The 144179-nt window shown below is 40.8% G+C and overlaps 1 protein-coding gene across 2 annotated transcripts; it reads left to right on the plus strand.

Moving 5' to 3' along the window:
* The first annotated feature begins 8878 nt into the window (after positions 1 to 8878).
* Positions 8879 to 80590, plus strand: LOC126299362 (uncharacterized). 2 transcript variants are annotated; one of them, XM_049991222.1, is made up of 5 exons: positions 8879 to 9304; positions 29700 to 29762; positions 41512 to 41801; positions 48161 to 48309; positions 65687 to 65884. In XM_049991222.1, exons 1-5 carry the CDS (start codon positions 9212 to 9214, stop codon positions 65875 to 65877), a joined length of 786 nt encoding a protein of 261 aa, XP_049847179.1. In that variant the 5' UTR covers positions 8879 to 9211; the 3' UTR covers positions 65878 to 65884. The 2 variants fall into 2 exon arrangements, with proteins under 2 accessions (XP_049847179.1, XP_049847180.1); XM_049991223.1 differs by lacking the exon at positions 65687 to 65884 and adding an exon at positions 79922 to 80590 and having other exon boundaries at positions 8880 to 9304.
* Positions 80591 to 144179: the final 63589 nt, after the last annotated feature.

Below are 144179 nucleotides of genomic sequence, written 5' to 3' on the forward strand. Positions count from 1 at the left end.
CAGGCGCCATTTTGAAACTGTCCTGCAACTGCACTATCTGCTGGGCAGGGACGAAAACTTGGCGCACTCATTCAGGAGACTTCAAATAATACATACGTAACGTTTCGCATTCGTAGCATATTTTTGGCTGAGAAAATAATGCGGTCCATTACTTTCTAGGCAACCCTCATAGAATCGACATGTCTTGACCTCTGCTGTCAATGTGAATACGTCACAGTTTATTAAATCTATCACACTGTATTTCAGTGAAAGTGTTATGAGACTGGCAGCGCCAAATTTTGAAAGGAGCTCTAGAGACTTGGTCAGTGCTAACCACTCTGTACTATCCCAGTTGTTGGAGGTACTACCAAAGGAGATATGATGACATAGCCAATTTTATAGCTCAAGAATGTATAAAAATCTAAAGTGAATGATGTCATCGATCCTACTGCAACACCTGAATTACCTGCTTCCATCCAGACAATTGGTTTGCTGTCAATTGAATCTAGTGCTCTCATTGAGACAGTGTCACAAATATATTCCGAAGACTCATTTACTACTGTTTCCTCTACAAACTGTGTCTGACTGCAATTAAATGTTACCTTGCTATATTTGTCTTTTTCTTTTTTAATTGTGATAACTAAAATAAAATTGTTTTGAATTAGGTCGTAACTTACTGTGTGAATAAGTAGATTTCACCATTTTGATAGTCCTGTAACTACCCATGATTCTTTATAAAGCGCTTTCACCTAATTAGTTAATATACATGTACCTTACAATTATCTTTTTAGTAAATTTATATCTGTCTGTTTACTACTGAGCTGCATTTGCTACGATGAATCAATTACTGTAAACAGAAATCTATGAACAATATTTGTGTGTTACAGAGCCGAGTGGAGGGTCTGAATCAGATAGTCAGACGGTTCTGCGACCGTGCAGGATGCAGATTACTAGCCTTGTGCCATACGGTGGCTGGACATCGGGTTCTGCTGAACAGGTCAGGAGTCCACTACACGCAGGACGCGACTACAAGGGCAGCAGGGACTGTGTGGTGTGGACTGGGCGATGTTTAAGGTTAGAGGGTCTAGGGCAACCAAAAATGGGCTTCAGTCTCAAAGTGTGCACGGCGAACACGTGAACAACGTACGTACATGAACATCGGTATAGCAGTTGTAAATTGTCATAGCTGTGTTGGGAAAGTACCAGAGCGCCAAACGCTAATAGAAAGGTGAAATTTTTGAGAAGCACCTAACTGTTCATAAAGAATAGGCTAAATACAATTGACATTGGCGTGGTGTTGCTGTTAGAAGTTGTTATCTTGCGCGAAATTGAAGTAGAGAGTTCCTGTGAGTATGTATGGCAGAGGTCATTGTTGGCAACAGAAATAAAATAGTATTCGGATCCTTTTACCGACCTTCCAACTCAGATGATACATTTGCTGAAGCGTACAAAGATAACGAGAGTTTAATTTCAAACATGTACTCAACTTGTGCAGTTGTAGTTGGTGGTGACTTTAGTTTACACTCGACATGTTGGCAAAAATACATCCCAAATTGTACTGAACGTATTCACTGAAAAATTTTATGAGCAGTTAGCTAACGAGCCCACGCAAATAGTAGAAAACAGTTGTGAAAGCACATTTGACCTCTCAGCAACAAATAATCCTGAGCTAATAAAGAGCATCAAAGCAGATACAGGGATTAGTGAACACAGGGTTGTCGTGGCGAGATTGAATATTGTAACCTCCAAATCTTCCAAAAATATACCTATTCAGAAAAGAGTAAATAGAAATTTACTTGACCAGTTTTTGAGAGACAATCTCCACTCCTTCCAAATTAACAATGTAAGTGTAGACCAGACGTGGCTTGAATTCAAAGAAATACTATAGACAGCAATTGGAAGATTTGTACCAAATAAATTAACAAATGATAGAGCTGATCCTCCTTGGTTCTCAAAACGGATCAGAACACTGTTGCAAAAACTACGAAAAAAGCATTCCAAACTGAAATGAGAGCAAAATCTCAGAGATTAGTGATCTTTTACAGAAGCTTGAAATTTAACGCAACTTCTATGCAAGATGCTTATAACAGTTTCCACAAAGAAACTTTGTCTCGGGTCCAGGCAGAAGATCCAAAGAAATTATCGTCTTGTGTGAAATATGCTAGCGTCAAGACACAATCAGTGCCTTCTCTACGCAATAGCAATGGAGATACTATAGAAGACAGTGCTGCCAAAGCAGAGTTACTAAGCACAACCTTCCGAAATTCCTACACCAAGAAAGACGAAGTAAATATTCCCGAATTCGAATCAAGAACAGCTGCAGACATGAGTAACTTAGAAGTAGATATCCTCGGAGTAGTGAAGCAGCTTAAATCACTTAACAAAAGCGAGTCTTTTCGTCCAGACTTTATACCAGTTAGGTTCCTTTCAGAGTATTCTGATTCAGTAGCTCTGTGCCCAAAAACTAGAAAGTTACACAGGTCACACCGATATTAAAGGAAGGTAGCAGGAGTAATCCACTAAAACACAGGCACATATCATTAACATCGATATGCAGCAGGATTTTGGAACAAAAATTGTGTTCGAATGTTCTGAATCACCTCAAAGAGAACAGTCTATTGACACACAGTCAGCACGGATTTAGAAAACATTGTTCTAGTGAAACACAACTAGCTCTTTACACACACAAAGTGTTAAGTGCTGTTGACAAGGGATTTCAAATGGATTCCGTATTTCTAGATTGCCAGAGGGCTTTTGACACTGTACCACACAGTCGGGTTGCAGGGAAATTATGTGATTATGGAATATTGTACCAGTTATGTGACTGGATTCGTGATTTACTGTCAGAGAAGTCGCAGATTGTAATAACTGACTGAAAGTTCCCCAAGGTAGTGTTATTGGCCCTCTGCTGTTCCTCATCTATAAACGATTTAGCAGACAATCTGAGCAGCCGTCTTAGGGTGGTTGCAGATGATGCTGTCGTCTATCGTCTAGTTAACACATCATAAGACCAAAACAAATTGCAAAACGATTTTGAAAAAATATCTGTATGGTGCAAAAATTGGCAATTGACCCTAAATAACGAAAAGTGTGAGATCATCTACGAGAGTGCTCGGAGAAATCCGTTCAACTTTGGTTGCAAGACAAATCAGTCAAATCCAAAGGCCATAAATTCAATGAAATGCCAAGTGATTACAATTACGAACAACTTAAATTGGAAATAACGCATTAAATATGTTGTGGGAATGGCAAACCAAAGACTGCACTTTATTGGCAAGACACTTAGAATATGTAACAGATCTACTAAAGAGACTGCCTACACTACGCCTTTCTGTCCTCTTTTGCAGTACTGCTGCACAGCATGGGATCCGTAGCAGATAAAATTAACAGGTACATCAAGAAAGTTCAAAGAAGGGCAGCACGTTTTGTATTATCGTGAAATAGAGGAGAGAGTGCCACTGACTTAATACAAGGTTTGGGATGGACATCATTAAAACAAATGCGTTTTTCGTTGTGGCGGAATCTTCTCACTAAAATTCTGTCACCAGCTTTCTCCTCTGAATGAGAAACTGTTTTGATGACGCCGACCTACATAGGAAGAAACGATTATCATAACAAAATAATGGAAATCAGAGCTCGCACGAAAGGATATAGGTGTCAATTTTTTCTGTGTGCTATTCGAAACTGGAATAATATAGAATTATTGTGAAGGTGGTTTGATGAATCCTCTGCCAAGCATACAAGTGTGATTTGCAGAGTATCTATGTAAATGTAGATGCAGATGTACTTTCGTGTCAGGGAAGAACAGGTCGCTTCTTGTCAGAGAGCTTTACAAATGCGGCACAAGCAGCGTTGCCAACCTTACGATCTCCATCGTACATGTACGGTAATTTAATATGGTGCACAAACATACGATCTATCCTTCAGATCGCACGTCTATTGTACCATATTTTGAAACGCTTACTATCATTAAGATTTCATCTTCTTTACTATTTTAATTTTTGTGGTTTATTTAATTTTTAACGGTTTATTTCATAAATACCATTTTGAGCAGCCTACATTCCAGTCTGTCCACCTGTTGTTTATATATTTTTTAACAATTTATTTCACAAATACGGATTTGAGTAGCCTACATCCCAGTCTGTCCAGCTTTGGCATTCTCCAGTTTTATTATGCTGCAGCTGCTTAAGTCAACTTAGGTCATTCCCTCGAGATGAATCCCCTGGCGAATTCACCACGAAATTCACTAAGAAATGTCCTGGACTAATTTTTCACAGATGTACAGAGGGGTTCAGAAAAATGTAGACACTCTTTGATAGTTAATATCTTTGAAACAAAATGACATATCGTTGCAATTTTGTGCGGTAGCACATTCCATTGTTTTCTCAACAGATCTTGACATGCGTTTTCCAGCAGATGACAATACGTAATGAATGAAGTAAGACTGTCGTTTGAGCAATGCAACGACGAATTGAAGTGATGCTGGAAGTGTGAAAACATAATGGAGGTACAACAGCAATGGCACAATGTGTACAGAAATTATCAACAAACATGCACAACAATTTATCGTATTTGGAATACACTTGAAGCTAACAACACTGCTGAGGATGTGCTTAAGGAAATGTCTGATGGGCCAAAAACATCAACAACTCTAGCTTCCAGCGCTGCTGTGTTGCAATATTTTACTAGGCCACCTAAAAAAATCTGTGAAGCAGGGTGCACATGCAAGAAGGCTAAGCTGAACAAGCGTGTGACAAGTTCTGAAGGTTCCTAAGTGGAAAGTATACATTCCAAGATCGTTGCACGCTGTCAGCGAGGACGAGGTGGATCAAAGGGTCTAGTACTACAAGTGGTTTGAAGGCATGCTTTACGAGGATGAATGGTTTGCCGGTATGGTTATCTAGTCTGACGAGGCGCAGTTCAAACTGAGCAGTGCTGTAAACCACCACCTCTGCATGTACTGGGCTCCTGAAAATCCTCATGTTCTCATGGACAAAGATCTTAATCTACCAGGTGTTAATATGTGGTGTGGTCTGTTATCATACGTCTTGACTGTCCCACTCTTCTTCCAAGGTACCGTAACTGGTGATGTGTATCTTCATATGCTGCAAACACTGATATTACCTGCCATCTGAGAGGTGTTTGGAAATGAACGACTTTGCCTACAACAAGATGGCACTCCACCTAGCTACAACAGAGATGTCAGAGCCTATTAGGATGAAAATCTGCCTGGACGGTGGATAGGTCGAAGAGGATCTGTTGAGTATCCATCACAGTCTCCAGACCTCATACCTCTTGACTTCTACCTATGGGGGACCTCAAAAATGAACTTTATAAAAAGAAGGCAGCTACACTCAACGAGCAACGTGAAACCATTGAGGTCCTCATTGCAGCTATCACTCCAGAAACATTGACAGCTGTAATTCAGTCAGCAGTTCGGCGGCATCGACGTTGGTTGGCTGCTAATGGGGTTCACTTTGAGCACATAAAATAACCTTCCCCCTATGCAAGAATTGTAACGATATGTCATTTCCTTCCCTTGATATTGGCTATCAAAGAGTGCCTATATTTTTCCAGGGCCCCCTGTATATGTCTCTTACTTCAGGTATGTGTCAGTGAAGCTTGTAAATCTGTTCCCAGAAGTTGTGGACACCTAGCTGGAAACATTTATAACCATTTTAAAACTGGCTCTAAGAGACAGGCACAACTGCATGAATTTCAAAAGTCATTAGATATCAAAGTTCATAAATTGTTGCATCCATCACAGAGAAGATGCCCACCTTTGTGGGCCATTGTACTGAGAATTTTAGAACAGTGGAATGCTTTGAGTCTCAATTTTGATTCTAAATACCTAGAGGAGGGGCTGCTAGAAGAAATTCACCGATTCCTGAATAACATTTTTTAAATAATTTTATTTATTTTTTGCTTACATTTTACCAAAATTCACGGATTTAACTAAGTATTTCCAAAGTGATAAATTTGTTATTACTGACTTACATGACAAAACGGTAGAAGGTACAAGGAAATGTTCCTTTGCTACATGGACCGACAGATGTTGTAACCAATAAATTGATTGACATTAAGCCCAACAACAGGTCAGTGTTTACTCCTGACAGCCAAATGCATTTAGGAGTTGAAGTTCTGAAGGCAATCGAGAAACCAGAAATATGTAATGAACGGGATGCCTTGAAAGACTTTTATCACTATTTTCGAGTAGATGGGATGTTCAGAACTGAAAAAACTATAACTTTGATGACGATTTATTGCCATTGCTTGCAGTTTTGACGCCTAAAAGAGCTTTTTCAAACAAAGAAATAGGAAAAAAACTTCCTTTGTTATACCTCTTACGTCAAAATTGCCAATAACAGTCTCTCTAGATGATGATACGCATCTACAACAAATCGGCGATGACTAGAGGAAACTTCCTATCGCAAAAATAGACGAAAATATGAAGTACTGTCCAGAAGTGGAAGTATTTTGGGGGAACATACTAAACATAAAAACTTTATTCGGCGAGAAACAATTCCCAGCCCTACCAGGGCTTGCACTCTCATGTTTATCCCTTCCACATTCAAATGATGACTGCAAAAGATTTTATCGTAAGATGGGTCGTATAAAAGTGAAAAATAGGAACAGGCTCGTTACTTCCACAGTGAATGGATGTTTGCTTGCCAGCCAATGTGTGAGGAGGAGCAGCTTGTGCAAAAAATTTTGTTCGTACTGAAAATATGCTCTGTAGCATGAAGAAAACGCAATTATATTCGCTCCAATCCACTTCCAGGTCTTCTGTTCTTGCCCCTAGAGGGGAGGAAGAAGAAGATGATGATACATTCCATTTTAAGCCTTCTTCCAAAGGTAAGGAAATAATGAAGTAGTTTTTATATAATTTTATGAACCATATTTACTTTTTATAAATTGTTTCATAGTAAAAAATTAAAAATCAATATCATTAAAATGTGGAGAAGTTAACATGAAGTAAATGGACATCCTTATTTTTATGTGGTACCAGTATAAAGCCCCGGCCTAGCCCGGCCACTATTTCTTCCCAATGCACTGCAACAATCGGCGCTCTAATTTCGTTATTCTTGACGATAAACATGTAAGTGAGAAAAAAATTAGAAAAGAATACAAACTATGCTTAAAGTTTGTTGGAAGTCGACAGGTGCTTTCATTATGAAATACTGGATGATTATAGGATACATAATTTGTGCTCCATTTTAAGCAGATGCGCGTTTGTGACGCATCTCGTTATTTCTGACTCCATATCTCCTGAGCTATTTGCTATAGAGCGATATGATGTTGCAGGTGCGTTCAGTGATATATGTAGAAAATATATACAAAATATGTTGCGAATGGCACTAGTACTAAAGAAGTGATAAATTAAAACGTCATACCTTATGTCAAAAGTTTTACTGCACGCTAATGTAAGTAGATGCTAGTTCTTGACCCGTCTAAGTGTCAATCACATCATACCCCCCTGGACTATGTGCCGCACAGTGATATCAGTTTTCTGGTGCATTCAGTGATATACGTGATGTTGTCTGCAGTGTGTGTTGCTAACAACATTAGTAGTAAAAAACTAAAAAAAATTAAAATTTCACGACCGACGGTGAATTTTGACGATGTGAACAGTGAAAATGTTGTAAGCGATAAACTTTTTTTCTTTTCATAATTTTGTGGAGATGTCGGTGAGAAAAAGTTTCGTAAAAGTTTGAAGTTATATGTGAAATTTGTTGGAAGTCGCAAAATGTTGTCATTTTCCGGTAATGGATGAACGAAATGGGAATATTTGAGCGCCATGGGCTTCAAGACATCATCTACATACATACTCCGCAATCCACCATACGTTGCGTGGCGGAGGGTACCTGCTACCACAACCAGCATCTTGTCTCCCTGTTCCACTCCCAAAAAGAACGAGGGAAAAACGACTGCCTATGTGCCTCTATATGAGCCCTAATCTCTCTTATCTTATCTTTGTGGTCTTTCCGCGAAGTGTAAGTTGGCGGCAGTAAAATTCTACTGCAGTCAGCCTCAATTGCTAGTTCTCTAAATTTCCTCAGTAGCGATTCACGAAAAGAACGCCTCCTTTCCTCTAGAGACTCCCACCCGAGTTCCTGAAGCATTTCCATAACACTCGCTTGATGATCAAAGCTACCAGTAACAAATCTAGCAGCCCGCTTCTGAATTGCTTCTATGTCCTCCCTCAATCCGACCTGATAGGGATCCCAAACGCTCGAGCAGTACTCAAGAATAGGTCGTATCAGTGTTTTATAAGCAGTCTCCTTTAGAGATGAACCACATCTTCCCAAAATTCTACCAATGAACCGAAGACGACTATCCGCCTTCCCCACAACTGACATTACATGCTTGTCCCACTTCATATCGCTCTGCAATGTTACGCCCAAATATTTAATCGACGTGACTGTGTCAAGCACTACACTACTAATGGAGTAGTCAGACATTACAGGATTCTTTTTCCTATTCATCTGCATTAATTGACATTTATTTATATTTAGAGTTAGCTGCCATTCTTTACACCAATCACAAAACCTGTCCAGTTCATCTTGTATCCTCTACAGTCACTCAACGACGACACCTTAGTTTCTAATTGTAATACTTATTGTACTAAACGTAACTTACTCGTAATGAGAAGAGTAATATAGTTTAAACTTAGGCCAATAATTATGCGAAACTTTGTAAATGAACTTTTTGTTGCCCCTGAAAGTCGTTAGATAGGCCACCTGCAACAGAAAGTCCAGGACAGACACCCGAAAACGTATTTTATATTGTAGATTGCAGATATGTACGTTTCCTTAACGAAATAAACAATCATTTTTATACAATAATGTGATCGAACAACACTGAAAGGTTGGCAACGCTGGGTGCAGGTGTCGCGACACTTGTTTCTTGTTGTCAATAAACTTGCGCATACGTGTATGTCAGCGCTCAGCTGCTCACGTGGAGGAAATTGATTTACAGTGTGTCAGTGCTGTTAGCCGGTGTTAAGTGAATAGTAGTCGTGTTTGGGCTAGTGGAAGACTTTGTGTATCTCAGTTTAGCGCATCAGACGTTCAGTTTCGGACAGCCTTATTATTTAATCGTCAAATTTTGCAGCCCATTACTGTCTCTGTACTTAACATAAATATCTCAGAAGCGGAGACTTCTCAACGAAGTCTTGTACATAATTGTTTAAGAACACCTGTATTGTTGTGGCCAAAGGATTTACATAAAAATGATACCCTTAACAGGTGCGATTCTGTGCCTAATAGTCTTGCAAGCAGCAGGACAACGAGTGGCTCCAGGTGTGCCTCCCCAGCAGTACATGGTAAGCAGGCTCAGTTGAAAAATTATTGTATGTAACAATAACAGCAACATTCTGTCGCCCTTTTCTTTTTGATGCATACAGTATATCTGATTGCAAGGGGATTGCGTGTAGCAAGTACTTTTCTTCTGTCGAAGTGCGATTCTAAAAATTCCTGAATTTTTTTTAATAAGACCTGAGCTTTCGTTTCAGACAGAAAACTATTACGGTCTTAATATATTGCATATGTATTGGTGGATAATGATCTGCTGTACAATTTTATACATTTGTGGTAGTTTACAAGAAATTAGAGTATACATAACAAATTGTCGAATAGTGAAAATGAGACTTCTGTAGCCTTTTTTAAAAAATAAATAGTGGTTATTTACTTTAAAGCATACCATATGTTTACAAAAATTTCTAGTTAGTTAAATCCTTTTTTTATTGTGCTTATTTATTTGTTTATAACAGTTCTTCATTTCGTACTGATGTACATCGTAATTCTTTTTAAACTGAATAATATTCTTGTAGCTTCTATTAATTAATTAATTATTTACTAATATTAAAAGAAAAACACTTCCTAATGTTCTGCAAAATTGTATTTATTTGGTTACAAACCAGCTTTTTGGCTTCTCAGGCCATCATCAGTTGTTGCCTTAAGATGGTCTGAGAACCCGAAAGCAGGTTAGTATCCAAGTAAATATAATATTACAGAACATTAAGAAATGTTCTTTGTAATATTATGTTCTGCCAAGCACCGATGGAGAATTCAATTGATTTATCATTAGTGTGTATAGATGTATTATTGTTAAAAGGATTAGCAGTTCGAAGTTTGGTCTGTAACTCACTTGGCTGCTCTCACTGTTCTGTATGTTAAGTAATTTATTTGTATTTACAGCACTTCCTGATTGTCCTATTCCATACAGCATTATCCAGTGGAAGTGTTAGTAGTAAAGCAGTTTCAGGACTTCAGGGCTAGACCTAAAAATTTGAACTGTAATGTGTAATGCGTGACACACTGAATTTAATTTGACTTATTTTATTAATGTGTCCTGTTCAAGCTGATTTGTCATCAGATGGTCGCTCAAAAATTTTATGTTTGATACAGTTTTGTGTCATTGGTGTCTGGCAGTTATACATTAGTTTTGCTTCAGTTGTTTTTAAAAACCATGATTTTTTATAGTATCAATTTGTTGTTGCTATATAATTTATCTAATCGGTCTAATAATCTCCAGCTTCTTAGAGATATTTTATATTGATTGTCTGGAAAAAGGATGAATTTCTTTTTGATGACCTCAGGAAGTTCATTACAGTGTACACAAGAAGGTTAGTGGCCCCAACAAATTTCCATGTTAGACAACTTTTGGTAGCTCTTTCCCGAGTAAAGTAAGAGTTTATCTGTTTGTGTGGAGTGCCTCTCACCACATAGAATTTTAACTTTTCCATAAGTATCTTATGATTTGCTAAACCAAAAGCTTTTGACAGATCAGAAAATATCCCAGTTGTTGATCTTCCCTCTATCATACATAATTTGAGCAGTTGAAATGATAAATGCAGATTAGTAAATAATGCAATACCGTGCTAACATAGTAGACACACGTGTCTCAAGAAACAACTAATAGATGATGTCATCACTAACATGAAACATTAACACAACTAAAACTAACAGACTAATGGAATGGGGTATTGTTAATCAGACCTGATATTTCAGATCACAATTGAAGATTGAGATTTTTTACTGCGGACAAATGTATAACTATGGAATATGCAATGTCTACAAGAAAAATTATCATTATCTAACTGAACCTGAGCCATGATTACACTACATGTCAGTCTGTCACCACTGTCTTTATTTTTTTAATATAGCTTTGTATCGTAACACATTCATTGGCTTCATCAACTCTAAACAAAATTATCACCTTCCATCAAACCTAGACCTCAAACTGTGCTACAAATCATTCAGTTTCTGCTGCTGACATTGAGAAAAATTGCAAAACAAACTAGCAGAATCACAGTCTTCAATACACTCATTACCTCAACTAATTGCATTCTACTTTGACTCATGATGTTACAGTGTTGTGTTGGATGACATCATGGTGGCGCATCGTATTTGAGTTGGGTCATGTTTGTAGATGGCATGTTGTAGTATCCAGTAGTGCTCTCTTGTGTTAGATGTTTGTGTTTGACGCTGTTTCTTAGGTGTGTTAGTGGGTCATTTGACATTGAGTTGTATCAGGTTGTTACTGGGAGAGTTTGTGCCAGCTTGTTAGTGAGTTACTTTAATGTTGGAAATTATGGCTAATGGGTTTTTTGCTTGTGTTTAGAACTATTACTGTCATATGTTTCTAATGACTGCAGATCCAATTTTTTGAGTCCTAGATTTTTGGGTTAATATTTATTATGGAGTGGTGGTGTTACACTTATCATATTTTGTTTGTCACAGCCCAAAATCCTCTACTTACCATTATTATTATTGTATATTTTGTTTCTCTCTGTGCAAAACACCATACTTCCTGTGTTTGTACCATTAGGTTCATTCTATTACAAAGTAAAAATTTGTATTTGTTTGGAGGTGTAATGGGTGTTATCATGGTCGCTATATTGTACATGTTTGAAACAGGGATGTAAGCCATCTAGATGGCATGACGGGCCAAAGCCAACATGTGGTACGACAATGTTCAGTTTTGTCTTTAGCCCAGTTTGTTTCATATGATCAGAAGAGAAATTAATTCTTGTGTATAGTACATATTTAAAGCACGGATAATCTATTCATCCAATGAAAAGCTTTTCTTTCCCCAGTAGCAGACTGTTGATCGACATGACTGAACGTAGGCTATATTAAACTAAAATCTGTAAATCTACACACCAGAAAAAAAATTTGTTGCTCAAACCTGCATCTTTTAATTTATGAAAAGAAAAACTCATATGTGGCTGAGTATGTTGAGTCAAGTAGGCCTGAGTGTCAGCTGGTTTTAAATAAAACGTGTGCACTTCACAGTAACATATGTGTTAAGTGACGCATTGTTTGTATACTAATTTTGATTGCTTGTTTGTCACCTCACTAGCCAGATTTTCCCCTTAATGTTGTACAGCCAGAGCTAATTGCAGTTGCATCCTTTTGTAAATGATTAGTGTTAGTGGTATTCTAATCTGCAAGGTGAGAGGGCAGAATCCAATCGCTATAACTTTTTCAAACATCAAAACAGTTTTTGTAGTTTTCGGTGTAAATCATCAGCACACACTTCGGACTGCAGCTTTGTCTATAAAGTGTAAGTGTGAGTCAACATTATGTTGCACAGTGATACAAATAGTCCTTATGAGTATCAATGGTTCAACTGTTTCCATATTTTCTTCTCATTTACTGTTTTATTTGAATTAGGAGGCAGATGGTAAAAGTATGCATTATTATCAAGCTGAGCAAATAAGTATCATCAGGGTAGAGCATATATGTTTATGTTAAAGTTATAAACTAGTTTCACACAAATTGGCTAGCTTTAAACTTCGAAAAAATAAAATGCATCAAATTTATTTTGTTTTATTTTTACTGATGAAGACTTAAAGTGCAAAAAATATTATAAGATGTATTATTTTTTGCTCAAGCATCTTTGCAAATTTTATAGATTTGACATAGAGTGATCAGCCTGAACAATATGACCACCCTCCTAATAGCCGGTGTGCCATCCTTTGTCACGTATGACAGCAGCAACACATCATGACATGGAGGCAGTGAAGCCATGGTAGGTCGGTGGAGAGAGCTGGCATCACACTTTTACACACAAGTCGCCTAATTCCAGTAAATTCCGGGGATGGAGTGATGAGCTCTGACGTCATGTTCAATCACATCCCAGTTGTCTTTGCTCGGTTATGGATGTGGTGAGTTAGGGGACCAACACATCAACTGGAACTAACCATTGTGTTCCTTGAACCACTCCATCACACAGCTGGCTTGTGACATGTTGCATTATCTTGTTGAATAGTGCCAATGCTGTCAGGAAACGTGATCATCATGACGGAGTGTATGTGGTTTGCAACCAGTGCACGATACTCCTTGGCAGTCAGGGTGCCTTGCACGAGCTCCACTGGAGCTGTGGATGCCCACATATATCTTTCCCAGGGCATAATGTAGCTGCTGCCAGCTTGCCTCTTGCCCTGTTTTACCACTCTGTCCAGCCCAGGACGTCCAACACCTGTAATGAGGGGTGGCCACCCAACCCCACGATGTCTGGACGTGGTATCACCTTGGTTTCACCCAATGTTGAAGACACTCACCACAGCACCCCTTAAACACCTGGCATGTTGTGCACTTTCCAAAATGCTTTTGCCAAGCCTCCAAGCCATCACAATCTGCTCTGTCAGACTCGGATAGATCATGCTCATTCCTCATTCTACACATGGGGTGTGTGTGGTTTTTTTTTTTTTTTTTTTTTTTTTTTTTTTGACTAGCAGTTATTTCTTGCCGAGTGATGCTGCTATTGCCTGGATGGGTTTGTATCGATAGTATGTTAGGAGTCATAATGTTCAGGCTGATCAATGTATTTTCATTCACTAATGTCCTGCAAGGCAATATTCTTATGTAATTTTTCTCGTACACCATCTTTACACAGAGACACTGATGAATTGCGAAACTCATTTGAGAAACTATTGTTGTGAAGTTAGTTTCATAAATGGCTACACACAGATATCAGTGTAAACATCAGTTTTGGCACATTAGGTGTACCAAAGCACCATTTTTGTCCCTGAGGTGAAAGTTGTGGCTGGATAAACAGAAGTTGTCAGCTTGGGTGCTCAACAATGAAATTTTGGTAGGTCACAACAGAAATTACTTCTGCCACCTCAGAATGATGTAAGAACAATACATGAACCTTAGGGTTCGAAATGCTGTAAAGGAAGAAGAAAAATTTTCATTTCTCACCACTATGTAGTACTCAAATTGCATTCCATATTCCACAGCTGTCTAATTTGTTCCAGATATTTGTGTTGCCACCTGTTTGGGTAGTTTCTTATCTCTGCTTTAAGACAGCAAGCTTTCACTTTGTACATACTAAATTATCTATTTTCACCATTAACACCACTTTGTATTCTTCTTTCAGCTGTGCTTCTAGTGATGTCCTTATCAAAAGGGTAGCTTCATATTGGTCTAAGAGAATCTACAGCAGTTCTCCAATGCAGAAAGTGATCTTCATTGCTCTGAGATGTCTTATTATTTCTTACAGAATGCATTTTTTAACCTACATTATCAGGCCTTCAGTGTTGATATCACAAAGAATTTTGTCAAGTGCAGCACAGTGTCATTCCTTCTTCTTGTATTGATCACAAGTACCTGTGTATAAACGATTAGTGTTAACATTAATGAAGACATTATATTTTGGTCTTACTCATGCCACTCCACTTAAAACTAGGTCTTTTTTTTACATTCTACGAGTTTTTAGATAGAAAATTGTATTTTGATTGGAAGGATTGTCCAGGAGAAATGAATTTAGGTTAGGTTTCAAACATGCTTTGCTACCTGTCAGAAATTTTATGGTATTGAGCAAAAGATCTTTAGTGAATCAAACTTAGACAGAAAGGAGTGAAATAAACAGCTACAAAATTCGGAAAGATAATGACAGACATCAGAAAAGTTTCCAACTAAAGATTAAAGTAGTTCATCCTTACCAACTCCTGATATACCACAGAGGAATTATTGAGTAGAAATAAGTAGTTAATTACAAACCTGTAAATCACCAGCATGTATCTTTTATAAAATTGATACATTGCATGTAACAATATTTATTGTAAGTATCATATATGGAACCTTTAACTAAGTAATATAAGTTTATAATGTTACCGGTGAATATATTGTCTGGAATGAATAAACTAGGTACATGCCCATTCTTGGCTACTTCATATCCAGAACTTGATCAGCATATTATGTTCCTGTTCATATGTGATGCCTCTGTCACAAATGTTAATCTAACAATCTTGTATTGAAGTACCATATATTTTAATAACAATTCCTTCAAAAGATAACTAGTCATCCAATATGCCAGATGTGCACAGACTGTGATGTCATGTAAACTGTTTTATCTGATAATCTAAAGTCTTGTGTGTGACTGCACAGTTCCTGTGAGCTTTCCCAGACTTAGTTAATACAGGTTTATTTGTAAGTGTTTCCACAATTTCTGAAGATAACTGCACAAAAAGTACATGATAAACAGAAAGGATAGAGCACCTCTCCAAATTTCAGTGTGTAATATTTAGGTGTGGGAGAACATATAGAATGGAGCGATGCATGCATTTTGTGCCCTCAAATTCACTAAATGAGTCAGTTATGATGGTTCAGCAATTCATTTGTACCAAATATTGTGTAAAAGCTCCAACAGACAATAGTACAACATATTGCACGAGACTCGGTGCTTATGTGGTGTAAAGAAAACAGGCTGACTGGGACAATCAGCAGAGAATGTAGAGCACATGCAGGAATCATTCCTCAGAAGCCTGCAGAAACTGATGATGAGTGTGAATGGAGACCTGCAGGTACTGCAGTCAACTGTTTAGTGCATTAAACACAAATGTTTGCATGTAAAACCATACCAGGTGCAGTTACTACATTTACTTTACTACATTTACTACCTTCTCAGAACAATGAGCTTCATTCCGACTTTTTCTGTTACTTGCAACAACTACTGGAGGAAGACAGTGTGTCACAGAAGTTGGTTTTCAGTGACAAACCCATGTTTTGCATGTGTTTGGAAAGATGAATTGTCAAGGTGTGCACATTTGGAGCACAGAACATACACACATCAATGTGGAACACATTTGTGATTCACCTAAAGTTTATGGGCAGTTTTTCTTTGCAGAGAAAACTGTGATTGATTTTATGTACCTGAATGTGATGTAGCAATGGCTTATGCCACAAACTCTTAGACATTTGTGATTGTCTCACTGCCAAACTGCTTCACTGTTACATTGGGCATGTTTAACATCATGACTCCCCTTCAGTGGCCCCCATGATCACTTAATGCCATGTGATTTCCAACCCCCCCCCCCCCCCCCTCCCTATGTAGTTATGTTAAAGATTGCCTCCACTGCCATTTCATTTGGAAGTGTTGCTAGGCAGGATAATTAAGGTGGTTGCTGATATTGACCACAATGAGTTGGAACATATATGGCAAGAGCTTGGTTATTGTACTGACATTTACCAGATCACAAACAATGCCTATGTTGAGCGTCTGTAATGTGAGTTAAAAACACAGGGAGAGGTATTCTATTTACTAATATCTGTCTATTTTCTATATGTCCTTCAGTTTTCATGGAGTCATCTTCTGGAACCCTGGTGGTACTTAGGAATAACCTTGTATGTATGGTGCAGTGTGCTTTGAAAATAAGAATATTTTATTGCTGTACAAGCAAAACTTCATCTCATTCAACAAAATGTGATACTGATGACATAATATTGCTGTCTAAAACTCTTTTTTTCACCTTTCTCAAACTTTAAATAAAACTGGAAGTCATGTCATTTAACAAAATTACCTAGTACCTTGTAGAAATTTGCTGTATGTAGTAGTGCACTGCACTGTCAGAATTGAAGAAAAAATAAATAACAGTGGGGAAACCACAGAAGGATAAAATGCTGAATTACAAAGGAGAGTCAATAAAGGCATCCACAACTGTGAATAGTTAACCAACACCTTTTAATTACAGATTCACATTTAAACATAGTGTGTAGAAATTGCTTATTCATTTGACCTCAAGTGATTTGGCAATCTTTCTTTGTGTTTCTGCATGCAGTTATAGTACAGGTCACTAAATATTTCAGAATGACATTCCATGCCCGTAAGATCTGGTGCTCCAATCTTGTTTCCTAATTAAAATAAGCTTAAATTGCAATGCAGAGAAGTATTGGACATGACAAGTCAATATAAACCACTGTCCCCTTAATATCTCCATATCATTCCATTGAATGGTGAAACAGGCTTTGCCTCAGTACCACAAACACATGAAACACAGTATATAGTATGAATAGTGGCGTTGACTTTTCTGTTGGTCTGGGATTGGTCTTTCACTCGTTGTGATAAGACTTTGTTGAGATTGAAGCACTGTGATCAAAGTGGAGTGATAAAGCAAACTGTTACTAACAATTGAAACTCGCCATTGTACACCCCTCATATTTAGTGGTAAAATGGCGTGGATAGCCCACCAAAATCTGAACTCGGATCAAACATGAAAACAGGAAGATGGTGTACTAAAGTGTGAAAAAAGAAGCAAAATAGCAGTAGTGAATGGTCCAAGGTCAAGATGTGCAACATCGAGTGACTTGCAACAGTTACATTGTCATGTTTGAGTGGTCACGAAGTGGACTGCCAAGCAGACCAAACCTCCCTCATGCCCCCTCCCTCTCACAAAATTTGAACTTTCTGTCCAGTTATTGCATGTCTGTTCTTCTTCTGTAGTCGTAGCAATTGTCTACTGTAAATTGGTTATAGAATGAGTCATGTGGTAAGAATATATTATCATCACAAGTAAATGTGATGAATAGTGATGAGAGCAGGTGAGATGCCGCATAGGCCTCTCACAAAAATGAAAACAACAAATAAACAGGTGTGATCTATGGTGCAACAAAGAAATTCGTGAGTCAAAACTTCCAAAATGGAATGCAAGAATCATAACATGAGGTACTTGTGTAGAACAAATAGAAGGAACATACATCTGGAGGTCCTTTCCTTACACTGCACTATTGTGAACAGACACTACACCACAAAACAGACAAAAATTTGAATATGTCAGTGACCTGATGGTCAGTTCATCATTTTTCTTTTGTGTGTGTGGGGTGGGGGGGGGGGGCAGGGGGGGAGGAATGGCGCACAAGGGAGATTTGAACATGGATCCCCCCCTTCACAGCCCAACACAGTGATCATATAATCACGACACCATTGATATACAAATTCACTCAATGTTGCACATCTTGAGCTTGAATTGTTCACTGTTTTGAGTTTGTGTCTTTCTTCACAATTCAGTACACCTTATTACTCATGTTTTTGTGCTTGATCTGTGTTTAGTTTTTGATGGTCTATCCACTGGGCCACCTTATCACTAAATTTCATGGGGTGTGAGGGGGTGTTTCCCCTGTAAGGAAGTTTATTTTTTGGTTGTGGACGAGTAACATGGTGCAGTCCTTTAGATGCATGACTTCTATTTAAGAGGACTGTAGCACAAATCCCAATACAGGCGTAGCGAATTAGCTTCTCTGTGGTTTCACCAAACCCCTTCAAGTGACTGTCAGGATGGTTGTTTTACTATCTTTGTATCTTATATGAATGTGCAGTGGGGTGCCACCAGCGTAAACATTGACACCGTCTGTGATAGCATGCATAATTACCGACCAATCAGAAGCCATCTTTGGGCTGTATAAGGCCTCCACAGCAGCAGTTTTGACAGTCAGTTGCTCCTGATGTAGGTAATGGAGGTAATCATTGAAAGCTCAAGGTTTTACCTGCATCTGATGCAGCAAGAAGTCTAAGAATGTTTTATACAAGTGTTGTCACGAAAGACTCCATTCTCATATGAGACAAATTAAGTGCACCGACAGGCCAATAAGGAGTTTAACCCACAATGTTTGGAGGTTTTAGTTCAAAGTGGAGTTGCTCCTCTGATGTTTTGGGCATGTTTTTTGTACCATGATCTGGGCCCACTTATTCAGTTTACAATGAAAATTAATCAGGATGATTATTTCAGCATTACGGATCACCAAGTGTTACCCTTTCTTTTTCATTTTCATGGTGAATATGTTGTGCACACTACTGTCTTCCATGAAGACAACAGCCCTGTTGACATGCCTACAGGCATAAATTCTTAGTTCACTGAACACCCAGGCACCCTGTGGTGCCTCGACTAGCTCACAAAGTTACGTGATTTTAATCCTGTAACAAGTGTCTGGGACTATTGAGAATGCCGGTTGAAATAGAGCAGTAAACATCTCAGCACTTTTGTAGCTCTGCAGGATCTAATCATTGATGGGTGGCTGCTGGTGTATGGGGAGCTCCTGAAAAAAAACTTGTCTCATTTCCTTCTCAGGAATTAGACATCCACAAGTTTTGTCAGCTTTCAGAAGTAGCTTCTGCAGGTCACTGAAAACAGTTTTTTGCTGCAATACTTGCCACACTTGCCAGTTTTTTGAAGTTTTCTCAAACTTGCAGAAGTTGTGTGTGTTTAGTACCAGTATGAAAATGTCAGTGTCAAGCTTGAGAAGTATGTGTGGACAGCTGAAAGAATGCAGTTGTTAACCCATTAATTGAAAAGCTCGGGAATACTTGAGATTTTAATTTTTAAGAAAACATAAAAGCCTGACAATATTTGTATATCTTGTCAATATTGTGTTCAGATATTTAAATCCCCCAGATGAAATTGTTGCATTTAGTTAGTTACAAATGTGGGCCACAATAGAGCACAAAAATGTTACATCTGTTTGTTTCACAGCTTCTTGAAGCCCTCTTTTGGCCAGCTGCAGTCAAGGTTAGAGGGGGGAGGGGGGGGGACTTTGATATAGAATTTAGTGGATCAGAAAGTAAAACTTCAGACACTGACAGTGTTAGCAAAGTGATTACAGATCAAGAAAGTGATTCAAGCAATGTTAGATTCTCCAGCATTAGAAGATGGTATGAAATAGGCTTGACTGCAGAATTGCCTCCCTCACCTCAACGATTTCCAATTACTGGAATGCCTTTGAATTTCACGCAAAATGACTCTTCAAATGTGATGGAATTAGCAAGTAAAATAATTGATCACGAGATAGCGAATAATGTAGTCACTGAGACTAATAGATATGCTCGAGCTAAGAACATTGCTGGCTGGAAGGACACAGACAGTGATGAAATAGGAACCTTCTTTAGTATAAAACTGTTACAAAGTGTTATAAAGAAACCAAGGTACCAGATGTATTGGTCTAAATATCCATTACTTGCAGCTCGAATAGTTTGCCAGTTACTTAGCTACAAATGATTTTTGATAGTAAAGAATTGCTTCATTTTTCAGAAAGCTGAAGATGTGACCCGGCTAGCCATCCACAACCAAAACTAAACAAAATCTGGCCCATTTCAGAACATCTCAATGAGAAGTTCAAATTAAAAAAATTTTATGCTCCTGAGAGGGATGTCACGATAGATGAGTCTCATGTTACATAAGGGGAACAAAATGACATATCGTTGCAATTTTGTATGGTAGCGTAGTCGATTGTTTTCTCAACTGATCTTGGTGTGCATTGTCCAGCAGATGACAGTGCTGCAATGAATGAAGTAAGATTGTCTGAGCAACACAGGGCTGTATTGAAGTGGTACTGGAAGCAACACTGACAGCCGTAATTTGGTCAACAGTTCAGCGGCGTTGATGTTGTTTGGCTGCTAATGGTAGTCACTTTGAACACATAACCTCCCCCCCCCCCCCTCTCCCCCCATGCAAGAATTTTAATGGTATGTCATGTTGTTCCATTAATATTGAATATCAAAGAGTGTCTACATTTTTGTGACTCTTCTGTATATACACAATATTTGATGACGAATGTAAAGATCTGCCCATGTCATCCGAATGTAAAGATCTGCCCATGTCATCTCAAATAGTATTGACTCTGATGAAACCCTTCTCAACAAAGGTTACTGTCTTAAAGTAGATAATTTTACACCTCTCCGCAGCTAGCAGATCTCCTTATTGCTAGGGAAACTGCCACTGTGCAACCTTCTAGAAAAGGTATGTCACCAAGCTTTCACAATAAAAAATTGAAGAAGGGGGATATTGTTGCATAAAGAGAGATAAAGTTACAGCAATTGGATGGAAAGACAAGCATGATGTGTGTATTTTGAGCACTATCCAAAATGCAGAAATGCAAAACATAAATAGGTGTAAAGAGTAATAAAACCAGCAGAAGTTGTACCATAACAACACAATATGAGTAGTGAATAAAGTTGACCAGCATGTCAGACAAGTCAGTAATACAGAAGAGAGGGAAAAATACTAGAAAAATGTTCCTAAATAGTTGAACTGGCTCTTTGAAATTAATTCAGTTTGTAAAAGAAATCTGGAGGAACAAAGTATAATCTTGATTTTCATATGGCAGTGATTGGGAAGATAAAGCCAAACGTCACAGGAAGAAATTATCTTCAAAGTTAGCTGGTTGTCTATCCACAAACACCAATTCTGTTCATCTTACTGACCATCAGTTCCCCTTTTCATCCCATGTACTGCAAAGAAAGATAATCCTACCAGAATATGTGGGAAGTGCAGCCAAGTTCGGGATGCGAATGGGGAGAAAAATAGGAGGGAATCATGATGTGTGTGAAGATTGTGATGTAGCTCTTTGTTTTGTACCCTGCTTGAGAGCCTTACACATAGTCATGATCGTATGAAGATGAATGTTGTGTGAAAGTATATTGTAATTTATGTTGTTTATCAAAAACACTGCAAACCGTTTTGAAAGAGATTCGTGTAAAATATACTGTCCTAACACATTTTATTCTATGTGGAGTTATTTTTTAAAAGCAATGAATGTACTTGGGGTTTTAATATACCATTTTTTCAGCAGTTTCTAATTTCCAATTAAGTCAATAATTTGTCACACTACTGTTTGAAATAACCTATAACCATAATAAAGTTTAAAATTAAGCAATAAAAAAATTGATATTTTTGTACCTAATTACAGAGAAAAATTGTAGGGATTAATTCAGAAAGTGTAATGCTCTGCTGTGTTGTGGGACATGAAACATGTGGATTTTAATAAGAGTTATAAAGCAGGTTGCAAAAGAAAATATTGTGGCAGATTTTTAGGCAATACAGGCATAAAAAAAGGGTGGTGGGCAGACTTGGTATGGGCAAGAAATTAACTTAAACGTGTATGGCTCTGTATCCAGTTCTTCACTCAAACACTTCTTTTCTTAAATTTTTGTGTTTTATTACACTGTTCCTTGATGATGATGATGATGATGATGATAATAATAATAATAATAATAATAATAATAATAATAATAATAATAATAATAATGAACCCCCATGGAGGCCTGGGAAAAGAATAGGCCTCTGGTATGTTCTGCCAGTCATAAAAGGCGACGAAAAGAACAAACCAGTAATAGTGCTAACCCCCTGTCTTAGTGTGCTTAGTTGGTTCAGGACAGAACTAATGAAGCCTAAGACAAGCGCTGTCATGGTTGAGGACGACACTTGAACCCTATGTCCGTCAACAATGGTAACAACACTTCTAGCCACATGGAAAATGATTTAAATCCAAATAGAGGTGTTTTGCAAAGACAGAGGATGAGATGGTCAGATGAAGTTAACAGACACCTCATGTTCTGTTATTACCAAGCAACAAATTTAGGAACCAACACAACTGGATACAGATCACAAATGTACACAACATTTATTACCAGGTATCCAGAATTAAAATTTTTAACAGAACGACGACTAGCTGATCTGATCCGTGTAATAATCAAAAGTAACAGGATACCCCAATTAGAAGTAGAAAACATCAAACAAGTACAATAAATACTGGAACAAAATAATGTGCAATCAGAAGAAGAAGAAAATACAGTAATGGACTCAAACATCCCAGACCAAACAAACAAAGAACAACACGCATCGATTAAACAATCAGAGGAAAACGAAATCGTAAGACAGCCACCAGAACAAGCACAAATAGAACATGAAGTGACACACATGTTAGATATAGAAGAAAATTTTCAGCTGACATGTATAGAATACAAAGACACAATTACAGACATTAGACCATTCTTGCATAGACCACCAAATAACCTACAAGTCGAAAGAACAAAACAAACTATCAACACAATCTTACACAACAAAATAAATGAAAATACAACTACGGAAGAGTTACAACTACTGGTTTATATAGGAGCACTCACTACACTAAATATACACACTAGGCAGAGATCAGAACCAACCAACACACAGAAGAAACCAGCAAAACCAGCAAGGCAACATAGGCTACAGATAAGAATAGAAAAACTGAGAAAAGACATTGGACAGTTAACACAGTTTATAAGAAATGAAATATCAGACAAAAAATGGAAAAGGTTAGGAAAAATCTCACAAGAAGAAGCGATAGAGCAATTACTTGAAAAGAAGCAGAAATTACAAGCATTGACAAACAACTTAGAAGATACAAAAAAAGTGAAAATAGAAGGAAACAAAACCAACATTCAACATAAACCAAAAGAAATTTTACCGGACAATAGAGAACACACACATTAAAATAGACAATCCACCAAACATAACAGACGTGGAACACTTCTGGAGCAACATATGGTCAAACCCGGTACAACATTACAGCATGCACGGTGGATACAAGCAGAAACAGACACATACAAGATGATACCACAAATGCCTGAAGTGATAATTTTGCAACATGAAGTCACCCGAGCAATTAATTCTACTCACAATTGGAAAGCCCGTGGAAAAGATAAAATAGCAAATTTCCGGCTAAAGAAGTTCACTTCAACACATTCACATCTAACTAAATTATTTAACAGTTACATTGCAGACCCATACACATTCCCTAATACACTTACACATGGAATAAATTATCTGAAACCTAAAGATCAAGCAGACACAGCAAATCCAACTAAATATTGCCCCATAACATGCCTACCAACAATATACAAAATATTAACTTCAGTCATTACACAGAAATTAATGACGTGTACAACACAAAACAAAATTATAAATGAAGAACAAAAAGGCTGTTGCAAAGGAGCACGAGGATGTAAAGAGCAACTGATAATAGATGCACAGGTGACATATCAAGCTAAAACTAAACAAAGGTCGCTACACTACGCATACATAGATTACCAAAAAGCTTTTGATAGTGTACCCCACTCATGGTTACTACAAATATTGAAAATATACAAAGTAGATCCTAAATTGATACAGTTCCTAAACATAGTAATGAAAAACTGGAAAACCACACTCAATATCCAAACAAATTAAAAAAATGTCACATCACAGCTAATACAGGTTAAGTGTAGAATATACCAAGGAGACTCATTAAGTCCTTTTTGGTTCTGCCTTGCTCTGAACCCACTATCCAACATACTAAATAATACAAATTATGGATACAATATTACTGGAACATACCAACATAAAATCACACATTTGCTATACATGGATGCTCTAAAACTACTGGCAGCAACAAATCGACAACTTAACCAGTTACTAAAGATAACAGAAGTATTCAGAAATGATATAAATATGGCTTTTGTAACAGACAAATGTAAGAAAAATAGCATAGTCAAGTGAAAACACACTAAACAAGAAGATTACATATTGGATAACCACAGCGACTGCATAGAAGCGATGGAAAAAACATGCCTATAAATATCTAGGATACAGACAAAAAATAGGAATAGACAATACAAATATTAAAGAAGAACTAAAATAAAAATATAGCAAAGACTAACACAAATACTGAAAGCAGAATTAACAGCAAGAAACAAGACAAAAACTATAAATACTTACGCTATACCAATATTGACCTACTTATTTGGAGTAGTGAAATGGAGTAACACAGATCTAGAAGTACTCAATACACTTACACGGTCACAATGCCACAAATATAGAATGTATCACATACAGTCAGCAACAGAAAGAAGGAAGGAGGTAGGGGATTTATCGACATAAAAAACCTACATTATGGACAGGTAGACAATTTAAGAAAATTCTTTATAGAAAGAGCAGAAACTAGCAAAATACACAAAGCAATCACTCATATAAATACATCAGCTACACCACTGCAATTTCATAACCGCTTCTACAACCCTTTAGATCACATAACCTCAACAGATACGAAGAAAGTAAATTGGAAAAAGAAAACACTACATGGCAAGCACCCGTATCATCTAACACAGCCACACATCGATCAAGACGCATCGAACAAATGGCTAAGAAAAGGCAATATATACAGTGACACAGAAGAATTCATGATTGAAATACAGGATCAAACAATAAACACCAGATATTACAGCAAGCATATTATTAAAGATCCCAATATCACAACAGATAAATGCAGACTTTGCAAACAACAATTAGAAACAGTAGATTACATCACAAGCGGATGTACAATACTAGCAAATACAGAATACCCCAGAAGACATGACAATGTAGCAAAAATAATACATCAACAACTTGCCATTCAACATAAACTAATAAAACAACACGTTCCCACATACAAGTATGCACCACAAAATTTACTGGAGAATGGTGAATACAAATTATACTGGAACAGAGCCATTATAACAGATAAAACAAAACCACACAACAAATCTGACATCATACTCACCAATAAAAAGAAGAAATTAACACAACTAATCGAAATATCCATACCCAATACAACAAATATACAGAAGAAAACAAGAGAAAATTGAAAAATGCATCCAACTGGCTGAGGAAGTTAAGGACATGTGGCATCAGGATAAAGTTGACATTATACCAATTATACTATCAACTACAGGAGTCATACCACACAATATCCACCAGTACATTAAGGCGATACAGCTACATCCCAACGTATATATACAACTACAGAAATCTGTAATTATTGATACATGTTCAATTACCCGAAAGCTCCTAAATGCAATGTAACATATACCGTACAGTTAAAAGGAAGTCACACTTGATCAAGGTCTGTGTCACTTTCCATTTTTAACCAGACATAACGTCTGAGAAAGGAAAGAAATAATAATAGTAACAACAACAACACAACAATGGTGACAGCATCTCTGACTTTTGAGCATGACATGGTAAACTTCCACTTGCCCATGTCGTGACATGACTTCAGTGGAAGCTCATCTGCAAGTGCTTAGAGCAAGCTCCTGAAATTAATTTTCAAAGCAAATTGCAGACCTAAACTTGTGCAAGTTTTTGAGCTAATGTAAACACCACAGCAAGTACTTGCTAAGCTACTTGCCTAGTGGACACAAGCCTTTAGAGCAGAGATGACATTAGTTTTGTCTGTTGTGCTTTCTTGAAAGTAACAGAAAGCCTTGTACTAAATTAACAGCTCTCAGGATTATCTGATGCTTTGCACATTTTATTTAGCACAAGTCTAGTTTATGACATATGTATTATGTATTTTTCTTTTTAGATATCTGCTTCTGTTACATCCAGTCCACCCATCGTCTGTACAATTATTTTTTATGTATTTGTACCTGAAAATGTTGAGAATTTATTACATGAATAGTGGTAGAATAAAATGCCATGTGTTGTTTGATAGTCATAAGAGCATTACTAGGATGTGGAACAAACACTAGTAGGGGTTTGTACTGTCACTGAAGGGCTATCTTATAACTCAGTAAATGTGTGCATTCAAATGTTCATGTAAACCTTCTGCGTTTTGTTACATGTGTAGTATTCAAAGCCCAGGTGGTGAAGTTAGAGAGACCACTATGAACAGGCTTGCTTATCAAGGTAGAACAGTGAATAAGACACTAGATTCATCCAACCATATAGATACACATTTTCCTGAATCATTGACAGTGAATTCCAGTACAGTTTCCTTTCAAAAGGAATAACAGATTTCCTTCCACATACTTGTGTGATCTGAGCTTACACTTGCATGTGGCCCATCTGTTGCAGTCACAAAATTATTATTATTTTTATTTGTTGTTATTCATCCAAGTATCATCTCATGATGATATAGGATTTGTCAAGGTAATACACTGCATGTCAGTAGACCAAAATATACAACACGCGGCATACATAATATGCTTTATGAGGATATGACAGGTAGCCTGTGTGGATAGTCTGGAAGAAACTAGAGATCTATATCTGCATCTACATACATATTCTGCAAGCCACAGCATGGTGCGTGGTGGAGGGTATGCTGTGCCACTACTAGTCATTTCGTTTCTTGTTCTACTTGCAGGTAGAACAAGAACAAGGGAAAAATGGCTATCTGTATGGCTCAATATGAGACCTAATTTCTCGTATCTTATCTTATGCAAAATATATGTGGACACCAGTAGGATCGTTGTACAGTCAGCTTCAAAAGCTGGTTCTCTAAACTTCGAAATTAATGTTTTCTTCCCTCCAGGGATTCACACTTGAATTCGTGACGCATATCCATAACACTTGCATGCTGAGCTGGCACGGATCCCATACACTTGAGCAGTACTCAAGAATACATCACACTAGCATCCTAGATGCTGTCTCCTTTTCGAATGAACCACACTTTCCTAAAATTCTCCCTATAAACTAAAGTTGACCATTAACCATCTCGACAACAATCCTCACCTGTTCCTTCCATTTCATATCGCTTCACAACCTTACACCGGTATATTTAAACGAGTTGACTGTGTCACGCAGGACACTACTAATGCTGTATCCAAACATTATCGGTTTATTTTTCCTGCTCATCCACATTTATTAAAATTTTTCTACGTGTTATGTATGCTGTGTGTTATATTTTGGCCTATTGATTGGCATTGTATTACCTTGGGAAAACATACATCATTTTGAGATGATTGTTGGATGAATAAATACATTACTGGCCATTAAAATTGCCACACCAAGAAGAACTGCAGATGGTAAACGGGGATTCATTGGACAAATATATTATACTAGAACTGACATGTGATTACATTTTCATGCAATTTGGGTGCATAGATCCTGAGAAATCAGTACTCAGAACAACCAGCTCTGGTCGTAATAACGGCCTTGATACGCCTGGGCATTGAGTCAAACATAGCTTGAATGGCGTGTACAGGTACAACTGCCCATGCAGCTTCAACAAGATACTACAGTTCATCAAGAGTAGTGACTGGCGTATTGTGACGAGCCAGTTGCTGGGCCACTATTGACCAGACGTTTTCAATTGGTGAGAAATGTGGAGAATGTGCTGGCCAGGGCAGCAGTCGAACATTTTCTGTATCCACAAAGGCCCGTACAGGACCTGCAACATGCAGCCGTGCATTATCCTGCTGAAATGTAGGGTTTCACAGGGATCAAATGAAGGGTAGAGCCATGGGTCGTAACACATCTGAAATGTAACGTCCGTTGTACAAAGTGCCGTCAATGCGAACAAGAGGTAACCAAGACTTCTAATGAATGGCACTCCATAACATCACACCGGGTGATATGCCAGTATGGCGATGACAAATACACGCTTCCAATGTGCATTCACCGAGGTGCCGCCAAACACGGATGCGACCATCATGATGCTGTAAACAGAACCTGGAGTCATCCGAGAAAATGACGTCTTGCCATTCATGCACCCATGTTTGTCGTAGAGTACACTATCGCAGACGCTCTTGTCTGTGATGCAGTGTCAAGGGTAACCACAGCCATGGTCTCAGAGCTGATAGTCCATGCTGCTGCAAATGTCATCAAACTGTTTGAGCAGATGGTTGTTCGCTTGCTAACGTCCCCATCTGTTGAGTCAGGAATCGAGACGTGGCTGCACGATCTGTTACAGCCATGCATATAAGATGCCTGTCATCTCGACTGCTAGTGGTACGAGGCCATTGGGATCCAGCACGGCATTCCGTATTACTCTCTGAACTCACCGATTCCATATTCTGCTAACAGTCATTGAATCTTGACAAATGCAAGCAACAATGTTGCAATACAATAAACTGTAATCGTGATAGGCTACAATCCGACCTTTATCAAAGTTGGAAATGTGATGGTACGCATTTCTCTTCCTTACATGAGGCATCACAACAACATTTCACCAGGCAACACTGGTCAACTGCTGTTTGTGTATGAGAAATCGGTTGGAAACTTTCCTCATGTCAGCATGTTGTAGGTGTTGCCATTGGTGCCAACTTTGTGTGAATGCTCTGAAAATATAATCATTTGCATATCACGGCATCTTCTTCCTGTCAGTTAAATTTCGTGTCTGTAGCATGTCGTCTTCATGGTGTAGCAATTTTAATGGCCAGTAGTGTAAATAGACACATACATGATTTTTCTTCTTTCTTAATTTGTACAAAAGTTCTGGATTAGTACACAAATTTTGCTACTGATGATTATTTGTTTAAGTATAATTCGTAATCCTATTGTAGATTCAGGCAGCATGCATTGGTAAATGTCTTCTCTGGACATTTCAAAAATTACTTGTAATTTTCTGTGACAAAGGAAGGAACATAGAACCTCCCACATACATAAGTGACCATGCAATAATACTTTTAGCAGTGTCTGAAACAGGAGTGCCTCTTCAATGGCTACTCAATCAGGACTGAAACACACGGTAATGTGTGTGTAGTTGTTGTTCTTTTGGGAACCTATAAGTTGTCCACCTTCTGCTTGAAATAGTGTTAATATACCTCTTTTGTCTTTCATTTCGAAATAAATATTTTTGTCTTGCAAATAAAAAGAGAAAATTTGTAGCAAGTTTTCTCTTCCAAGTAGATGCACAGTACTGAAACAATACAAATGTTCACAGCAACACCAGCAAGTTCCACAACACCAACCTGGAATGCAACAGCAGGTTCCTGTGCAACAGGCGGTAAGGAAAAATCACTTGTTGTTTCTAAACACCTGACTGCTGAATTGTAGATAGCAATTTTATAAAATGCTTTGAGTTGGATTTAGTAATTTTTCATGTAGTAAAGCTTAAGTGATATGCATTTTGACACTTTCTCCAGGAGTTTACAGTTCATGAGATGAATAATAGACATCATAACTGTGTTTATTAATGTTACAATATTTACATGCTAAAACTTTATTCTAATCAGCATATCTTCATAGACTGTTTCTTAAAGCATGGCTTCTTTTGCAGAATTAGCCAATTGTGATGTTATGGTTTAAGTTTGTACAGGCTGTTAAAAGTGATACTAAACCACCTTTGAATTGTATGTGGTTCTACACTCATAAGATGCAGTGTGAAAATAAATTCAATGCTAGGGGAAAAAACAGCAGAGAGAATTTGTTACAGAATAAGGAGTTATACATCATTAAATTAAACAGCAGGTTTGCTACCTTAGAAAATGAAAGTTTCGCAGACATAGAAAAAAAGGAGGAAATTTTTTACATACATACCTATACCAACAGCAAAAAGATTTTCTAGTATGAGGAAAGGGAAAGAAAATTTCAAATGGAACATGGCAGCTATTAAAGAGGAGGACAGAGTTTCAGGCAGACAATAATAGAGCATGTAAAATATGCAGAAGGAAACAAAATTCTTGTTAGCGAGGAGGATGTAGGAAAGTAAAATTAGGATTTGGGAACAGGAACAGAGGAAAACAGTGAGAGTATAAATAAGACAAAATTGAATGTTGGGTAGACACTACATTTCATAACTTGAGATGACAGACAGCACAGTAACTAACAATGTAAGGAAATCTCTGTAAGCTCGTTTTTATTCAGATGTTTGCAGGACCTTGGCTGTTCAGTATAAAATGTCGAATAAAAAAACTTAAGCCATCTAAATTTCCAGTTGTTATTTTATTTTAGCACCCAGTTTCAGTGCTACATTATGCCATCTTCAGGCACCCAGATTGTCATTTAGGAAGAATCCTACCTGTGCTCCAGTCAAGGTAGGGGTCAGCATTCAATGACTGGTATGCATAGATGCCTTCTTAAGGCAGCAATACCTTCAATCAATACTTGCTGACCAAAGGGATTGCTGTGTTAAGAAGAAATCTACGGGTACCAGTCACTGAATGCTGGCCTCTATTTTGACTGGACCAGACATGGGAGCCTTCCTACACATCGATCAGAGAGCCTAAAGATGTCTTAACGTAGTGCTGAAACTAGTTGCTAAAAGGAAATAACAACAGGAATTTGAATGATTGAAGGTGGTTTGATTTGACATTTTACATAAGGGAATGTTTTCTTCAAATATTAGTATAGTTTGAGAGATGGCTCAGAAACATAAATAGACTACATAGTGCCGGACCAGATGTATAAAATCTCTCAAGTTATGAACAGAGAGAATTGTCCACAGATGGTAATAGTCAGTTGAATTCTTTAAATCTAGAAACAAATTAATACAAAAGGAATTTGCAAAACCATTTAAAGAAAACATGCTGAGGAAGAAAATTCCTCAAAACTGGAACAATGTTATAATCTTTCTACTTTACAAGGAAGGACATTAACAGTACACAGAAAACTTGAGATCTATCAAGCTCCTCTTAATCTACTACATATTCAATAAAATCTTTACCAGTAAAAGAGAAGAAGAAAAAGCACTGAATTTCAAACAAGTGAAGGAAGAAACATGGATTAGAAGTTGATACAACACAGTGGAGTACTTGCAAGTCATAAACAAAATTAAAGAATGGAATAGTGAGTATGAATTTTTCGGTGGTGGTGGTGGTGGTGGTGGTGGTGGTGGTGGTGGTGGTGGTGGTGGTGGTGGTGGTGGTGGTGTGATTGCCGTCTTAATTTTGAAATGCAACTCTTGACAGCCTTCAGAATGCACTAGAAACTTCTGCTGTCTGATAATAATCTTGTCGTATCTGCTGTCTGAGCATGCAGTCATCTTCCAGTATTTCAGTGGTCCGTGTGCCTGCCATCTTCAGGTGAGAATGATTTTTGCTAAGTTTTGCTAGAACTGAGTCCCACTGTGAACAGTGGCTCTTTCAAATGCCATGTAGATGTGACAGTGCCTATCAGAGAAATCGTCACTGCTGACCCATAAGACAAATGGAAGATACAGTGTTCCAGTGGTCAAAGCTGGCATATAGGATACAACAGGATTCCACATTTTACTTAAAGGATCACCTTTGTTTCTGTGTATAATATTATCTGCCAGTCTAATTTTAATTGATTCCTTAAGATGCGGTCTCAATAGCAAGCTACAGCAGCAACTATCTGTGTGTAAATGTACCCATATCATTCAGGGTAAGAATCAGTTCCAGCAAGATTCCCATGGCAGTATGCCTCAGATAATCAAGATTTATCAAACTGCATTCCCACATGGAGATGCCAGCCACACGGATGACCAAAATATTTTGTCAAAATGATTGAATGATGTGGCTGCTGACCGAGCAAGAATATTATTGATGGAGTTGTTACAGTTCATATACTTCTGGGTACTTGCATATGCACATCATGAACAATACCGTAGGCTTCACGTTCATCTTAAAGGTGAGCAGATGACAAATTTGTGAGTCACTGAGCTCTGTACTTGTTTGGCTTTTTTCCTACTTCCAGTGTCTCTTCAATGCAGCTCATATGTAACTCATATTGCATTCACCATTGGTGGGCAGGAATATATATATATATATATATATATATATATATATATATATATATATATATATATATATATATATATATATATATATATATATATAATATTTTCCCCTGAAGACATTGACGATTAAAGAGTGAATACATATATTAAATTCTTCTTATATAACTCACAGAATGCATATACTTTGTTAACAAACTGTGACTATTGTGTCACTATCCTTTCATCTAGTACATTTTTACATTAATGTAGGCAAGAAAGTGTTTGTGATTTATTCGATTGAGGTTTCTTTCACATCAACAGTGATACTGAACTGCTCGTAACAAAATTTGATATATCTGTGAATGGCATCTTACTTAGGGGAATCTGAGCCTTACCATAATTATTCATCTGGTTCAAAGCACACAGTAGTGACTGCTTATAAAGGACAAATAATACACACAGACAGAATGTTCTGAGATCAAATGTGTGTGCTGGCCTTTCAGTCTTTGATATTTACAACATGTTTTGTATCTTTTTCTGTCAACATCTTCCTTTAGAAAGCTGCTAAAGACTGCCATATTCACACATAATGGAACAAAAGTCAGGAAGTACCTCTCTCCTTGAAAGATCTGCAGTTAGTCACAACTTTTGATAGGCATATTACTTCTGTACAGGTGAGAGAAGGAGAGTGAACTGACAGTGAACTAGAGAGTGCAGAAGGCAAAGCAAAGGACTTTACTTACAATTGGTTACAGTTTACAGTATATCCTGTACAACAATTCAATTTTTTGGGTTGTGAGAGACTGGTGCTTTTAAGGTCACCATGCAGCAAGGCAACAGCTGGTGTTGTAGTTTCTCCCAAATTGACTTGGAATTCCTTGCTATTATACAGTATAGTAGCAAGAATTTGTATGCGATTTGGAGGCATACAAGGTGCAAAATTTAGTACACAGAGCTGCTGCCACCCATGGCAGCAATAGCAGCTCTGATCTGGCTGGACATGGGGTGAACTGGGCCCAGGTGACAGAAATGGGCATGTCATTCCATGCTGCTTAAACACTATGCCAGAATTCATCAGTCATAGTGACCATTGAGTGGTGGTGTGTCCCATCTCTCGGCAACCCGTGACCGGACGTTTTGAGTGGATAGGAGATCTGGAGAATGTGCTGGTCAAGGCAACAGTCAAACATCCTCTGTATCAGAGGTGGTCAGGTCAGCACAGGCAACTTGCGATCTTTTTTATCTTGTACAGGGCTAATGTCCTGGAGACTACAAAGGTTGAGCAAAGTTACCAGTATTAAAACATGCGAAATTTAACAGTTTATGTCCAAATTAACAGTTGCGTGAACCAGTGGCGATCGTGTGTATACCCAAATGCACCACATGCCATCTCGCCAGGTGCTGTGCTGAGGATGGTGAATGCATTTGTGTAACATTTATTCTCTGCTGCACCTCTTCATACTGATATGTCCATCATGATGCTCTACACAGATCCAGGGTTCATCTCAAAAATGGTGTTGTGCCACTCTCATGTCCAGTGCTCTGTCATTTAGTTGGCATACCATTCTCCGTTGGTGCATGAGGAGAAGCCACAACAGTGGTTGCTGCACTGGTAGTCTGTAATGTCACACTGTCTCAATGAGTACTTGTCTTGTTGAAAACAAGGTTATATCCCTGCAAACCAGGTTACATCTGGACTCGGGATATGCGATGTGGATATACGATCCTGCATGAGGGAGCAAACAGTGTCTGTTCTGTCAGGTACTAATTGTGCAGGGCCACTGAGGTCCTGCATGCCATTGAGTCTGGTCCTCCTGGCTTCTTATACTCGTCTTTGGCATGACAGTTGTGGGATCTCAGCCATTGCAGGCGGCAACAATATTACAAAATGTTAAACTGCAGTCTGAGTCGATGGTGATGCGGCTATTGTATGATTCTGTCACATGCTGGTATATGTTTCTCCTTCTTATATGATGTATAACAAAATTGACTTGCTAATAACCAACATTCAAATGCATTTTCTGAATGAGTAATGTGTAATATTTACTCATACATACTGTCCAGTAACATTAATGTTACCACCTGTCAAGAGCCTGAATAACCAACCACCTTTCGCAATGCGGATCACTAGAAGACATGCAGGAAACAAGTCGGTGAGGTTTGCGATTCCCCAGCCTGTTTTACCCTACTGTGGATAATTGTTTTGCTCCTAAAAGTGACTGTGAGTGGCGATTGGATTCCTTCGTAACTGTGGGCAGACAATCGCGTTAGTACAGTACTCAGCTTACAACCAATGTTAGTCGCTCTACCAAAATCAGAGTAAGTACTTTACCACATGAAAATAATTGTTGCAAAAGGAACCAAATAATTACTGTTGTAAAGTCAATGCCATAAAGATATATGCACAACTACTTGTAACCAACTTTGAGAGGACAACATTTACCAGTTTGCTGACTAATATGGATCAGCAACAGATATAAAACTACCTAGTGAAGATTTCAGCACTGACATAATCACCAAAACATATATTTGATGATAAAGTACATTCATTATGCAAACATACACTGCAAATATTATTGTAATATAAAAAACTGCTACCACTGTGGTGGTAAATTTTGAAATGTATACAGCTGTTTGATCTGAACTTAAGCATCTCTTTGACATAATTGTAATTTTCACTAACTACTCAGACATGATCTTTCATGAAATACATAACCTGTATTGAAACAATTAAACTTTCGAGAACTACAATCACTTTAGCTTGCACTTTGTAGCTTTGAGAGAACAGGTTGTCACACGCAAAAACTCTTGTAAAATTGTGTATGTAGCTTCAATATCCACCACAGTAGTTACTTTCCTTAATACAAAAATATTCAAAGTACCTTTTGTCGTCTTCATCTGCTATACTGTGTCCTATTCATGGAGCCTGTTCTGGTGATTTTAGCTGGTAAATATCATTCACTTATCGTACGTTGTTTGTATCATGTATTCACCATATATAATCAGTGCTATAACTCGCATTCAACCAACAAATTTATCTGAAAAATGTTCTGCTATAATTATACACTTCAGGAAACAATTATTGGTGCACTCAAAGTTTTCAGTGAAATACAGAAATTGTTAGACAACTGATTATTTAAACAGAATAATTTCTAAATAGTCATCAGCATTTAGATCACCCTTTTTTCTGTAGGTGGCAGCACCTTTTAGCCACTTCAATTCATTGTTTAGTTGTGTACTTCTGCCACTACATGGCAGATTACTGTATTAGGCTCTTACTGTCACCTCACTGCCTGCTATGTTTGGGCATTCTCTGATGCCTGGCGAACACTCATGATAAATAAAGTTACAACAAAGATTTATTTGCATGGCCTGGGACTATCTTTTGGCTTGTAATGATACTTGTATTGTTAAAGGTGTGGTCCCACAGATTCTTGATTAGGTGTTAATATGGGGAGTTTGGAGGCCAGGTGGTGTCTTTGAACCACACATGTACACTGTGAGCTGTGTGACACATTGCATTATTTTGCTGGTAGATGCCATCATGCTGAGGAAAAGCAAACAGCATGTAGGGGTGGACATGGTCCTCAAGGATTGATGCATACTTGCAGAATGGTGTGATCGCCTAGGGACAGCTGCAAAATGCCTGGACCATTTTGATGAGTGTTGCAGGGTTGCAGACTTCTATGTGGTACATGCCAGTGTCTGTATGTCCGATAGCACATAAAATATCATCCATCTGAAACCAACCTGTCATCAGTCAGTGGACATCCAGTTATGGTAGTGGTGTGCAAATTACAGACTTGTCACATATGAACAGTAGTTAACATGTGTACATGAACCACTTACCTGCTGTGGAGGTCCACATGCAGCAATGTTCGCTGAATATATTTTGAGGAGACACTGTTGGTAGCTCCTTAGTTCATCTGGGTGGTCAGTTGTTTAACAGTTGCATGTCTGTTCACCCATACACATCATCACAGCTATCGTTCATCCCTGTCTTTCATGGCCTGTTTTGCAACAGTTCCCTTGGCATCAATTTGGAATAGCACCATTTTGCCCTGCACTGTACACTTAAACCACAGTGGCACGCAAACGGTGTACAAACTTAGCTGTTTCAGAAATGCTTCTAACAGTGCACCAAAAGTCAATGATCATGCCCTTACAGATGTCAGATAATTCTCTCAATTTCTGCATTGTGATGACTGCATTGTTTAGTGTCCCCCCTTGACACTATATATACCCTTCATTGCTTGTGCTGCCATCTGTGAGTGCTTACTGCGCATCGGTATTGAACTTAGGCGATGGTCAAATTAATGTGACCGGATCATTTTTATACACAGTATCTATCTGGTGTTACCCATGCCAATTTTGTGCAGTTCACCTGAAATGCTAATAATTTGTACACCCAAGCATGTGCTAATTTGCCATTTCTTGAATGCTGTCTTCACGTGTTGCAGTTTTAGTGACTGGCAGTGTAAAATATGAATTTCAAAAGTAGGCTTCTATTGTATCTGAAACACAAATTTTAGTGTGTATTAGCACTTCTGATGTACCTTAGTAAGGCAATGGCTGCGTGATACTCCATGAACAGTGAAGAGGAACATGTTGGCAATTATTAACAGTGACAGGCAAACAAATGAATTGATCAGGGAACTAAGTGGTGTCGAAGAATAATTTTATATGAAATGAAATGGTGTTAAGGAGGGCATATGGCCATGCAATTGGCTCATAGATCGACCAAGGGAATTCTTTGCTGGATTCCAAGAGATGAGTGCTGATGTAATGGGTAGATGACATTAGGAAACAATGTATATGTGTGTAGCTGAGAACTGCTATGCTTGTAAAAATCTGGGGGAAGCATCTATCAAACTGTGGATGTGATATTATTATTATTATTATTATTATTATTATTAGTAGTAGTAGTAGTAGTAGTAGTAGTAGTAGTAGTATATCGTTGTGTGAACAAAGTGAGTGCACTGGCTACAGTTGAAATTATAATTTATTTTCTAGCCTGCTTTCATACTTACTTCTTTGTATAATTACATTACTTTGTTGATGTTTATCTGCACTAGAGACAAGCAGTACAATGTCATCCACAGAGCAAGTGTGGGTCAGACATGTACAACTAACATTAACTCTTTCTTTAACTTCCTCAACTTAAGGATCAGAAAACTCCCTTTAGGACAGCTGAGAATAGTTTTGGTGCTATGTACTCTCCATACAGGACACCTGTTTTATTTCTGAATTCTCACTATTGTGACTAAGTCTAGTTGAAGGTGTGGGATTGACATTTACATTCTTCAGTGTACTAAACTAGACGGAGTGAATTCTTTGTTAAACAGTGGCTGCTACTACAGATTTTATTGGAACTGAAATCTGTAGCTCCTGAACAAATGTCCAATTCATACTGAATACCCTGCTCTATAGTTTCATTCTCGACTTCTAAGTGATCAATTGAGCTGGATCCGTGCCTAAAGCCAGTTTGTTCCTTTGCTTCATTCATCGACACCTACATGGGTACTCTGTCAACCACATTTAAGTGCCTAGCAGAGGGTTCATCAAACCACCTTAATGATAATTCTCTATTATTCCACTCTCGAACAGCATGTGGAAAAAACCAATGTCCTTAACTTTCTATGCAAGCTCAGATTTCCCTTAATTCATTATGAAATCGTTTCTCCCTATGTAGGTTGGTGTCAACAAAATATTTTCGTATTCGAAGGACAATGTAGGTGAATGAAATTTTGTGAGAAGCTCCCTCTGCAATGAAAAATGGCTTTGTTTTAATGATGTCCACCCAAAGTCCTGTATCATGTCCATGACACTCTCTCCCCAATTTCATGATAATAGAAAATGTGCTGCCCTTGTTTTAACATTCTCGATGTACTCCATTAATCCTACCTCATAAAGATCCCACACTGCACTACAGTACTTCTAAAGATGACGGACAAGCATTGTGCAGTCAGTCTATTTAATAGACCTGTTGCATCTGCTAAGTGTTCTGCCAATAAAATGCAATCTTTGGTTCACCTTCCCCACATCATTTTCTATGTGTTCTTTCTGATTTAAGTTGTTCATAATAATAATTCCTAAGTATGTAGTTAAAATGTTATTCTTTTTATATTCAGTTGATTAGAGTTTTTCTTCTACTTCTACTTCTTCTTCTTCATACACTTTATAGCTGTATAAACTCCAACTGGCATTACTTCTGAATACTCATTGTTATCATTATTGACTACATGTGTTTCTGTTTCACCTTTTGAACTACACAGAGTATTTCAAAATGTTTCAGAATTGGATAAATGCTTCACATATTTCTTGCCATATCTGATTTAAAGTTTTGTGTGAGTTCCCCTGTGTCATTGTCATGAGTTGTCCTGGGTTGAGTAGTACTTTATGTATTTGGCCAGAATATGTCATGAAAGTCGCAGAACTCCTGTCGCTACCAGAGGTTGTCAATGCCTGTGTTGGGATAACATTGGTAGCGATACTGATTTTGACAGATAGCTGTTGTTGCACATTCCTTTCTCAGTGGCTTCTTTGACAGACTCCTGAGTAAGTAGACGCATGGGCTAAGATTTCTGTTTCGTCAAACAAGATCATATGTTCCTTCATGTTAATCGGAATAGTGGCTATATTTTTAGGGGTTGTGTGGGAATGGGCACTTTTTGCCGAAAGGCTACAGAAAAATAAGCTGAATTATCCACTATCTGTTCGTATTTACCACATTGCTGGCAGAGAGCATCAGTGAGCTCATTAAATGTAACTATAAAGGTTATCCATCAATGCTTACACAAATTTTGTTATTGGGTATACTGGTTTTGACTTATTTAGTGTTTTCAGTAGCCTATAATGCTTCTTGGTTGATGGCTGTGCCAGAAGTCTTAAAGTGTCCTACTGTGAGGGCAAATCAGAAACCCTTTCCCCTATTCTTGTTAGCCCAAATAAAGTACATACAGGAAATTATATATATTACACTATGATTTCACATAGCTGTACACAAGTTCAGATATTTGCCCCTGTAGTAGAGCCCTTTCAGCTGAATGTGGAACCGCCATTGGATTGTTGTCTTGCCTTTTTCATTGCATGTTAATTGCTGTCCTGCCAATAACCTTTTTAATGTACCAGATATATGGAAATCACTAGGGGCATGGTTTGGACTGCTTGGTGGATGGTCGAGAATTTATCAGTGAAATAACTGAAGCTTTTTGGCTGTTCTGGTTGCTGCATATGGCCTCACATTGCTGTGAACCATAACCCCGTTGCCCACATCGAAAATCCCTTAGAACTACTTCCTGATGGCAGCCTGCAGATGCAACAATGTTGATCAATAACTGTCAGAATTGATGGTTGCATATAGTGGCATGTAATCCAGCAGCAGCATTCCATGGCAACCTCGGAATACAGTTAACATCACTTTCCCGACAGATGACATGGATGGAAGTTTTTTGACACAGGCAAACCTGCATCCTGCCTCCATGGCTAAAGTCACTAAAGCATGCTTGTGTGGTGCTGCATGACCTGGGATCAGCTGGTTTGAATACTGGTGATGGAAAAATTTTCACTGCCAGTATTTGGCTAGAAAGGGAGGAGAAGTGGTGCGTGAAGTTCCTGATCACCAGACTTTAAGCCAGTGTCCTGGTTTAAATACTGAACCTCCCTGCAGTGACTCATGAAGTCTTTGAGGCACACAAAGTAATCCACTTTCACCATTGCATCCATGTGGGAAATATCATCAGTCATTCCTGAGCACTCATTGTTATGCAAGTTGTCACAGACTTTTGCGAACTCACAACGCAACCACCTCACACTTCTCAAAGCAATACACTTTTCTCAATATGCGGGCTACATTTCCCTGTGAATGTCAATGGGTCTTCGTCCTTGCTCCATAGAAAACAAATTGCCCTTCATTGCTCATACACTGTGGATGTGTGAAACACAACCACCATCTTCAACAATATACAGCAGCACCGTGCCACTGAGTCATCAGCAGATAAGGCCAGGACAGTCCCTCAAAGGTCCACTGCTGGAAATGGATATGTTGACTTCACATTTACAGCTGTAATTTGGCAAAGAAAGGTGGGGAAAGACTTTCTGATTTGCCCTCATATATTTCTTCGTGGCTGATGGCTGCCTCAGAAAATTGTAGCACCCTTGAGGAGATGCTCACACCTATGGTTCTGATGCAGCCATCAGCCAAGAAGCATTATGGTCTATTGAAAATACTGAGTGATTCAAAGCCGGTTTAGCCAATAACAAAATTTTGTGTGAGAACTGACTAATAATCTTTATAGCCACATTCATCATTTAACAAACTAGGCATCATTACTAATGTTCCTCAGTCATAGACATTAACATAAATTCTTTCATCATATGGAAGTTCTGTGACTCTGCGAGGTCTCTGTGACATATTTCCTGCCAATTGGATTAAATACCAAGCTTCCTATAGATAATTTATGGCTCTGAGCACCATGGGACTTAACACCTAAGGTCAACAGCCCCTATAGATAACTTCTGGTGATAATGACAGAGGAAACTGCTGAAAATTTGAGATTACACACAAAATCCATGAAACATTTATCTGGGAATGTCACTGTGGAGGACAACATTAATTTGAGGCTTTTAATTATTGTTCAGTTTTATCTCTCTTGTTAGCTACTGTTTCATTTACTACCTTCTGTTATTGCTCCTCCGTGCTTATATTCTTTTGAATTGTTTCTTGAACCAAATTTTTGTTTTAGCATATTTCATGCTCTGTAAGGCATTACCAAATAGCTTTGTTTAATTCTGAGTATTCTTGTTATTGTATCCTTGAAACACTCCCCTTTTCTATAATAGTTGCTTCATCCCATGTGAGATATTGTATTTCACTCTCTTTACAACTGCATCGTCTTGTGTTAAACCTGTGTTACACAAGTGCAATTTCTGACTCTTTCTGTGTAATCTTATTTCCAAGTTACTGAATGTGTTGTTTAGTTGAATATACTGTACCTCCCTATTCTTAAATATAAATATACGGTTTCTTGTCAGATGAGTTATTAAAACTTATAATAAAATGAGAGTTTTTGCACAGGTGCCAGGCCAAGTCCATGTGCCTGTCCAGCAGGGTGTGCCCATGCAGCAGGGTGTGCCCATGCAGCAGGGTGTGCCCATGCAACAGGGTGTGCCTGTACAGCAAGGTGTGCCTGTACAGCAGGGTGTGCCTGTACAACAAGGTGTGCCTGTACAGCAGGGTGTACCAGTCCAGCAGGGTGTGCCTGTGCAACAGGGGGTACCGGTCCAGCAAGGGGTACCAGTCCACCAGGGAGTGCCTGTGCAGCATCAGCAGATTCTGAATGCTGCTAACATTGCTCATGAGAAAGAGTAAGAAATTATGTGGAAACAATTTGAGAATGAAATAGATGTTTGCTCATATTAATACTTCATATGTGCTCTGAGTAAATGGTTTGGTTATAACTGTCATTTCTGAGGTGAACCAGAGTCTGCAAATACTAGTTGATCTGTTGAGCAAAGAAAGGTCTAATGGGTGAGCCATCATAGCCAAGCCATCCAAAATATATCTGCAATTAGCAAATATATCGGTGTGCAGTTTGGGCTAAGTTGTTGTGGGCACTTGGGAAAATTTTCTGTTGTACACAAGTAATTTTTAAATGTTATATCTACTTTAAAAAATGAACTAAATACTTTTTCTGTGGCATTGGAAGGAGTGTATGAAGTTCTCATCTGTGACATAACATGTGTGGAACTTGACCAAATAGTAACAAGATCATAGTGCCACAAACTGCTGTCCTACTGTCAGGAGAAGTGGTCCCACAAATATCTCCCCTCCTGTCCTAAAAGTGAATAGATACATAACTCAGATACAGTTCACATGTTTATTATTATAACTTTAATGTCAAATGCTCAGACTGTTGACCTTGAGCACTAATACATGCCCATGTTTCTCACCAGTTCGTGTCTTTGCGAGTCATTTGTTTTTCTTTGTAATGTGAAATGTGTTTAAGGTGCAGAATTTCAGAACATATGTCTGCTGTACAGGAGACATGTCAGTTCACTTATTTGAAATGTAGACTTCTTGTTTTAATTTCCCCCACAATCTAGAGATGTTAAGTCTGCTGCCATTTTGTGTTAGTTAGTTAAAAGTTAGTTAGTTACATGTTCCATAGAGCAATTCTTATCAAAATTATGCAGAGCATGTCAGTTTTGGAGGATGTCGTGCCTTTCACTTGATGTATTGGTGATGACTGTATGCTAATGTTTGGCAGTGCGTGCCCACATGTTGTGAGAATTGTTCAAGAGTTATTGGATGAGGCAGAGATTCATGCTATGGCTTGAACTGCCCAAAGCTCTGTTTTGAATCCTTTTGAGCATTAATGGGATCGACTGGGAAGAAGGACCTGTCAGCACCATTCAGAACCCCTACAGGCCCTATGGGAGGCCCTCTTGAAATAGAAGATGGTTCGGTTACTCAGGAAGACATTGCAGCATTAATCAGAACCTTGCTTAAAACATAGGATGATTTGAAACTTCCTGTGCTCTATCAACTGAGCTACCCAAGCATGACTCACGCCCCGTCCTCACAGCTTTACTTCCGCCAGTACTTCGTCTCCTACCTTCCAAACTTTACAGAAGCTCTCCTGCGAACCTTGCAGAACTAGCACTTTAGCCACAGCCTGGGGGATGTTTCCAGACATGATGCACGAGCAAAAAACATGTTCTAAAATTCTACAACAGGTTGATGTCAAAAGTATAGGCCTATAGTTTTGTGCATCTGCTCGACGACCCTTCTTGAAAACTGGAACTACCTGTGCTCTTTTTCCAATCATTTGGAACCTTCTGTTCCTCTGGAGACTTGTGGTACATGGCTGTTAGAAGGGGGGCAAGTTCTTTCGTGTACTCTGTGTAGAATTAAATTGGTATCCTGTCAGGCCCAGTGGACTTTCCTCTGTTGAGTGATTTCCGTTGCTTTTCTATTCCTTGGACACTTATTTCGATGTCAGCAAGTTTTTTGTTCATGCGAGGATTTAGAGAAGGAACTGCAGAGTGGTCTTCCTCTGTGAAACAGCTTTGGAAAAAGATGTTTAGTATTTCAGCTTTACGTGTGTCATCCTCTGTTTCAATGCCATTATCATCCCAGAGTGTCTGGATATGCTGTACGGTCCACTTACTGATTTAACGTAAGACCAGGACTTCCTAGGATTTTCTGTCAAGTTGGTACATAATGTTTTACTTTCGAACTCACTGAACGCTTCACGCATAGCCCTCCTTACGCTAACTTTGACATTGTTTAGCTTCTGTCTGTCTGAGAGGTTTTGACTGTGTTTAAATTTGCAGTGAAACTTTCTTTGCTCTCACAGTAATTTCCTAACTTTGTTGTTGAACCATGGTGGGTTTTTCCTGTTCCTTACAGTTTTACTCAGCACTTACCTGTCTATAACGCATTTTACAATTGCCTTGAACGTTTTTCTATAAACACGCAACAGTGTCAGTGTGGGAACAGAAATTTTCGTTTTGTTCTTTTAAGTAGTCTGAAATCTGCCTCCTATTACTCTTGCTAAACAGATAAACTTTCCTCCCTTTTTTTATATTCCTATTTACTTCCATATTCAGTGATGCTTCAACAGCCTTATGATCACTGATTCCCTCTTCTGCGCTTACAGAGTCGAAAAGTTCGGGTCTGTTTGTTATCATTAGGTCCAAGATGTTATCTCCATGAGTCGGTTATCTGTTTAATTGCTCGAGGTAGTTTTCGGATAGTGCACTCAGTATAATGTCACTCATTCGTAAGCTTCAAAGACTAACAGTTATACGAAAAGCAAAATTTGCTGAACTTATATAGACATGAAAGGGTACCCTGTGGGACCTCCCTCATTTTATTTTTCCCTAGTCACTAAAATGTTCTCTCCTTTCAACATTGTTTGTATATTTTACCACAACTTTTTGCATTCGTTTTGTTAAGCAGGATTCAAATCAGTTGTTCATAAAGCCATCAGTTCCAGAAAACATAAGTTTTTCTAAGGGAGTAACTTGATCTAGGCAATCAACTGACTAGCAAAGATAGCAAAAAATTCCAACTGGCAATATTGTTGTATTTAAGGATTTTAAAATTATGTGAGTGAATATATTAGTAGAATTCTCAGCTGAGCAACCCTTGTGGAATCCAAACTTTGATGTGGTAAGTAAATCATTTCTTTTTTATGTTTGAAACTATTCTTGAGTATGCTATTATTTTTTTGAATATTTTGGAAACGGATATCAGTAAGGAAATTAGATGAAAATTTGTCTCCCATTTTCTTTGTGATGATTTCCTGTGCCATGGATGAGTTGTTGTATATCTCATTTCACAATGTCCCATATGATTTTAATCTTATCTGCATTATTAATTTCTGTCAGGAGGTGCATGTTTCTAAACATTTTAATGCTTTTCCTTAAGATATTACACTTTTAAGAATGCAGGTAACATTGGATCTTGACTTGTTCTGGTGCCCATATAAATTTTCATTTTCCCAGTACTTATCAATGGCTTACTTGTCTTTTCCTTTTTAATAACATTTCTGGATAACTTTTTAGGAAAGCTACTTTCAAATAATGACACACAATTTGAATGTATTGAATTCCACAGCTCTTTTTGTTTATACCTCATCACATATCACTTCAACTTATTCCTAAAGCATTGTATCTTGGTCTCATTAATAAACTTCACAGCTTTGTATGAACGTGCCTCAGAGCTGTGAGGTGTTACGCTATTTATTTTCATTAACGGTGTATCGTGATCAGTTAGTCCATTAAAAACTGGATACAGATTGTTTTAACCTGAAAAACTGTCTATAAAACTGTTATCAGTCAAGTTCGTGCTATTGTTCTGCAGGCAAGATAGAAAATTCACTACTGAAATCAAATTGAAACAGACAAATAATGATTCCATTTCATATTTCCTGTCAGAATAGCCACCTAAGGCGGTGCAATGGTTAGCACACTTGACTCACATTCAAGAGGATGACAGTTGAAACCTGCATCCAGCCATCCTGATTTAGGTTTTCCAAGTTTTCCCTAAATTGCTTCAGGTAAATGCCATGATGGTTCCTGTGAAAGGGCACAGCTGACTTCCTTTTCCATTCATCCCTAATCTGATGGGACCAACGACATCACTGTTTGGTCCCCTCCCCTGAACCAACCAACCATAGAGAAACGCAGACTGATAGGCTTGAATTGTGCACGTCAACTCACATTCTATACTTGAGTTATGTGTTTTCATACATTTGGTTCAGTAGGACAGATATTTGTTTTTTCAAAAAGAAAACAGTCTTGGTTGCAAAATAATGATTATTTAATAATGCATTTCGCCCTTTTGGGGCATCACCAGATTATGTAGTGATCTGAAAATAAGCATTTGTCAAAAAGCTGTGTGAGTTTGTAACTGTTGCTGTATCAGCCAGGCAATCGAGTGCAAAAGATGTTAGATGTTTGTTCTTCTGACAGCAGGACTGGTTTGGGTCACTGTTAACATGTTACAGTTTGATTTTGTTCTACTTGTTATCTCATTGATATCCACTCCAAAGTCTGTTTCCGATGCAACAGAAGACGGTATATAACTCCTGTTTTATAAGTCGGTGTCATAATTTTGTAATGGTAGTTATTAAAATGATTTGCCTAAGTAAGAAAATTGACCACATTTTCTGTTATCAATTAGTGAGAACCTTTGACATATTTTCTCATTTTGGGTGTATTTGGGATGGTGTGTTTTAGCTACCACAGTATGTGTGTACATTCATGAAAGGTACATCATTTTTCTAATTTCACTACAGATATAAACTCCAAGAGTCTTGTTTTGTTGCTTTCCATTTGCACTTACTGTCTCAACTTATATTATAGATGAACATTGGCATCCTCAGTTAAATGTTATTTTACTCCTCAAATTGTATTTCAATCTTAGAAATTTGCCACCTCTTACCTTATTCTCACCGTGTTTTAATGCCAACATGTGTAGTACCTCTGCAAGAAAATGTGAGTGTTACATTAGGTTCCTTTATTGAATTTAAAAATTGCATCATTCAGTACTGGTTGTAATTAGAAGCATAAAAGAACACAAGACACACTCAAAATCCAAAGCTTTAAAGAACAGGATGTAAATTTCATGAGTAAGTTCTCTATGTCTCTATTGCTTGATGATGTATTCTGAACAGAGTATATGAGATGGTCAGGGGCAGCCGAACTAAAATAGATAACTGGAACTCGATTGAGTGAAGATGGGTAGATGCACCTCTATACAAAATTACTTTTTTTAAAATATAGTAAATGAACACTATCTGATCAAAAGTATCCAGACACAAAGTAATGGACATTAATATGGGGTGTGCCCACACTTCACCTTTGTGACAGCATGAACTCTGTACACTTTCAGTGAGGTATCTAAATGTGTGTGGAGGCATGGCAGCCCATTCCTCCTCAAGACCTGAAACCAAAGAAGTTAGTGATGTTGGATGCTTGGATCTGGAGCAGATTCAACATTCTGACTCATCCCAAAGGTGTTCTTTTGGGTTCAGGTCACGTCTCTGGACCAGCCATTGCATGTCGGGAACGTTATTGTTCACAAATCATTGCCTCGCAGATGTTGATTTATGGCAGGTTGCATCGTCATGCTGTGATACAAACAGTCGTAGACTCTGAATTGTTCCTCTAGTGTATCCAGAAAACTGTGCTATAAAATTTGTTCATATCCTTCTGCGTTTAGCACTTCGTTTAAGCACAATAGGGTACCATGCCCTAACCATCAAAAACATCCTTGTGTTGTAACACTGTTTTCTCTGTACTTCACTACTGCACTACATGTAATGATAGGTACTGTTCTCCAGGCATTTGTCAAATCCAAACCCTTCCATTGGATTTCCACAAGACTGGTGGGTGTGCCTCTCTTGACATCTAGCAGTTAGTTTCACATTACGTAAGGTGTCCAGATGCTTTTGATCAGATAGTAAACCTGCTTTGTGACAGGGTTAGTTTTCATCACTATGCAGTACTTCCCTCTTGAGTGGTCCCAATATCAGGTTGTTAGTAGTGAGACAGTATATTGTATAAACTTGAAACAATAGGAGGACAACGTGTAGCACGCCTCAAAAATGTGGATGGGAGATTTGCTATTGTATAATTATCTTGCATTGGTGATACTGTTACATCCCCTCATGTTGTCAGTTCAGTACTGTTTATCCTTGTGTCCAGTTATTTATAAAATTGGCATTGTTTCCAGTGTTATTAGTTAGCTCTAAGTAAGCTTAGCTATATTTTCAATCTTGTTTATTTGCCAGTCAACTGCTCAATGCTGAGTGAGTCATTACCTTCACTTGGTGCATTGTTTCTTCATTTCACACAGTATATTCCATTATTATATTTAACTAACTGATTGCACTTTGTCCTGAAAGTAATTTTAGGCTGTGATGGAGCCAGTCTTTTTGTGTCCCAAGTGTGTCAGGCCTGCAGAATTATACACAAGACCTCCTCTGAAAGTGAAAGCCATAACACCAAGGTTTGTGGCTGATTTTAAAGTATTAATCAGTCAGTGTGGCATTCTTTGGTGGCCTGTAAAGCAGTTTAGTTAATTAGAAATTCAGAGACTGAAACAAGTTCCAGTCTAGCGTGAAATTTTAACCTGTCGAGAAAGTTAAGCAATATCTGTCGTACGTTACTGTACCTGTAAAATAATTAATGGGAATATTTCCTTGTTCCAGCCACATACAGGAACACATGGAAGTTCCAATAGATACAAGCAAAATGACTGAACAGGAACTTCAGTTTCACTATTTCAAAATGCATGATGCAGACAATAATGACAAACTAGATGGTTGTGAGCTCATAAAGTCACTTATTCATTGGCATGGTAAGATGTTCTTCCATTTAAATTGGCCTGTTAGAAAAGTACTAGTTTGCTGCCCAGTTACTTATTTTTAGTTGTCATATTGTTTTATGATGCAGGAAATAATGAATTTACTTTAGTTGGCATATTTTAATTAATAAAAGACTTGTGCAGTTTGTATTTTTCTTTACAGCTTTAAACTTCTGATGTCAGTACTAGGCTGATTTGGAAAATAAGTAGCTGATTTAGATAGTTCCTGAAACGCATATCATCAGGTGTTAACAGCTAGGAAATACCTCTAACAGGAAGGACAATTTTGTATTATATTGCACACCTTTTGTAAGAAATCAATGTCAGTTTGCTTATTTGCGATAATACTGTTATTCTGCCATTCCTTCTCAAATACTACTTTCTTATGCATAAATTATTTATCACACTTGCGTTGTGGACTGTTAATGCAAGTGAGTTGTGCCTTTGTGCTTCTAGTATTTCACACTTTTGGTAATATTTTGAATAGTGCTGTCATTCAAAAACTATTTTATCTATTCTCCTAAAGCCTTAAAAGTGTGTAACAATATGAAAAAATGTAAGAGAAGGAAACAGCATATGCTAGCTGTGGCCAGGTGAGTGAGAAGCTTCTTGTGAACTACTTATGTTTTGTGCTTTTCTTTTGCATCACCAAAATAACTGTGCTAATCAGTTATTCTAATGCAGCACTAACCCCCCCCCCCTTTTTTTCTCTCCACAGCAGTAAAACACTTTGCTTGTACCCACCTTTGTTAAACTGGTGTGCGATATTTTCAGAACACTCAGATGTCCAGGGAAATAGTATACCTTCAAGTTACGATGGTAGTGAGTCATACTATTTTGTTTTATGGACACTAATTATCTACAGATTGAAAAATTATTGTAGATGCTTGTTACTGTCATAACTTATTGTGTGAGATGTTGTACTGACTTCTTCATACCTGATATTATTATTCATATATCATTTTTTCATAACTGACATATTCCCACAGATGTATATAAATAATCTTGAGGTCATTCTGCAGTGAATGTGTCAGTATTTACATTTTTGTGTTTCTGCTGTTGTCATTGTGAAGTGAAGTTTCATGTGTGCTTGTCCAAGGTTTCATTTTTGTAACTTGTCGTACTACTTACTGCAGTCAGTCCTTTATGTCTTCGCCTTATATTGCAGTGACACGCTTATTGGTGTGCACAGATTGTTACTTTGCAGTTTAACGAGAAACTATCATCTGCATGTTGTTTTCTATGTCACAAAAAACCTCAGAAAGCTACCAATCTCATGTACTATATTTTTATGTACATCACTAATAAAATTGGACTTTCATATTATTTGAGGTATGCTAAAGGCTACTTTAATTTCAGTAGCGTACTTATTTACATTTCATAAGCTCTTGCTTGCTTTACTTGGCTAAATGCAGAAATGGTGCAACAGATTTCTAGAAGTTAGGAAATGTTAATGTTTGAGGCCTGTAACCTATGCATCTGTCCTGCAACTCTTCTTGAAAACAGGAATAGCACGAGACACTTTCCAATCATTTGGGACACTCTTTTTCCATATATTTGAGGCAATCATGTGCAAGTAACAATCACTGAAAGCAGTTTCATGCTCCACATTGAAATAAATTTTATGTTCATCATTGATTTATTGAAGAATATAAAATTTGTAAAGCCTTTAACTAGTTGAATGGGATGCTCATTTATATGATATGTTTGTCCATTAGCATCAAAATAGTGAGAAAGTTGATAGTAATCTGAAACATACATTACCTTCATTCTTTTTAAAGGAAAAAAGTATGAGGAATGTCGAGAGCGTTTTCTTCAGTGCTCAGTACGATTGCTGCACCTTATAAACTGGTGGAATATGAGGTAAAGGGCCATGAAAACCATTTGTCTAGTTTGTTTGCTCACGGAGATTCAAGGTGCGAGGAATCTTTGCACTTCAGACATCGTTAAGAATGTAAGAGCAGTTGTAAGAAGGGACAAGTGGGAATAGACATAAAACTTGTTTATTACATTCAGTATTTACCATAAAACAATTAACATGGCCAGCTCTTTATGTTTGAAAGACAGAAATAAAAGGTAGATGCAGCCCTAGGAGCTTATTTCTTCTTCTTTGTCCTTTATCTTTGCAGATAATCAGAGGTTATGGGGTGTGGAGCGAATTAAAAGAAAATTCTGGTTTCAAGTTGTAAGTTCAAGTGGAACCTAAGAACAGTATCAGATGATCAATACTGTTATGTTAGACAGAAGATTTTATAATAAAAGGCCCATTGAGTATTACAAGTAAAGCAGATATATTTTGGTTGGGTTAGAGATTAAATCATGACTTACACTTAGCAGACAGCTAATTCATTCACATGACTGCTGTATGCTTTATACATCTGTTTCAGTATTGTGATGTACTTAATGTTAGCAGTGCTTCATAACGGCTTGATGCACAGGTGTGACACCAATGACAGCTTTTCCAAAAGATGCTGAAATAGTAAAGATTAGTTTATGATAAATGATCTTTCATTTATGTGGCAGACAGGCGAAGGGGATTGAGGAAAATAGGATGTATTGAAAAGAGGAGGGAAAAGGATTTACGTGTACTCCAATTAGACTTAAAATAGCTGATTAGCTGCTATGCTCAAAAATGAAACAAGTAGTGCATTACTTTAGGGAAGAAAGTAGGTACATTGTTACCTACTCTGTGTTAGCAAACCCAAGCACCTTTAATGAAAACCGAACAAATAATTCTTTCTTTTCCTCTTTCTTCATTCACATCACAGATATCTCATTTCTGGTACAATGATATTTTAAAGTATTGTACCTCCTCCTCCTCCTCCTCCTCCTCCTCCTCCTCCTCCTTCTCCTTCTTCTTCTTCTTCTTATTTGAAGACAGTTTATATACTCACAGTTCTTAGATAATTTTATTTGCTGTCTGAATTTGAAAGTTTGTTAATTTCTGTTCAGAACAACATTACTGAGTTTCTTCTTATGGGCCAAGAGATGAAAACTAACTTGCACCCTGCCTTCCATCTGGTTGGAACAATATGTAGGAGTGGAAACACCACATTATTTAATATTTTTGTTTTTCATTGAGAAATATCATGTGTAAAAAGAACATGAATCGTTACCAGATTGTGAGAATTGTGGCGAGACAAGGAAGATATGGTGTATATGAATATACAAGCAGCCGATTCGTGTATAAAATTTTGATGAAATAGTAATGCTGAAATGTTCAGTGTGGATGATATAAATGATTCTTCCCATACACATGGTAGGAGCAAAAAAAAAAGTTACATTAAAATTTTTATTACAGCTCTATCTCAGAATTAAGCTGAAAATACAGTGACACAGTGGTAGCTTGTGACTACTACAGTTGTGGGTTTACATTGAAATTTAAAAATACCTGCATATGAAAATGCCATCTATATGAAACACACACAATTTTACTAGAAAATATAGTTACAAGTAAAATAAATTAACCTAAAATAATATCCATGCCATTTTCACCTGACAGAGGAATACACCTTTATGCAATTATTGCACACAAACTCCATTCTCCTGTATCCCTTGAAGGAAACTAGTCAGTAACCATTTCATTGAAATAAGATTTGCATTCCTTTTGTATGGAAAGCACTGTTAAGATATTCAAGCCACTGTCAATCACTTTGCTTCTTAAAATGTTCATCTTCTTCAATGTTGAGAAGCATCTCTCAGCCTCACCAGGAGTCAGGTATAGTGCAACAATTATCAGAAGTTCATATTTCTGAAAATGTTGTTTCTAACTTGTTTTCAGTTATCAGTTATGAACTGAACTTCCTGCTATTATGTACACTAGCACGTTTTTAAGTGGAATGACTGGTAAAATGAGCTCATCAGACAAAATATTAGTCACCTCCATAAATGAGCTGACAGGGTGCATTGGTGTGCTGTAGTATTGGCACTAGGTGTTCACGTGACCCTCCATTGTTGAAGTCAGTCATGACAGTGAAGTGGTGTGTACGTGACAGGTAGTTGTACAGAATTAGCAAAGTATGATGAATTGACTTGGAGACATGACAGAATGGTAGAAAAGAGCTATTGTGTTTGGACTACTCATAACTACACCATGAATGAAGTTGTCCTTGTTGGTGTGTCAACCTGGACTCTCTAACATGTCTACATAGAGTGGTGTGCCTTTCGCAGCCATGTAAAGTGGCATAAGAACAGTGGTTGTGAAAATATAACAACTGACAGGGAGTGGAGATGAGTGTCACTTTGTCAGTCACAGTTTCAAACCCAACAAATTGCTGTTGTTGCTGAATGCAGGTCCATCTTGACCAGTTTGAGTGAAAATTACAAAGGGAACCGCATGCAATTTTGGCATCTTGCATAACATCATTGGTCACAGTAGTACAACAAGCCGGATATCTTTCATTGGCCCAAGAAACATAGAAACTGGGCAGTAGGTGACTGGAAGTGTGCAGTGTGTTCCACTGAGTAGTGATTTTGGATCTTTTCGAAAGGCATCAAGTGCACAGATGACCCAGTGAGGTATGTAACCTGCACAGTGCAGAGGGTGTACATCAGTCTAGGGGTGGTTCTGTGTCATTGGGGATGTTTTGCATATTGTATCATGGATGTATTCATTCAGATTACAATGAAAATTAAGCAGGATGTTTATTTCAACATTTTGGTGACCAAGTGTCACTTTTTCCTATTCATCTTAAAAATGAATATGTTGTAGACACTCTTGTCTTCCAAGAAGACAACAGCCACAGTCACAGGCCCACGTGCACACATTCCTGGTCTGACGAACACTTGGGCACACTACTGTACTTCAACTGGCCTGCCAAATCACCAGACGTTAATCCCATAGAATGTGCCAGTAAAAATTTATAACTGCAGTTGAAACATAACAGACAAGATCCCCACAATCTGGTAGCTCTGTGGGATGTAATCCTCAGAGTGGTTTCTGCTGAATATGGCATACCAGAAAAATACCTGTAGACTCTATTTGTAGGTTCTGTTCCTTACGAAATTGAGGCCATTCTTTAGGCCACAGGCATTATTACATGGTATTAGCATTGTGTCTCCAGGGAGGTGACTAATTTTTTGTCTACTATGTTTTACACACACCAACTCAAAAGCACTGAAGAGATATACTCTATTGCCTCAGTGCTTACCGCTTTAACACAGCTCACTCTCTCCACAGACACAGGAAAAGTAAGCTGTGTGACTGGGGCTTTCTACTGTGGGATTGCCCAACCACTAGTCCCGCTGGACTCGGCCTACTTAAGTTAGTAAGCTATCCTGACCGCCGTGCAAAGCTAAGTGCTAGGCGAGATATTATTTATTTTTATATGTAAATGTTGTACAATGTAAAAGATTTGTGCCATGTTTACATTTAGTGTGTTGCCTGCAAGTGTTCTTGTGTCCAATTTTTTCACTGGATGTGTATGTGTAGCATATCGTATTTTATTGCTTGAAAACTGAGAGCAGGCACTTCCTTCAAATAGTTTTTCTGAATTCCATTATGATTTTGATATTTATGGATAGATTAAAAGTAGACGCCTAAATGTTTCTGAAATGAAGGGAAAATATAGGCTGTCGGTTGAACTATATGCATAAAGACAAATACTCTACACTTTGCCATCCGCACGTCTCGTACACATTTATTCGCTTGCCACAGGCAGCGCCAAGTCAGATTACTTGGCTTGGTGCTGGCCATTCTTGACATTATCAGGAGATTATAAATTGTTAAGTTTTACTAATCACATCGTTAGTTCTCAAAGTTCTCAACCCTGTTCCCCTACTTTCATTAAATTTTGAAGATATACATGCGTAAATAAATACAAAATTTGTGTGTTTCATGTATTTGTTTATTTGCATTGTCTTTGGTACTTGGTTTTTCTCTTTCATATGATATGTAGCAAAACAGTCTCCGAGATGTAACGCAACTCCACAAGACTTACACATTAAGTTTGTTGTTTTTGTTTTTGGAACATACATGGCAGTTTAGTTGGTGTTGCTGTATGTGACAGGAAAGTCTGTCAGCTGGATCATGACACGTATGGGATGTAGAGGCAACCTCCAAGTTTTGCTGAGAAGCAGGTACATTGTCTTCTATCCACAAACCAGACCCTTTAATTAAAAGTCATGAAATCGGAGACTCTTGTTTTCTGTATTGAAATATTGATATGTATGTATGCACAATTAGAGGCACATGCAAACCTTTTTTGACCATTTTATAGTTTTTCTGTATATAGGATAATAACTCAAACGTTGGTCTGCCAAATCCACTCCTTTCGTGTATTTGTTGTAGCCTAATACACTTTCAGGTTTTTTAATTGTGTAATTGGTGTTGTACATTTTCCTTGGGTGTCCTTCGAAGTGGCATTATGTATTGTAGAGATCATTTTTGTCATTTTTATTTTCTAAGCTTTCCATACCTCTGCAAGTACTTCACCTTTCTGTTGATGACAAGCTTCAAACACATTGACTTCTGTGCACTTTAATTTTTCCGGAATTCCTCTATTTTGCCGTATTGTTCCATGAGCTCAAATTTTCATTTCAAGTAACTTCTCTGCAGGTTCTACACTGTTCTAATAATTATCCATGAAGAGGTGATGCCAATTTCCATAAGAAGGTGTCAGTAGTTCCATCACTATTTTTGCTAAAGGTTGTCCAGCACCAGAATGTATCTTCAATGAGGAAATCTATCCCATACCCGAATCGCATAGCATCTGAATGAGTATGCCATATTTTGTAATTTTTGACGAATTGTGAACTTTAAAATTTAATAGTCCATGCCTCGGTATCATTCCTTCATCAGTTGAGATGTTTTGACTTGGATTAAATGTTTCTATAAACTCTTTGGAAAAATAATCAATTACGAATTACACTTTGAAAAGCTGGTCGGCATTATCCGGTTTATTGTTGTTGTTGGAAAAATGTAAAAATGATAATATTTGTCTGAATCAGTTGCGGGACATAGTTTTGTGAAATATCGGTGTATCTATCAACAGATTCGTTGACAAATATTCATTGAGCCTTGCTTTTTTTACAATTCCCATAAGGATAGCAAGCCAAAACCATTTTCTATATTTGGGTCCTGTAAAGTTGACAAACTGGGCATTCTATGTATCCAGATTCCTTCTGTTGCAATTTTGACTGTAGTACTTGTTGGTTTCATTGCTAATATTTTCAAATAGATTGTTCCCAGTATATAATTCTACAATATCCTTGACACTCTGTGTATCTTTGGGAAATATGATTGGACCCGGAGATCTTCAAAATTTATTACTGGTCCTCAGTAAATCGAAGTGTGACCACTGTGCACTGTCTTCAAAAGAGTTGGCAACCGTAGACATTGCCCAATTCTTCTTGGACATATTCCACTGTCTTCCAACGATTCTGCTTCACCTTTATTCTTTTTTTTATATCCAATATCTTCTTCCCAGTCGACCAAGTTGTCCGAAATGTCAGACAAGACATCTGTGCGTCCATCATAAATAATCTTATCGTCTCTTTAACCTGCCACGATGAAAGGACACAAGTACTTATAAAAATGAGAAACTTGTTGATGTGTGTAAGTTATTGTTACCTAAACAAAACGCCAACAGAATGCAAAATATACGTAAGTGCTATCGCCTGCCACTGTATGAGACTATGCTCACAACACCACTGTGGTGTTGGTGGCCACTGAGTGATACTATGCACACGACACCACTGTGTTGTTGCTGGATGGCATAGCGTTAAAATGCTTTTTTTTTGTATCGTGAAGTAATGAAACATTAACTGTCATTATTTTATAAAGCTACCATCTATGACGTAGCGAGCATTGGAAATTTATTTCTCACGGTACACATTTATTACAGTCGCACAGTTTGACTCGGTGAATAAGATTATAATAAATATTTTGGGTTTTTGTTTCCTCTGTTCTTGATTACGTGATATTCCAGGATAGGTATACTGTTATTTATTATTGGGCATCTTCGAAGTTATATCTTTGTATTATACTTGTTGTAGTCTGATTGGCTAGTCTAAAAGAAATTTAATGACATAGCCAGATCATGCCAGGACCCCAGCTTTGCAGTAGGCTGTTTGTGGTGGAAAAGTATCTCACTGCTAGGTACCTGCGTCAAAGTGGCAGGCATAGTTGTCCACAGTTGTTGCAGTCCTCATAGGTCATTCATTGTACAGTCTGAACAACAATCTCCGTATATTTGTTCTTCAAACTACATCCAAGTAATGAAGATTATTTATGGAAACAAATGTGTTATGACATTAGTTAGTTAATACTATGCTGGAAAATCCTGAATGGAATACAAAGAATATAAATATAGTCATCAGTTGTCTTCAGTAAGGTGTCTTTCACCCATGTGTAATTTTCAATGGTGTTAAGTGTCAGCATACTACAAAGAGTGAACCTAATTACAAAGCAACTTATGAATATGTACAGATGCACAGTTACTCAAGGGCTGGTTGACAATGATTTATTTGTTGCCACAGTACTGTTCTTTGTAAATTCATAGTTATAAACTAACTATCTGATGATCTCAAAATTGTTACTAGCCATGTGTACTGTATCAGTAGCTCATCCCCCCACTCCCCCGCCCACTCCCCCGCCCACTCCCCCCGCCCACTCCCCCGCCCACTCCCCCGCCCACTCCCCCGCCCACTCCCCCGCCCACTCCCCCGCCCACTCCCCCGCCCACTCCCCCGCCCACTCCCCCGCCCACTCCCCCCGCCCACTCCCCCCGCCCACTCCCCCCGCCCACTCCCCCGCCCACTCCCCCGCCCACTCCCCCGCCCACTCCCCCGCCCACTCCCCCGCCCACTCCCCCGCCCACTCCCCCGCCCACTCCCCCGCCCACTCCCCCGCCCACTCCCCCGCCCACTCCCCCGCCCACTCCCCCGCCCACTCCCCCGCCCACTCCCCCGCCCACTCCCCCGCCCACTCCCCCGCCCACTCCCCCGCCCACTCCCCCGCCCACTCCCCCGCCCACTCCCCCGCCCACTCCCCCGCCCACTCCCCCGCCCACTCCCCCGCCCACTCCCCCGCCCACTCCCCCGCCCACTCCCCCGCCCACTCCCCCGCCCACTCCCCCGCCCACTCCCCCGCCCACTCCCCCGCCCACTCCCCCGCCCACTCCCCCGCCCACTCCCCCGCCCACTCCCCCCGCCCACTCCCCCGCCCACTCCCCCGCCCACTCCCCCCGCCCACTCCCCCGCCCACTCACCCCCCCGCCCACTCACCCCCCCCGCCCACTCACCCCCCCCGCCCACTCACCCCCCCGCCCACTCACCCCCCCGCCCACTCACCCCCCCGCCCACTCACCCCCCCGCCCACTCACCCCCCCGCCCACTCACCCCCCCGCCCACTCACCCCCCCGCCCACTCACCCCCCCCGCCCACTCACCCCCCCGCCCACTCACCCCCCCCGCCCACTCACCCCCCCGCCCACTCACCCCCCCCGCCCACTCACCCCCCCCGCCCACTCACCCCCCCCCGCCCACTCACCCCCCCCCGCCCACTCACCCCCCCGCCCACTCACCCCCCCGCCCACTCACCCCCCCGCCCACTCACCCCCCCCGCCCACTCACCCCCCCGCCCACTCACCCCCCCCGCCCACTCACCCCCCCCGCCCACTCACCCCCCCCGCCCACTCACCCCCCCGCCCACTCACCCCCCCGCCCACTCACCCCCCCGCCCACTCACCCCCCCGCCCACTCACCCCCCCCGCCCCACTCACCCCCCCGCCCACTCACCCCCCCCGCCCACTCACCCCCCCGCCCACTCACCCCCCCGCCCACTCACCCCCCCGCCCACTCACCCCCCCCGCCCACTCACCCCCCCCGCCCACTCACCCCCCCCGCCCACTCACCCCCCCCGCCCACTCACCCCCCCGCCCACTCACCCCCCCCGCCCACTCACCCCCCCCCGCCCACTCACCCCCCCCCGCCCACTCACCCCCCCCGCCCACTCACCCCCCCCCGCCCACTCACCCCCCCCGCCCACTCACCCCCCCCCGCCCACTCACCCCCCCCGCCCACTCACCCCCCCCCGCCCACTCACCCCCCCGCCCACTCACCCCCCCCGCCCACTCACCCCCCCGCCCACTCACCCCCCCGCCCACTCACCCCCCCCCCCCCGCCCACTCACCCCCCCCCCCGCCCACCCCCCCCCCCCCCCCGCCCACTCCCCCCCCCGCCCACTCACCCCCCCCCCCCCGCCCACTCCCCCCCCCCGCCCACTCACCCCCCCCGCCCACTCACCCCCCCCGCCCACTCACCCCCCCCCCCCCGCCCACTCCCCCCCCCGCCCACTCACCCCCCCCGCCCACTCACCCCCCCGCCCACTCACCCCCCCGCCCACTCACCCCCCCGCCCACTCACCCCCCCGCCCACTCACCCCCCCCGCCCACTCACCCCCCCGCCCACTCACCCCCCCGCCCACTCACCCCCCCGCCCACTCACCCCCCCGCCCACTCACCCCCCGCCCACTCACCCCCCGCCCACTCACCCCCCCCGCCCACTCACCCCCCCCGCCCACTCACCCCCCCGCCCACTCACCCCCCCCGCCCACTCACCCCCCCCGCCCACTCACCCCCCCCGCCCACTCACCCCCCCGCCCACTCACCCCCCCGCCCACTCACCCCCCCGCCCACTCACCCCCCCCGCCCACTCACCCCCCCCGCCCACTCACCCCCCCCGCCCACTCACCCCCCCGCCCACTCACCCCCCCGCCCACTCACCCCCCCGCCCACTCACCCCCCCGCCCACTCACCCCCCCCGCCCACTCACCCCCCCCGCCCACTCACCCCCCCCGCCCACTCACCCCCCCGCCCACTCACCCCCCCCCCCCGCCCACTCCCCCCCCGCCCACTCCCCCCCCCACCCACTCCCCCCCCCCGCCCACTCTCCCCCCCCCCCCCCCGCCCACTCCCACCCCCCCCGCCCACTCCCACCCCCCCGCCCACTCCCACCCCCCCGCCCACTCTCCACCCCCCCGCCCACTCTCCACCCCCCCGCCCACTCTCCACCCCTCCGCCCACTCTCCCCCCCGCCCACTCTCCCCCCCCCGCCCACTCTCCCCCCCCGCCCACTCCCCCCCCCCGCCCACTCCCCCCCCCCCCCCGCACACTCCCCCCCCCGCCCACTCCCCCCCCCCGCCCTCTCCCCCCCGCCCACTCCCCCCCTACTCCCCCCCCCCACTCCCCCCCCCCTACTCCCCCCCCACTCCCACCTCCCCCCCCCCCCACTCCCCCCTCCCCCTCACTCCGCCCCCCCCCCACCTCCCCCCCCCACCTCCCACCCCCACTCCCCCCACTCCCCCCCCACTCCCCCCCTCCCCCTCACTCCGCCCCCCCCCACCCCCCCCACCTCCCACCCCCACTCCCCCCCCCACTCCCCCCCCCAATTCCCCCCCTCCCCCTCACTCCGCCCCACCCCCTCACTCCGCCCCACCCCCCTCTCTCTATATATATCTCTCTCTCTATCTCCCCCCCCCACCACATACACACTGGCAACAAGAACTTAAGAGATAGAGAAATCATTTCAGTTTCAATAAACCCATACACACACACACACACACACACACACACACACACACACACACACACACACACACACACACACATTACTTTCACCATTATACACAATTTTCTGGATTTTCCATAGAACTTATTTCAGTACTATGTGAAACCACAGAGAACCTAATTTTTAATGTAGAAATAAGGAACCCTCTCAGTACTGAATAGTTTTGAAATCACATTTACAGAGGTTAGTTTCTTACTATTTTACTACTTTTTATTCATTCATCTTTTTTATACCTCTGCTTATATTGGTTTGAACATCTACATCAGTTTAAAAATTATTGTTGTTGTGGTCTTCAGTCCTGAAACTGGTTTGATGCAGCTCTCCATGCTACTCTATCCTGTGCAAGCTTCTTCATCTCCCAGTACCTACTGCAATGTACATCCTTCTGAATCTGCTTAGTGTAGTCATCTCTTGGTCTCCCTCTACAATTTTTACCCTCCACACTGCCCTCCAATACTAAATTGGTGATCCCTTGATGCCTCAGAACATGTCCTACCAACCGATCCCTTCTTCTGGTCAAGTTGTGCCACAAACTTCTCTTATCCCCAATCCGATTCAATACTTCCTCATTAGTTATGTGATCTACCCATCTAATCTTCAGCATTCTTCTGTAGCACCACATTTCGAAAGCTTCTATTCTCCTCTTGTCCAAACTATTTATCGTCCATGTTTCACTTCCATACATGGCTACACTCCATACAAATACTTTCAGAAATGACTTCCTGACACTTAAATCTATACTCGATGTTAACAAACTTCTCTTCTTCAGAAACGCTTTCCTTGCCATTGCCAGTCTACATTTTATATCCTCTCTACTTCGACCATCATCAGTTATTTTGCTCCCCAAATAGCAAAACTCCTTTACTACTTTAAGTATCTCACTTCCTAATCTAATTCCCTCAGCATCACTCGACTTAATTCGACTACATTCCATTATCCTCGTTTTGCTTTTGTTGATGTTCATCTTATATACTCCTCTCAAGACACTGTCCATTCCATTCGACTCTCTTCCAAGTCCTTTGCTGTCTCTGACAGAATTACGATGTCATCGGCGAACCTCAAAGTTTTTATTTCTTCTCCATGGACTTTAATACCTACTCCGAATTTTTCTTTTGTTTCCTTTACTGCTTGCTCAATATACAGATTGAATAGCATCGGGGATAGACTACAGCCCTGTCTCACTCCCTTCCCAACCACTGCTTCCCTTTCATGTCCCTTGACTGTTATAAGTGCCATCTGGTTTCTGTACAAATTGTAAATCCCTGTATTTTACCCCTGCCACCTTCAGAATTTAAAAGAGAGTATTCCAGTCAACATTGTCAAAAGCTTTCTCTAAGTCTACAAATGCTAGAAACGTAGGTTTGCCCTTAATCTAGCTTCTAAGATAAGTTGTAGGGTCAGTATTGCCTCACGTGTTCCAGCGTTTCTATGGAATCCAAACTGATCTTCCCCGAGGTCGGCTTCTACTAGTTTTTCCATTCGTCTGTAAAGGACTCGCGTTAGTATTTTGCAGCTGTGACTTATTAAACTGATAGTTCGGTAATTTTCACATCTGTCAACACCTGCTTTCTTTGGGATTGGAATTATTATATTATTCTTGAAGTCTGAGGGTATTTTGCCTCTCATACATCTTGCTCACCAGATGGTAGAGTTTTGTCATGACTGGCTCTCCCAAGGTCGTCAGTAGTTCCAATGGAATGTTGTCTACTCCAGGGGCCTTGTTTCGACTCGGGTCTTTCAGTGCTCTGTCAAACTCTTCACGCAGTATCGTATCTCCCATTTCATCTTTATCTATATCCTCTTCCATTTCCATAATATTGTCCTTAAGTACATTGCCCTTGTATAGACCCTCTATATACTCCTTCCACCTTTCTGCTTTCCCTTCTTTGCTTAGAACTGGGTTTCCATCTGAGCTCTTAATATTCATACAAGTGGTCCTCTTTTCTCCAAAGGTCCCTTTAATTTTCCTGTAGGCAGTATCTATCTTACCCCTAGTGAGATAAGCCTCTACATCCTTACATTTGTCCTCTAGCCATCCCTGCGTAGCCATTTTACACTTCCTGACGATGTCATTTTTGAGATGTTTGTATTCCTTTTTGCCTGCTTCATTTACTGCATTTTTATATTTTCTCCTTTCATCAATTAAATTCAATATTTCTTCTGTTACCCAAGGATTTCTACTAGCCCTCGTCTTTTTACCTACTTGATCCTCTGCTGCCTTCACTACTTCATCCCTCAAAGCTACCCATTCTTCTTCTATTGTATTTCTTTCCCCCATTCCTGTCAATTGCTCCCTTATGCTCTTCTTGAAACTCCGTACAACCTCTGGTTCTTTTAGTTTATCCAGGTCCCATCTCCTTAAATTCCCACCTTTTTGCAGTTTCTTCAGTTTTAATCTACAGGTCATAACCAACAGATTGTGGTCAGAGTCCACATCTGCCCCTGGAAATGTCTTAAAATTTAAAACCTGGTTCCTAAATCTCTGTCGTACCATTATATAATCTATCTGAAACCTGTCAGTATCTCCAGGCTTCTTCCATGTATACAGCCTTCTTTTATGATTCTTGAACCAAGTGTTACCTATGATTAAGTTGTGCTCTGTGCAAAATTCTATCAGGCGGCTTCCTCTTTCATTTCTTTGCCCCAGTCCATATTCACCTACTACGTTTCCTTCTCTCCCTTTTCCTACTACCGAATTCCAGTCACCCATGACTGTGAAATTTTCGTCACCCTTCACTATCTGAATAATTTCTTTTATTTGATCATATATTTCTCAATTTCTTCGTCATCTGCAGAGCTAGTTGGCATATAAACTTGTGCTACTGTAGTAGGTGTGGGCTTCGTATCTATCTTGGCCACAATAATGCGTTCACTATGTTGTTTGTAGTAGCTTACCCGCATTCCTATTTTCCTATTCATTATTAAGCCTACTCCTGCATTACCCCTATTTGATTTTGTGTTTATAACCCTGTAGTCACCTGACCAGAAGTCTTGTTCCTCCTGCCACCGAACTTCACTAATTCCCACTATATCTAACTTTAACCTATCCATTTCCCTTTTTAAATTTTCTAATGTACCTGCCCGATTAAGGGATCTGACATTCCACGCTCCGACCCGTAGAACGCCAGTTTTCTTTCTCCTGATAACGACATCCTCTTGAGTAGTCCCCACCCGGAGATCCGAATGGGGGACTATTTTACCTCCGGAATATTTTACCCAAGAGGATGCCATCATCATTTAATCATACAGTAAACCTGCATGCCCTCGGGAAAAATTACGGCTGTAGTTTCCCCTTGCTTTCAGCCGTTCGCAGTACCAGCACAGCAAGGCTGTTTTGGTTATTGTTACAAGGTCAGATCAGTCAATCATCCAGACTGTTGCCCCTGCAACTACTGAAAAGGCTTCTGCCCCTCTTCAGGAACCACACGTTTGTCTGGCCTCTCAACAGATACCCCTCCGTTGTGGTTATAACCAAATAATGAGAGGACTTTAGCATTGAACACACTTCTAATCTGAAATTTTTCCCCAAGTTTGTTGATATTTGTTTGTTTTGGCCTTAAGGAAAGTCCATCACAGCAAGTTCAACATCCTCTTGCATTTCCCTTTTGAACATTTCCTAATTCCTAATATAATCTGTCCATTTCACACCTTCCGTTATTCTCCAAATATATATTTCATAAACTTCTAACCATTTCACCTTCCTCTATTGCAGTGTTCGTGTTTTGGCACCATACTGCCATTCTGGGCAACCAACACTCCATGCAGACATCTCGATAATATTTTGCATTTGTTCATTTTATTGGCCATAGAAAATGTTCCCCTCTGTGCCATAACATTACGTTTCCAATAGTTATTCTTGTGTTTATTTCTTGATTACATGTTGTGTTACTGGTTGTTATGGATTCTAAGTACCTGAAGTTATCTGCTTGATCCACTAACTCCTCTTAAATTTTCACTTTCTTCTTTCTCTATTGCCTTGTAAAAATGATCCCCTTCATCATTTCTACATTTATTGAATATTGTATAAAGAAAGGTTATTTCTTTTCATATATGCTTCCTGTAAATGCAGTTCATAATGAAGAGAGACCTCTGACCAATTATGTAGTCACTTACCTTATTAATACAAGAAAAGTTGTTTAAATCGTGGAGTTTGCCAGACACACTTCAGTCACAAGTTTGCTTACTGAATCAGTAAAGGCTTTTTAAAAATATATATTGCCTTTAAAAAAATGTTGGTGGAAAAATGTCACTTCCATACACTCTAATCTTCTGTAGTTCTTATTGTGCACTGTTACTGTTTTGCTAGGGGATGTGGCTGATAATAATGTACTTAATGCGTCCTCTTTTAAGAGACTGCATGTTTTTTGTCAGAAGTAGTATCACAATATGTTGAAATCTTTTAACTTAGGGTGAGAGTTTCAGTGAATTGATTGTGATGTGTCATGAATGTTTAGTGCTGTACTTCACCAAAGTAAAACTTTTTGATCATAAACCTTCAGACTATGGTAAAAGTCAGTCTTGTTGTAGTATCTTGTGCAGATTTAAGAGAGCCCCTGTGAAATTTGGAATGAAAGGGGACAGTTAGCGCTAGCTTGCAGCATAGTGTCTGGCATGCTCAGATGGCCCAAGTGGAATTGTGCTGCTGACTACAGGCAGGTGAGCTCTGATATGGTAATGCTTGTCATTACTTCAACAGCAGGACTGTTTCTTTTAAAATGTCTTTCCTCTGCTCTCAGCTTTCTCTTTGTAGGCAGATGGTGCCATTAATGTAAGTGCACATTTTTGGATGTTGTTGTTTGTTGTTGTATTTGTTGTTGTTGTTGTTGTTTCTGTTGTTTTGGAATGTCAGATGCTTTTTGATTTTCAGTTTATTAGTAATGCTTTCCTGTTGGTTGTTACCTGATGATAAGAAACTGAAAAATTCCAACTCTTCAAAAATTATTCTTGAGAGGTTTGAGTGGTCCTTTTACCCTGAACAAGTAACAAGTAACTTCCTATGTTTCTATGCAAGTTGACAGTGAGAAAGTGTAAATCATAAAGCACTATTAAATTACAAGGAGACAGAATGGTGAGCCAGTACTGACTTTGAGGAGATGAAATTTCAGATACTTCCAATAGAAACACTTGAAAGTAGAAAATACTATTTCTGGTTTTTGAAACTTCTCTGTCCGTGCCTCAGGGAGGAAAGAGGGGTTGGTTAGGGAAGGCTGGCAAGGAGAAGCAGTGCACTGGGACCACAGAATGGAGGAAACCCACTTTTGTCACAATGAGGGGTCTCTGGACAGTATTTGAAATTTCGTCCAGTGAAAGCAAGTTCTGGCCACCAGTTTTGTCTCCTCGTAATTTGATAGCTTTCTCAGTTGTGTTTTCCTTTTGATAAAAGTTATATGATAGAACAGTAATTCATATTCAATTAGCCAATCTCATTATCAATTACTATAAAATTTGTCTGGTGTTTAAAAAGCTATATTAGTACTGAGGGGTGTGAGTTGGCTGCATTTTATATTAGAAAACTTCAGAGTTGCAAAAAAAGCAGCTACTCAATGAGGAAAGCTTATCTGCCAACCTTTACAAAACCATTTGCTTAACAGTGCAGTGTACTGAATCATATTTCATGTAATTGTAACTCTGTGGAGAGAGATTGCCTTTGTTTGGAAGTATATTCTGTGGAAATTTTCAGTTGCTTTCATATATAGATAGTGTTTGCACTGTGTGTTCAAACAAAACTTATCACGTGTGATTGAAGTGCATGTCATTTGTTGCTTGTGCTTTTGTGTTATGTAATGTCGTTGTGATTAATGTAGAACAAGGACACCGAGATCCCAACAACCCTTCTGCGCCCCATCCCGGTGAGAAGCTGTTTAAGGATGAAGAACTTGTCAACCTCATAGATCCTATTCTCGGCATGGATGACCTAAACAATGATGGATTCATTGACTACCCAGAGTTTGTGCAGGCACAGCAGAAGTCCACATCAGGAACTGGTCGTCATTAGGTCACAGGTAGTGGTTGTAAGAACTGTTTCTGATTCTTTTCCCCTCACATTATTAGTATGAATTGTGTAAGTGCTATGGTAATTGTTTTTGTATTTTACTTGCTTTCATTTGTTACCTCATGTTACCAGGTACTGGTTTGATTGTTATGTATTGTGATGTGCTGTTGGCAAAAATATAAGATTTTAATTTTGTTTTATGAAGGTTGATAGAACTATTTACGCACATATTTCTTAATTAATCTGCTTTGATACATATAGACTTTGATTCAGTCACTCCAATATTTGAATGAGCTTCCTGTTCCACCTCTGGAACAGTTATTATTACATGCGAATTATATTGCTGTTGTGGGGTACTGTACCTTAAATTTGTTTATAGGCAGTTTCTAGAATAAACTCTGCCCTCTTGCACCAAAGTTGTAAACTGCATTAGTGGAATTTAATGTCATTAGTGTGCTACTTTTATAAGATTATCCAATTCCATAGTCACTGTAGTCTCACTCTACGAAAACCATGGATTTTTCACTGTGCATACTGTTTTTATAAACTAGCTTAAAGCAACACAGGAACCTGACTGGTAGTTTCTCCCTAGAGGCCAGTGTGTGTTTGCAATAATACACACATCAAAAATAGTTTTGCATCACCCCATTCCCAGAACTCCTGAAGATAGATGTTGACTGTGGATATTGTATTACAGACACAGTCCCTTTGACTGTTCAGAAATGTCACTAAACTCGCCCAAAGATGTAAACAACCATGCATCAGCAGTGCCGATTACAACGATGCCTAGACAGTCAGTACCGCAGTTCAATCATGTCCACATTGTTACTTGTGCCAGGAAGGACTCTCAACGAGGGAAGTGCATCTCTGAGTGAACCAAAGCTATTTTGTTCGGACATGGAGGAGATACAGAGGTCGCCCAAGGGCTACTACTGCAGTGGATGACCGCTACCTGCAGATTATGGCTCAGAGGAACCCTGACAGTAATGCCACCATGTTGAATGATGCTTTTCGTGCAACCACAGGACATCATGTTACAACTCAAACTGTGTGCGATAGGCTGCATGATGTGCAACTTCACTCCCGATGTCCATGGCGACGTCCATCTTTGCAACCATGACACCATGCACCATGGTAAAGGTGAGCCCAATAACATGCCGAATGTAGCACTCAGGATTGGCATCACATTCTCTTCATCGATGTGTATCGCATATGCCTTCAACCAGACAATCGTCGGAAACGTGTTTGAAGGCAACTCGGTCAGGCTGAATGCCTTAGACACACTGTCCATCGAGTGCAGCAAGGTGGAGGTTCCCTGCTGTTTTGGGGTGGCATTATGTGGGGCCAATGTACGCCGCTGGTGATCGTGGAAGGCGCCGTAAATGCATCACGATACGTGAATGCCATCCTCCGACCATTAGTGCAACCATATTGGCAGCATATTGGTGAGGCATTCGTCTACATGGATGACAATTTGTGCCCCCCTCGTGCACATCTTGTGAATGACTTCCTTCAGGATAATGACATCGCTTGAGTAGAGTGGCCAGCATGTTCTCCAGACATGAACCCTATTGAACATGCCTGGGATAGATGAAAAGGACTGTTTATGGACAATGTGACCCACCAACCACTCTGAGGGCTCTACACTGCATCACCATTGAGGAGTGGGACAATCTGGACCAACAGTGCCTTGATGAACTTGTGGATGGTATGCCACGACAAATACAGGCATGCATCAATGCAAGAGGACGTTCTACTGGGTATTAGAGGTACTGGTGTGTACAGCAATCTGGACCACCATCTCTGAAGGTCTCGTATGGTGGTACAACATGCACTGTGTGGTTTTCATGAGCAATAAAAAGGGCGGAAATGACGTTTATGTTGATCTCTATTCCAATTTTCTGTACAGGTTCTAAAACTCTCGGAACATAGGTGATGAAAAACATTTTTGATGTGTGTACGTGATATACAAGCATTCATGAAAGTGAAAGATTAATAATGTCTATGGTAATGTCATTTTTGTGGATTGTTCAGAAATCTCATGCCCAGTGATAGCATTTATACTATAGATGTTGATGACAGTTATCTGAAACATAGCAAATAAGGTCATTTTTATTTCACTAATTTATAATTTTATTCCTTTATGAGAAAAAAAATTGCTGCTTTGTTGTCCTACTTTGATATAAAATTTTCTTTGATATCTAAATTTATATACACAATTTACAGAATTGTCCACATCTGGTATGATTATAAACCTATTCCAAATACATTGTGTGGTTAGATCTTCTTGCATTGTAGATACACATACTCGATTTGCACTTTTTTAGATTACATTCTCTGGAATGTAAAGTATTAATAATAAATGGAACAGTTAAGTTTCATTCTACATCCAGAATTCCATTTAATTCTAGCTCTTTCAGTATGTCCTAGTGCAATACTGTATGGGGTGACTGTCTCCATTTCAAATTTGTTTTGAGAAGCACTACAAAGTAATTGACATTATTGCTATTACTTTGACAAGTTTCTAAATTTGTCACAAATTTGATAAATGTTAAGATTTTTGTTTCCATTCTTAGAACTGTTTGTATTATTTCACTACACATGGGCTGTGGGCAAAACATAAGTACTCGGATGTGAAAGAGTAAAGGTAATATTTTGTACATTTGCACACTACAAAACTTTTAAAGCACAGTTATTATGTGGGGTGTGTGTAATTAATGTCACAATTTTTTGAGAGAAGAGAAGGATCTAGTTAAAGTTATTATTTTGACTTCTTTATAGGAGTAAATAGTGTTACAAGCTATTGAAAGAAATACAGATGACCAAAAATGTGAAATAAAGAAAAGAAGCTATCCCTGTATTGCCTTAGAGAATTTGAAGTCAGTATATGATGATACTCAGCATACATTATTTAAGTGAGAATAAAATGCTTTTTTATCAGTGCTAGATTAGATTTATCACTTTCACTTTTCCTGTGTCATATAATTTCATTATGTGTAGTGTAGTGTCTGCAGGTCTTTTTAAGCATACCGTACAGTGTGCTCTTCAAAACTGCAAAGCACAATTAAAAGCAGATTCGTTTGTAAACCGAGGTATATACCAGTTTTTAAGTGGTATTATAAGAATATTTGGAGCTAGAGGAGTCCTAGTAACCAATCGTGAGACCTGCCAAGATACCCAAACAGAACAAATATTTAATACACTTTGACTGTTCTAAAGAAACATTTTGTGTGCCTGGAGTATGCAAAGCATCAGGCATCCTTTACATTAATAGTATGTTATCTGCTACATCTTGCATTGCATGCAACTGCTTTTGTATGCTTACAGTGTTTGAAAATCCAGGCATATGGTAGTGTGTTTCTGTTATTTTCTATGTTTATGAGCTTATGTATTGGAATGAATCTTTTTAAAGGTGTGGTTCAGTTTAATTTGTAGCAGTGAGTTGTGCCTCAGTTTAATGGTGAGCAGTGTTGCATTTTTGTTCATCATATTAATTTTACTGTATATACAATAGATCACTATGAATAGTGTCTTTACAAGACATTATTTGAAGAGTGAGTGAGTGAGTGAGAGAGAGAGAGAGAGAGAGAGAGAGAGAGAGAGAGAGAGCGGGGGGGTCTATTATTATTTATCTTCCATTCATAAAATTATAATTTGTAACAACTGTTGACGTACTATTGCCAATACAGTGAAAATGTTGCATACATAATGATGTAACTAAAAAATGCTTTTCACAGCAACAAAGAAGAATGGTGTATTCCCAATTGTTTATTATCTTCACATGAATTTGAAAGCTGCTGAATGTGCTTGTGAAACTGTAAATTGGATTTGACCATAATGGGACAATTAATGTATTTATAGTCATAAAATGGTTTTATTCTGCACAAAATGAACAAAGAAAAAAAATTATATATTGCTCATACACCTCAACAATGTAATCAAGATTTTCCATACAGCACTGCCAGCAACGTGAAAGATCTACATGAACACAAACTGTTTGTGGAAAAAATAATCCTTCATTGTACCTTCCATCTGTAAACAAATCAGCAATGAGAGTGATAAAGTCATGGCACATGTGCTTAATTTACCCAGTGATACATGCAAATGCAGTACCATTTTCCTGTAATGCTGACAGTATATAAGCTAATTTTCTGATAGTGCCTATTGCAACACATATGATAGTGCCCTAAATAATATTGTGCGATGGGGTATTAATTCATTTTCACTTACAGGTTCAGAAGAGCCAACAATATTTGTTGCAATCTAAATAATTTTTACATAAACAAAAGGGGGATCATTGCTTTTAGCTGCAACGGGACATTAAGCAAAAATGTGTGGATTGGCCGTGAGGCTTACCGAGATAGTCTGTGCAGTTGCGATACACTGCGTCCCGGATGGCGCAGTGGTTACCTCACCTGCCTAGTTAGCAGAAGATCCTGGGTTTGAATTGCAGTCCGGTACAGATTTTCACTCGTCGCCAGTGATTATGGTTATGTCCCGTTGCAGCTGAAAGCAGTGATCCCACTTCTGTTTACATGTAGTGTTTAAAAGCTGCGGGATCTGCATGGTGTCTGCTCTTTTGAAGAAACAAACACCACACATTCATATAATATGAGAGGTGTTTGAAAAGTCCATGTAAAGTCAGAGATGGCACCACTGACATGTATAGAGGTCATGTTTAGTTAGTAGCATCTTTGGAAAGAATGCAAACCAAGTTTCAACCATATTGGTCTATTTCTTTGTGTGTGGGATTCGTGTTGTGACTCAAGGAAGATGAGTGACTGTCAAAAAATGGACGAAAAAGAATTTCGTGTGGTGATTAAACATTACTTTATGAAAGGCAAAATGCCTAAGGAGAATAAAGAGAAGCTTGATAAACACTACAGTGACTCTGCACCTTCGATTAGAACAGTTTATAAGTGGTTTCAAAATTTTTGGAGTGGCCAAATGGGTACAAGTGATGCTCAACTTTCTGGACGCCCTGTGGAGGTTACGACTCCAGAAATCATTGATAAAATCCATGATATGTTGATGGATGACAGATAAGTTAAGGCTGTGGGCATCTCACGATTGCTCACACTTGACCAATAACGGAATCATGTGTGAAGCGTTGCAAGGATGGTTTGCAGCTGTTCAGGAAGAATCCGCAGGACTTTAAGTGTCGTTTTGTAAATGTGGATGAAACATGGATACATTACTATACTCCTGAAACCAAACAACAATCTTAACAATGGGTTACCAAGGGAGAATCTGCACAAAAGAAGCCGAATATCATTCCTACGCCTAGAAATATTATGGTGACTGTCTTTTGTGATTCACAAAGATTAATCCTCAACGACTATCTGGAAAAGGGTAAAACTATTACAGGTGCATATTATTCATGGTTATTGGACCGTTTGAAAGCTGAGGTGCAAGGAAAATGCCAGCAATTTGACCGCAAAAAAGTCCTTTTCCATCACGACACTGCACCAGCACACACCTCAGCAGTTGTGGTCGCAAAATTGATGGAAATAGGATTCCATCTCATTTCACATCCCTCCTATTCTTCAGACTTGGCTCCCTCAGGGTACTATGTGTTCCCCAATTTGAAACAATGGCTAACTGAACAGAGATTTTATTCAAACGAGGTGGTGATTGCAGCAACTAATAGTTATTTGCAGACTTGGACAATTCCTATTATTCAGAAGGGATCAACAAATTAGAACAGCATTAGATGAAGTGTGCAAGTCTAAAAGGAGACTATATTTAAAAAATAAAAAAGGCTTACCCCAAACACGTAAGTAGTTTTTATTTTTGCATGGACTTTTCAAATGCCCCTCGTAATGTTTGTTTTCTTTTCTTGCATGTGTCTAATGACAAGTGTTGTGCACAGGTTTTACAGAAGCCCTGGTAATACGAAGTGAATCCAGAAAGTCAGTTAAGTTTGGTAATAAAAACAAAATTAATACAGATACAGAAAAACTATAAACTGAAAAAAAAATACAAATCTGAAACAATCGTTCTACATCTCTTTCACCACTTTGTAGGCACAAGTTCTTGTATGCTTTACTCATAAACATAATTACCTGTGTTGTCAACCATCCAGTGACATGTTCTTTGAGGTTATCATCGTTGCTGAATTACTGACCACCAACAAACACTTTCAGGGGCAAAAAGGGATTGAAGTCACTAGTTACATGGTTAGGGCTGTATGGAGGTTGGTCAGACTGGTTCCAACCAAAGTTGTGTAAGAGTTTTCATGTCTTGTTTGCTGTTGAGGTAGGATTTTGTCATAAATCAAAACAACATTGTTTGTGAGCTTTCTGTAGCACGTATTTTGTAGTGTGGGACGCAGTTTCAGAAGCATCTCACAGTAAACATACGCTATGATTGTTTCACCAGAAAAAATGCCCTGGTAGAATACTGTATCTATCCCAAAAGAGTATCCAAATGACTTTTCGAGGTGTCAAGATTTGCTTGGCTTTAGTCTTTACTGGTGATGCAGTGTGCCTCCATTCGACTGATTGTCCTTTCATTTGAGGGGTTTCATAAGTGACACCAGTCTCATCCTCAGTCACTATCTTGCTTTTTTTGTAACCTGTGAAAGTCAAGAATCCTGCTCACACACTATGTCCTTAAGTTGCTCTGGAGAGTTTTTGGCACCCAGTGAGCATGCAATTTTGAAAAATTCAGTCTTTCAGAAACAATTTTGTGAAGGAGTGATTTTTGAAATTTGTGGAAAGTTCTGAGGAAAATCAGATTCTGTAAACTTAAAGTTTTCCTTGTATTCTTAAACTCTACAAACCAATTCTTCGTTAACAAACATGGGTGTCCACATCATTCATCATCACACTCTTGGTTACATCCTTCATTGAATTGTCAGATCCATATCCTCACCATTGAAATTCTCATTGCATTTTATCTATAAATTATGAAAAGCTGTTGACAAAGATTGACTAATTTATTGTTCTTCACATTCAGAAAATGGATTAGATGTAATCTCACAAGCTGCATGATTTGCAACAACTTAACCATTATAAACAAGCGGATACAGCTTAAACAACACACTCAGAACTCAAAATGGTGTCATCTTTCTTCATCTGGACTCGAAGCGACTACTGCACATGCACCGGACTTGGATTATAGCACTGCTGCGGAAAGAAATACAAACAGAAATTACTTTCTGGACATACATCCTATGTTCTTTTGTATTGGGTGCCACTAGGAAATTTGTACAGGCACAACAAAGGAAATTTTAAATCTTAACTTGTACTGATGTTGCTACTGCTGTTGTCGTCTTGGCTTTTACATTGGTACTTTACCAAATTATTATACTGTGTGAAGCACTCAATGAAACTAATTGTTAATGTTTCACACTCCGTGAATTAAGCAGTTGTGCTGCCATCTCTACCACAAAAGAGGTCCTTACATTTCCATATTTTGCTTTTCACTCAACTTCTTGTCTGTCCTCTTGGGGACACCACCTTTTCGTAGGCACCTTTAGTGCTGGGGCAGTGGGGTGAGGGAAGTGGGGGAAGGGGAGGAGTGGAGTAGGTTGTGTGCCTCAATGATTCTGAGGGCAATACTGGCAGTAGCATAGCTACTGGCAGGGAACCCAAGCCAGACAGGCCTCAGCAGAGGGGCCTGACAAAGAGTGTCCCCCAACATAGGAAAGGGAGAGCTGTGTTTTTTCCCAGGGGCTCCACTAGTGATGGTTGTGTATGTCCAGTGCTGCCAGGCCTGTTCTACCATAAACTGTAGGTATACTTCAAGCACCATTGTTAGGTGTGCCAGCAGAATGTGTGTTTCTCAGCGAGCAACCTCTGGAGCACCTGAGACCTCCCAGTTGTGTAAGGTTCGCTCAGGCACGAGAGGCTCTTTCTGGGTCCACTTTCATTTCCATAGAAGCTTGGAGAGTGACTTCAATTCACATCTATTCCTGATGGGACAGGTGTCCTGTCAGGTAGTACCTATACCCACCCAACAAAGGGAGCTCAATTGGTCAGTCTGCTGCAGAAGTTGTCTTAGAATTACAGTAACAGTGCAATATCTGCCATAATACTTTCATTGTAATCAAGAGAGCAGAGGGAACCTTTGAGAAGGTATTCCCTGTCTATGTTCACAAGGCATTGGAGGTTCTTAAAAGTGTTAAACAGCTGCAGTGGAAGTTCTCACTCCAGTTAAGATCACAATATTTTCTTTATGTCTTCCTCTTCATGATCCAGTGGGTGAAGATGCACTGACAGGTCCTTTCTGGGCACTTTTCTACCCATTCCTGCTGGTGAGTGACCTCAGTGGACACAACGTGCTTTAGTGCTTGGCTATCACTTGCTGAAGAGGTCAAATTATCGAGCACCTCATCCATTCAGGTCAGATGACACACTTTCACACAGCTATAGGGTCATCATCAGCTATTGACCTTTGTACTTGCTTCCTAGCGGTAGCAGACTCAGTTCAGTGGGAAGTGGGCACAGGTTTGCATTCCAAGTGCCAATTCCCGGTGTGGATTACTCTGATGACAGTGGTCAACAGGAGACCACAAAGATAAGATGGTTCAAAAGATAAATTGGTTGTGATATGGTCAGCAGGTCATCTGTGAACAACAGGATTGTGTCCAGGAGTTGTGTACCATATCACCTGTGTGATCCAACAGGCTGCCACAGATTCCATTCTCCAGTCTATCGGCCATCTAAAATCCTCAGATGACTTCCTATCTCTTGTTGAAATGACAGATGTCACTCAGCAGCCAGAGCCATGCGCGTAGCTTTGTGAAAATTCAAACACCATCCAACTACAGAAAACCTTGTGCTTTTAGGTCTGTGAGAGCATAAGCGAGCTGAGTGATAAAAGAATGGAAGAGGAACTCCTGGAAGGAATTCGTGACTTCCATTAGTTTATCCACTTGGTGGACACACCTAAAGACATGGCTCAGGTGTAAGCTGAACACTTTTTTTACCATCACTGCATCTTGCAAACAAAGTGTGGCATTTCAGGTGTTCCGTAGGACTGTGGAGATGAGGAGGCTATGCACCTTTTGTAATGAGGTAGTCTATAGTCTTTAACTGTGTCCTGGAGCCGAAGGCTAGCTCCTATCTTATTTCAGTGAGATGACGTGGAAGGAGGCTATGTTAATTCCGTTATGGAAACCAGGCAAGGATTGTACCAACCCTGATAGTTACCGGAGTGTAGCCTTTACCAGTTGTATTAAGACTCCGGAGCACATGGTCAGTGCCGCCTCATGTGGTTCCTTGACTCCAGAGGTCACTTGTGCTGCTTCCAGTGTGGTTTCAGGTCCTTGAGAACATAAATCTACTGGAGACAGTGGTACAGGATTCCTTCTTATGCCTGAACCATCCGCTTTATGCATTTTTTGACCTTTTAATAGTGTAAGATACCACTTGGAGGAACAACATAATTTGTAATTTCATGAGTGGGGCCTACGTGGACATCTACTATTTCTTGTCCAATCCTTCCTCAAGGACCGGTGCTTTCATTACCACATTGGTGATGCATTATCTGAGTACAGTGTTCATCAGAATGGGTTCCCCAAAGGCAGTGTCACTCTGTTTGCAGTCACTATCAATGGTGTGTCCTCCACAGTCAGGAGCACTGTTAATCGCTCTTCATTTGTGAATGACTTTACAATTTTCTGCTCTTCCTCTGATCTTCAAATGAAATGAGTAATTAACAGCTGACTGTCAGGAGGCTGGAAGCTTGGACCAATAAAACTGGTTTTAGGTTCTTACTAGAGACAACTATGTATGTCAATTTTAACCATGCTTGTCAAAGTTATAACCAGCCATAGTTCACAGTGGGGGACAATATTTTACATTTTGGGCCTACCATTTGACTTGAAATTAAGCTGACTCCCACACTTGAAAGACGTGTGAACAAAGGGCTTCAAAGCATTGAATATTTTGAAATGCCTCAGCGGAAAGGTGTAGGGAGCTGACAGGTTCTGTCTCTTGCAGTTCTGTAGGGCATTTCTCAGATGACAGTTGGATTATGGCAGCATGGTTTTATGGATCAGCCTATATTTCCTACCTCAAGATCTTAGATGATGGCTACCATGAGGACATTTGGATATTAACTGGAGCCTTTTGGACCTGGCCAGTTTGGTCTGTGTACAGAGGCTGGGTGAACCACCACTCAAGATTCAGATCCACCTCCTCCTGGCTCGATAAGCCCTGAAAATATCGGCCTCAGTCATTGGTATTTAGTGTGGTGATTTACCTCAACTTTGAGCAGCTGTTCAGGAATTGGCCCCATGCGACCAAGTCATTCGAGATACCTGCTACTAACTGTCTCAAGGCTCTGAACATGTAACACCTCTGAATGCACAGGCAGGGATGGAACAAATGCTGCCTTGGCATCATCAGAGGCCGAAAATGATTTAAAATTTGACTCAGTACATGTAAACTTGTACTCCAGATTATGTTTTACAACTCTTGTTTTCTCACATTTTAAGTGCATACCACACTTTTATTGGTGGTTATATGGATAGATCCCAGCAAGAGCATGCCCTTGGTTACTCAGCTGTTTTCCATGATAGCATTTTCAAAATGCACCTCGGGGAACAATTTACAAATTTTGATGCAGAGTTATGTGGCATAATGATGCCTTGAGTGGATTCATAGGCATCACAGTACTAGGTCTCTCATCTGTTCTGACTTGCTCAATGCACTACAAGCAGTCAGCCAAATGTATCTGGTAAACCAGTTCATTCAGCTCACCCATTACTCCTTACAGCAGCTCCAAAACTGTGGCAAGGAGGTGGTTTTGTGCTGGGTACTTGGATGTATAGAGATAAAAGGAAATGACAAACAAGCCAAAGAAGCATGTCAGTATGGTGCTGTACATCATTTTGCTGTTCCCTAGCATGGCACAGTCTTGATGTCTAACAGATGAATTGTGTGTGAGTCGGAAACCAAATGATTGGAGGTGGCAGAAAACAAACTGCAGTCACTCAAATTGAGCACATGAACTTGGCGGACTTCATGCCAGACTCACTGATGGAAGTGTTGGTCACCAGACTGCGCATAGAGTGTAGCCTTTAACACAGTTTCCGATTTTGGCAGGAGGATCCACCACTCTGTGGAGTTTCAGTTCAGTATAGTTTGGCAACATGTTTCTTAGATACTGACATCAGGGCAGCACTTTGTTTGGCTGGAGACGTGCCCACCATCCTCGCTGTCACTGACACCAGTGTTGCATGGGTTCTGACATTTTGTGAACTGTCAGGTCTCACCCACAGAGTGCTAGGCAAGGGACGCTGACTTTAATGTATAATAAAGTACTCCACATGTGGGGACAGCCAAAAGAAATTTCCAAAAACTTCTACCTAGAGATACATATTGTGCCTGAAGAAGTGATTACTAAGAACTACAAAAGCACCTGCTGTTAGCAGGTATGTGTAGTAAGTTCAGATTGTGTTAGAAAATTGCAGGTACTCTCTGAAAATATGTAGTCAGATGCCTGTGGAGCGATAATATGTGTAGGTAGTGAACACTGTAGAGCTACTTCTGTAGCTCAAAGATTAACAATCTGGGCTCTAAGCAAGGTATTGTCCCTCAAATGAACATTTAAATCTGTTGCGTGGCAGCAGTTTGTCAAGTCAGTATTGCCAAAGGCTTCTGCTAAGTATACAGAACAGTGCATTCTTTCAGTATTCTACGATCTTTAGAGCATGCATCAGAGACAGCTCCTTTTTTTTTTTTTTTTCATCCAATATTTCAGGTGATAACATTCTTTGAAGTGAGTCAGAATTAAAACTGCTCTACACAGTACTGTGGAGTCAATGCGTGCACATAAGATATAAGACTGTCACCAACAAGAATGTCAGGCTCAGATAAAACTTCATACTTCTAAAAATAAAACATAGCATACATCGTCTCAGCAAATCCACAGTGCTTCTTATGACCTTTCACTTGGTCTTGTACAGACATGTTAGCATTGATATGACCACAAACAAGTGACACTCATTGATGACCACCACTGAATGCCACTAAGTGTCACAGTGGATGCTGACTCTACACTACGCAAGTCTCTGTTGTGTGTATGTATGAAGATAGTAACTGTTCTCGAAAGAACAGATACCATTGATGACCGTGCAGCTTCTCTAGAATAAATGATAATTAACTGGAACCCTCCGCTGCCAACAGGTGTTGTTGATATACTTGTCTCTGCTATGCAAATGGCTCCACATTATGCAGGTCATCTGAAAGGTCAGCTGAAAATGAGTGCCCCGACCAGGACTCGAACCCGGAATCTCCTGCTTACATGACAGACGCTCTATACATCTGAGCCACTGAGGACACAGATGAACAGCGCCACTGCAGGGATTTATCCCTTGCGCGCTCCCCGTGAGACAGGAGATCCTGGGTTTGAGTCCCGGTCAGGGCACACATTTTCAGCTGTCTCCATTGAGGTACATCAACAACACCTGTCGACAGCTGAGGGTTTCAGTTAATTATCATCTGTTGTCTGTGCTTTGGTGTCAGCAGTAAACAGCAAGTGGGCAACTCGAGATCTCAACTCGTCTGCCAGTAATTGGTTCCTGATGATTTGCAGTGATACTCTATCTGTAAATTGTGGCCATATTTCAGCTATTGTCACCTATATATTTCTCAGAGCCTGTCAAACAATCCTACAATCTTTTTTAGGTATGCTATTCTGGAAGGACCTGTGCCTAATCTTCTTGCTATGCAGTTTTCCTGAGTACATCTTGCCACCACTCATTCGGCAGTCATTGTACTACACCCAAATGTCTTGTGTGAGCTGTCGGTATGGTGTACCCATGCATCTCGTGTCAACGGTTTGATTGTTCTCGAAGTTCAAAAAATAGTAATAAGCAGCATGTACACATCATCTGTGTGAGCTGTCGGTATGATGTACCCATGCATCTCGTCTCAACGATTTGATTGTTCTCGAAGTTCAAAAAATAGTAATAACCATCATGTACACATCATCTGGGCACACAGCATTGTGAGCACCATCTCGAAAGTTCCAGTAACGTTAGACACCCCCAGTAACAATCATGTACTCCCACAATTCTTTGTCTGTAGGAATGACTTTTTTTCTGTACTGGAAACAAGCCCCATATTATTATCCCACAGACATGGAAATGCTGGAGTATCAGATAGGTATCATTTGGTCAAGGTGTTCATGGTGGCATATCTCCCATTCTTCAGTGTAGATGTTGCTATCCATTTGCAAGTAATGGCTAGCATAATAAATTGCAGTTTGTGGATCACACTGTCTGTCAATGCAGTACTTCCTTTTTGATCACCAAGAGCGATGAAATGCCTGTAACATGTCTTTGTTCAACACACATTCCCTTAGTCCATTATTTTCTACTCTGATTAGAAGACAGTAATTATGATAAATGGTCTACACCCTTTATCATAACAGACAAGGAGAGCTATGTGGGAGAAATTCTGAAGTTTTGAGGTATTATAAGAATTGCTCTTTCGTTAGTCCGGAAGGGACTGAAGTATGTTTTCAGATTGGCTGATTGTTATGTACTACTCACATTAACTGCAAAATGGTACATATTTTGCTATACTTGGTCAAGATTGAGTTGTAGCTCTCCCTGTAGCAGTTTGGCGAAGTGGTCAAACGTATGCCAGGTGTTAAACCACAGCCATAAAATTTACTTTTCTAAAATTCATATTGTCACTTGAGTTACAGGTTTCAGCCTAGTGCCACAAACAGGGCTACTGGAAACAAAATATTTGACTACAAACATTGGCTACTACTACACGTCAGTCTCGAATAAAACAAACCACTGGCTATTGTTTGTGATAAAATCTTCTGAAATGAGTCACAATCTGTGTTCTCTATGGTATTAATTATATGGGATAAGTAAGAGTTATTAAAAGTAATGCTGGTACAATCTGCTGATTACATACTGTGAGCAGCTGTGACTGAGCAATTCTTCATGACATTTATACATGAAAATGCTGACTAAGGAAATAGTGAAAGTAATAAGATGATTTGTATTTTTTCCTGCAAGAGTATCTGTGCATGATGTTTTGCTTCATTTGCTTTTCTCTCTCCACTGTTCCAGAATCTGGAGACCATCCAGGAGGCACAGTGCAGACTGATGAAGAACTAGCAAGCATTGTGGATCCTGTATTAGCAGAAGCTGACACGAATGGGGATGGTTATATTGATTATGCGGAATTCAAGAAACATGACAAGCAATAAGTGACAACTTCATTCAGACCAAAATAGTAACAATTGTCATTTATATTATGGTTGTGAAATTAGTTTAACAATGTAACTGAAAATGTTTCCACCTGGTTACCAATTCCATTTGGCCATAGAAATTACTGATACTGGTTTGTGTTTTGTGGTTGTTTTAAATGTAAATCATGGGCTCATCAATTTTAACATCATGGAGGAATTTTCAGAGAATTAATTTCATTTGTTAATATTGCCAATTTTTGGCTTTTCTGCATTTTGTCATTCTTCTAAAAAGTGTGATAAATTCTTTGCATTGTTAATTTTCTGATTTAATATGTAATGAAAACTTCATTACTTTTTGGTTTTATACTTTTGTTGATTTTGTTCATGTGTTGTTTTGAAGTAGTGCAATACATCCTATGTTTGTCTTTTTGAGAATGAGTGTGATTTTATCACCTTGGTGTTTTGAAAACTGTGGTAGATCGAGTGTATGTGTAAAATAACTGTTGAAGAGAGGAAATTTGGAAATAAAATTTTTCTATTCATTCTACTGTGTTTTCAGATTGTACATAATTTGCAGTTCTGCCACTGCCCCCTTTTTTGAGTTACGGAGTGCACATCTGTCTGAGATCCCCATCCCCATGATCCCCCCCTCCCCAACCACTGCCCTCTCATACTGAACGGATGCACCTGTATTGTGCCACTACTGCAGCTCAGTCCTGGCACAGTGTAGTCAGCTGGCACAATAGTCATACAGGTGGTGGTGGTGGTGGTGGTGGTGGTGGTGGTGGTGGTGGTGGTGGTGGTGGTGGTGGGGGGGGGGGGGGGTGCATTCGTGCGTGGGTGTGTACGAGTGCACTTCTTACATGTAAGAGGACATTCTACAGACAAACAACATTTTTCAGATACATAAACAGATGTTTGGCCTGACTGGAGGTGGATTATGGTATTGTTGTATTGCTAACAATACTGTGACCACATTGGTGTTATGGCAGTAAACTGTGACGTGAAATGTAGAAGTTTTGGAATCTGCCAGTAGATTTCAAATTACAATGGAGTGACTAATCAGTTAGCTGTTGTTTGTATATCATTGGTGGTCATAGTAGTTCCTAAAAGTACTTAGAAAATAGGAACACTAATATAGGGATGGTGGTGTCCTCCAGTAAAGTTCACTTCTGTCTGGTATGCACAGGAATGTGTATGTCTTTGCATTTAAGTGATGTCAGCATTTGGCCTTAAATGTGCTCATGAACTTCAAGCATAATATGAATTGGCCATAAGCCATGTTTCTGACAAACCTCACTTGACTGTTGACTGTCGTAATCACTACAATTCCTTAGCAGATGTTGTGATACATACATGCACATAGTAGTGGTGGTTTCAGCATGCAAGTTACCTATGTGTGCATGACACCTAATTGTAGGGACTAGTACACCGTATAGATCTAGGTTTTATAATAATAAGTAATTTCAGTTGTAATTCAGTGATGACTCTTTGACAGGATAAAAATCAAAACATATGGAGTGATACTGTAGACACTATTTTTATTCAACATGTGTACACCTAACTTGAAAAGGACTAACATTTTGAACTATGGATGTCATTCTCAATTTTGCTCCTCTGAAGTTAAGGAAATGTCCTAATTTTTTACGTGTATCTATGTGTTTGTGTTCGTGTCCAGGTTTTGTGGCTGCCTCAGAATGAATTTTACTCTCTTAGCATTGGTGAGAACATACATAAATTTAAAGCTCTTGTAGTAGTATACATGTCATGGATGGAAGGACCATAATGAGAAGGCAAGGAAACATCAATTTTGATCTTGGAATGGGTTAATTTTGTGAGGACAGGAACTGTAATGAATGTTGCCTCTGACAGTAGCGCAGGTATCCTGTAGATTTTATATCCAGAGTGTAAACTTGTTAGGAGAAAGAACAATAGACACCTCAGTTGTCATGTAAAGTGACTGAACATACTAACAAGAATTTAGAATAGACTTTATATAGAATAAGTGTGTAGCATAGCTTGTGACAGAATTTAAGAACAAAGATGATAGCACAATTGTCTCTGCTATGCAAAATGGCTCCACATTATGCAGGTCATCTGTTGATGAGAATGGAATAGATTACTTCTGACTTGTAGGAAATGTGGTAAAGTTTTATGTCATCTTTGTTGAAAAAGAGTCTTCTGGTAGTTGATGACTGATGGTAAACTGGAGAAAGATGAGATACTACAACAGAAAAAATGGGAAAACACTTTGCATGATGAAAACAGTAGGAATGGTCTGTAACTTATTGTCTCAGCAACCATTCTTAGGCTTGCAAATCAAGTTAACCCTATTTCCAAACAAATAGATACATCTTGGAATGAGAATCTGGCTGTACAGTTATGCAGTTCATTAAATAGACCTTATGCTCATTAACAACAAATTTCAGAACTGTATGAAAGATGCGAGAGTCTGTTTTGGAATAGATTGCAGTACAGACCACATCCTGGTTATTTGCCAAAATGGCCATAACATTGAAACATTGGTACACGAGGAACAACTACAGACCATCTGGTATAAATAGCGAGAAACAGAAGCACAATGATACAAGGTCTATTATGGACCATGAACAAGGAACCAGTTTGATAATTTAGAAGAGATAGTGCTTGTTATTAGGAAATGGGTATGATAATTATAGTGGTGAAGACAACCATTGGGAGAGAAAGACATTTAAAGGAAATATTTAGTTCATTGCTGTATGTCGAGATGCAATGGCAGTTGAAGGAAGAAGAACTGATTCAAGAAGTGACAGGAAGAAAGACCAGACAAAAGGAAAACACAAAGGTTATTGTGTACGTAAAAGTGGAACAGTATCACTCAGTTCTTTAGGAACTGCAGTGCATTATAACCATTGCATTGAAGCAAGGAATAAGCTTGAGAAATGGCTCTCAGATGAAACTCAGTTTTATTCTAGTTGGGAATGGGAAAGCAAAGACAAAATATTTAGCAGGAGGGCAGGATACTTTGACATTCTATTAACAATTTCTTGCCTGTTGGCACTTAGTACCAATTATTTTGATCCTTGTTTATTTTGGTTACACACAAATTTCCCATATCCTGAGCTGATGGTACATTTATGTATATATTTGTGTTGAGTAGGAAACACTTCACCACCTTCTCGAACTCATTTGCTATTCAAAAATTATTTTGTATGATCTTTGGTGACAGCTGAAAATTTGCTTTGGGTGACCATATTTGTTTTGTTTACTGTTGTACAACTGTTGGCTATTTTGTGTGCTTACTAGCATAGATATGTTGGAGATTAGGTCCTAATTTCTTCTCATGTACATCTTATATTAAATCTGTAGTTTATATTTATGAAATAAACCAAAAACCTGTTAACTTTAGAGTACTGTCTGGCTGTGTATGCATTTTTCTTCTACTGCTACACAAGCATAGTTTATTGTGTCCTCTGATGTTTCCCATTGTATTTTGCTAGCTTTGTTGATCAAGTTGTATAAAGGTTGGGCTCCCTTTTAGTGTTAGTATGATTTTCAATTCTGTAAATGTTGTTTCGCAGAGAAGTACTATTTATAATGTGTCAAAAATACTAACAGATGACAAAGTTGTTGCAACTTGTCTCAAAGATTTGGCAGAACATAATGGTGTAACAGAAGTAGAGGATGATGAAAACCTAATGATGCTGCAGCTGTAGGTTTTGACACTATTTTTCATAAAGCTTTGGGTTTTCATACAATTATTGGAAGAGGTTTTTTTGACAGAGTGTTCACCTGTGAAGCTCAAAATTGTAGAGAAAGATGAAAGCCAAAAGATAAATGGCTTCATGCATGACTACCCCTGCATAAGTAGAAAGGTGCCCGAGACCAAAATTGACAGTAGGTGCAGGAAACGGAGGTGAGACAATGACTATAGTTGAGAGTGTGGTTTGTTTGTATAAGGATAAGAGTGCAAGTGGGCTCCTGGGAGGGGTTACCTTGAAAGTGGCACGTGGTGTTTGTTTACATGGGGGTTATAAATCAGTGAGGTAGAAATGGTACAGTTCCACTGCTAATGTCGATGTAGGCAGAAGAATTTGTGTGCAGCTCATGAAATCGGAAAGGTGCAAGAACAGCAGAACCAGTTCTTTGGCTGCTGGAATTTGATATGACAATATGGAGCAGATAGTTTGCCTACATGTTTCACATATCAGTCCCCCTGTAATGCACTCTACAACTATGCCACCACTACTATGTGCATGTATGTATTTGATATGACAATATGGAGCAGATAGTTTGCCTACATGTTTCACATATCAGTCCCCCTGTAATGCACTCTACAACTATACCAAATGTGTATTACACATCAAGGCTTGGAGAGCTCCCCCCAATATATTTTATTTGTCTATATATCTTGTAGTTGTCTTCTAAATCCCCGGAGGTACATGTGAATAACCCTGTACACATGAGGTTGGTAAGAAGACAAAGTGACGTACAGATAATTAATATTTTACTAATATAATACAAACCACTGTTTCATTCTGCAAGCTACACAAGACTGTTGAATGTCACCTCGTTACTGCTATTTATTGAGATAAAAATAGGGCATGGGTGCATTGTATGCAGGTGTATGAAATTTCTCACAGAGATCCTACATATATAACACAATATATCTAAAAGAACATGATTTTAGAGCAACTTTTACTTCTTTTGCTATAGTAGAATTGAAACGTGGAACTATTAATTACTTTTTACACTTGTTCTGGATGATCAGAAACTAAATCAACAATACTAATCTGTCCTTCATGAAATCATGCTCAGAAACCACTTGTTAATGGTTGCTTATGACACACAATGGTTATTCTGAGAATAATAACAGCTCATCTGGTCATTGCGCGGAGCATATGCAGTAATTAGACTTAGCATTTTAAGATGAAAAATATGACAGGAGAGGTGCAAACACATGACACTTATTGCGCGCCTCCCCTGCCAGAGGTTCGAGTCCTCCCTCGGGTGTGGGTGTGGGTGTGTGTGTTGTTCTTAGTATAGGTTAGTTTAAGTAGTGTGCGAGCCTAGGAACCGATGACCTCGGGTGGTTGCTTAAGAACTCACACACATTAGAACATTAGGTGCAAACAAATGTGTGACACTTTTGGTGAAGAAAGTGTCAATCCCAAACACAAAAAATTATAGTGAAGTGCAGATATAAGTAATTAAATCACAAGCATCCAAAAGAACTCACTCAATCTAGAGAAAAACAAAACTGCTCAGACTGATCTACTTCAATAGCTCATTCAGAAAACTGCTGAAACTAACATTTAACTGAGGCTACATCTGTGATAATCCAGCAAATATTTGCAAATGGAAAAGAAACATTCTACATCAACAGACACAAGAGGTGTGTATTTTATTTTTAAATGGTACTCAATATTCTTGTTCATTGCCACATCCCTCATACCAGTGTCCTTGGCTAAGCTTCTCTGTGTTTGTTTTCTGAATACCTTCAAGTGCATCTTTCACATCTATCAAGATGGTTCATTGTGCTTTTACCTCAAAAGAGTCCTCCTCTAGTTTTCTCATGCCTGTTGTAAGGAAGAAGTGTCCCTCTACAACATCAAGTTCATCTTGCTGTTCTTGTTTATCTGACAGCTCTCTAGTCTTTCTTACAGTTGAATAATGGTCTTGCAAAATGTGTGACAATTATTACAGTTAAACACTGCCAATTTCCGTCATGTGATGGTGGGATGGTGACAAAGGATGTTCTGTTATATATGTGTACCTTCTGTATCCTGGCAAGAGCTTTTCTCAAGATTCAAGAATGCAAGATACAAATACTTCAGTATTCTCTTTTTAATGCTTCATAAACTAGATGAACAGTGTGCAAAATGTAAATCACACATTTTAAGTTACAGAACATAGACTCAAGATTGCAAAATACATGTAATATATACAGTAAGAAGCTTAATCCACAACTACTAGTTGTATTCAACCATAGCTTAGTCCATAGGCCACAACAAACAACATACACTGTTGGAACTTTGAATCACTGCGGCATTGACCATATATTTCTTTCTTTCTTTCTTTTTCTTCTTCTTTTCAAAAAAGTGAGTTAACAAATAATTAGCATGTAGTCACTTGATTTGTGAGACTTTTCTTCATGTGAAGGCAGAAGTTATAACTTTCTTAAAGAACTATCATCTTGGTGGCATTGCCTGTTTTCTCAAGAAAATGAGTTCAGAAAAGCATAGATTTAACTCATTCTCCTTTCAGTGATCCTCAGAAGTATTCTATACATATCTTTCCTGTCTGCTGCTAGTTTCATCTAACATAAAATATACTGGATTGGGACTGAAGTTACAATTTCCTTAAAGTACTCTCATTGGGAACAGACATCATACATTAAATATATCAATATACAATTTCACATAGGGGTTGTTCACCTTGGAAAGAGGAATATAACATGCTAGATATGTCACTGCTGTGCCATTAATTTTTTTTTTTTTTTTTTAACTGAGGTGCTGATACCTCACCAACAAATTTCTGTCTCATGGAACTGTTGCGGTATTATAGTTCCATATTCATGCTTTGCATTTTCCACATGCTGCTGATCACAATTTCATTGTTCTTTTCATCAATTAAAATTGAGATGTTACAAACATTGCAACTTATGACAGCTATGTTACCCTGAATGCAGTCACTACCAAACTGTTTAACAATTTGTTTTCTGGCACCTTAGATGCACCTAGAACAGAACAATTAAACAAGCAGATGAGCACCACAATCACATCAGCCGCACTCACCTCTATGTGTTATTAAACCTCAAACTGCTTCTGCTCATGGGGTGGGCATGAGACAAGCACCCTGCAAATAATCAATCATTGTTAGAGGTGATGTACATAAATAACTTTCCTTGTCAGAAAGTTTTGTAACGTGAGAAATTTATTTACATAAATAATAGAGATCGGCATACTTTTTCACACCCCTGCCCCCACTTTCCACAAGCCATGGACCTTGCTGCATTGAGATGGCTTACAATACAGGTAGACGTACAACTGGTGCATCCATTTTAGATGTGTATCTTTGGAGAGGTCAGCATAAGTTATGGTTGTCGAAAAAAAGGCAGTAGTCTTTTCAGCAACTGAAAGTCAGGGGAAACTAAATCCATTATTTTTGCCGATGACTGGCAACTGTACCATGGGATTTAATGATGATGGCTTCCTCTAGGATAAAATTTTCCAAAGGCAAATAATACCCAATTCAATTCTCTCTGTAGGGACTGCTTGGGAGATGCCCTTAGAAAAAACAAATCTGACATTCTACAAGTCAGAGTGTGAAACGTTAGATACCTTAATTGGGTAGGTAGTTTAAGGAATTTAATAAGAGAAATGGATGGGCTGGAATTAGATATATCAGGAAATAGTGAAATATGATAGCAGGAAGAAGAGGACATCTGGTTAGGGGAGCACAGGTTCATCAACACAAAATAAAATCGAAGTAATGGAGGACAGATTTAATAATGCATAAGAAAATTGGTATGTGAGTGAACCACTATGAACAGCAAAGTGAACCTGAATAAATCATAGAAAGTTTGGAAATAAAGGAGATCGAACTCAGATAAATTAAAAGAACTAGACATTTTGGTAACGAAATTATTCTTAGTCTTGCAGCCCTATTACATCTATGGGTCTGTGCCAGACAAGGACACCACACAAACCTGCCAGCAGAAGTCACCAATTCTATTCATCATATCATGGGCCTGCAGCTCCACTGAATATGTTCACTCCTCTTTGGAGTGCAACATAACTGCAAGTTTTGCTCTCGTGTACAAGGTAGAACCACTAAGGACCATTCAAAACCATTCGATGAAATTTGAACATGTCCAAAGCAGCAGAGGATGTTTACGCTTGTACAACCCTCCTGTTTCATGCCCTTCTGTGGCTTGATCACAGAGGGGTATGAATAAAATGTCAGAGTGTCCATTTAAGACCCCTCAGTTTGGCAACACTCTTGGTGTCACCTATGCAACTTTGTTGAGCACTCTAAAAGTGTCCCTGTACAGACAGAGCCATTCACTGATTCCTAGGCACTTGTGTGACAGGCAACCATAACTCATGTGAAATGTGTGGGAATGAATGGCCCATGGGTAGGGATGTTTCGATTGAAGCACTTTATGCCATCCCTGAGGCCTTTTTGTGTCAGTTCTGAGTGGTGGTATGTCTGAAATATTTTCCTTGGCACCCATGATAAAACAGTGTGATTTCAGCACTGAGCATCATTGTCCCCTGAGTAAAGAGGGGTTGTGGCAACATTCCCACCATGTGATACACCCACAGTGGTTTTGAGCAGATTTGATGTGAAATCCGGGGCGAGTATGAGATATTAACCCATCTAACACCCCACATGAACTTCTGATCTGTGGTATTTTATTTGCCTGCTGTTTGAAATGTCACTGAGTCTAAGGGTGACATCTCAGGGCACAATGCTTTTGCACTGTTACAGAGAAAGAGTGTGGGCACCACTAAGCCAAATTTCAAACTTCTGGATGGCAATGGGAGACAATTACTGGGTTTTGAGAAAGTGACTCTTTAATTGTGTTGTTCATTTTATGACACAAAAGATTTTTCCACCACCATCAGCCAAAGTTGTGACTTACCCTCACCACTTTTCTTGGTATGGTAGCCATTATCATGAGATGGACTCACCAATTCAGCATTATAAGGCCACTGATCAGCCTGAAAACCACCAGTAGCAGCAGGTCTAATTTATGATCATACTGTTATAATTTGTGACTCAAAATGGCCACCATCTCATAATCTGCCCCCTCCCACTTTTCCCACTTCTATAGTCCAGTTGGGTGATGTATAAATGTTGTGGTGGGTTGAATTACAATAATTTATGACTCAAAAAAAATTATGTAATAGCTGCCTAGGCACTTTGATAGTGGCACTGTGGATTGGTGCATGCCTCTCCCAATAGCAGCCACAGGGTCCACAGCCACTACCACCAGTGCCACTATCAGATTGTAGTCCATTGTTCTTGGGATGGCTGCTGATTCACCTCTAGGAAGGAGGTGCCACATCAGACAACAGTTGCTCACATGCCTCACCAGCAGCAGCCATGCCTGTAATAACAAATTTTGTTGGGAACAGTTAAGTCCTTGCATTTGAGCCGTCATGCATTCCCCACCAGGAGCTACTACTTGACCACCATATATGTAGGTGGCAGTCATTGGTCTTAAACATACTCTAATAATTTTATAACTTGTCCAAGAGTTGTTCAAGATATTTCCAGAAATGAGGTGTCATTAACATTTCATCACTTAAATGCAGAAAGCCATCTGTCACATACGAACTTCAGTTCCTAGATTCATGCCTTCACCCCAAAATATGTTTCCATAGCAAGACCTGTGCAGAAACCAATTTTATATTGGCTATACTATATTCCAAAATTTTTCATTCCATGATGGCAGACTGATCGTGGCCATACCAAGCCACGCCCTGTTTTTTCATGCACAGAAATATACAGATTTTTTTGGCTGTAATAGGATTTTTATATCTCCTTAAAATGCTTTCTAGTGCTTTGCAATATTCCTCCGACTCTCATATTGGCCCACTTATTTAGGAGAAATTGTATTAATGCCCTGATGTTGTATGTCCAGTGATAGACTTGGACATTGAACCTATTTAACCTAGTTAAACAACTGTATTTGGCCCTAGGAACTAAATTCAGATTATGGCACATGGCTTTCCTCATTTAAGGTCCATAAATATAGCTCCATTGGTGATCAGAGATACAACCTACCCCTCCTAAAACTCTTCCCTGTTCTTTTGGTAGATATTTGCAATTTGTAGTGAGAGCTGTCTGAAAGCAGTAATGCTCATCGTGCCCTTCGTGTAACACCCAGTGTTGACAGTGTTGTATCCTGTTACGAACAAAATGGTTTTACAAACTGATATGATAAAGTAGTCCCAAATTAGCTAGTGTGATATTGCTTTAATCTATACATAATAAAATAGACATCTGATGACTCTTAGCATCTATCTCTGATTTCTGCATTAGTGCTAGCATTATGGAACTTAAACGAGGAAAACCATGTGCCAAAATATGAAATTCAGTTCAAAGATTAAAGTGCAATTGTTGAACTAGGGTAAATGGGTTTGATGTCCAAGTTAATGTAGCATTAAAAAATTAAGAACAGCCAGTGCTCCCACAAAGTAAAGTGCAGCACACAGGCTTGGAAATGAACATCCCATACCACTAATCCATCCATGTCAGCTAAGTACCAAATGAGACTGAATGTGTAATAAAGGCATCATCCAGTCCATCAAATGTTAATCTTCTGGGCATCTGTGGATTGCACACTGATAAGCTGAAACATTATGACCACTGCCCACCTCAACATTAGAGGCCGCATAGTGGCTCTGTGGGCATGTGATGCAGTAACAAACGTATGTAAGAGGAGCAGACATAGATGACGGGTCACTCTAGTGAAGATATGGGTTGCAAGTGGGGAAATTGATTGAGGTAAGCGACTTTGACAAAGGGAAGATTATTATTATGCAGAGCCTGTGAACGAGTATATGGAAAACAGTGAAGCTGGTCAAAAGTTCACGTGTATCTACGGAAAGAGGTAGAAGGGCAGTAAAAAATACCACTAGTTGCTAAATGGTTGGACGTCCACAGCTCTTCACAAAATGTGGTGTTCAGAGGCTTGTCTGCTCTGTAAAACAGGATAGATGGTGATCTGTGGCATCTCTGCTGAACGAACACAGTTCTGGAGCACCCACAAGTGTTTTGGAGTACACCGTTCATCATACATTGTTGAATGTGGTGCTCCGCAGCAGACCATCCCTAAGTGTTCACATGTTGACCCAACAACATCATCAATTGTGATTGCAGAGGGCACAGGACCATCAGGCTTCTTCCATTCACCAACAGAAATGTATTGGCTCTTTGAATGACTCATGTTTTTGTTGCACTAGGTCAATCGTCATCTCCACAAATGCCATCATAAGGGTGAAGGGCAGCTCAAAACATGCAGCGTGCCATGGATTCAGGCTGGTGGAGCAGTATTGTACTATGGGGGCATTCTTCTGCACTTGGGTAGGACCTGTGATAGTAATTGAAGACATACTGACAGCTGCAAACTACCTGCATCCCTTCATGTTTGCTGTCTTCCACGACAGCGATGTCATCTTTCACCAGTGTAATTGTCAATGTCTTGGAACCAGAACCATGCTACAGTGGTCTAGGAAGCATTATAGTGAACTCACATAGGTGTCTCAGTGACCAAACTTGCCAAATGTAAACACTATGGAACCCATCTGGGTTGCTATTGGATTCCATCACTGTGTACACAGATCAGTGGCCCATTATTTACATGAATTACATGACCTGTACATAGACATAACAAACTGTTGGATCTCTGATATGCAGAATCAATTATGTATTTTGTTCCAAAGACAGACAAGCAATCTGTTAAACAGATGGTCATAATTTTTTGGCTCATTAGTGTGTAGGAAATCAAATTAGAGTACTGCTGTTTGTTACTGTTTTTACATGTATTCAGACCATTAACAAATGTTCCATTAAAACTGCAGCCTTCATGATAAACAGTATATACAACTTTCTTCTTCCTGATTTTGAAATGGAGGGTTGTTATCATCTCCAGTGTTTGTCTATCTGTAATTGCTACGTCACAAATTGGCAATCATCCAACAGTGAACTAATCCATCATTATTGTTTTATATTTGTAAACCCCTTCTACAGATATGAAATTGGTGGGATTCTTTGGCTTCTGCATGACAGTGAAGAATGGTATCTATATGTATACCAATGATAAAACTGTAAAACTGTCATGTCTGTCTGTTTGAACACGCTAATTTCCAAAACAGCTAGACGAATTTTCATGGGGTTTCCCAGGTAACTTGAGCGTAATTTGAGGCAACATATAAGCTATATTTCATCAAAAGGGGATCACAGAAGAAAAGATATCTCAATTTAAAGTGTTGCCTAAAACTATTGTGTCAGTTTGAACACACTGATCTCTAAAACTACTTCATGAATTTTTGTTGGGGTTTTCACAGATACCTTGAGCAGAGCCTGTGGCAACACATAAGCTTCATTTCATTAAAATTGGAACACAGAAAAAAAGATATTTTAAAGTTTTATATAAAATTTTCTGTTCGGTTTAGAAGTTTAGATGTTTAATCATCAGAGCATAGTACACCAAACAACCAATAGATGATGGTGTTAGTTTCATGGTACACATGGTACACCAAAGAACCATTGATGGCATTGTTAGTTTTTATTTTTTACCTCAGTGATAGAAATATTTTTGGAAGTTTATTTCAGTGACAGAATTAACTGCTGCAATCTTATCTTTACGAACAAAAACCGAATTTACTGGGCTAGGATGTAAGGGTTTACTGATCTTACTGTGAATTAAAAACTTAATGACATGGCCTTGCTGCCTTTGATAGGTTGTACCCATATTTTTTGCTAAGGGAAATGAGTTTATTAAGTTTACTTTGTGATTGGATACCTATTAATTAATTTCAATTTTGTTTTGTTTTCAAATATTGTCTCAAGAATCCAATGAAGATTTTGAGAGACTTGCTGTAACTAAAGAACATCAGGAATTAACTCTCTCCCTGGAAACTCTTTCTGAAATTCTACACATACAAAGAATTGGACACAGCTATAAATAAATCCCCAAACAACACTGGTTTTCTCATGTCAAAATAAGTATACTGAGAAAAGAAAACCATTCCTCAAAACAAAAGTGTCCATGATTACAGTACCAGGTCAGGCCATGACATACATGTTAACCATTGTAACACCACATTACACCAAAAAGTTGCAGGGACAAAACTATACAACATATTACCAAGACATAAAATCTCTTCCTGAACTATAGAGTTTTAAAACGTCTGTGACAGCCTACCTTCTGAAAAACTGCTACTATTCAATCTCACAGTATCTTACGCAAAAAGATGTAATTTTTATCTTTAATAGTAGAAATGCGTTATAAATATACAGTATTTAATAAAATTTGTAATTATTAACTGTATAAATCCAATTTGTTATAAAAATTTTAATGATGTATATTTGATGTTTGTAAAACCAATAGATAAAAAGGTTTTCTGTCAAATATCCTGTGTATGATATATGTACTGAAAAATAGATTTATATGGACAAATAACTAAATAAATATTTTGTAAAAATCATTCTCATTCGAAAGTAGCTCCCATACCAGTGCGGGGCCTCCAGTAGGTTTTTCCTTGTTTAATTTCCAAAGTGATAACACTACCATAGTCAGTGGAGATTTATAATCACTATAGTTTATTATAACAAGTGACTACATGTGTTTTGTAGGAACTTAAATGGGATTCCATGGAAGAAAGACAACAGCTTTTGCAGATGATTCTATCATCTATACCAAAAATCAGATGTGTAATACCTTATGATAAGAGTGCTGGGTGCATCCAATATTCAACCATTGTCCCTGCTCTACTCACTAGCAAGAATGATAGTAGGTAAACATCTGTGTTAGCTCCAAGACCTTGATGTAATCATTTTACAAGACATATGTTGGACATACTCTCTGGAACATACTCTCCTGAGTTTGCAACTTTAAAATGTATCCATGTTGCACAACACTCCTCTTGTAGCATGTCCACAGCTTGTAGTCTTGTGGTCACATTCTTGCTTCTCGAGCACAGGGTCCCGGGTTCGGTTCCTGGCAGGGTCAGGGATTTTCACCTTCCTTGAGATGACTGGGTGTTTGTGTTGTCCTCATCATTTCATCATCATTCATGCAAGTGGTGAGATTGGACTGAGCAAAGGTTGGGAATTTGTACGGGCACTGATAACTGTATAGTTGAGTGCCCCAGAAACCAATCATCATCATCATCTTGTAACATCTACTACAGTAGTCACACCGATTGCACATTCGTGCACAATCTGGTCTTAATTGAATCTTGTATTATGGGGAGTATGTACGTCCTATAACTACAGTGTTAAATTTGCCATATTGATGACCCATTATCTCAGAACCTTTGAGAGATAGAGATCTGAAATTTTTAGGAAGTATAGTTTCACTCCTTTTCTGATTACTGAATCAAGATCAGAATATATGGACAAATAATTAGTTAGTTATGATTTTTCAAAAATTATATTCAACTTTTTTTTTTTAAAAAAAATGTCCCCTGTTCCTTCTCTTAGTAAAAATTGTTACATGTAGAGATGTTTTGGTGGTTCAGCAGGTGCAGTGTACTAAGAGGTAACACAGTGTAAAATAACATGTATATATGTGTAATAGTTTCTGAGATAATTAGTCAAATATTTTAAAAAATGTCATTTCCGGGAAATCATGTTTAAACATTTTATCTGATATTAACTCACATATGGAGCCATGCTAGCTCCTAGAAACAGCCAGGCCCACAATCAGCATTATCTGGATTGAGTACTTCATCATCCTGCAAACCTAAAAGCTTCCTTCTTTTCCTACCTCTTGCTTCTTTAGTGATTTCCCCTGCTGCATGCTGTGCTTTCATGATCCTGAGTTGATCCATTCACTGGAAAGCTTGCAGTGTGTTGGCTCCTGGAGTGATGCCAAGTTGCTCTGGTGCTCCAATTCCTCCCTAATTGCCATCATTCAACATTGTCACAGCATCAAAAGCACCCAAGCATAGTGTGTTCATGCCTGCAAATACATTTTTTGGTATGCGGGTCCAAATGATATTATTGAAAAACTCATTCGGGTTTTGCGTTCGACCATGCAGACATTTGGAAAGAAGATCATGATGAGCTAACTCTCTATATATTGGCTTAATTACTTCCTTCACTGCAGTGGCATATGGTTTTTGTGACTAAATTGTTCCTCTGTACCCACTGCCTGAGATTTGTGGTACTTGCACCACGAATCAGCACCAGGTGGAAGAATGTAGCCTGCACTGCTTTTTTCATTCCTTGTAGGTGATGAGTGTTGTTCCTCATTGCCATTTTGTAATATTGCTGCAGTTCATCAATGTTTTTGTCTGTCAGTCTCTCTTTACCATTTAGAGCCTCTCCATCTGATAACATCTCTTTTCCTCTTGTTTGCTTCAGTTTTCAAAGGTGTTTTCCCATCCATTTTTGAACATTGTCCACTCATTCAATCTTCAAAATATGCTTTTCACCATAAGGTTGGTTTTCCATGCCTGATTTGAAGGCCTTCAAATCACCAGCCCCCAAGTACTCAGTGTAGCACTCACCTCTTTCCTGCTGTGACCGTCTGAATACAGAAACAACTGCAGCAGCCTCCATACCCCCAATAATTCTCTCATAATTCTTGGCACAATTTTTTTATGACTTTCACTTGTTTCATTGTCAACTGATTTACACCGATGAAAGTATTTAGTTAGCACTTTGATGTCTAAAATTTTACCTTTGTACACTAGTGACAGCTGCAAATGCGTTTTTAGATGTGTGGCTTCTCTTCTGCCATGTACCATCAATCGTCACAGATATGTCTGTTGTGTTATTTAATTCTACTGCTTCTTTAGCAGTGGCTTTCATAGAAGCAACAGCAACAGATTTGACACATTCGCCAATTACTTCTATGTACTTACTTGATCTGGTTTGTGGGTTTGACAAGTTCACTCTCCCACATAATACTTGAGATGCAGTCAGTCCTTTACCTATGCACCTCATTCCATACAAGAATTTAACATTATTCTCAAACAAGTCATTCTTGCACATTTGAGGGGTCCAAAATGATGTAGAGAGCCTGCAAGCTTTGCACTGAACAACAAGTTTTTTAGCTAGTCCAGTCCTTGCAGATGTGTCCTCAAAGATGCTAATTTGCCCACCACCATAATACAGCATAACCTAAACTATTTACATGATCTCCTTTGTCAATAAATGAATCCTCATGGTTTCCAAGTTTCCTCTTTGAAGCACTGGTAGGTGTATCCTTTCTGTGTTTCTGTGAAACATCTGTTTCAGGATCAGCACTGGATTCGGATCCAGTTGTATGCTAATTTCCATGGAAAAGTTGTTTCTTAAAAGAACTGTTTCTTTTCCTCATGTTGAAAAGAGGTATAAGAACATGTAACAGTACACCAAACAACTATGTTTCCAGTTCAACACCTATAAAATGCTTCACCCACAAAGTAAATCCACAATATGCATGTGCAAGACTGCCATTTCTGTTTACACAGTGCATCCAACCCCTTAACATGAATTCAAGGAATAAATAGCTGAAAACCACAGCCTTGTGCATTAATAGTTCAAGAGATAGCAAGTCAATGCAGAAAGACTGGATTTTTTACACTAGCACTATTAATTTTGAAATGATAAAAAGTACGCTTCCAATTGGAATTAATCGACAGATGACACATAAAATTATTCAGGAGAGATTAATCCAATCTGACATGGGTTCCAGACTGATGAGCAATACTGAGGAATCTGTCAAACAAGTATTTTGTAAGGTACTTCTTCTTTTGTGCGTGAATTATAAGGGCAGTGAAATGAAAACGAGAGAGATGGGGAAAAAAGTGAGTAAACTGTTTATTATTTTCAAAATAATTGTCATAACAGTTATTACATTTATCCCACTCTAAGACAAGACTGTCAGTGCCTTCAAGGGATCATGTTTGCAGTTGCCTACAGAGCCATGATTGTTCTGAGGCATGCACCTCTTCATCTGAAGCAAACTGACAGCTAAAAATGTCTTTCTTCAGGGCTCCAAAAATAAATCTCAATAACATTGAGACTGTATGGAGGATGTGTAAGGGCTTTCGAGTAAACCTTTGCAGGGAACTCGAAACAACCTTGGAAACATTGGGCTGGCATTACCCCACAACAGAATGATGCAGAATGATGCTGTCTGTCAACATGCCTTGGCATCTGGACTTGATGATGCATTTCAATTTTTGCGAAGCTTCCACATATCATGGTGTGTTAATTGAGGCACCATGTTCCAGAAAGTTAATGAGCCGTGGGCCCTTGCATTCAGATAAAAAGGTCATTATGGCATTCCTGGACCTAGCGTACTTATTTCAGCTGTGCTGCACAAGTTTCTTCATACAGTCCTGATCTCTTCCCATGCATCTTCCATATTCCTAGAACCCTGAAGAAAGACATTCATGACTGTTGATTTGCTTTGGACAAAGAGGTGCATGCCTGGGTACAATCATGGCCCTACAGGCAACCACAAACATTTTTTGATGAAGACATTGACTATCTTATCTCACAGTGGGATAAATTTATTAACAGTTATCATGATTAGTTTTGAAATAATAAGTAATTTAATTACTTTTTCCATCTGTGTTATTTTCATTTGACTGCTTATTATACATTTCCCTTAGGTCCTAAGATTCCTCCAAATGAAACAGCATGCTTCAGCATATGCCTGTGTTTTTATGTAGCCATTCCACTATAGATAATTCTGGGCAGTTAGTCATAGGTATTTTATGACTGTGTGTCTACCAAAAGTGTAATCATATAGTACAGGATTTCTTCTCCTGTGTATGTGCAGTATGTTATATTCATTTACATCCAGTCTCTGCACCAGTTGTTGATCCTCTGCATTTCACTGCTATCTTCTTATGGAAGGCCCCCTTAAAGAACAGCCACTTAAATGTATACTCTTTATTAATCTTGTGAATCAATGTGGCTTTGCATTTCAACACATGATGCAGGGGACATTGGTTTAGCTCACCCCAAAGACAGAGCATATGAAGTGAGGCTCGCATACTTCAGTGGCTAGTCTTTAGTTGCTAAGCAATGTCCAAACAAATTAAGTGAAACTGGATGCTTTTGTAGCACTAACAGAGGTCAAACTTTGTGTTTATGTTGTGGTGGGGGATTGACAGTTTGGGAAGAAATGCCAATCTATGGGTTGAACATGCTGTGTGATTTTCCAGGTGTTTGTGGTTCTTGTGATGGACCAAGATTTTGTAGATATTATTTTTCAGACCAAAGGTGCAATAATTACTGCAAAGGGTGCAGCTGATATTAAATTTCCATCACAACAGCATATCTGTGACAGCTTTCGAAAAATCTCATCTTTGTAAACTTCACTTACAGGAAGAGGTGGGAATACTATTCCTTTCATCCATACATACTGCTGCATGTTTTAAATGTGCACTTCTGCTTTCCTCATCTGCTGTGTATTGGAAACCTATTTCAGTTACAGTAAGAGCATTTTTGATGTAATGAATACAGGATCAGTGAATTAACTATTTTAAACTGACCCATAAGCACTGTGAAAGGAAGAAAAATAAAATAAATTTTTCAATGTATTGCATGTATTTTTATTTCTTAAAAACCTTAGAAAAATGCACAGTCATAACTCTTTAGGCAATTGGATATAGGATAGTAATGTGAGTGTCCTGTTTTGTATAAGCCCCTGCAATTACTTTACTGCCTGAGCTACAATGACTCCACATCTCTATAAATTTTTGAATCTATTTATAATTTAAAAAAGATGGGAGCTATGAGAAATAAACAGTTTTATAAGAAATATTATTATTTTATTGCATATATTTTTATACATTGTTGAAATACACTGTGGAAAATAAACACTGTTATTAAAGTATAATCATTCTTTTTTCTCCCACATCAACCACACTTAGGTCAACTCTTGATATGACAGCTATGATTACATCACAATCTTACCACTTCCATAAAAAGTAAATAAAATAAAATGAAAAATAAAAAACCTAACCAAAACTGAAAACCATTAATTTACTGTCCAAATGTGTAACTGTCACACAAGAATCTGTACAATACCGCTTGCTTATTGATGTAGACAGTCTTCCACAGGGTTAGAAACCACCATTTCATCCCCTGCAGAGTACTACTGTTAAGGAATATATGTCTATACTATACAGTTCAGTATCATCTGTTGACAAGCATTTTGTGATGAGAGAATAGTTCACCATTTAAATCCAATTGGCACATATTAGTAAGTGCTGGCCATTTACAAAAAGCAGTATTCAGTTGATGTAATCAAACTTCGTGGCAGAAGCTGGGAGCACTAGATATACGAAGGGCTGACACCGTATATTTGTGCTGTAATAGAGCAAAGGCCATTTCTCCTAAATGGGAGCAATGGTGTGGCAGCAAGAGGCATGTTGGACAAAATTAGCAAGGAAGCACTGGAAACACTTTTGAGGAAATAGGAAAATCATGTGACTATATGGAATAAAATGCATCTGGCCAACATTAAAATTTATTTCCTAATAGAGCAGGTGCCTGGAATATTTCAGCAGCTTTGTGTAGACAATTATTAGCTGATGGATGTGGATATAAAGCAAGATGTTGCAAAACAGATATGTGTGACTACCTAACATTAAACCTTGACTACTGTTCTCTTGAAGAAGATTATCAGAGAAATGGTGATGTTATTGCAAATAATGATAATGGTTTTAACATTGGCAAGCTCTAATTGCAGAATAAAGATATGTAACAAATTTATATGTCCAATCACAAGAACAGGAGTGAGCAAAGTTATCAATAATTATTTTATCAGTTTTTTTTATAAAGCACTCTGATACATGTCTAGTAGAAACTTTCACATCTTCCTTTCTAAAGAACATTGTATTACTATGATTTATAACTACTGAATGTATTGTCTCTGTCTGACACTGTGAAGGACTACCTAAATATTAGTGTACAGTATATTTTAAAAATACACAATACTGCAATCTGCACCAAACACTTGCATGTAGTGTAAATTATAAAATAGTTTACAAAACAGCTGCTGTGCTGTATTTAACCGTGTTGGGCAGTTTGCCTACTGGTGGCAATAGAACACATGGAAGCTGACTGATGCACAAGTAAACCTTCCAGAAAATCAATAATGAGAAAAGATAATAAACTGTGTTCTGAGTGTCTATAGTTCTAATTAATTGTATGTAAACAATGTGTGGACTGTTAATACGAACTCCAACAAAGACAATATAAGTATAAGCTAAATTAGAATATAATTGCAAATTGGTTGCACAAGCTATTAATAAACCAAAAGAAATGTGGAAAATCATTAATGAGAACCTAGCATAGGGTAGCAAAGAATTTGTATCTAGATCCAAAATTAGTGCTGATAGTTTTAGTAATTATTTTGTAAACAGTGTAGATAGTTTAGTTACTAAGATACCTGATAGTAAACATCAACCTAGCTACTATTTGGATGTTGCCTATAAAAACCAAAATGCTATGCAAAATGTGTTTTATTTTGAACACATTTGTGTAGAAGATGTTCACTCTGTCATTCTTTCTCTTAGCAAAAGTGATTCACTGGATATTTACAATATCAGCTCTAAAATATTGAAACTTAGTAGTCATAATATAGCAGAGGTTCTCTGTCACATCATAAACTTTGTTGGAAGTTGTATCCCTGAAAAACTAAAAGTAGCTAAAATAATGCCAGTCCACAAAAAAGGGGACAATAATTTGCCTAGCAATTATAGGCCAGTTTCTCTTGTACCACTTTTATCCAATGTCATTGAGAAACTAATGAGTATTCAAATAATCAATTTTCTAAATTCTCATCAATTACTTTCAAACAGCCAGTTTGGGTTTAGGTAAAATCTATCAACATGTGATGCTGTTATGAGCTACATATGTAACTGTCTTGAAGCAAAAGAAGAAAAATTTATTGTAAGTACAACGTTTTTTGATTTATCAAAAGCGTTTGACATCGTGTGCCACAACACTCTGCTGCTGAAATTAAAAACTGTAGGTTTCTCAGTCTCTGCTGTTAAAATTATTCAGTCATACTTATCTAATAGATCTCAAACTGTTTACTTCAATAACTAATATTCTAGTTTCTTACCCATTAACCATGGTGTTCCTCAAGGGTCAATCTCGGGCCCTCTCTTGTTCATATTATACAGGGTGTTACAAAAAGGTATGTCCAAACTTTCAGGAAACATTCCTCACACACAAATAAAGAAAAGATGTTATGTGGACATGTGTCCAGAAACGCTTAATTTCCATGTTAGAGCTCATTTTAGTTTCGTCAGTATGTACTGTACTTCCTTGATTCACCGCCAGTTGGCCCAATTGAAGGAAGGTAATGTTGACTTCGGTGCTTGTGTTGACATGCGACTCATTGCTCTACAGTACTAGCATCAAGCACATCAGTACGTAGCATCAACAGGTTAGTGTTCGTCACAAACGTGGTTTTGCAGTCAGTGCAATGTTTACAAATGCGGAGTTGGCAGATGCCCATTTGATGTATGGATTAGTACGAGGCAATAGCTGTGGCGTGGTAAGGTTGGATCAAGACAGATTTCCAGAACGGAGGTGCCCCAACAGGAAGACATTCGAAGCAATTGATAGGCATGTTAGGGAGCACAGAACATTCCAACCTATGACTCGTGATTGGGGAAGACCTAGAATGACGAGGACACCTGCAATGGACGAGGCAATTCCTCGTGAAGTTGACAATAACCCTTAAGTCAGCGTCAGAGAAGTTGCTGCTGTACAAGTTAATGTTGACCATGTCACTGTATGGAGAGTGCTACGGGAGAACCAGTTGTTTCCATACCATGTACAGCGTGTGCAGGCACTAATTAGCAGCTGATTGGCCTCCCCAGGTACACTTCTGCGAATGGTTCATCCAACAATGTGTCAATCCTCATTTCAGTGCAAATGTTCTCTTTATGGATGAGGCTTCATTCCAACGTGATCAAATTGTAAATTTTCACAATCAACATGTGTGGGCTGGCGAGAATCTGCACGCAATTGTGCAATCACGTCATCAACACAGATTTTCTGTGAACGTTTGGGCAGGCATTGTTGGTGATGTCTTGATTGGGCCCCATGTTCTTCAGCCTATGCTCAATGGAGCATGTTATCATGATTTCGTACGGGATACTCCTCCTGTGCTGCTAGAACATGTGCCTTTACAAGTACGACACAACATGTGGTTCATGCACGATGGAGCTCCTGCACATTTCAGTCGAAGTGTTTGTATGCTTCTCAACAGATTTGGTGACTGATGGATTGGTAGAGGTGGACTAATTCCATGGCCTCCGCACTCTCCTAACCTCAACCCTCTTGACTTTCATTTATGGGGGCATTTGAAAGCTCTTATCTACACAACCCCGGTACCAAATGTAGAGACTCTTCGTGCTCGTATTGTGGATGGCTGTGATACAATAAACCATTCTCCAGGGCTGCATCAGCGCATCAAGTATTCCATGCAACAGAGGGTGGATGCATGTATCCTCGCTAACGGAAGACAATTTGAACATTTTCTGTAACAAAGTGTTTGAAGTCACGCTGGTATGTTCTGTTGCTGTGTTTCCATTCCATGATTAATGTGATTTGAAGAGAAGTAATGAAATGAGCTCTAACATGGAAAGTAAGTGTTTCCGGACACATGTCCACATAACATATTTTCTTTCTTTGTGTATGAGGAATGTTTCCTGAAAGTTTGGCAGTACCTTTTTGTAACATCCTGTATATGAATGACCTACCTAGCAATGTAATGGCTGATACTACAAACTGTTACTTGTATGCAGATGATATCAGTTTAAGTGTTACAGTGCCTACGAACAATAACATAAGTAACTCTACCTCACTCAAGGTAGATATACTTTCTAACTGGCGCAATGCCAATAGCCTGTCTATGAACCTGAATAAAACACAGGAATTAAACATTTCTTATAACAATAGAATCACCTTAGAGACAATTCCTGTAAAGTTTCTTGGCATTGTTTTGCAAAATAATTTAGGCTGGCAGGCACATGTGAATTAGTTAACACGAAAAATTTCTAAAGGAATATTTATGCTCAGAAAATTACAAGCAACAGTAGATGAGAAAATTTTGCTTTCTGTCTATTACAGTTATATTCACTCTCATTTGACGTATGAGACAATCTTGTGGGGAAATAATTGCTACTCAAAATGCTAATTTACAGCCCAGAAAAAATCTGTCAGACTGATATGTAAAGTACCACCTAGAACTCACTGTAGAGAATTAGTTATTAAACTTAGTATTATGACCTTACCATGTATATACATATTTCAATGTCTCTTGTACATTAAAAAGAACTTGTCTTGTTTTGATCTGAACTCTGATGTACATAGCTATAACACATGACACTGTAATGATGTAAGAAAAGACTACTGCTCACATACCAAAACTCTAAACAGCTTCAAACACACATCTGTAAAGCTATTTAATAAACTACCAGAGTCTGTTAAGAGTCTGGAGCTGAAAAAATTTAAGATATTTGTAAGAACTTTATTAATTCAAAATTGTTTTTATACAATGGAAGATTTCTGTGAGCATAATTTCTAACATAGATTAATTATTTGTGTATTTATTGTCATCGTTGTTTGTACATTTATTGACGTTGCTTATACAAGCTTTACATCCCTGTAAATATTTTGTTTTTGGGCAATAAAAATCAATCAATCAATCAATCAATATTTTACAGAGGTGGTATATTAAAGCAGGAGAACATATTTTTTTCTCACCTCAGGACAATATTCTCCACAATACTGTCAAATATAGATATTACCAAATTAGGACTGGGTCCTAAAAACAGTGTTATTCTATAGACATTAATAAAAAGAACCAATGTGTTGAATGGACTTAAACCATTCCTTGTTAAAGATTCCATGTATAAAAAAATACACTGAAGCACTAAAGAAACTAGTATAGACAGCCATATTCAAATACAGAGATATATAAACAGGCAGAATACAGAGTTGCGGCCAGCAGTGCCTATATAAGACAACAAGTGTCTTGGTGCAGTTGTTAGATTGACAACTGGTGCTACAATGGCAGGTCAGCAAGATTTAAGGGAGTCTGAACATGGTGTTACAGTCGATGCATGAGTGATAGGATACAGCACCTCTGAGGTAGTGATTAAGTGGGGATTTTTCTGTATGACCATTTCATGAGTGTACCGTGAATATCAGGAATCCAGTAAAATATCAAATCTCTGATGTTGCTATGGCTGGAAAAAGATCCTGCAAGAATGGTACCAAAAATGACAGAAAAGAATTGTTCAGTGTGACAGATGTGCAACCCTTCTGCAAATTCTTTGCTGGGACAGCAAGTGTTAGCATGTGAACCACTCAATGAAACACTATCGATATGGGCTTTCAGAGCCAAAGGCCCCTTCTGTACCCTTGATGACTGCACAACACAAAGCTTTAAGCCTCGCCTGTTCCCATCAACACTGAGATTGGACTGTTGATGATTGGAAACACGTTGCTTGGTTGGAAAAGTCTCGTTACAAATTGTATTGAGCAGATACACGTGTATGGGTATGGAGACAACCTCATGAATCCATGGACTCTACATGTTGGCAGGGGACTGTTCAAGCCGGTGGTGGCTCTCTAATGGTGTGGGGCATGTGTTATTGGAGTGATGTGGGACCCCTGATACGTTTAGATATGACTCTGACAGGTGACATGTATGGAAGCATCCTGTCTGATCACCTGCATCCATTCATGTCCATTGTGCATTCCGATGGACTTGGGCAATTCCAGCAAGACAATGTGACATCTCACACATCCAGAATTGCTACAGAGTGGCTCCAGCAACACTCTTCTGAGTTTAATGAGTTTAAACACTTCTGCTGGTCACAAAACTCCCCAAACATGAACAAAATCGAGCATATCTGGAATGCATTGTAATGTACTGTTCAGAAGAGCTCTCCATCCCCTCATACTCTTAAGGATTTATGGAGTATGATTCATGGTGTCAATTTCCTTCAGCACTACTTCTACTTCAGACATTAGTTGAGTTCATGCCACATTGTATTGCAGCACTTCTGCATATTCATGGGGGCCCTACAGTACCATACAGTTGTAAATTAATTGTTGTATAGAAGTAGAGGGAAACACGCATTGACGCTACTGGTTTAACTCAGAGGTTAAGCAGCACATGTCAAAATGTTAGTTTGATCACCGTACCAATCACCACTGTTAATACTGAATACAGTCATTCTCCTTCTTTAAATCAGAACACTTTAATTCATCTCACATTGTAATGATAATGTGCAGTTATGTCTCATATGTAAAAGTAGTACTTGGAAATATAGTAACTATGCATAACTGGAAATTGAACATGAATTGTAACTTAAAAAAACCAGTGTTAATTTTATTACTCTTATGTATACTAACTTATTAACACACAGTTATTTTTCTTCTTTAATCACAACCATTCACCATTTGGCAATACTTAGCAAATAACTGTCATTTGTGCACTTAAATTATGTGTGTATGTGATCATGTTCACATTCAGCTACGCAGTCGTCTGATTCAATTCCTACACAAGCTTTATGTCGCATTATACATCCTTCTGTGTCACTGAATGTATTTTTTACACTTTTGGTTAATTATCACATTCTATCTATGGTACAATACATAGCATCTTATACATTTTGCACACTTGAAATACTTTTTTTAACATAAACAATGTGCAGTCTGACAGTCCAGTAGTTTCAGTGCTGTACCACTGAACACTGCCACTATTAAGGAAGTAACATGACCACTGCTGGTGTTGATGCCTCTGATAGAGAAAACATTAATGTCCACCTCATGATGAGTCGACTTTTGATGTATGGCACATTTTCATACAAGCACCTCAACTCTGTTTAATCAAAATGGATATTTCTACATGATTGTACACACTATAGTTAAACTGTGATTCCAAACTCTGTTTCAACGCTGATGCATTTCAATCCACAAGTAGTCAAATAAAATGAACTTGTGAAAAGTAACATTGTTTTGACAGCTAACTAGATGGGTGAACTGGTGGGTTTATGTGGCTCCAGCCCCTCCCAACACCAGTTGCTGTCAAGAATCATGATAGCCCACATCAGTCTGGATTGCTTGAGAAGTCTACTATGTTGAAAGCTCTTGGTCTAGAGTGGGTAAGTCAGAGATTGCTCAGATCTGTCATTTGATGTTGATGTGATGGGGCTGTCAAGTTGAAACCAGTCAGTAAATCATGTACTAGTTGGATGGGGTGGTGGTGAAGGCTTCTATTTTGAATTTTCTGGATGTAGTTTCTGTCACAGGGGAACAAAGTAGGTTGTAGGTTAAAAATAGAATTGAAGGCAGATCACAAACTGCTTTTGTAAACAAAGGAAACAATGGGTTGGGGGGCAAAAAATAATGAAGTTGGTATGATTTGCTTCAATTATTGCAAGGAGAGGGTGTTCTACAGTATGCTTTTTTTTAATGTGCTACATACTGCAAACACAACATGGATTTTATAATAAGGGCACTGTCAAGGGGGGGGGGGGGGGGGGTCACTTCAACGGGCACTCAGTGATTCCTTGCATGGATAGACTGAGGTTTGTAGTATGTATCACTTTACTGCACAAGAATGCAATATAGATGCCATACTCAATTTCCACCATAGGCTGGTGTTTTGGGGTTGACAGTAACAGCATGTGTAGAAAGCGTACTTACGTTGCTTATAGTAATATGCAAGTATGATTACAAACATCAAATCATCAATAAAATCATGTTACATCATTCATTTCGTTGTGGCTCATCCACAAAGCAGGAGTAGCAATATAAATGATCCATTGGATAATTTGAGAAGCTTCATGAGGCCTGCTAGGCTTATGTCAGCTTAGTACACTTCATTCAAAAAGTCTGACAGAAGACTGGAGAAAAGGCAATGTATTTCTCACGAAACACTATTAGATTATTTTTTAAGAAACTGCTTTCAATTAAGACTGTGATAACATCATATGTCTGATGTTGTGATCATAAGAGAGATTGGAACATGTAGAGAGATGTATAGACAATCATTTTCTCATCTATTAGCATATTAGAGAAAATTGATAATAATATTCCGAAGTACACTCCACCATGCTCTGTACAGTGGCTACCAGAGAATGTGTTTAGATGTAGACATAGGCTGTTCTCAGAGGGTGCCATTGGCTATATGAAGACAGCAGTAAATTGCAGAAGATAAACAATCACTGCATGCAGATAAATATAAGGTGCACTACATGCTCTACATAACAGGAGAAATCTTGTGCTGTATGATTACACTAGTAGCGGAAGCAGTAACAATCACATAACACCTGGAAGTAACTGTACAGAGTGATCTATAGTGGAATGACTGTATAAAACGAGGGCATATGACACACGCCACAGGGCTCTGATACATTTGGAGGATTCTTAGGGAAATGTGATTCGTCCACAAAGGAAGAAGTGGTTTACAAAACACTTGTCTGACAGATTTCTGAGCATTGCTCATCACTGTGGAACATGTACCAGGTTGGATTAACAGAAGATCCAAGAAAGAGAATGGCATTTGCATGAGTGTTTGGATGGTGCAACTCCTGTTGTAGGTGTTACAAGAGGGGCATTGTGCACCACTAAGAGGTTTTTCTGTTGCAAATTGAGGAGAGTATGTTGTGAGAAATATATTACTTCCTCCCTCATATGTTTCTCAAAATGATCAAAATGAGGGATTGGAGATAATACAGATGTTTACCAACAATCATTTTTTTTTAGCAAATGTAGCAGGGATAATGGTTAAATGTCAAATGTGGTCTCTACTACATACCGTAAGTTATTATGTGTTTGATGTTCAGTACAGACAGTAGGATCATCTCAGAAAATTATTGTCTTACCTCCATGGAATCCTATTTAAGTTCCTGCTTGTTGTAATAAAATAGTGTTATTATTAACATCTAATCACTGCAGTAGTGTTAGCATTCTAGGACTTAAATCAGGGGATGCCTGTTGGAGGTCCCTGAACTTGGTGGTGTTGGTAGGGCAACTACTATCAAGTGTGAATGAACTTTTATAATATATATATATATATATATATATATATATATATATATATATATATATATATATATATATTGCATTTTTCATATTGATGGAAAGTGCCAGTTTGTATCCTGTTATGAACAAAATGATTTCCCATACTCATGATATATATAGCACATGCAACTCTCAACTTCCAGATTTTGAAATGCAGTTTCCTTATTGTCTCCAACACTTCTGTCTCTGGCTTTGTTACATCATCATTTGTCAATCATCAAACAGTGTACTAATCGATCATTATTTTTCTCTATTGGTAAACTGCTTCCACGAATGCAAAATTGGTGGACTTCTATGGCTTCTGGTTGACAGCAAAGAACTTTTATATATATATATATATATATATATATATATATATATATATATATATATATATGGCTTCTGGTTGACAGCAAAGAACTTTTATATATATATATATATATATATATATATATATATATATATATAAAAGTTCTTTGCTGTCAACCAGAAGCCATAGAAGTCCACCAATTTTGCATTCGTGGAAGCAGTTTACCAATAGAGAAAAATAATGATCGATTAGTACACTGTTTGATGATTGACAAATGATGATGTAACAAAGCCAGAGAGAGAAGTGTTGGAGACAATAAGGAAACTGCATTTCAAAATCTGGAAGTTGAGAGTTGCATGTGCTATATATATCATGAGTATGGGAAATCATTTTGTTCATAACAGGATACAAACTGGCACTTTCCATCAATATGAAAAATGCAATGAACAAGTCATTTGAAAGATGTGACGAACAAGTCGTATAAAAGATGCAACGAACAGTGTTTGGTTTTGCCAATTACTGCTAATAATTGCAAAAACCAAACCAAATTGCAAATATCTGTCATAACACCAGACAAAATGCTTCTGATGATTCTTGGGAGGGACAGCCTGTATCTATGATAGCTACAATACTGCTAGCATTATGTAACTTTAACAAGGAAAGACATGTGCAATAACGGAGACGTCAGTTCCTAGAGTCAAATGCAGGTGTTAGACTAGGAAAAATAGACCTGTTGTCTCTGCTAAACATGGTGTCGAGGCAAGAGTATAATTTCTCCTATATGAGGGGGTCAATGTGACAGCAGAAGTAGTACTGGGAAGCAATGGAAAACATTTTGAGGGGACATAAAAATCCTATTACAGAATTGTGTATTAAAAAACTAGGTGAGAACACCAGTTGTAAAATCTAAAGTTATGCATAAAATACTATAGGCCATACTGTGTTTAAACAAAGAGTAGACAGCCTCTTTATTTATGCACACACTATAACAAGAGAATGCAATGATGTACAGTGTATGGCATGGAGTGGTAGTGATTGCTCTGTCATCATAGAATGCATAGTTTTAGTATGTAATACAGGTGACATTATAATGTTTGCTCTACAGTTCTCGGTACGGAAAGATACCTCAGGGCAACAGAATGTTAATAATGCCTCATTTCCAAAAAAAAAAACTTGAACAACTAATAGATGAGTTATAAGATTATTTGTGTGTGTTTAAGACTGATAATTGCTAATCACATACAATGATCAGGCAGTAGCTCTCTGCAGCAGAGACAAAGGCTTATTTGTTCCTGACTTGATTTCTTATTACTGTGTGCAAGGCATGTGAGCAACTGTTGGCTGAGGCAGCATCTCCTCCTTAGAGGTGAAGCATCCATCATCTCCAGAACTCTGGAGTGTGGTACAGTAGTGGCACTGGTGGCTGTGGACCCTTTGGCTGCTATCAGGAGAGGCACACAGGACCATGGAGGTGATGATGTAAGGAACCCCTCCTCAAATTTTTTGTGTGTTTTAACTAAAGTGCATACCTCCTGCAGTCAAATCCTATTCCTACACACAGCAGTGATCTGTGTTTGATGCTGCACCAGTGAGCTATACAGTTTTAAACTAGGGTTCAGTGGATTTGTTTTTACAAGTCCACTGCTCTGCAAAAAGTGACATCATAGTGTGTTGACCAACATTTAATACACTAATAATGCAAGAACATGTCTCTCACAGAGAATTATTCTTACATAAAAAGACAAGTTATGTGGAAGAGAGTATTTGTTTAAATAGTGCACTGTGGTAATTGTTAAACATGGGACTGTGGGATATCAGTGTAGTTTGTATATGCCAAGAGTGTATTTGTTTAAAAAGTGCATTGTGCAGTTTGTTAAATATGAAAAGCCTCATATTTATGAAAATCCTCTTATGTCTTTGGGTGACAATCTTGAAAAGTAGTTGAAAGTAGTTATTGGAATACTGGGTGAAAATCGCCCAAAATTGTAACAAATTGCCCCAAAACTGTAAATAGGAATAGAAGGGTATGTTGAAATAGCAGTGTCAAAGTGCCTGGGCAGCTATGACATTTCTTTGGGTCATAAATTATAGTAATTCATCCTGTCACACAATTTATGCATTGCCCAATTGGCCTAGAGGAGTGAGGGAGGTGCGAGAGGGAGGGGGAGGGGAGGAATTGGCAGATATTTTACGTCATAAATTATAGTAACTGACCCATAAATTAGGCTTACATCTGCTGTTGCTAACACTTCATGCTGATCAGCTGACATACAGAACACAAGTGATGAATCTATCTCATGATAATGGCTACCATATCCAGATGAGTGAGTGGTGGTGAGGAGCTACAACTTGGACTAGTGGTGGGGAAAAAATCTTAGATTGCCATTTTTTGGTTCACAAATTATGACAGTTAAGATTAGGCTAAAAGCACCTGGTCATAAATTAGAGTTACTTGGAGAGGTGCAGTTTTTTCTTTACATAAGGCAGAAAGTATCTGGCAATCATTTTGTTTACTTAAGGGCTACTGTCAAGTGAATGGTATGCATACATAAGAGTAAGAGTGTATTTGTGCTACTGGGGGAGGTGAGGGATTACCATAAAGTGACCAGTGGTCTTCTTTTACACAAGGATTATAAATGAGTGGGGTAGAAGTGATACAGCCCCATTAGTGACGTTTGCTGTATTAGAATAGCTGCCATATTGTGCGACTGTAATGTGAGTTTAAAGCTTAAAGAGATGCTCCATACAATATTTTTTGATATCTTTCTGCTTTCACACAGCTGACATCTGAACTATGAAGTAGTTACGAATAACACTGTACAGGGTGAGTGTTTGATGCTGGAAAGTGAAGGTAATTTAAAGACGAAAATGCGTCTTCCATTTTTTCGTTTGGCTTACGGTTCAGTCAATAATTAACGGAAAAGTTCTTTATTAATACGAGCGACTCTCTGAAAGCTTCTATGGCCGTTACAGGCAGCTGCATCAGATATAGAACAAGCAGCTGTGCAGGAGGCTTTCTGAAAGACAGAAGTGCTCCCTCTGCCCCAGAACTTGCATAGTGACCATCTCAAATAGTTATGCGAAAATGATGTCTCCTATCGCGGAATTCACTGTCCATATTTTTGGTTGTGATCACCCATTAATGTGGTCCTACATGGAATACAGCAAGGAGCAAGTTTTGAAGGGTAATGGCTTTATCATTGTACATGATAAAACGGGTGCTCAATAAATCAAATTAAATCAAATCAAATTAGGACAGAAGGAAAACAGTGCCACGGCAGTCCACGAGGAAAATATCTCTGTGACTATCTGGACATGTAGTATGGTTCTTAGCTGAATTATACTGCTAACAGTGACAGTCCATGCACGGATTGATAGTAGCAGGGCAATTGCTTGGCACGGACAATATCTCCTGGGCCAACCACAGTGGTCTCGATCCTATAAGGTGCCGAAGTTATCGTCAAAGAAGTCAACTGGAGTTTTCCTAGACCTATCAAAGGTTTTTTATAGGTTTGATCATAAGGTACTTCCGTTAAAACTGGCCAGAGATGGCATAAGTGGAAAATTATTGCACCTCATCACATCATATTTAAAAAACAGAAGACAGTGTACCTCAATCTCACACTATAGTGGAGAACCATTAAAAAGTTATACATCAAGGGTCAGTAGCATTAAATTTGGTGTGCCTCAGGGATGGATAATTGGTCCCTTCCTTTTTATACGTTACGTCAATGACTTCCCAAAGATAGTAAAAACTGATACCTTTATTACAATGTATGCAGATGACACTTCAGGCCTTTGGCGAGGAAATGATATTCTTAATCTCGGCATAGAGGTAAAAAAAATTATAGATATTGCAAAGGAAAAGTTTGAAAATGACAATCTAAAAGTCAACTTACAAAAAACAAATATAATCCCCTTCAATGCTGGTGATTTGCAAACTTGTATTGATTCTCAAGATAGCAATATCATAGGGAAAATCTGTAATGAGTGTAAAAAAATGGATATCCACGTACTGGATAAATTACGTGAGAAAAGAGCCAGGTTGCTGTGTTCACTAAATTTTTTACTGAAATGTAGAAACAATAACTTGATTCCAACTTTCGCCAGAGTTGTTCATTTTATTAATAGTGTGGTCGCCAACAATATAAAACGCAAGGCGAGTCTGGCTTTATTAAGAGAACGAATCCGTTATACACGTCGTGAGTTAGACGCTGTTGCCAGGAATTTATGTTATTTACATCTGAAGATTGCAGCAAGATGTTCTTCCCTTAGCTGGGACTGGATTGACGGTGTATCTTGGGCCAAGGCAGACTGGGCTCACAGGAACAGTACGAACAGGCAAAGTGCGAAGTTTAGCCAACTCGTAACACGAAAGCCGCAAGAAGCTATCTCTGGACGATCCGTGGTGAACCTTACGGAGAAATCGTTTGACGATGCGACGATGTCAGTGCTTGCGAAAGGTTTAAACTTCGCCCCTACTCCTGCTTCACTGCCTTTAACGGATTTCATCAGTTCCATTGAGGAAGCCATTAGACGTCTCCCTGCGGATAATGCAGACGAAATTCGACGTGAATCTTGCCGAACGTTATTGAAATGTGCGCCACAACGGAGTAACATCTCGCCAGCTGAAAGAGCTGCTCTCCGCAGCCTCAGAGAAGATACTAGCACAGTCGTACTGCCTGCGGATAAGGGAACCGCCACAGTTCTTCTGACAAGGGAAGCCTACAACGAGAAGATATATTGTCAGCTAAATGATTCCACGTACCGCAGAATTGAAAAGGACCCAACAAGCAGAATATCAAGGAAAACTGCTACCCTTCTGAACGACTGTTCTCTACCTGAACAAATTATCAAGAGATTGAGACCACACAATGCAGTACCACCAAGACTCTACGGTCTTCCCAAGATACACAAGGATGGTGCCCCACTACGATTCATAGTGAGTAATATTGGTGCTGCCACCTATTCTACAGCAAAATATCTGGCCTCACTACTAAAGCCGTATGTGGGTAAGTGTTGCCACCATATACGTAATTCCGAGGATTTTGTCAGTCGCTTGAAGGAAGTTAAGCTTAGCAGCTCGGATTTATTAGTCAGCTTTGATGTGGTCTCACTATTTACCAAAGTGCCTTTAATGGAATCGTTACATCTTATTGGTAACTTATTCAGTGCAGAAATGACGGCCTTGTTTGAACATATACTCTCCTCAACGTACTTTTTATTCAATGACGAATTCTTTGAACAAACAGACGGCGTCGCCATGGGGAGCCCTTTGTCCCCTGTGGTAGCTAATCTCTTTATGAAGGACTTTGAGGAGAAAGCACTTGAGTCTGCTGTCTTAAAGCCTACGGTCTTCTGGCGGTACGTAGATGATACTTTTGTTGTATGGCCTCATGGCAGACAGGAACTGGAGAAATTCCTTCATCATTTAAACTCTTTACATGAGAACATCAAATTCACGATGGAGATTGAAAAAGATGGCACTTTACCATTTCTAGACGTGCTAGTATACCGTAAAAATGATGGGTCATTAGGACATTCTGTGTACAGGAAACCGACTCACACAGATCTGTATCTCCAGGCGTCAAGCTACCACCACCCAGCACAAACAGCCGGTGTTCTCAGTACCTTAATACATCGAGCGCATGTAATATCGGACGATGAAAAGCTCCATGCAGAATCAGAACACTTGGAGAAGGTTTTTAAAGAGAATGGCTACACTTCACGCCAAATAAGAAAGGCCATGCGCAACTGTCATAACAAGAAGCAGCGCACTGAGGACGCTGATGACGACTTTAAATCAACTGCGTTTCTTCCATATGCCGGGAATGTGTCGTCGAAAATAGGCCGATTACTGAAGAAGAATAAAATCAAGGTTATCTTCCGTCCACCAGCAAAGAACCGGGCCCTGGTTGGATCCGTTAAAGACGATTTACAACTGAAGAAAGCAGGTGTCTACAAAATTCCCTGTGAATGTGGCTCTGCATATATTTGCCAGACGACAAGAACTGTCCATGAACGATGTACAGAACATGAAAGATACACCCGTCTGCGGCAACCGTCAAAATCGGCAGTAGCAGAGCACTGTATTTCATTGGGACATTCAATGGAATACAATGGAACAAAAATTTTAGCTCCGGTTTCCGGATTTTGGGATTCCGTAATCAAGGAATCAGTGGAAATACGTCTTGCCGATAATCTTATAAATCGTGACAACGGCTTTCAACTGGATAAAAATTGGAATCCTGTTATTAAAATTATACATTCACGGCGGAATAGACAGCGTCATTCGATACTCAATGACTAGATGATCTTTTACTTTCACCACCGAGGGCAGTACGTACAACTCGGCTATGCCGCGCATGTCAACACGTGCGCGAGAATCGGTATAAATACCGCGACTGCACCTGGGCTTACGCCGCTCGAAATCCTGGGAGAACCCATCCCATGGAGTGGGACGGCGAAATACCTAGGGGTTACCCTAGACCGCAGGCTCACCTGGAAGCATCACATCCGTGATGTGAAAGGGAGAGCAATTGGACGCCTCCGCGCCCTGTATCCACTGCTAAACCCGCAATGTCGACATTGCCACCGCAACACGGCATCACGCTTTACCTAACATTGGTTCGCCCACTGTTAGAGTATGCGGCCGTGGTCTGGGGGAAAGCCGCAGATGCTCACATTGTGACTCTGCAACGGATACAGAACCGCGCCCTGAAGACTGCTATGCATCTTCCGAGGCGCTTTTCGTCGCGCCAACTCCACGAGGACACCGGAATCCTGCCTCTTCGAGAAAAGTTCCGCGCCATCGCCAGGAAGTTCTACGAGAGGACGGAACACTCCCGCAACCGGCTCATCCGTGGACTGGGCCAACAACCACATCACAGGCCAACCACGCGTTGGCCTGACCTACTGAGGGATTAAGTTTTTTACTAATCCCTCAACAGAGTGTGTCTTTCTCTTTTTCAGGGAAAACCAGACAGGACCATTCGACTAGACTGTTAATATATATTTCTCTCCCCTACAGGAACTGCAGGAACGACATATGTATGTCTATACTGCATCACCTCGAGCCAAGGACAGGCTCGTCATTCCAGCGTCAGCGTCAGCGTGGGCTCTTCAGTAGTTGTGTACTCACCTGATAGTGGCCGGACGTCTCTGGGCCGAAATATCGTGGCAGAATGTCGACGGGATCCGGCTGCATACCCGGAAATTATTAGAAGTCCATATATTAATGGAGCAAAATACTTCAATGCACTGCCAAATGAACTGAAGATAATAACTGGGGAGACATTCAAAAAACATCTAAAATCGTGGCTCATTGAGGAATGCCTCTATAACATACTGTAGAAACTAAAATCTAAAGTATTATTATGTCAAATAATTTGGACTATATCCTTAAGTTCCTATTATAAAGTAAAATTAGATTGCATACTTTTGTATTGTACTACCAATTGCTATGCATCTAATTACATGTTTCACGCAAATAAATTACAAATTAAATAGACCGCCGAATATACATTATCGTGTGGGATTTATCCATGGTTCTTGTGTGTTCAGCTTCCTGTGGCAGACGGTTGTTTGGCTTCTGTAATTACAGCTGGCAGAGCTTGTCAGACTTGCTGTGGTACAGGGGTTTTTAAGTTTCAACTATCTACAGGTAATCAGTGTATTTCTGGTCTATTATACTTCTGCCTATGGCTGTGATCGTAATTTCAAATGTTTAGGATAAAGCGGTTATTCGAATGTCTCGAGTTCCGGTGCAATTATGTGGCGAGTTTCTGGAAAACCTACAGGACGTTCGTGGTGCATATGTATTGCGGAATACTGCTTTTGATTCGTAAAACCTTGTCCTGAAAGACCTGCACGTGGTGCAGATGTGTTGGAGCCCCATATCTCCACACTGGAACTGTGTGTGTCATCAGCCATATGATGACGGTCGAGTGCATGGACCTCGACACCCTCTGTTTAGATTGCTTGGCTTTTTAAGTATTCGATACAGTTGTTTGAGCCTTGCGTGTGCTCGTTTAGCGGCGTATTGTACGATTTGCTCACAACATCCTGAATCGGGGGTCCCTAGTTTTGGATCAGCAGATGTCAGTCGACTTGAGCATGACAATGTTTTGTACGTACAACAACTGTTATGAAGTGACTGTCGTGCTGTGCCGTGCCAAAACATGTGTAGTTCCAGCACGGCTTGTTCCCCCACACCTCCTTTCACCACCTACCCTTATGCTGGAAACTAATGGGCACAGCTTGCAGTTACACCTGAAGATGGCGAGTAGGAAACTGGATGAAACGTTGCGACAGCATGACGTCACGACTCAGCTGAGAACACGAGAAGATATCATCAACTACTGAATCTTGTTCTGCATTTTGTGACCAATGTGCTTTGTTTAACTGAAGCAGCTCCAGCAAAATATTTGTGAGGTGATCATATTACGTATAAATTAATTACTGTATTCATGCTATATATGGTTTGAAGACTACAGAGGAGTAGCATTAACTTCGTAAATATTCGTTAGAATGAAATGTAGTAATGTACATAATTCTTCAGTTTGTTTTAGCCTTATCTTTAAGTCGTTTGATTGTTCCTTACTCGTCGAAAAATCACTCTATGTACTACATGTGGCATGCAACAGAATATAGACATAAAAAAATTATTCGTTGATATATTATCATTAAGGGTGCACTGAAGGTTGTTTGTTTCAATTTACTTGATAAATCTGGCTTGAAATCTGTGGAGGATAATATTTACACCTACACCGTTCATCCAAAGAGTTCTGAGACTGATTATATACTTCGTGTATAAACGACGTTAGCGCAGTAGCTACAATGGCTACTTCAATTCACAACTGTGAACAACAGATGTCCATTCGGCCAACCAGTTGTGAGCAGGCGGTCTTAAGTAGTGGAAGTGCATGTAGTATGACAACGGTGTTGTGTCACAAATCACAATGAAGCAACATCTTGTAAATCAAGTGTTCAAAACATTCTCTAGATTGTTTTGAAGATGGTGGTGGTGGTGGTAAGTTCCTATGGGACCAAACTGCTGAGGTACCGGTCCCTAGGCTTACACACTACGTAATGTAACTCAAACTGACCTGCGCTAAGTACAACACACACAGCCATACGCGAGGGAGGACTCGAACCTCCGACGTGGGGAGCAGCGCGAACCGTGATAAGGATCCGGAGACTGCGTGGCTACCCCGCGCATCTTGTTTTGAAGAATAGAAAAGTGTGTGTGCAAAGTTTGTTCCGCACAACTTGACACCAGGAAAATAAAAATCGACAACGCGTGGACGTCTGTCGTAACCTGACTAGAAATCTACTCTGTAGGAATCAGGATGGGTTTCGAAAAAGACGATCGTGTGAAACCCAGCTCGCGCTATTCGTACACGAGACTCAGAGGCCATAGACGCGGGTTCCCAGGTAGATGCCGTGTTTCTTGACTTCTTCAAGGCTTTCGATACAGTTCCCCACAGTCATTTAATGAACAAAGTAAGGGCATATGGACTATCAGATCAATTGTGTGAGTGGATTGAAAAGTTACTAGATAACAGAATGCAGCATGTCATTCTCAATGGAGAGAAGTCTTCCGCAGTAAGAGTGATTTCAGGTGTACCGCAGGGGAGTGTCGTACGACTGTTGCTATTCACAATATACATAAATGAACTTGTGGATGACATCGGAAGTTCACTGAGGCTTTTTGCGGATGATGCTGTGGTATATCGAGAGGTTGTAACAATGGAAAATTGTACTGAAATGCAGGAGGATCTGCAGCGAATTGACGCATGGTGCAGGGAATGGCAGTTGAATCTCAATGTAGACAAGTGTAATATGGTGCGAATACGTAGAAAGATAGGTCCCTCATCATTTAGCTACAAAATAGCAGGTCAGCAACTGGAAGCAGTTAATTCCATAAATTATCTGGGAGTACGCATTAGGAGTGATTTAAAATGGAATGATCATATAAAGTTGATCGTCGGTAAAGCAGATGCCAGACAGATTCATTGGAAGAATCCTAAGGAAATGCAATCGGAAAACAAAGGAAGTAGGTTACAGTACGCTTGTTCGCCCACTGCTTGAATAGTGCTCAGCAGTGTGGGACCCGTACCAGATAGGGTTGATAGAAGAGATAGAGAAGATCCAACGGAGAGCAGTGCGCTTCGTTACAGGATCATTTAGTAATCGCGAAAGCGTTACGGAGATGACAGATGAACTCCTGTGGAAGACTCTGCAGGAGAGACGCTCAGTAGCTCGGTACGGGCTTTTGTTGAAGTTTCGAGAACATACCTTCACCGAGGAGTCAAGCAGTATATTGTTCCCTCCTACGTATATCTCGAGAAGAGACCATGAGGATAAAATCAGAGAGATTAGAGCCCACACAGAGACATACCGACAATTCTTCTTTCCACGAACAATACGAGACTGGAATAGAAGGGAGAACCGATAGAGGTACTCAAAGTACCCTCCGCCACACACCGTCAGGTGGCTTGCGGAGTATGGATGTAGATGTAGATGTAGAAATGCATAAGGTGGTCAGTTCCTTTCTGCAAAAAAATCAGCACATGTGACGAGAATTGGTGTTATCAATACGAACCTACCACAAAACGATGAAGAGCACTAATTCATTCCCACCGAGCGAGGTGGCGCAGTGGTTAGCACACTGGACTCGCATTCGGGAGGACGACGGTTCAATCCCGTCTCCAGCCATCTTGATTTAGGTTTTCGGTGATTTCCCTAAATCGTTTCAGGCAAATGCCGGGATGGTTCTTTGAAAGGGCACGGCCGATTTCCTTCCCCATCCTTCCCGAACCCGAGCTTGCGCTCCGTCTCTAATGACCTCGCTGTCGACGCGACGTTAAACAACACTAACCCAACTAACTAATTCTTTCCAAGTGTCAAAACCTCGCTATTCGATGTGACACGCGAGTTGAACAACGTCCCAAAGAAGGACTTTTCGGACTGTTTTGCACGGTTGTATGGGTGGTATCGATAGCCACGATGCCACAACATAGGTGCGCTCTCGTAGGTTGGCACTACGAGAGCAGACGAACAACGCCAACCACAGCACCCTCTAGCCGAAGTAGTGGAGCTCGACGAGCGCTGTTTAAGATTCAGCTCATTTTGATCACGAGCAGACGACCAACCAACATTGTTTCATTTTCATAGTGGACGAGCCACTACAGATTTTGCCTGTGTAACTTCTGTTAGCTTTGATACATCCTTCTTCGCACCTACATGCTCATCATAGCCAAAGTTATGTAACCACATTTTATTACTTGTCTGCCGGCCGCTGTGGCTGAGCGGTTCTAGGCGCTTCAGTTTGGAACCGCGCGACCACTACGGTCACAGGTTCGAATTCTGTCTTGTGCATGGATGTGTGTGATGTCCTTAGGTTAGTTAGGTTTAAGTAGTTCTAAGTTCTAGGGGACTAATGACCACAGCAGTTGAGTTCCATAGTGCTCAGAGCCATTTGAACCATTTGAACTTGTCTTACCTAGAGTAAACATCTTTTACTTTACTTGTAGTACCGGTGAATTTCTACCTCACCCGCTCGTCCTAGCTTCCTAAATTCGGCCTACCCTCCAAATTACAGGAGCAGACCCACGCGCTGCCTTCCAGGCGGGATACAAAACATTGGCGACGAGTCTGTTTTTCTTTCTTCGCTGTCCGATCTTGTACGTTTTCAGGCTCAGCAAATGACGCAGCTGCTTGGTGCCGTAAATGGACAGGTCACACTACAATCTGCAGCTACTACAGCGCCTCTTGGACAACTGCCAACGACGCCTCCGGCGCCGTCATTTCGCGCCTTCAAACCTGACGTTGGACGCTGGCCAGAATACATCGCCCAGCTGGAGGCACACTTCGCAGCATACAACATACCAGGTACAGAGTGGCTTGCCTTTTTCATTGCCAACGTGGGTGTTGTGTTATACTGTGTTCTCGTAAAATTGTTTCCCACCACCCGCCCAGAAACTAAAACTTACGACGAAGAGATTGACGCTTGAATTCCCACTTCAGTGACAGTGTAAATGTGGTAGCTGCACGCTACAAATTCTTTAGTCTCCGGTGTGGTCCTACTCAGTCCAAAAAATCTTGGTTACCGGACCTTCAGGGACTGACGTCTGATTGTGACTTTAATTGTTCATGTGGACGTTCATATGCAGATATGATGATTAGAGACGCTATTGGGAAGAATGTGGCGGACCACCACATCCGTGAGCAAATCCTCAAATTTAAAGACCCGTCTTTGCAGGAAGTAGTGGACTTGATAGACAAACAAGATACCTTAGATATGGCTACTTCCGCATTCGACACGATCCCGGGTTTGTGAACTATTAGCGCGGCACAACACATGCCCTCCTGCCCGGTTCCAGCACAGCAAGCCACGCCATGCCTCTCGCACGCAAGTAAACAAGTTTCAAGCCTGGCACCCACTAAGAAACTGAAATCATGTCTGAACAGCTTTCGTACCCACCCACAGGACAGTTGCCCATCCCGTCGAGTACAGTATTATTTTTGTAATAAGACAGGACATGTGCAAGCTGTGTGTAGTAAGAGAAACTCTAATTCACAACTTGTGTCCCACTCCCGCTACTCGCGTGGGCGTCACCACAGCGGAAACCGCCGTGATCAGGATTCACATCAGCCTATGGCTGTTAATGCCATTTATTCGAAGCCTTCTGCTTCACCTGCTTCTACAGCTCGTCGTGTGAATCAAGTTTTGCCAGACACTTCTTCTCGCATTCAGCGCGATGTGGGGAAACTTTTTGTGACTTTGAACATTTGAGGACGTTCTGTTCACATGCAGCTGGAGACTGGCGCGTCAGTTTCTTTATTGAAAAGATCCACGTATGAATTGCAAGTTCGCCCCCGCTTCGTCGTTCGCATTCCACGCTGACTGCATTTACTGGACAGGAAATCTCAGTGCTCGGCGTGTGTAGTTTGCAAGCGATGTATAGTGCAATGACGAAAACTGTGTCTTTTCACTCTGCATATTTTTGGCATGGACGCATTTGAACTTTTTGGCCTAGGCAATTCAGGGCAATGTACTTTGCATCAACGCTAGTGACCATGCATACAGTCAGTGTTGCTGCACTACGCGATGATTTTGCTTACCTCTTTTCTGATGGTCTTGGTTGTGCCACAGACTTTGCAGCGCATGTTGCAGTTAAAGACAATGCTATGCCTATATTCCGGCTCGCACGCCTGGTACCGCATGCACTGCACAACACCGTAGCTGATGAACTATAGCATTTGCAAGACAATCGTGTTATTGAACCTGTTTCTGCTTCGCCATGGGCTTCACCTACAGTGAATGTGAAAAAAAGCAGACGGTCGTCTCCGAATTTGTGCTGACTTTAAGTCTACAGTAAATTCCCAGACAGTGGTCTTATGTTTCCCTTACCGCATCCTGAAGACATTTTTGATAAGCTTGGTGTGGGGAATTTGTTTTCCACATTTACTTGCGGGACACATAGTTACAAATTCTGCTCTACGAACAGTCGCAGCGCTATTTTGTGATCAACACCCACGTTGCCTTGTTCAAGTTTCGCTGCCTTCCGTTTGGTTGTGCTTCGGCTCCTGCTATTTTTGAGTCTTACTAGCAGCAGTTGTGTGCCACTGTCCCTTGTTGCTCAAACTATCTGGATGGTATAGTTGTGTCGGGCAGAAACCCTGACGAACATTTGCTGAATTTGCGTGCTTTATTTACTGTACTTTTGCAGGCAGGACTAAAGTGTAACAGAGGCAAGTGCAATTTTTTTCAAACTGAGATTCAGTATTTATGACATATGATCACCGTTACATCTACGTGCGATTGGAGACTTTCCAGCACCCAGGAACTTGAAAGAACTTCAGTCTGTGTTGGACAAAATTACATATTACATTCGGTTTCTACCAAATGCAGCACAAATTGCAGCGTCTTTGCATCGCCTTAGACGTAAAAAAATGGTGCAAATGGCTCTGAGCACTATGGGACTTAACATCTATGGTCATCAGTCCCCTAGAACTTAGAACTACTTAAACCTAACTAACCTAAGGACATCACACAACACCCAGCCATCACGAGGCAGAGCAAGTCCCTCACCCCGCCGGGAATCGAACCCGGCAACCCGGGCGTGGGAGGCCAGAACGCTACCGCACGACCACGAGATGCGGGCTCTTAGACGTAAGAACGTTCCTTTTGTTTGGTATTTGGAATGTGGCGCTGCTTTCCACAAGGTCAAATCTCATTTGTTGAGTGATCACTGTTTGATTCCTTTAGATCCCTCCAAACCAGTTGTTTTGGCTGTCGATGCATCTTCTCACGGCATTGGAGCAGTTGCCTCGCACTGCATTAATTCTGTCGATCGCCCAATCACTTTTGCGTCTAAATTGCTCAATTCTGCCCACCAAAACTCTTCACAGGTCCAGAAAGAAAGAAGCTATAGCTATTGTAGATGGAGTGAAAAAGTTTCATGATTTTTTTGTACGGTCGCAAGTTCTATTTGGTCACCGACCCGTCAAAGCCACTTGTGGCCCGTACTGCACAAAAATTGCAAAGTTGGTCTTTGTTTTTGTCTAACTACAATTACGAAATCTTGTTTCAGCCTACGGCCCAGCACTGCAATGCCGATGCCTTGTCTCCTGACGACGAGTTTGATTATCCAAATTGTCACGCATGTTTATTGATTCGCGAGATAAGGAATTAGCTGATGATTTTCCGGTGAATTTTCGTTGCATTGCTTCCGCCATAGCCGCCTATGTTTTCTTGCAGAACCTTCTGCAGTATATTCGTACCCAATGGCCTCCGTCTGCTAAGCAGATCCCTGATCCCCTTGTTCGACGTTACTTTGTGCAACGTCACAACTTGTCTGTACACTACGGTGTTATTTTGTTAGGAACTGATAATGATCAGTCTCGTATGGTTGTACCTCATTCGTTGCAGTCGGAAATCCTCCGATTACTGCCCGCTGCTCATTGGGGTATTGTGCGGACGAAGCAATTAGCGCGTCGTCACTACACATGGGTCAGCATTGATAAACAAATTGAGAATTTGCTTGCTAATTGTCGCTCTTGCGCGGAGCATCAAGCTGCTCCCCGCCAGCGCTTCTTTGCGTGGCTGCTCCTTGGCAGTGCGTTCGTATTGATTTTGCGGGTCCTTTCTCGCTTAGATAGTTATTGATGCGTACAACAACTTTCCTTTTGTTGTACCTATGTCTTCTACTACACCTGCCAATACTACACTACTGGCCATTAAAATTGCTACACGAAGAAGAAATGCAGATGATAAACGGGCATTCATTGGACAAATATATTATACTAGAACTGACATGTGATTACATTTTCACACAATTTGGGTGCATAGATCCTGAGAAATCAGTACCTAGAACAACCACCTGTGGCCGTAATAACGGCCTTGATACGCCTGGGCATTGAGTCAAACAGAGCTTGGATGGCGTGTACAGGTACAGCTGCCCATGCAGCTTCAACAGGATACTACAGTTCATCAAGAATAGGGACTGGCGTATTGTGACGAGCCAGTTGCTCGGCCAGCATTGACCAGAAGTTTTCAATTGGTGAGAGATCTGGAGAATGTGCTGGCCAGGGCAGCAGTTGAAAATTTTCTGTATCCAGAAAAGGCCCGTACAGGACCTGCAACAAGCGGTCGTGCATTATCCTGCTGAAATGTAGGGTTTCGCAGGGATCGAATGGGGGGTAGAGCCACGGGTCGTACCAAAAAAAAAAGAATGGTTCAAATGGCTCTGAGCACTATGGGACTCAACTGCTGTGATCATCAGTCCCCTAGAACGTAGAAATACTTAAACCTAACTAACCTAAGAACATCACACACATCCATGCCCGAGGCAGGGTCGTAACACATCTGAAATGTAACGTTCACTGTTCAACGTGCCGTCAGTGCGAACAAGAGGTGACCGACACGTGTAACCAATGGCACCCCATACCATCACGCCTGCTGATACACCAGTATGGCGATGACGAATACACGCTTCCAATGTGTGTTCACCGCGATGGCGCCTAACACGGATACGACCATCATAATGCTGTAAACAGAACCTGGATGCATCCGAAAAAATGACGTTATGACATTCGTGCACCCCAGGTTCTTCGTTGAGTACACCATCGCAGGCGCTCCTGTCTGTGATGCAGCGTCAAGGGTAACCGCAGCCACGGTCTCCGAGCTGATAGTCCATGCTGCTGCAAATGTCGTCGAACTCTTCGTGCAGATGGTTGTTGTCTTGCAAACGTCCCCATCTGTTAATTCATGGATCGAGACGTGGCTGCACGATCCGTTACAGCCATGCGGATAAGATGCCTGTCATCTCGACTGCTAGTGATACGAGGTCGTTGGGGTCCAGCACGGCGTTCCGTATTACCCTCCTGAACCCACCGATTCCATATTCTGCTAACAGTCATTGGATCTCTACCAACGCGAGCAGCAATGTCGCGATACGATAAACCGCAATCGTGATAGGCTACAATCCGACCTTTATCAAAGTCGAAAACGTGATGGTACGCATTTCTCCTACGTACACGGGGAATCACAACAACGTTTCACCAGGCAACGCCGGTCAACTGCTGTTTGTGTATGAGAAATCGGTTGGAAACTTTCCTCATGTCAGCACGTTGTAGGTGTCGCCACCGGCGCCAGCCTTGTGTGAATGGTCTGAAAAGCTAATCATTTGCATATCACAGCATCTTATTCCTGTGGGTTAAATTTCGCGTCTTTAGCACGTTATTTTCGTGGTGTAGCAGTTTTGTAAAATGAAATGTGTGTGAAATCTTATGGGACTTAACTGCTAAGGTCATCAGTCCCTAAGCTTACACACTACTTAACCTAAATTATTCTAATGACACACACACACACACACCCATGCCCGAGGGAGGACTCGAACCTCCGCCGGTAGCAGTCGCATAGTCCATGACTGCAGTGTCCAAGACCGCGCGGCTAACGCCGCGCGCCTAATGGCCAGTAGTGTATTCAGACTTTGTCGTCTATTTTTTGCATTGAGGGCCTGCCTGAAGTTACTGTCTCTAACAATGGCCCCCAATTTGTGTCTTCACTGTTTGACGCGTTCTTTGCTGCTAATGGCATTCGCCACCTTACCTCAGCCCCGTTCCACCTCCAGTCGAACGGCGAGGCTGAATGCTTTGTGTGTAAATTTAAGTCGCAGATGAGCAAGCTGCGCGCGACGCACTCTTGCGAGTGCACGCTATGCACTTTCCTTGCTTCATTTCGCTCCCAGCCGCGCGGCAGCCGTTCCAAGCAGAATTGCTACATGGCCGCGCCCATCAGTCGCTCTTGCAGCTATTGCACCCGCCGCCGCTCGCTCCCACTGCTTCGCCTCATTCTGTCTTGGCGCTGCATGATTTGGTGTTCTATCGCGTTTTCTCTGGGAGGCAGCGCTGGGAGCAGAGGCGCATTCTTCGCCAGCTTGGTCACGCCTTACTTTTCATTTGTGGTCCCTCCGGCACTGTCAAGCGACACTGGAACCAGATCCGTTTTTTTTTCCGGCAGAATTGGAGGCTTCGCGGCCTCCGTCGCCTCACCCCACGACTCCACCGATGGCGCCACCGCCGCTCGCGCCACCGTTGCGGGCGCTCCGGCCGCCGCCGCCGTGTTCCTTCTCGGTGCTGGAGCCGATGGACGCTGAGGCTGCCGTCAGGCCGCCGCCGCCGCCCATGAACGTCGTTACTCCGCCTCCTCATGCGAGCGTATCCAGTGATGGCACGCGCCCTGGCCTGGTTTTCAACGGGGTGGGTTCCTCGCCCCCTCGCGAGCAATTCGGCGACGCGGCCTGGCGACGCGGCCTGGCAGTTCCGCTGTCCTCCCCTTGGGTCCACCCACCCGCCGTCGGAAGCCCTACTCAACTAAGATGCGCCGTTTCAGGGGGGAGGGATGTGGTATCGATAGTTACGATGCCACAACGTAGGTGCGCTCTCCTAGGTTGGCACTACGAGAGCGGATGAACAACGCCAGCCACAGCACCCTCTAGCCGAAGCTGTAGAGCTCGACGAGCGTCGCTCCAGATTCAGCCCATTTTGATCACGAGCAGACGACCAACCAACAGTGTTTCATTTTCATGGTGAGCGAGCCACTACAGATTTTGCCTGTGTAACTTCTGTTAGCTTTGATACATCCTTCTTCGCACCTACATGCTCATCATAGCCAAAGTTATGTAACCACATTTTATTACTTGTCTGCCGGCCGCTGTGGCTGAGCGGTTGTAGGCGCTTCAGTCTGGAACCGCGCGACCGCTACGGTCACAGGTTCGAATTCTGTCTTGTGCATGGATGTGTGTGATGTCCTTAGGTTAGTTAGGTTTAAGTAGTTCTAAGTTCTAGGGGACTAATGACCACAGCAGTTGAGTCCCATAGTGCTCAGAGCCATTTGAACCATTTGAACTTGTCTTACCTAGAGTAAACTTCTTTTACTTTACTTGCAGTACCGGTGAATTTCTACCTCACCCGCTCGTCCTAGCTTCCTACATTCGGCCTACCCTCCAAATTACGGGAGCAGACCCATGCGCTGCCTTCCAGGCACGGTACAAAAGTATGAATGTTCCAAGTGCTTTCTGTACACAAGGTTTCTCTATTTTTTGTTACTCCAGTCGCAAAACTTTTATGGATGATGGGCCATAATGTAAAATTAAGTTGATATAAGCTCCCACAGCATCGGTGCAACATTTTGGGAGTTGAGTGCATTGTGGCTGCTACAGCATTAAGAAAAAGAACATCTACTGACTTTCAGGTATATATTCACAGATAGGTTCGGAGAAGGGAGAGGAGGGGGAGCCACAGTTTCTTGCTACTATTTCTCTCTGCCTCCCACTCCAAGTAATTTTCTGCCACGATTACTTTTAACGTGCCATAGATGATTAGGAAAAAATGAATTGAAATGATCGTGCAGCATTGTTCGCCAGGAGGTCCCGTCCCGGGAATTTCGGCCGCTGGGTGTAAGTCTTATTTCAGGTGACTCTACATTGGGCGTCTTCCGCATCGGCGATGATGACAACACAACACCCTGTTCTTGGCCCTACAAAATCTCCAACCCAGCTGGGAAACGAACCCGGACGCGCTACATAATAGGCACGCTCATTATCACGTTTTTACATTCTTTGTTGATCTCATTATGTTCTATATTGTTCGTTGCATTCCTTCGTGGCGGACAGCCCATGACACCTGTACCGGCTCTTTGTTGATCTTTTCATTCCATATTTTTTTATTACATTAGGTATCTAACCCTTTGACCTAAAACACTGAGCTAAAATACCCATTAGGAGATACTGATATGGAGTTTATACGATACTGAAGTGCCCATTTTATTCTGAATTGCGATACAAAGTTGAGGTACACCCACTGTGGCGACTACAGCCGTTATAAAATACATTGAATACGGGTAACCCTCAACTGTGGAATGGGATGACAACAGTGAAAATCCGTGCTGCACTGGGACTCAAACGAGGATTTTTGTGGTCGCCTTACCATTTGGCTAATCATGCACGAATGATGGCTAGACCCAATCTTCTGCATATTGTCAACCAGTTGTCTACAATCTATACTCGTACATCCATTATTTACACTCCTGTATAGGTGCGACATTTTACTTGAAAGCTGTTTGCCTGGTGTCAGCGGATAAAGACGAGGACTATTCGGAAAGTGAAACGATCGGTCGCGGAATGGAAACCACTGAAAATCCGATGAGGCTTTGCACAGACATTTCGGATAGTGATTCTAGTATGCCCGTCGATCGCATCAAGACGCTCTTTCCAGTTGTGAACGCACTGTGAGCGAGTAAAGGTGCCTAGAACAACGTCTTCCACCAAGTAGGAGGGCCTGCTGAGAGGCTTTGCCTTAATGAATGCAGCCCACCTAACACAACTGCCACGCACTTCCTTCTTCATGGCAATTCTCAGCCGCCCTCTGCAGGGGCAGTGAAGACGCTCCTGCAGCCTTTTCGATGGGAAGTGTTCGACCACCCACAACACAGCCCTAATTGGTTCATCCTGAGAATAATCCCTATTTGCATGAAATACTGGATACGGAGACAGCACTTGGGCGCAGGCTACGCGCTATAGACCAGCGTAAAGAATTATTGGAAAGCACAGGCGGCTGCCTTCTATGACGATGGTGTTGGAAATTTGATATAACGCTGCTACAAATCTCTAAGTCGGAGCGGCGACTATGTAGAGAAGTACCTCGAAGGTGTAGCTAAATGTCCAAAGAAAACAGTTTTAATTTTCACTGTGGTTTCCATTTCGCGACCGATCTTTCCGTACTATTCGAACAACCTTCGTATGTCATTGCGGTATAGTAGACGCATGCTTGACGACGCATGGAAGTTTTGAGTGTAGCACTGACTCGTGTGCAGATAGCCAAATTGTTAGGCAACCACTCGTAATAAGCGGGAAATCCGCGTTTGAGTCCCAATCCGACACAAATTTTCAGTGTCGTCATTCCCATTCTTTTGAGCATGGATGCATGTCCAAAGGAACTGTTCATCGAGATTCACAATACCACAGGCACCGTTATATGGTATTTATACGCCAACATCTTGAAAGCGGTTTTCAAGTAAAATCTCACCTGTACGGGAATATACATAATGGATGTACGCGTACAGCTTGTAGACGCATGGTTGACGTCATATGGAAGTTTGGGTCGGGCTGTGACTCACTCACGGATAGTCAAATGGGAAGGAGATCGCTAGTGAAAAGCGGGAAAGCCAGGTTCGTGTCCCGGTCTGGCAGAAATCTTCATTATCGTCATTTCGTATTACAGCTAATGGTTGTCCATAATCGCAGTTACGAATAGATTTGATGTATTTAATATGGCGTTTGTTCACCCTTCGCTTTTTCTGAAACCCTGTAATTGCTACTCATTGAGGCGCAGAAGTTTGAAATTTTTCTCAAAGGTTCTTACAACCTTCCTCTGTAATGGTGGAAAAGCGTGGAGCCTGCGACGTCACACTATGGCTCAGGGACGCTTCAAACAGCAATGTGTGACACATGAGAAAAAAAGGCTAGAGTTCAGAAGTTCATGGGAAGTGCACGGTTGGCTATGATGTCACATTAGCAAAAACTTTCACCACATTTACGCCCAATGCCACACGATGGAAAGATGGTCATACCCCTCTTACCATTATTTCACCTCTTCTTTTTGACGCCTCTGAAGTGGGATTCTGTACTGTGACACCCAGCATTGAAATTGTTGTGTACATAGTTTCGCGTAGTCAGCGCGTACACAACTTTCCCACTAGAGCACTAAGCACAACAGCGCAGGCGCAGTGCTCGTCCGTCTCCACTACGAGATGGCACTGCCATAGAGACGGACCAAATTCTGCTTCCGCCGATCTGCGTATTAATATGTAACGCAGCCAATGAGATTGCTGCTAATGTAGAACCTTTTATCCTCGCGGATCACATTCGCGCAGTGATACATGAATGAGCGAGGTATTTTAACGAGTGTACAGACCTCCAATTAGTCAGTCTGCATCAGCCTGCATCTGTCTGCATCTGTCTGCATCTGTCTGCATCTGTCTGCACCAGTCTGTACCAGTCTGCATTAATCTGTACCAGTCTATAGTCAAGTTTCAGTCTGCGCCTAATAAGATAAGCATATTCCTGTACATAGCCATGAAGATAAACGTATAGACTCTTTTGTCAGGTATCAGACATATATGTGAGAATAAGATTAACGTACCAGTACCAAAGGAACTTCAGATTGTCAATTGTAAATAGCATCCAGAACCAAGTTAAGTAATTTTTATGCTTTATTTTCATAAATGTGTGTGAAAATTAATCAAGTTCTGTTTAAAGTTGGTCACCGTTAATCTGCCACTCTAAGCGTGCAAGTGGCATTTCTATCGTCTGACCTAACGGCAGACGATAAACACGCCACGATAAGACCACGAGACATATTGCTGACACTCGCGTATTTCGTTAGAGCGACAAGTCAAATAATCTGATGGTGTGTGTACTGAAAGTCTTACAGTACGCACACCACAGAAATCAAGCGGTTTTCTTGCACACTGAAGAGCCGAAGAAACTGGTACACCTGCCCAATATCGTGTAGGACCATCGCGAGCTAGTAGAAGTGCCGCAACACGACGTGGCACGGACTCGATTAATGTCTGAAATAGTTCTGGAGGAAACTGACACCATAAATCCTGCAGGGCTGTCCATATTTCTATTCTAGTGCGAGGCGATGGAGATCTCTTCCGAACAGCACGTTGCAAGGCGTCCCAGATATGCTCAATAATGTTCATGTCTTGGGAGTTTAGTGGCCAGTGGAAGTGTTTAACTTCAGAAGAGAGTTCCTGGCGCTACTGTGTAGCAATACTGGACGTGTGGGGTGTCGTATTGGCCTACTGGAGTCTCTAAAGTCCGTCGGAATGCACAATGGACATGAATGGAAGCAGGTGATCAGACAGGATGGTTCCGTACGTGTCACCTGTCAGAGTGGTATCTAGCCGTATCAGAGGTCCCATATCAGTCCAGCTGCACACGTGTCACACCATTACAGAGCCTCCACCAGCTTAAACAGTGTAAGTAGGCTGTTTAGGTTTTTATGTTGGTAACGTCACGTAGCGCTCTGTATGAAAATCACTTGGCTGTGCTGTGTGCAATCTGTGGCTGGTTGGCATTGTTGGAATATTCGATATTGTAGTGTCGGGCAGTTGGATGTGAACAGCGCGTAGCGTTGCGCAGTTGGAGGTGAGCCGCCAGCAGTGGTGGATGTGGGAAGAGAGATGGCAGAATGTTGAGAGCGGACGATCTGGACGTGTGTCCATCAGAAAGAGTAAATTTGTAATATTGGATATCATGAACTGATATGTATATATGATGAGTATTGAACATTATTAAGGTAAATACATTGTTTGTTCTCTATCAAAATCTTTCATTTGCTAACTATGCGTATCAGTAGTTAGTGCCTTCAGTAGTTAGAATCTTTTATTCAGCTGGCAGTATTGGCGCACGCTGTGTTGCAGTAGTTTGAGTAACGAAGATTTTTGTGAGATAAGTGATCCATGAAAGGTATAGGTTATTGTTAGTCAGGGTCATTCTTTTGTAAGGATTATTGAAAGTCAGATTGCGTTGCGCAAAAAAAAAAAAAAAAAAAATTATTGTGTGTCAGTTTAGTGATGATCAGAATAAGTAAAGAGAGAAATGTCTGAGTACGTTCAGTTTTGCTCAGCTGTTTGAAAATCAAATAACGTAAGGGGTTAACCAGTACAGTAATTGATAAATTTTTCTAAGGGGATGTTTCAACAGTCCCCTGCTGACGTGCAGGGTCCATGGATTCATGAGGTTGTCTCAATACCCGTGCAAGTCAATCCGCTCGATACAATTTGAAACGAGACTCGTCCGACCAGGTAATATGTATCCAGTCATCAACAGTCCAATGTCGGTGTTGACTGGCCAGGAGAGGCGTAGAGATTTGTGTCGTGCAGTCATCAAGGTTACATGATTGGGCCTTCGGCTCCGAAAACCCACATCGATGATGTTTCGTTAAATGGTTCACATGCTGACAATTGTTGATGACCCAGCATTGAAACCTGCAGCAATAAGCGAAAGGGTTGCACTTCTGTCACGGTGAACGATTCTCTTCAGTCGTCGTTGGTCCCGTTCCTGCAGACTTCTTTTTCCGGCTGCAGCGATATCGGAGATTTCATGTTTTACCGGATTCCTGATATTGACGGCACACTCGTGAAATGGTCGTAAGGGGAAATCCCCACTTCATCATTAGCTCGGGGATGCCGTGTCCTATCGTTCGTGGGCCGACTATAATACCACGTTCAAACTGAAGTCTTGTTAACCTGCCATTATAGCAGCAGTAACTGATCTAACAACTGCGCCAGACACATGTTGTCTTATATAGGAGTTGCCGACCGCAGCGCCACATTGTCTGTTTACATATCTCTGTATCTGAATATGAATGCCTACACCAGTTTCTTTGGCGCTTCAGTGTAGTTGGCTGAGGAAAACATTCCAGACATACCGCCGCTCAGAATAGACAATAAAAGGCCTCATGGAGTGGCATAAAGGGCCTCGATCAAACCAAACCTTCCCTTGGGGCCTTGATTTCCACACATTTCGCAGGAGTATGTGGAAATGGTTGCCTGTCACCCTGCCGCCTAGGTATCAGTGGGCGGCTATCTCTGTACAGAGATATTTTTAAAGTGCTCAGCAAAAGTGCATGGGCGCACCGATGGTGTTGTCAAACTCAGGGGTATTAGGGGGGCCTTTGCCGCTTAATCAGGTGTGTATCAATGTCGCACCCCTCCGTGATCATGCCACGGGACGGCGCGGTACGTGAGGGCTGGGAAGACATACACCCTTTGCTGCTTCGGATGACGTTTAGATTTCGTCGAATGGTTTTGCACAGTCCCTAGTGGCTCCTCTTTGGATACCATAGCAAAAATTGTGGGCCCGGTAGATGCAGAGGTGAGATCACGTTCAGTGGGGTTGCAGCGGTGGTGGTAAGTTCCTATGGGACCAAACTGCTGAGGTCATCGGTCCCTAGGCTTACACACTCCTTAATCTAACTTAAACTAACTTACGCTAAGGACAACGCACATACCCACGCCCGAGGGAGGACTCGAACCTCCGACGGGGAAAGCCGCGTGAACCATGGCAAGGCGCCTTAGACAGCGCGGCTAGCCTCCGCGGCCGGGGTTGCAGCCCCACAATGTCCCTAGAGAGTCCGCAGCTCGTGGTCGTGCGGTAGTGTTCTCGCTTCCCGCGCCCTGGTTCCCGGGTTCGATTCCCGGCGGGGTCAGGGATTTTCTCTGCCTCGTGATGACTGCGTGTTGTGTTATGTCTTTAGGTTGGTTAGGTTTAAGTAGGTCTGAGTTCTAGGGGACTGATGACCACAGATGTTAAGTCCCATAGTGCCCAGAGCCATTTTTTGTTCCTAGAGAAGGGATGACGTATCCGGGGGTATCAGCAGTGTTGCTAATGGTACTGCAGTTTGCTGTGTTACACAGCTCAAATGTGAGGGAATCAACACCCCAAGCGAAAGGATATTTTTACTGATCTTTATGCCACCACCTCTGGCCTTTTTCTTGTCGATTCTGAGTGGCGGTGTGTCTGAAATGTTTTCCTTCGCCACTCATAAGGAAACCGCGTGATTTCAAGCCCGGGCGTCGCCGTTCCGACCACCGTCACAGATGTCAAAATAAGGGGTGAAATATGGGTCAGAGGGGATGTGACAGCTTTCTATCGTACGACCCGTCGACGGTGGCGTTGGGTAGAATTGTGGTGAAACTTGACACCTTTAACCAACCTTACACCTCACACGAACTTCTAAGCTGTGGTCTTTTTTCCCATGTGCCGCCACTTTCGTCGCTGAGCCTGTAAAGAGGTGCTCCAGAATTGCAATTCCTCGGGGTTGTCGAACATCATATTTCCTGGTCTAACTTCAGAACTCGGTGCTCGATTTACAGAGTATAGGGTACTAAAGATCCATTCGGCGAGACAACGCTATCGGATTGGAATAAACTTATTGCATCTCTGAAAGAATTCAAAAGAATTCTTGGGTTAAAACTATGGAAGAACTTGATCTCATCAGAAACAGTCGTAAAGCGTGGAGATTATTGAGACGCCTCGACAATGACCCAACCAGATCCACAGCACACTGCAGCATCACTGCAGATCAGATAGCACACCAACGGCTCATGAATGGGAAAGGATGCCATAGAATCAAAGTTCCGAAAGTACAGCAAGATGCCCAAGAACAAACGAGGGATCTGACTCTTCCATTCGAGATATCTGAATTAAACAAGGCTATTAAGTAGAGCAAAACTGGCAAAGTATCCGGTCTAGGTGACATCCGTATGGAGCAAATGAAGAATTTCGGCCCAGAAACAAGAAAGTGGATCGTGCAGCTTTTCAACAACTGCATAAATCAGTGCCAAATACCAAAGATCTGGCGAAAGAGGAGGGTATTAGCTATTCTGAAACCTGGAAAGGAGGCAAATCATCTGAAGAATTTCAGACCAGTTAGCCTTTTCAGTCACCTTTATAAACTGTTCGAAGGTATGATTCTGAATAAAATCCTCCCAGTAATAGACCCTCTTCTCATACCCGAACAAGCAGGATTTCGACCAAACAGAAGCTGCACAGGGCAACTTTTGAACCTCACTCAGTTTATAGAGGATGGCTTTGAAACCCGTCAAGTAATGGGCGTGGTCTTCGTGGATCTCACAGCAGCGTGTCATACTGTCCGTCACCGGTTACTCAATGCTAAATTATACAATAAGATCAAGAACGCCCACGTCGTTATACTACTCAGCACCCTCCTCCAAAACCGCAGGTTTTTTTGTTGGATTTCTAGGACAACGCAGTAGCTGGAGAGCGCAGAAAAATGGTCTACGTCAGGGAAACGTCTTGGCTCCACTTTTCAACATTTATACCAACGACCAGCCATTGCCCCAGGCACAAGGAGATTCTTATATACAGATGACCTACCCCTTGCTACGCAGAGCTCATGCTTTGAAAGAGTGGAAAGAAACCTGACAACAGCACTTAGAACACTGTCAAGCTACTACAATCGGAACCAACTCAGACCAAACCCTTCGAAGACACAAGTGTGTGCCTTTCATTTAATTAACAGGGAAACTAATCGTGAGCTACATATTGCATGGTCAGGCATCCAACTCCAGCATCATCACGCACCTAAATACTTGGGAGTCACTCTCGATAGAACTCTGACATTCAAAACTCACTGCAAGAACACCAAAATGAAAATCTCCGCTCTAAACAACCTAATTCGCAAACTAGCAGGGACACAGTGGGCGATCACATCCACAAACTATTCGCTGTTCTGCAATGGCACTGTGCTTTTCTACTGCTGAATATGCTTCTCCAGTGTGCTACAGGGCTTCTCATGCCAGACAAGTAGACATTGCTCTCAACGAAACCTGCAGGTTGATCACAGGTTGCTTAAGACCTACCCCAATTGATAAGCTCTACTGCCTGGCTGGAATAGCGCTACCATGGGTACGCAGAACAGTGGCCGCCAAAAAGGAAGACTGAAAGTGGAACAGGACAGTGCCCATCCACTGCACGGACATAATCCACCACAGCAACGGCTGAGATCGCGAAAGAGCTTCCTGAGAACATCTGAGGAGCTCACCATTTCACCAGAGAAGGCAAGGCTGGAGTTATGGAAGAAGTCGACGACTCACCTGCAGACGCCAGAAGCTGAGGAACTACCACCTGGACACAACGAGTGTTGGCTGGTGTGGAAATCTTTAAACAGATTACGATCAGGAGTTGGACGATCCAGAGACAACCTGTAGAGATGGGACTTCATAACAGAAGATACGTCCTGTGATTGTGGACTAGAACAAACCACAAGCCATATGCTCCAGTGCCTTTTGTGCCCTACTCCCTTCACGAAGTGATCTTCTGTAAACCACTCCAAGCACCTTGCCGGCCGGAGTGGCCGAGCGGTTCTAGGCGCTACAGCTGGAACCGAGCGACCGCTACGGCCGCAGATTCGAATCCTGCCTCGGGCATGGATGTGTGTGTGTCCTTAGGTTAGTTAGCTTTAAGTAGTTCTAAGTTCTAGGGGACTGATGACCTCAGATGTTATGTCCCATAGTGCTCAGAGACATTTGAACCAAGCGCCTTGGAGGTTGCAAACTACTAGGCACATGTAATATAAATACAAATATATACTGTACATCTTTATTTTGTGTATGGCTACTGTAAATTTGTATGTTTATGACTCGAGAATAAAAAATAAATAAATTGAGTCTAATTTCAAACTTCTGCGTTGCTATAGGAGACAATTAAGAAATTTAAAAAAAGTGTTCCCTTAATTGTGTTCTGTAGTATATGTTATTAGGTAACTATCCCGGAACACGGAACCCAGTTAACAATGACAGGCTGCTTATCTATTTCCAGGAGCAACAAAAATTTATTTTCAGTACTTCACGTATTTATTAAACGAACTTAAAAATTTAAGATGCTGCCATGATCTACTCATTAAGTAGTATAAAGTTATATTGAAACCTAACACAGTAAGACATATATTACAGTTACAGACTTCGTGTTTATCTTGTGGCAGCGTAAATGATGGTGCTCAAATACCAGGACTTTATCCATCTAGTGTTCGAAAATGAGAGCACTTACCAACCTCCAACAAACTTTACTCTTAATATCAAACCTTTGCGAAAGTTATTCTCGTTGATACCCTGCAAAAAATGATGAAACAAAAAAAAGTTTGTCGTTTACTGCATTTTCGCTGTTCCTGAGGCAAAACGTCAGCATCACACTTGACGGTTAAATTTATTACTTTGTAAGGTGGCTACAATTTCGCACCTTAAAAGAACTCATCCAAGTACTTTGCCGTGATCTACAAACACAATTAGGTATCATGTGATAGGTTGTACATTGAATATATGAATATGTAAAGGAGACTGACATTGTCACGTACGCCCTGTACATAATTGTCAACGCTTATAGCATGAAAGGTGACGGAGTGTTTTTATTATACACTCCTGGAAATGGAAAAAAGAACACATTGACACCGGTGTGTCAGACCCACCATACTTGCTCCGGACACTGCGAGAGGGCTGTACAAGCAATGATCACACGCACGGCACAGCGGACACACCAGGAACCGCGGTGTTGGCCGTCGAATGGCGCTAGCTGCGCAGCATTTGTGCACCGCCGCCGTCAGTGTCAGCCAGTTTGCCGTGGCATACGGAGCTCCATCGCAGTCTTTAACACTGGTAGCATGCCGCGACAGCGTGGACGTGAACCGCCTGTGCAGTTGACGGACTTTGAGCGAGGGCGTATAGTGGGCATGCGGGAGGCCGGGTGGACGTACCGCCGAATTGCTCAACACGTGGGGCGTGACGTCTCCACAGTACATCGATGTTGTCGCCAGTGGTCGGCGGAAGGTGCACGTGCCCGTCGACCTGGGACCGGACCGCAGCGACGCACGGATGCACGCCAAGACCGTAGGATCCTACGCAGTGCCGTAGGGGACCGCACCGCCACTTCCTAGCAAATTAGGGACACTGTTGCTCCTGGGGTATCGGCGAGGACCATTCGCAACCGTCTCCATGAAGCTGGGCTATGGTCCCGCACACCGTTAGCCTGTCTTCCGCTCACGCCCCAACATCGTGCAGCCCGCCTCCAGTGGTGTCGCGACAGGCGTGAATGGAAGGACGAATGGAGACGTGTCGTCTTCAGCGATGAGAGTCACCTCTGCCTTGGTGCCAATGATGGTCGTATGCATGTTTGGCACCGTGCAGGTGAGCGCCACAATCAGGACTGCATACGACCGAGGCACACAGGGCCAACACCCGGCATCATGGTGTGGGGAGCGATCTCCTACACTGGCCGTACACCTCTGGTGATCGTCGAGGGGACACTGAATAGTGCACGGTACATCCAAACCGTCATCGAACCCATCGTTCTACCATTCCTAGACCGGCAAGGGAACTTGCTGTTCCAACAGGACAATGCACGTCCGCATGTATCCCGTGCCACCCAACGTGCTCTAGAAGGTGTAAGTCAACTACCCTGGCCAGCAAGATCTCCGGATCTGTCCCCCATTGAGCATGTTTGGGAGTGGATGAAGCGTCGTCTCACGCGGTCTGCACGTCCAGCACGAACGCTAGTCCAACTGAGGCGCCAGGTGGAAATGGCATGGCAAGCCGTTCGACAGGACTACATCCAGCATCTCTACGATCGTCTCCATGGGAGAATAGCAGCCTGCATTGCTGCGAAAGGTGGATATACACTGTACTAGTGCCGACATTGTGCATGCTCTGTTGCCTGTGTCTATGTGCCTGTGGTTCTGTCAGTGTGATCATGTGATGTATCTGACCCCAGGAATGTGTCAATAAAGTTTCCCCTTCCTGGGACAATGAATTCACGGTGTTCTTATTTCAGTTTCCAGGAGTGTAAAAACGGCAAAATGAATGATTGCCTATACTAGTAGAGGTTGGAACGACAATGGAAATGAAATGGCAGACAGAACTCAAGCCCTGGGTGGAAGGCCCACACAGGTGTGTTGGTCCTGCTTAAACACAGGAAATAGCAAGATGGACATCGTAGTACTTAAGTGCTGGAGCACAATATAGTCGCGACCGGCCAGGTTGTAGCCGAACTGGAAAGATTATACTTCGGAAACTACGAAAATCTTGGACGCAGGTGAGAGGAACGAAGAAGCGGCACCTCAGAAACCACGCAGGCTGGGTTATTTCCAAGGATTTTTACTCAGAACCGCACCATTGTACGAGTATAGGTTTTTCCTCGCAAACTTTCAGTGCTGGACGACAAAAGGCTAAAATATGGTTGGTCGGCGTTCGGAAGAATCTGTAGAGAGGGAGAATTTTCGGAATTACAATGGTGGGGAGCCGAGCCTTGTTGGGAGACCAGTGGTGGAGAGAAGGTCTTCCGTTGTGCGCGCCCGTGTGTGACGGTCGCTGGATATCAGCTTTGTTGCTAAGATGGACTTACTGTCTTTGCTCTCAGGGGAGTTCATAGTTAGAACAGTTAGGCACTTACTGTTGCGAACTTATATGATTCTGGACTTCACCTCCGGGTTGGACGTCGTCGTAGAGTACGCAGCGTTCAGTAATTGTGAGCACTTCCTCTGCCTGTACTTACATTGAGACGTTATCTGAACTCCGTCCTTGTGGCTTTGAGTTCACGTTTCTAGTCTGTAGAACACAGAGAGGAGAAGACAGCATTAGGGTATATTAGTCAAAGGACCTCCTTCTGCCGTCCTAATGTTTGAAAGAGTTTGTGGCTGGAGGTCTTCCAGCCTCGCAGACGAGTACGAGAACCATCACTTCCACGCACCAGACGCAGCACATACGGTGATATCGCAAATTGCTTCGGCTTCCTAGGGCTATCAAAGCTAAACAGCTGTGATCACATTAGTTTATTTCCACTGAGGTTCCACACCACCGTAGATCATCTTTGAAAGCAGTGTCTTCTAGTGTTTGGTACGTAGATGTCAGTCACTTCGCGTTATTGATATTAGACCGCGCACTCATAGTAAGGGAAAGTTGGGCAGTTGGTTAGTAATTTTACTTAGGAAATGTATACTCTGTAATATAAAGTTTTTTTAATCTAAAATAAATATATAAACAGGAACAGAACTTATCATTTAGTAGGATTAGTCGCCTTCATCATTCATTTATGTTTAGATTGTAATTAATAGAATTAAGAGATCCTTAGATCTGCTTCAGGGGGTAGTCAAATGGTTCAAATGGCTCTGAGCACTATGGGATTTAACATCTATGGTCATCAGTCCCCTAGAACTTAGAACTATTTAAACCTAACTAACCTAAGGACATCACACAGCACCCAGCCATCACGAGGCAGAGAAAATCGCTGACCCCGCCGGGAATCGAACCCGTGAACCCGGGCGTGGGAAGCGAGAACGCTGGGGGTAGTCAGACAGGCCCAAATCTTCATTTTAGCGTTTATTATTTTCCGTTGCGCACATTCGTTTTACACTCGCCTGGAGTAGCATCTTAAAACTTCTTTACTAAAAACTCTATTTGCAACACAGTTTGCAGACAGTATCCACATATACCACTGCATTGACCTGGAAAAATATATCACTGTACGACAAGGGCGAACATACCCGTGAACAATGGTGTGGGTCACGCTCCCCACTCCATCTCTCGCAGTTATCAGCGAAATGAAAAAAATATATCAAGTTACCTTAGTAATGTGGGTGCACTCAACGACTGTGGTATGATTTTCAAATGATAGAGCACAGCAACCAGTCGTCCTTTTCTTTCGCGTTTTTATTAGGCAAATCTAGATTTCGGCTAGTGCCTAGCCATTATCATTGCGTGTCCTAGTACATCAGTCCCTTGTTGTTCGGGCTTCTGTCAGTTCGTTCAAGTCTGACGTATTAGGACATGCACTGACACCATGAAATAATGCACTAGGCACTAGCCGAAATCTAGATTTGTCTAATAAAAACCTGAAAGAAAAGGACGACTGGTTGCTGTGCTCTATTATTCGAAAAATGTGTATTGTAGTCAGGGGCTTTTCTCTCAAGAAAATGATTTAAAAGACGGCATTAAGCAGGTTTTTAACATTGTCGAGACTGAAACTTTTTTATGGCAACTTTCAAGTCGCTATCATTTGTCTTCCAAAATATTAAAAATATTCCGCTCCCTGCGTCCAGCCCCCCCTCCTCCCCTCCTCCTCCCCTCTACAAACCATCGTACGGGGCCCCTTGCTGCATGACACATACTTCGGGTATTGACATTATTTATATGCATGGAAAACTAGCTTCTGTTTAAAATGGCGGACAGTATAACTTAAAAGTCGGGCATGAAATTTTAATTTCTTACTTCTTTACTGTTAGCACATTTCTCAGACAGTATCCACACATATCGCTGAATGATATCACTGAATGTGCGTGTAAAATTATATCATTGTACGACACGCGGGTCAGCAGATATGACGTCATACACATTAAGAAGCGTAAAGAAATTGCTTTCGCTTAAAATTGAGCGCAACTTTCTCATTCTCTATTCATCTAGGGTCTCATAATGAGAACAGTTGGCGACTTCCAACAAAAATTAAGCATAATTTCAAACATTTTGTAAACTTTTCCTCGTTTACAGGTTAACGACAAATATTTAACGCATTTTTTTAACTCACTTGTAAAGTAGACTTTTTAAGCTGTTTTATACGTGTGAGATAGAGTCCTTACGGGATTTGTGGGTTACTGGTTATCTAGAACCCCTTATCACTTTAGAGATTCTTAGTTTTTGCGCTACTACTTTATTTTCGAAAAGTTAGCGGAGAAAGTTTGAAACTGATATAAGTGAGAAAATAAACGCGTTAAGCAACGTGCTCTTGGAGGTAGGAGGGAGATGTCACGATTCCACCCCCTCTCACTGGATACGCGCCTGATGACTTTTTAGTGCGAACACGGACTTCGTAGGCAACAATGGTTTTGGCCACTTCGCCTAGAGGTCACACCTATTAGAACCCGTTTCGCCACTGATTACGGATTGCCGGAAGGACAACAATCGATTGCCTGCTGCAAGTGTTAGAAAAAGAACTTGGTAGTCTCACGGTAGAGAGCCTATATAGAGGCTCTCTATCTCAGGATAGGCAATGTTTTGTTTTCTCGAGGCCGCAAGTCGCGTGCAGAAATTTCCACAATATGCGCGCACGGGCAGCGCTAGATGTCAGCAGCTGCCGCTTTCCGCGCTGGCAAACAGGTCAGGGCTTGCCGCTGGCGATTACGTTCTACAGATTACACAGGCTGCGAGCGCGGAGCCACTGCTGTCGCTTACTGTGGGTGGAGTGACAAAGCACGCTGGTGAGGGAATAACATTTTCAATATTGACAGCGCTTGTCGTTCGGCTTGTAGGTATATTCAAAACATGGCATGTTGGTTTTCAATAGAAAGTTTGCACTTAACGACAGAACCGATGGGCTAGCTATGCTGCATCACAAAATTTAATTTAAAAATGTCTTCATGTTAGCACTATGGTGCAAGCCCTCTTATAACTGTAAAAGACATAGGCATAACTGTTTTTTAAAGGTTTATTCGGATGAATTTCATGTTTCAGTACAAGTGTTTACATTTTACATATGTCAGTTTCCAAATTTCGTAACTAACTTTCAGAGAATAAAGCAGCATGAAAAGAATTAGCAGGCAATGCTATAAATTACAAGCTACATTGAACACAGGACACTTTTCAGTTATGTATATAGGGAGACTGAAGCACTGAATGAAAAATTGTATCCGGCCGGTTTGGCCGAGCGGTTCTAGGCGACTGCTAAGGTCGCAGGTTCGAATCCTGTCTCGGGCATGGATGTATGTGGTGTCCTTAGGGTAGTTAGGTTCAAGTAGTTCTAAGTTCGAGGGGACTGATGACCTCAGATGTTAAGTCCCATAGTGCTCAGAGCCATTTGAACCATTTTTGAAAAATTGTACCAAGGTTTGGGATTCGAACCCGGGTCTCCTGCATATTAGGCATATGTGCTAACCGCTATGCCATCCTGGCTCAGTGGCTTTGCGCAACTGCACACACTACTCTAGCTCGCCTCCCTCATCAGTCATAATTCCCATTCACACCTCAGCCGACTAGGTATTCCCCATAAACTCCAACAGCATTGCAGAGACTCTCCAACCATATTGGAGTAGTGTCGGAAAGTGTATTGTTCCAGATACATACTACTACTGACCACTAAAATTGCTACACCAAGATGAAATGCAGATGATAAACGGGTATTTATTGGAAAAATACATTATACTATAACTGACATGTGATTACATTTTCACGCAATTTGGGTGCATAGATCCTGAGAAATCAGTACCCAGAACAACCACCTCTGGCCGTAATAACGGCCTTGATACGCCTGCGCATTGAGTCAAACAGAGCTTGGATGGCTTGTACAGGTACAGCTGCCCATGCAGCTTCAACACGATACCACAGTTCATCAAGAGTAGTGACTGGCGTATTGTGACGTATTGAGCCAGTTGCTCAGCCACCATTGACCAGATGTTTTCAATTGGTGACAGATCTGGAGAATGTGCTAGCCAGGGCAGCAGTCGAACATTTTCTGTATCCAGAAAGGCCCATACAGGACCAGCAACGTGCGGTCGTGCATTATCCTGCTGAAATGTGAGGTTTCGCAGGGATCAAATGAAGGGTAGAGCCATGGATAGTAACACACCTGAAATGTAACGTCCACTGTTCAAAGTCAATGTGAACAAGAGGTGACCGACACGCGTAACCAATGGCACCCCATACCATCACACCGGGTGATACGCCAGTATGGCGATGACGAGTACACGCTTCCAATGTGCGTTCACCGTGATGTCGCCAAACACGGATGCCACCGCCATGATGCTGTAAACAGAACCTGAATTCATCCGAATAAATGACGTTTTGCCATTCTTGCACCCAGGTTCGTCGTTGAGTGCAACATCGCAGGCGCTCCTGTTTGTGATGTAGCGTCAAGGGTAACCACAGCCATGGTCTCCAAGCTGATAGTCCATGCTGCTGCAAACGTCGTCGAACTGTTGGTGCAGATGGCTGTTGTCTTGCAAACGTCCCAATCTGTAGACTCAGGGATCGAGACGTGGCTGCACGATCCGTTACAGCCATGTGGATGAGATGCCTATCGTCTCGACTGCTAGTGATACGAGGCTGTTGGGATCCAGCACGGCGTTCCGTATTACCCTCCTGAACCCACCGATTCCATATTCTGCTAACAATCATTGGTTCTCTACTAACGCGAGCAGCAATGTCGCGATACGATAAACCGCAATCGTGATAGCCTACAATCCGACCTTTATCAAAGTCGGAAACGTGATGGTACGCATTTCTCCTCCTTACACGAGGAATCACTACAACGTTTCGCCAGGCAACGTTAGTCAACTGCTGTTTGTGTATGAGAAATTGGTTGGAAACTTTCCTCATGTCAGCGCGCTGTAGGTGTCGCCACCGGCGCGAACCTTGTGTGAATGCTCTGAAAAGCTAATCATTTGCATATCACAGCGTCTTCTTCCTGTCGGTTAAATTTCGCGTCTGCAGTACGTCATCTTCGGGGTGTGGCAATTTTAATTGCCAGTTAGATATACGAGAGACTTGAAAAGGTCACTGAAGTCATATAGTTCCATTTGATTCAAATACCTATGCCTGGGTTTCAGGCTCTAACTCCCTTTAAATTAAATGGTTCAAATGGCTCTGAGCACTATGGGACTTAACTTCTGAGGTCATGATTCCCCTAGAACTTAGAACTACTTAAACCTAACTAACCTAAGGACATCACACACATCCATGCCCGAGGCAGGATTCGAGCATGCGATCGTAGCAGTCGCGCGGCTCCAGACTGTAGCGCCTAGAACCTCCCGGTCACATCGCCCGGCCTAAATTAAATGCTGAGGCGCTATCCCAACACAGTTGCAGAGCCTCGTCAATGCTGTTTGTGCTTAGGGGGAATACCAAGTGGGCTGGGGCGTGAATGGGAATTTGGATTTCGGAGGGAGACATGCTTTGCATGTGTGTAAAGCCGCTGTGCCA

Source organism: Schistocerca gregaria, chromosome X (assembly GCF_023897955.1).
Source record: "Schistocerca gregaria isolate iqSchGreg1 chromosome X, iqSchGreg1.2, whole genome shotgun sequence".
NCBI lineage: Eukaryota > Metazoa > Arthropoda > Insecta > Orthoptera > Acrididae > Schistocerca > Schistocerca gregaria.

What these genes read in the sequence shown, in the direction of transcription:
- LOC126299362 (XM_049991222.1), top strand. Translation starts at nt 9,212, where the DNA reads ATGATACCCTTAACAGGTGCGATTCTGTGCCTAATAGTCTTGCAAGCA. An exon ending in TGCCTCCCCAGCAGTACATG is followed by an intron (nt 9,305 to 29,699) that starts GTAAGCAGGCTC and finishes AAATGTTCACAG; the next exon opens with CAACACCAGCAAGTTCCACA. An exon ending in AGGTTCCTGTGCAACAGGCG is followed by an intron (nt 29,763 to 41,511) that starts GTAAGGAAAAAT and finishes GTTTTTGCACAG; the next exon opens with GTGCCAGGCCAAGTCCATGT.